At 38.1% G+C, this 144,179-nt stretch overlaps 1 protein-coding gene across 1 annotated transcript; it reads right to left on the bottom strand.

The window, feature by feature from the left end:
* Positions 1-12,260: 12,260 nt before the first annotated feature.
* Positions 12,261-72,766, bottom strand: sfswap.L (splicing factor SWAP L homeolog). Its single transcript, XM_018262420.2, has 17 exons — positions 72,472-72,766; positions 65,843-66,012; positions 65,271-65,408; positions 62,031-62,107; positions 58,839-59,064; positions 58,177-58,298; positions 57,833-57,968; positions 55,236-55,470; positions 51,786-51,917; positions 50,268-50,361; positions 42,518-42,665; positions 40,845-41,084; positions 38,929-39,116; positions 22,189-22,442; positions 19,678-19,812; positions 14,192-14,264; positions 12,261-12,608 (listed from the first exon to the last, which is right to left on the bottom strand). The coding sequence occupies exons 1-17, from the start codon at positions 72,657-72,659 to the stop codon at positions 12,543-12,545; spliced, it is 2,622 nt and encodes an 873-aa protein (XP_018117909.1). The 5' UTR covers positions 72,660-72,766; the 3' UTR covers positions 12,261-12,542.
* Between the last annotated feature and the right edge of the window lie 71,413 nt (positions 72,767-144,179).

The raw sequence follows: 144,179 nt of genomic DNA on the forward strand, positions 1-144,179 counted from the left end.
CAAAATGCCTGTAGCCGGCATATGGAAACAACAGTGCTTTCATATAAATAGCGAACATAGACACTTATTTTAGAGTGGTGTTTTAGTCTATCCTGCTGCGGGAGTCAATTCATTCAAAGTAAGGTTTGTCTGCAGGTTAGAGTTCATTGAAGAACGTATAATGTCAATCCCAATTAAAGTACAGTCCGCTGGGCCAGACACAAAGCCTTAAAAGCCCTGTCGACTGAAAGCTAACCAGTTCAGATACTCTTAACAATAGTTACTGGCTAAAACATAACTTTTAATAAATATATTAAAACCATAACACACACCACCAACAAACTGAGTAATAGCAACAAGACTCCATAGTAACAGTGATGAAGTCCGGGAAAAGTGTCCCTAAAACCATTTAAAAACCAGGCTATAGGTAGAACGGTGCATAGCACAATTCCAACTGTCTCAATTGACAGCGTACTAATTGCAAGCAGTTAGAGTAATGGATGCCAGTCGCAGTCCCAGAACCCTCCCTTCCAAAAGTTCCCCAGGCTAATTTTTCCTACCTAGCTACGTGGGGAGCAAGTGGGAGCTAGTCGCCCACCGACCCACCTATGCCTCAAGCCCGACGCGTTTCGCCGTTTGCGCGGCTTCCTCAGGGGCATAAGTGCCGGGTGTGTGTCAAAATGCAGTTTAAATAGCCGACTCTAGCCGTCCGTCTGACAAGGCGCTCCCGAATGACGTCACTTCCGGTTGCGCATGCAGTGAATACTCTCAGGCGCTTCAATATGTCTATTGCGCATGCGCTGCCCACACTTAGCTCCTCATACATGTCGTCATTTCCGGTTGCGCAAATAGTATGGTCCTTCAGGCGCTTCACTCTATCTTTTGCGCATGCGCTGCCCTAACTGACATAAAATAATCAGTGGATGGTGCGCTTGCGTCGATTCTTGTTTGGCATATAGTTGATATGTGTGGACGCCTCGTTTGTCCACTGCGCCTGCGCTATCCCCATTACCCTTGGTAGTCAGTATAATGTGCGCTTTGTATTATTCATGCACTCGTATCTTGCGCATACACACCCCATATAACACTCGTTGCTATGGTGTATAGGGCTAGTAACCAGTTCAAGGTATAGTCTGATTCTACACAAGAAAGAGCGAACGCCCCATATTTCGAAACACTGGTGCTCTGGGTAATGGCGAGCTAAAGATCGCTTTATGTTGTTAAAGAAAACAACAACTACACTGTTTTATAAGAACATTACATATAAATAGCTTCCTCAATTAATTCTTAGTATGTTACTGTATGAAGAAAAATTACAGTTATAAAAATGGAGAGAAGGTGAAGCCCTCATTTAGGCCATGCGGCACTTTGGTGTTTAACCAATAAATCCATTGTGCTTCGCGCTGCAATAATTTCCTGTCAATATCGCCAACCCGCATTGTAGGTTTAATGTGATCTACTGCTGTGAATTTTAACATCTCAATATTGCCATTGTGTATTTCATTAATGTGTCTTGCTACCGATGTATTTCTCCTGTGCTTAACATCTCCCACATGCTCAAGGATCCTTCTCCTGAATTCCCGTTTTGTTTTGCCCACATAGCGTTTCCCACATCTACAATTCATCAAGTATATCACTCCTGATGTTTTACAATTCATGAAATATTTTAAAGTGTAAATAGGGATGTCCGATCTTCCATGGCATGTCAACGCTTTTTCTATAAAGGGACAGGCCTGACAGCTACCACATTTGTAACAACCTTTTGTTTTATTTTCTAACCATGTTGGTTTGGCCTCACTGCCGAGATGGCTGTGTACCAATTGGTCACGTAGATTTTAGTCTACAACCCTAAAGAAATGTAAAAAAAAAAAAAAAAGCAAATATGTAAAGGATTAATAAAGATCACACAATACATTGTCATAGAGAACATTTCTTGGTCCAACCTGATATTGCTTTCCCTAGACAATTATTTGCCCATATGCAGCTGGACCTTTATGCTCGTCGTGTGAATAAATGCACTTTGCAGTAAATTGCTGCTTGGCCTTGGTCCTTCCTTAGGAATGTTGCTGTCCGCATGGCACGGAAAAAAAATGTGACACAAAGAAGTTGTCAAGTAGGAACAAATGTATCCCTTTTCCATTGTGTAGTATATTTTCTGACCTTACAATGCAGATGACATCTATCTCCCATAATAGCCCACTTCCCTGTGATATCCCTTGGACTGGCATGGGGCACCTTTATTTCGAATTTGGGGAATTTTGGCTGATTGCCCACAGTTGGCTTAAAATTGAATTTGTATGAAAAGAAACGACTTGTTTCAAATCAATCATATTAGCAGTTTAATTAACCCTCGATATTCGACTGCCGAAGGTAAATCCTTCGACTTCGAATATTGAAGGATTTACCGCAATTAGTTCGATCGAACGATCGAATGATCGAATGAACAATCGTTCGATCGAATCAAACGATTTGAAGGATTTGAATCAATCGGTCGAACGAATTTTCTACGACCAAAAAAACCTTAGAAAGCCTATGGGGACCTTCCCCATAGGCTAACATTGAGGTTCGGTAGGTTTTAGGTGGCGAAGTAGGGGGTCAAAGTTTTTTTTAAAGAGACAGTATCGAATGGTCGAATATTTGAACGAAGTCGAAGTCATAGTCGAAGGTCGAAGTAGCCAATTCAATAGTCGAAGTAGCCAAAAAAAACATTTGAAATTCGAAGTTTTTTTTATTCTATTCCTTCACTCAAGCAAAGTAAATGTGCCCCGTAGTTAACATTAGATAGGGGGTTTATGTCACATACAACACATGTGGTGTGCTCTGTTTTTAGGCCCAAACAGATAGAACCATAATACACAAATCCAATTCTGCTGTCTAAATTTGGAAACACTTAAAAAAAAGCTCAGCCCGTTAGGCAGACATAACGTACAGCTAGAGAACACGATATTTTTGTATTTATTTTCCTTTTAACCCTTTAAATCACACAGCTCATTAACAAAAGAATCAGATGCAAATTACAGAATGTCTAAAAGATTTCAGGAAATACTTGACTGGCCAACGACCAAGTGCTTGGCATTACAATGTGAATCATGCCGCTGGAGCTGGTATAAACGCACCAGAACCGTGGCATATTTATAATAGATATTAAAAAGTTTATAGTGCTGCTTTCCTCAAAGAATGGATATCAATAAAAAACCAACAGATGGATCATTCTTATGCTCCAGGATCTAAAAGAATATGTTTTTTTTTTCACAACTTCATATGCCTTTTACAGTAACTTTTCTTTTTGAGGGCAGAAAATGGTTTGCTTTAGAATGCTTTATGAAAAAAAAGAATAAAAAATAACCTACACAATTTTAAGGGGATTTAACCATCCATCAAGGCTGAGGCAATTACTGCTCCCCAACCACATCAAAATACCCTTCTGAAAACCTTCCTGAGCCCTTGGTGACATGTGTCACTTCCATGTCACTTCCTCAAAGAAGAAGCAGGCACATTGGAAGTTGATCCAGTTTTGGCTACTAGTGCATATGCTTCTGCTTAAAGGAGGACTAAACCATAAAAATGAATATGGCTAGAAATGCCATATTTTATACTGTATACTGAACTTATTGAACCCAATATTACCCAATTATCCAGACATTGACTGGGGTAATGGGGTTGCTAAGACAGAAAAAGCTAGTAGGTTTGTAAATATGCTGAATGACAACTTTTTATTCCAGCTCGTTCAAGAACCTACTAGGAATAACTCTCTTTTGGACCTTGTAATAACTAACAATACTGAACTCATCTCTAACATTTGTGTGGGTGAGCATTTAGGGAATAGTGATCATAACATGGTCTCCTTTGAGATTCTGTTGCAGAAGCAATTCTATAAGGGAGTAACTAAAACACTAAATTTCAGACGTGCAAACTTTGACAGTATAAGGGCATCTCTGCAACATATTAAGTGGGAAATGCTTTTCACAGGGTTAAACACAGAACAAAAATGGGAAGTCTTTAAAATGCTGCTTAATAAATATACTTGTCAGTATATTCCACTTGTAAGCAAGGAACGTCGTTGCAAAGCAAAACCTTTTTGGTTCAATAGAAGCGTTGGTGTTGAGGTGGGTAAGAAAAGACGTGCTTTTAAGGCTTTCAAGTTAGCTGGTACAGCCGAAACATTTATAAGGTACAAGGAGGCCAATAAATCATGCAAAGAAGCTATAAGGCAAGCTAAAATTGCTATAGAAAAGGATATTGCAGCAAGCAGTAAAAAAAATCCCAAATTATTTTTTAAATATGTCAATAGTAAAAAAATGAAGCAGGAAGGGGTGGGACCCTTACTATCAGAGGGGGATCAGCTGGTTGATGAAAACAAAATAAAAGCGCAGATTCTGAACTCGTATTTTTCATCTGTTTACACAAATGAAGAACCAGTAAGTGAAGGTTTCCTTCTTAACACTCCCAATTCTAGTAATACAACTAATGATGCATGGTTCACACAAGAAGAAATTCAAAAGAGACTTGAACAGGTTAAGATTAACAAAGGTCCAGGGCCAGATGGTATTCATCCCAGGGTAATTAGCGAGCTTAGCTCTGTGATTGCCAAACCTCTTTACTTAATTTTTCAGGATTCATTGAGATCTGGTATTGTGCCAAGAGACTGGCGAATTGCTAATGTGGTGCCTCTATTCAAAAAAGGATCCCGTTCTCAGCCTCAAAACTATAGGCCAGTTAGTCTGACGTCAGTATTAGGAAAGCTTTTCGAAGGGTTAATAAAGGATAAGATACTGGACTTCATAGCAAATCATAATACTATGAGTTTGTGCCAGCATGGTTTTATGCGTAATAGATCTTGCCAGACTAACTTAATTTCTTTTTACGAGAATGTAAGTAGAGACCTCGATTCTGGGATGGCAGTGGATGTGATTTACTTAGACTTTGCTAAAGCATTTGATACAGTGCCACACAAAAGGTTACTGGTTAAATTAAGGAATGTTGGCCTGGAACATAGTATTTGTACCTGGATAGCGAACTGGCTAAAAGATAGACTACAAAGAGTGGTGGTAAATGGAACATTTTCTAATTGGACCAGTGTTGTTAGTGGAGTACCGCAGGGCTCTGTACTAGGTCCCTTGCTTTTCAACTTGTTTATTAATGACCTGGAGGTGGGCATTGAAAGTACTGTTTCTATTTTTGCAGATGATACTAAATTGTGCAGAACTATAGGTTCCATGCAGGATGCTGCCACTTTGCAAAGTGATCTGTCTAAACTGGAAAACTGGGCAGCAAACTGGAAAATGAGGTTCAATGTTGATAAATGCAAGGTTATGCACTTTGGCAAAAATAATATAAATGCAAGTTATACACTAAATGGCAATGTGTTGGGAGTTTCCTTAAATGAAAAGGATCTAGGGGTCTTTGTAGATAACACGTTGTCTAATTCTGGGCAGTGTCATTCTGTGGCTACTAAAGCAAATAAAGTTCTGTCTTGCATAAAAAAGGACATTAACTCAAGGGATGAAAACATAATTATGCCTCTTTATAGGTCCCTGGTGAGGCCTCATCTGGAGTATGCAGTTCAGTTTTGGACTCCAGTCCTTAAGAGGGATATAAATGAGCTGGAGAGAGTGCAGAGACGTGCAACTAAATTGGTTAGAGGGACGGAAGACTTAAATTATGAGGGTAGACTGTCAAGGTTGGGGTTGTTTTCTCTGGAAAAAAGGCGCTTGCGAGGGGACATGATTACACTTTACAAGTACATTAGAGGACATTATAGACAAATGGCAGGGGACCTTTTTACCCATAAAGTGGATCACCGTACCAGAGGCCACCCCTTTAGACTAGAAGAAAAGAACTTTCATTTGAAGCAACGTAGAGGGTTCTTCACAGTCAGGACAGTGAGGTTGTGGAATGCACTGCCGGGTGATGTTGTGATGGCTGATTCAGTTAATGCCTTTAAGAATGGCTTGGATGATTTTTTGGACAGACATAATATTAAAGGCTATTGTGATACTAAACTCTATAGTTAATATAGGTATGGGTATATAGAATTTTAATTAAAAGTAGGGAGGGGTGTGTGTATGGATGCTGGGTTTTCATTTGGAGGGGTTGAACTTGATGGACTTTGTCTTTTTTCAACCCAATTTAACTATGTAACTATGTAACCAGCCTAGAGGTTCAGCATCTCTACAGTAGTAATGGTCCAGACCTTCAAATTTATCACTGGAGTTTCCTATCTTGGATTTTGTTAAGAATGTCTGTGACACACACACACATGCTCAGTGTGCTTTGAGCAGCTGTTGGAAATCTAAGCTTAGGGCATGTTGCAAAAATCGTGAAGGAGAAAATGGAAAATTGTATCATATTTACTGTGATTATCCTTTTCTGGACATACTCCATATCAGCACTAACTGAGTTATCCCCTCCCCAATGACCCATCAGAAGGACCCTCTCCAGAGCTTTAAAAGCCACCCCACCCCCTCTATGGCATCTTTGTTATTAGCTTTAAGACATTCATTGTAGAAGGGATGGTAATGTGCTGATATGGAGTATGTCCAGTAAAGGAAAATCACGGTAAGTATGATACATTTTCCCTTTTCCCTGGACACACTACATTTCAGCACTCACCAGGACATAACAAGCGTAATGTCCAGTTGGGAGGGAACTAGGCTCAAACAGATTCCTGGATAATATTACAATACTTACTGTTGTGAAGTACATCAACTTATCATACTATTAGTTCCAGGTGCAGAAACTAGTAATGTACAGGAGACATCTTAGCTGATCTCCACTCCAATCCTAGAGGAAGAGAGCAATGAACAATGATACTAAGGGGAAGAAAACCCTGCTAGGACCCAGTCCTATACAAGGAACTCACACTGAGACTGACCATCTCACACATCCCTATAGTAAGAGGTGGATAGTGCCTGGCCAACATCATAGGACCAACATCCAGAACCTTACTCTAATACCAAAACTCCTATGGGTAACCTATTTCCAGGAAGCTCCCTTATAAAGGCACGCCAATATCTAGACAAACATTCTCTAATTGGGGCTGTATGACACATTAAGGCAACCATGTTTCAAATGATAACTACTATAACATGAGACAAGCAGGATAACCAATGCCTCATTACCACCTGTTCTTTAGGCAAGCACCAAGTCTCCAACTAGGACCAAGGTCACACATGCCCTACCTAAGCAATGTGTTAGTCCCTTATCCTGACTAGTCTGGTGGAAGCCTAAAAACTCTATTCCAAGTTTCCCAGCTAGAGACACCCTGAATATACTTTAGGGCGAGTGGTAGCCTGTTACCCAAGCAATAGCCCGGACCAGTTAACTAGACAGGAAGATATAACCCTACCCACTGTCAATCTGTGGGATCTGGCAAATGCCAGAGGGGCTGCTGTAAGTTGCCATAGAAAGTGACTGGTGGGGGCTGTTTTTGCCAATCCAGACCTGAACCCTACCTCCATGGACTATAGTAGCAGATCATAACCTAAAAGCAAACGTCATGTCCACCACTGTGGATGTGACTACACTCTAAGGGACACCTCCTTTCCAGAGGGAAAAAATGTATAGAATGGCAACTGTTGCAAAACATGTAAACCCATTCCTTTAATATAACCTTTATGCAGCTCCAAGAGACCAGTAATCGTAACACCACATTGAACACTGCAAAGTGACAATAGCTTAATGAGGGTAATACAAGGGAATGTACATGTGCCCTATCTGCTTGTTGCTACCATGTACCTCACTCCTTCCAACAATGGTACAGAATAGCTTTAAGAACAAGCCCCCAGCTGTACAGCTATTCTCAAGGCAGAGAAGATGCAACCTAATAAGATCTGATTTACAAACCTTTTTAATACCCTGCTTGTAATACAGAAGATGCCCATAAGACCGGTTGCCACCTGCCAGCCATTAGGTCTACATATTAGGCAAAACCAACAAGCATTACTGTACCTTACCAAGTACTGTGCTAGACCCTAGCCCTGCAGAGATTAGTGGAACCCTCTGAAGGGCCTGCTTCAACCATATCATGGAGCCAACCTCTGAACCCTCTCAAATAACCTACATTTTGACTGGTCTATCACACATATCAGACTCAGAGAGCCCTATAGTATAAACAAGTCAAATGCTGTTTACCAAGTGTGTATACCACTTAGTAGTGCTAAACCATATTCAGATTAGCATACTGCTAAACTCTAGAATCTCTGCAAATCTCAGAGGAAAACAGTTAGGCAGTCTATATAAACATCGGTTACACCAAAGCTCAATAATTACTACAGGCCCAGTGACACTACAGTTCAACTGCAACATATCACCCTACCCATTTGGTTAAGCTGCAGTTATAGGCATGATATAACCGTCTTAGAAGTCACTCCACTGATATTTTACTGAGAACACACAGCATAGCATTAAAACATATACATAACCTGAGTGTTAACACAATGTAATACATTCAGATAGGCAGAGTACAAATTATGAATTCTGCCTGCCACAATAATTCGGTTACTTGCTGATAGCACACAACCCCTAAGGTCTGGAACCCCCTAACTGACGCCATAGAGGGGGGTGGAGTGGCTTTTAAATGGGATAATCTGGTGATTGCTGATATGGAGTATGTCCAGGGAAAATGAGCTTTGCCTGTCATAGAAGCTGATGCTACAGGGCTGATTATTACATTCTGATGTTTATTGTGCTGGTTTCTGAGCTGCCATATACTAATAATCTGAATTATTTACTGATCAGCCTTATATTGCAACATTAAAATATATATTATATATAAAGAGAGACGTTAGGTGCACACCGTAGACAGTTGTTTCACCTGGGTGCCAGAGCTAAGAAACAACACAAACACTGCAGAAGAAGGCCGAGTGTTTTTATACAGGTCATGGAATTCCGAATATCCTCATATTTTGCAGCAGGGGGTACTTTATTTATTATAATACACAGGTTTCAGTGAGTCATGTGACAGAATTGATATCAGAACTCACGGTTTATAACTGATGACATCAGAACTCACCGTTTATAAGGATTTCATTTACAGGATATTCATGGCTCTTGTGTATTATAAGCTTATATCAGAAAGATAAAGATGCCACACCAAAAAGTCACATCAACCAAAATAGAGGTAAAACTACCCTTAAATGTCATTCCCTTTTAGCAAGCAATCTTACATTTCCAAAAGGTTTTGTAGGACTTATATCTGGCAGCAATGAATGTGTGCATTTCTGCATAACAAACCTCCATACCCTGCCCTTATACATGCCGTTGCTAGGCAATACAACCTTAGTTACCAGAAACATACAACATTTTTTTCAAAGAGTGATACAGGACTTATATCAGGCAGTAGAGATGTGTGCATCCCTGTACATCAAGTCCCCAAACCTCACCAAAATGTGAGCCGTTATTAGGCAGCGCATCCTTAGTTACAGAGAGCTCCTGGAACTCGTCAAGCCCGTTAGGCAGGACTGCACAGGGGTATCTTAGTTAACCTCTGTATTAAAATAGTGCATTAACTACCACATACAATGGTTACCAAACTATGCCACTTGCAGCTATCTTATAAACTGATGGGTAATTAGACTTACATCCACATGCCTGAAATGCCATTACACTCCTTGTATTTTATGGAATACTTAAACCTAAAGTGAGTACTTAAGACCTATACCCACATGCCTAGAATGCCACTCTACTCCTTATACTGTAATGAATTGCTGGAACAAAAAAAGGGTAGGCAGGTGTGGGTATATGCATATCTATTGTGGCAGAAAGGAGAGTAAGATATCAGGTATAGAGGAAATGTGTACATACAAAACCAGCCTATTAAGGTACTAAGTATTTAACTGACGGGACAAAACAGGATTTCTTGAACCATAATACCAACAATACTATTTCACAAATGGTGAAGGTATTACCAAATATTAACATGGGTAAAGGTGGCCATACACGGGCCAATAAAAGCTGCCGACAGACCGTATGGGGCCCCCCCAAGGGCTTCACCGATCGAGATCTGGCCGAAAGTCGGCCAGATCTCGATCGGATGGGACGAAAAATTCAGTCGGATCGCGGCCGCATCTATTCGTTGATGCAGTCCTGCGTTCCGACCGCCCATTACTATTCATTAGGATCCGATCGTTGGGCCCTAGGGCCCACGATCGGATCAGCCCGATATTGCCCACCTCAAGGTGGGCATATAGGGGATAGATCCGCTCGTTTGGCGACATCGCCAAACATGCGGATCTCTCCGTGTATGGCCACCTTAAGCAGAAATCACACATAAGACTGGTCATAGTTAGAGAAAGCAATTTAGGGGTAAAGTTTCAAGGAGCCCCTTGGGGCCACAGTGCCCAGTTTATGTATCCAGCGTGTTTTGCCCCTAAGTAGAGCAGCGTCTCTGTTAACTCCCCGTGATAATTGCGGTTGAAAGTCTATGGCCATACATCTGAATGTGGGCAAGGAAATGTCCCATTTTCAAAGAATGCCTGGCAGCCGGGTTGTTTTGCCTCCCTTTCTTTTAGGGTTTTGCTTATGGCAGAGAGATGGTTGCCTATTCTTTCCTTCAGTGTAGTGTTGGTTTTACCCACATAGTACAACCCGCAAGGACAAGTCACAATGTAAACCATGAAAGTAGATGTGCAGGAGAGTCTGTGCAGGATTTTATACCGTTTCCCAGTATGAGGATGGGGAAAGTCTGGACCAACCAGTAGACATCTACATGTTACAAAATCTGGGCACCTATAACATCCAAGTTTGCATTGAGTGGACAGCCGATTGCCACCAACCACTGGTCTGGTAGACAGGTTAGTTCTAACCATAATATCTCTGACTCTTATTTAGTTTAATTTCAAACATGGGTCTGATGGAGGGACAAGCTCTCATCTTAAGTATGGGCCAGTTATTGTACACAATGTGTTTGAGGTCCTTGGAGTCATCTGAAAATGTGGCTGTAAAAATTAAAGATGGTTGTGTCGATGAGCAGTTCTGTTTATAGTCAAGGTCACCTGTGCCTGCAGTGTCTCTTCGTTGCACCCCCTTGTAAAAATCTATCATGTCTCCTTAAGTTGTTTTTCTGCAGTGTTGGGGTCAACTGTTGTTCCTCGCAGTTCTCAAAAACTGTGAATAGGTAATACCTCTCAGGGTAGAAGGTGGATGATTGCTAGCAGCATGGAGAATGGTATTGTGCTCAGGGGGTTTTCTAAGTAGACGTGTCCCTAATCTATCACCTGATCTATATAACTGAAGGTCTAAAAAATCAATAGTGAGGACGTCATATGTGAGAGTCAGATTAACTGTATCCAGCCTGTTGAGCAATTTGTAAAAAGATGTGTGTCTCACTGTTGCCTTTCCAGATAAAAAACAGATCATCAATGAAACGTTGCTACAAGACGGGACGAGATTTTGCTCTAGGTATGATGTGTGTTGCTCAAACTGTGACATGAACAAGTTTGAATAGGAAGATGCTAGCGCACTTCCCATAGCCGTCCCAGAGAGTTGCAGAAATTTTTTTTTTCAAATCTAAAATAATTACAAATCAGTGTCGGTTTCAGAAGGTCAATAAGGAATTCCGTCTGAACTATTTTGTCAGGACGTGCTTCAAGTGCCTCCCTACATGCAGAAATCCCTGCTTGAAATTCCACTGCTCTGCATTCATTCCTAGGCTTAGATTTTTAGGCACATAGTTATCAAAGGATGGGGGGGGGCTTTCCCTTTTGCTCTTTCATAAGTTGCCCCTAAAGTGGAGAGTGGTGGTATATTATTTTTTAACAGATCTGAGCTCCGTTTCCCTTTTTTTAAAATAAATATGCCACAATCACCCCCCATTAAAACAGGCCCTGCCTATGCAGATATTTTATAGGTTATTGGCAAGAATAAGTACACTTAGTCAGCCAAACACTTCAAACTGAAACTATAGGCCAGGACAGTAACAGTCAGACGAAACTAATTGTGAATTTTCCTGAAAAACAGTAAAATCTGCATCTGTCTATAAGCAGAAAAGACATACCAGTAACTGCTTTCAGTAGGAAAAAATACACATTTTTAAATTCTATTCCAGTTATTCAAATATCATTTTACTTCTAATAATGTAAAGGTAGTGGCTGTGGAAAATCCTGTAGGGTAACAGTTCTCTCTAGCTACGTGTACAGCTTTCAGGTAATTTCAATTCCACCTATAAGAAACTTCTGTAAAAAAAAGTTATGGAAATGACATGAGCCACCAACTTCTTTTCCCAAATCAGTTTGAAGCTTGCATTTGATGGAGTCCTTTCAATAAATAAATCACTGCTCAACTTTTGTATTCTAATTTTATTTGAAGCACAGTGAAACAGAAATTGAATATATACAAATATACAGAGTGAAAACTGCTGGCCAATATTACAGGAACCGAAAAAAAAAAAAGTCAATGAAAAATTGACCAAACAACTGATTAGTTTTTCCCTAAGGAAATCAAACTGCATTACTGTGAGCAGTGTATAAAAAGGAGGCAGTCAGACGATTCCATCCATCCTGACAGACAGCAGTCTCCCTGTTGGGATGTAGACTTCTGGTGGAAACTCACATGTGAAGAGGTTCTCACGAAGAATCCTTGCGCATGTTTTTGGAGGCGGCAAGCATTGCCCTCACTTTAGCCATGAGATCCTGCAAAACAATAAGAAAAAGCTCTGCTTAACTGCATGTAGTTTTTTTTAAAAGACAACTAGACATTTACTCCAGCACATCAGTCTTGTGCAAAAGTTCCCAAAATCGCTCCTTGCCAACTTGTATTATGGAAAAAACATCCAAATGCTGACACTGGAGCTTTGGAGCAATTGCAGTCTGAAAATGCACTTTTATGCAATTCCAACAACAAAATGGGAGGCTACAGGGGACACCTTAGAATGATTTTGGGTGATCTGAGGCTGCTTGGTAGGCAAATCCCTCAAAGTGCATTGAATCTTGTGAGGCAATTCTGATAAATCAGGTTAACATTCCCTTTAGCATCTAAGCAATGTTGGCATATATATGGTTCACATCCGTCTCTGCCTTAGTGAGGTCCTATCACATTCAGACATGCTAGGATCAATTTCCTCAGATCAGGTCAATTAACTTGTCTGTCACTTGCTGTAAGGCAGAGGTCAACTTCTATTTATACTGTTGCGTGACAACTGCCATGATCCTTAGTAAGCATCTGATTTAGGGGACTTGTCCCTTCTTTTACTAATAGCTGGAGAGCGATACCTATATATAAGCTAAGTTAACTCTAAGTTCTGAATAAAATGCTTTGAGAGGGTTGTCAGTTACAAAAACCCACTGAGATGAGAGATATATGCCAGCTGTCCCAGACTATGGCTGAAATGATATTGAATGTTCACATACTGTCCCTTCCACAAAGTTGATATTGATACGTGAAATAATGAACATTCCTTTACTGTTTAATTTAAAGGGGTGGTTCACCCTTAAATTGACTTTTAGTATGTTATAAAAATCTAAGCAACTTTTCATTTGGTCTTCTTTATTTCTATTAATGAATTATTGGGTTGACCTGTCAACCACAGCCTCATCTTGATCCATGCTGAAGTGATGGATTCTGGGACTTGGGAATCTCTCTTCAACATAAAACAAGGTGGGGGGGGGGGTTGAACAGCTGCCAATTAAAAGGGAGTCAATGCCAATTCTAATTATAGCAATTATATCCAATTACTGCCTAAGCACAGGGGAAACACATATTCCACATTGAGCATACACCTAAAGATACTAAGGAACTATGGCATTAAAAGGAACACAGAAAATTAACATTTTAGGGACTATTAAAATACATACTACTACACAAATGTTTATATATTAAGTATGTTAAGTTTACCATGTCAATATTCCCCTCATACAATCTATATGCAAATAAACCCCTGATCTCTGGAAGGTTAGCAGTGGCCAGTTCATACGGGTACAATATCTAGACCGGCATCAAACAAATGTTAGCGCTAAAAACAATGACTATGAGCCAAGCCCCGATATTCAAAAGTCTCTCACTAATAAAACACAATTGCAGTTTATAGATTTTTTATCTACTGTATGTATCCCCTGGGATGTGGTTACTGCTGTGTGCAGTTTTGGGCAACAATAACATAGGCTAATAAAAGCAATAGTATTTTAAGCATGCTAGCACACTTATGACAAATAATGCAGCATTGTTTGAGCCATCTCTTCTCCGATGGTCAAGAAACTATTTTTGCATGTTCACTTACCTGAGTTATTTTGCTCTGCACTGAAGAAACAATTTCTGACTCTATGTGGCCATCCTTGTCCTGAGCTCCACCCCTGAAATGACATGGTCAAGCACAGGTTTGGTTACACTTTAGTTGGGTAAAACCTAAGGCAAATTTACTAGCATACAAACATAACAGCCATTTCCATCTCATGGCTAGTAAGTTATTATGTGACTTTATTCTGTGGGAACATTTAACAAGCTGTAAACTGCAAGTACAGGTCAATAATCCAATCTGACTAATAGATGAATCTCCCTACCTTAATATGCTTATCTCTTTCACTACCTTTGAATAATAATGCAATGATATACATACATACATACCTAATGTGGCTATTCTGTCATCAAAATAAATGAATGTAATATATATATATATATATATATATATATATATATATATATATATATATATATATATATATATATATATATATATATATATATATATATATATATATATATATATATATATATATATATATATATATATATATATTACTTGATGATAAACATTTTAAAAGTCATAAAGTTTTCCAATTAAAAGTTTGCCCTCCACCATTCAGATGATTAGGTGAGGAGGTTTCCTATCAGGATTCATTTTCTACTGACTACTCAGTTTTTTTTTACCAATGAAATGAATATAGGCAAGATAGACATGCTGTTATTTGGGATGGCATGGATATAAAAGAAACTATAACAATAGGATTCTGTGACTTGTTTGGAGATACGTGTATACCTGAGGCTTTGTTTGCAAAAATGACCCACATCTAGTTTACTCAATCAAATGTAACATCAGATTGTATTCTGTACAAAATATTTTTTCTTTACATTTGATAAGAAAGACACAGCATTAGTAGGTGTCCCTTCTTTTATCTCCCAGTACCTTGTTTTTTCTGATTATAACAAATATGAAGCCGCATGAATTCCACAAAGGAATTTTCTATTTGGCAGGATGATTCTTGACTGGCCTCTGCAAACCTCTGATCATCTCTAAAGACAAATCTCATCCGAATCAGAGAAAAAAATATCCTCTGAGTTAAGGGTGAATGTTCCTTCAAAGTAATTGTGACTTGCAGTAGAAGGCACCAAATAATATAGCTCCATGTAATATAGTGATCCTGCCATCATCCTTGTAGCATACATATATTTATGGAAGTGACAGTTTACAGCAACACATGACAGAGACTTGTGTATGGCTAAATGTTTTATCTCCCATCTCACTGACAAACCAAGTTTTCTCCTTCTACATGCTTTGGGCCAAAGCCATAAAGAAGAGTCTCATCTATCAAGAAAACATTTATTGGCTTGGTTTCATAATGCTGCAACCAACCCATTAAGTGTCAGTTGAGCTCATTTACACCAGAGGAAGCTTTGTGTCAACAGAAGTCTAATATAGTATTGTTCAATACATAACCCTTAAACTTCAAAATGTTTAAACCAAGATTGTCTCTTCAAGTCTAACTTGGTGTTACTAAAGCTGGCCATAGACACAATGACAAAGTAGTACGAATATTCGTTTTGTATTGTTTTCGAACCGGGTGTTGATTTTCCTGCCATGGCGATTGGGCATTTAGTCATGATAATGATAATACTCCTGCATGTATTGCCTAACTGACGATAACAATGGGTGACTGTCACTACTATTTGTCGGACATAACTTTTGTAATTTTTTCTGATATTTCGAGACATACAATTATTTGCGTTATTCATCAACCTAACATTATTCACTGTATAGTATTATAATTCCAGGAGAAGTCAGAAGGGATGAGTAACTAGAAGTGCAAATGTATGGAACAGGACTTCTCTAGTTGAGCCAGAAAAAGGCAAACAAACCCTCTGAAGCGGTTATGCTTCAGAAAAGGAGACATTTCTTAAACAACCATTCCTATTAATATGGGGCATCTGCACACATTGATAATGCTTTTTTCCAGTATAAACAATGCGTGTCATATAAAAGGTCCTTCATATAGCCTTAAATGTGCATTCCAATGAAAACTCTTGGTGGTTACTGAGAAACACTTATCTGGGCCAAGATCAAACACAGTGGTGATTAAGTAAGAGGCATCATGTTTATGTGAATAGAAGCTGCTTTTTAATTGAGATATGCTGCAACACAGCTAATAAATATCTTTGATCACAAATACTACATCACACGCGCAGTCCAAATCGTATATGTTCTTAAATGATCTGTAGGTAGACTTCAGAAAACAACCCGACTGCAGCTGCCATGATAGGTGCAGCATTTGTCCCTTTCTATGAGATTCCCATAAAATAAACTCTGGAGAACCAGAGCGAATTCAGTGTGTTTATTTCATTAGAACATGCTAGCACCTGATGAAGGATATGTTTATCTGAAACATGTTGTGATGAAATAAACACACTGAATTCGCTGTGGTTCTCCAGAGTTTATTTTATGCTGATCTTGGAAGTGCTGTGTCCTGGACGGTGCCATTACTCTGTTGAGAAGAACCCCAATACATATTGGAGTGAGGGACCACCCAAAATTGTGCAATTTACTTTGAGATTGCCCTCACGCCAATGTGGACAGGTGTGGAACAGAGGGGTCAGTCAGCTCCTGAGCAACACAAGATTTTTAAATGCATGAAAATTAGGAGATAATGGAGATTCCTTGCAGCAGTACAATACCAAATTTTCAACCATACCAAAAATGAGCATACTTTAGATTGCATGGCCAAAAGTGCCCCTAACACTAAGCTAAACCCAGAAAACTATACATTTTGGTAAATTACACATTCAATAATCAGAAGGGGCAAATATTTGCCAAGTTAGTGATCTTGAAATCACACTTTACAGCATGCTATCTCCTACATGTGCAAAAAGACAACATATAATATAATTAATGATGTTGCCAACAGTACATTGACATCAGAAAACCATATATTTGTGTACTTAATGATTTTGAAATCAGAATTTCTATTCCAAATGTCTATACTGGACTGCAAATCTTTGCTAGCAGTTTTTTTTTGTTTAAATCCATGCAAAATGTGTAGTCTACAGCATCTTATATCCAAAATTTCCACATTATTAATTCAAATAACTGTGCATGTTATCTGCACTAAACGACATCACGAAAATATATTCTAAATTGCACATAAAGCAAAATATCAAGTGACAAAATCTCCCAAATATGCGAATGTTACTTTATTTTCAATTTCAAATGTTGCCCTGTTTAATGAACCAAATAAAAAAAACAATCGGCAAATCAGCACCAGCCTTGTTCATTTAACTAATGTTAAAAAAGGGGCTTACTGGCACTTGAACCATCCACATCCCATTAACAAGTTTGTATTTTACTAGCCCTAATAAATGGCAGTAAACCCAACACTTTCTAAGTATCCCATATTTACTTCAAACATTTGATAATTTCAAACTAAAACAGACAAATGTTACTGAACAAACCCTGTAACACACGATTAGGTACCTGTACTGCAAGTGGTAGAGCTCATTGCACTTTTTGTGCTTATTAGGTTTAAGGTGAACTTCGTGAAAACCATTTGTGGATACACAGGGGTTAAAATACTGTACCACTGCAAAGCACATACTCCATCATGTCAAAGAATGAGGAAATGGTTGTCAGGGTAACAAGGATTTAGCATCACTTTAGCGGACAGCTATAAAAAGAAAGCTAAAGTTTATCCTAGGCGTTTGTCTTTATTGCCCCTATAATACACAAAATATTTGATATTTGAATATCATGTAAATTAAATGTTTAAAATGGTGCTTAGTGATGTATCTGGGTGGTAGGCCCTTACCCAGTGTGGGTCACTGATCTGTGAAGTGCTTGAGGTCTAGGTAGGAGCCAGGACCTGTGCTACTTATACAATATAATAGTTATTCATTCTAGTTTGATATTTAGTTTACATTTCAACACACTTGTCTGCATGTTGAAAGGCTGTGGATTCATTCTAATGTCCGAGCATTTAAAGTAACTCAAGGACATTCATCACTAGCCAGTATTATTTACTGCTCAATAACTCGAATTTGAGTAATCAGTAAAGCAAAGAACTGTTGAAATTAGGGTTCCTTAGGGTGCAGCTGTTGTACCAATAAATAGGGATGCACCGAATCCACTATTTGGGATTCGGCCGAATCCTTGGTGAAACTGAACCAAATCCAAATTTGCATATGCAAATTAGGGGCAGAAAAAGGAAAATATGGAAAAAATTCTTCTTTTGTGACAAAAAGTCATCTGATTTCCCTACCTGCCCCTAATTTACAAATGCAAATTAGGATTCGGTTCGGCCAGGTACAAGGATTTGGCCGAATCCGAATCCTATGAAAATAGATATTTATGGTTAACACACTAATGTACACCTATATCTAAATATCAAGCAACATTGGCAGCAGGAAGTTTTTTATGAGGCGCTGCACAGCCAAATACATCTGTTTGAAAAATGTCAGAACAAAAAGTAGAGCATGTACAATAAAGGTAAAAATATAACCGTTAAGGTTGCATGTGGTTTCTGCAACATTTGCATACTGATTTGCATGCTACAGAATTTAACTAAAACCTCCCCATAGAAAGAAGACAAACCTAACAACTGATAAATAAGCCCCTTCGTTTTTATCTAAAATCAAACCGACTCCAGAAGCATTCACAATTTTGTGTTTTTACCACTTTCATGACAGTCAGGAATGTTTTAATAATTATCAAATTAAGCTGACTATGCCTCAGAATGCATGCATGCATGCATAGTGCAGCTGAGCACTAAAATCCATACTTCCACATACTTCCACAAGAGCATTGTTAAACACATTAAGAACATTATAGAATCCATGCACATTTATGAAGACCTGTATTGGTTCCCTTGTACCATTACCTGTGCTTTTTAGAAATCTGCAAGATGCTACAGATGTACATTTTGCAAAAATTAATATAGGCAATCACCTTTCACAGGGGTCTCCACAGACGCAAGACTACCCACTGCAACCCCCAAGAGTATAGGCCAATGTTTTAAATGAGAACTAAACCCCCTTTAGTCAAGTTCCCACTGGCCCCCCTTCGCTAGTCCCCCTCCCTGCCTCCCCCTGCACAGTGTTACCCCTGAATTGTGTCCCCTCTAGAAATACTGACCGCACATGCAGAGTCAGCTCAGCGAAGCTTACAGGCTCCATCTTCGGTATTCTTCGTAATGTAAGCGTGGTATTGGTGCATGCGCAGTTGGAGCAATCTTCCGGCTCGTGACAACTGTGCATGCGCCAAAAGTAATGGAAATTGCCGAAGGGACCCAAAGAATACCGAAGCACCAGAAGATGGCGCCCGTGAGCTCCACTGCGCTGACTGAACGTGTGTGAAATAAAGAGAGATAAAATTAGCAGCTCAATTTCCATTACAATTGCTGTAAGTAAGGTGCATAATTGAATTTACATTTTAAGGTATTGATCACATTACCAACAAAATATTGCACTGGAACAAACAAAGCAAAAGGTTGTTTTCAAATTTACCGTGATTGGGTTTGCTTTCTGCTGTTGCCTGGGCTGTGGCCAAAACGGTAAGCACTTGGGACACCTCTGTCCTTCTCTTCTTCTCTCCTCTTTTCCCCAGACTGAGAAGGTTTTCGTGGGGATCTTGACCTTGATCTGAATTCATAAAAAGCCATCAGTTAATAGGAAGCGAGTGTGTTTTATGGATTCAATTCTTAATCAAAATATCACATAATAAATGACTAACATTTGTTGCCTTTTGTTAGAATCAGCAATGGGTTTAAGAGGTTTTCTAACAATTTTTGATACATCCCTTGATTGCTAACAGACATATATTTACTATGATTTCATTGAGCAAGGCAATGTGCAAACTACCTGAATACAGTGGCAACTACAATGTGCTGAAGAAAACTAAAAATAGATCAAACAGAAGGATCAACCAGAAAAAGTGGTACAAGAACTCAATGACAGTGAATACGCAGGAAGAGAGGGTCAATCTTTACCAATTGCTGGGATTATGTAAAACAGTAATTGTAGTGTAAGCGAATCAAATTAAGTTAAACACTGCAGCAAACTCATCAAATATGATGACCATAACTTATGGTCAGAGATATTTAATAAAATAAAGAAGCTAAATAGCTCTGTGAAATAAAGGCTATATTTAAATAAAATACACATTTTACTACTCATTTAGCCTAGCCAATTAGGTTTAGTAACTTCAAGTAACACTTACTTAAAAAAACAGACCTGTTGGCCTAAAATAATCAACATGACCTATAGGTAACTTTTAATGTACATTAATATTTTGAAGAGTAGCTTTTTAGTGACGGTATCACTTAAATGAAAAGGTTAATGATCTCATTACATCTTCAGGAGAGAGTGTTACAGAGTCCAGAGATTTAATCCAGAGTATCATGTTCACTGTAGTTGGAACTGTGTGAATGCTCTTTAATGACAGACAGGTTTGTTTCTAGTACTTGGTACATATACACACCACTGAACAGTGATTAAATATTTCAAGTTGAAGCATTTCTGTATATTTAAACTATGCAGAGTTCAAAGCAAACAAAATATGGGTGACAAAAGGATTGGGTTACAGGCTTTATTTTCGTAGGGGCAATTTTGCCACCAAATATAAATTTACTACTACTTTTTTTTTTTTAGTGTGTGGTCGGAGTAATCAGACCTTTAATTTGAACTGTCATGTAGTTGCTAGAGCTCAATTAGACAATCAACCAGGAAGACATTTGCAAGATTGAAAGCTATGCAGCTATTTTATTTTTTGGTGCCAAGGTAGATGAACATAAACTAAAAGTTGCTTAGACCATGTCAATCAATAACAGTAAAAAATACTGAAAATGGTTCAGCAGCCCAATTCCATGCGTATTGCTAGTGTTAGGACATATTTGTATGTGCTGCACTTCTGACTCACTAGTAAAATCTATGACGAGGAACAATTATGAGTAACTGCTTTGCTATTTTCAGTCCTACACTAGCATCATCATTATGCTGCATTAGTCAATAGGTGTTGAAGTTAAAGAAACACATTGGCTCAAAATCTTCAGAAAAACAGGACAATATTGAAAAATAATGGTTTTGCAGACAAAACACAAATCTGGCTATACATGTGCGTATTTTATCCACTGCACTGGCCCTGTATGTTACCGTGACCAAATGGGCTATCACAGTTCGGTCAATAACTATTTGGACATGGGCTAAGATGTAGACCAGAGTGTATTCACATTCAAATTGGGTTAATGGAATTACAGCACTTTTTAAGATTAGTCCCCTCATTTTTAAGGGATTGAAAGAAAATGGAAAGTTGACTGACAAGTCGTTACATCGGGTTGAAAAAAGACCAAAGTCCATCAAGTCCAACGCCTTACATGGTCAGGGGCAGGCAGTTCCCCATTATTTCCTTAAGAATTAAGGAGGTAAAACTTCTGGAGTTGACCCAAAGTATGGAATTAACATTCAAGAGAAAACCTCAAGAATAGGCCAGACTAAACTATGCCAGAAAATATCTATAGTACTGGGCATACTATTTTGCATTATATTCTTTTGATAAATGAAACCAAGATCAACATGTACCAAAACCAAAACCAAAAATTTGACGACAACCCAATTTAACATGCATTTTACTTGCTGAAGACAAAAATGAAGGCAGAAAGACCAACAAAAAGACGGCCAACGCAAAGGGTCACTAGGAAAGAAAACTAACTTTTAGTGATGTCCATGGGATCCAGACTTCAGGATTTTGAAAATGTATTGAAAATGATTAAATGTATTGAAATGATTATATGGTTCTGGTACAGTAAGCTGAAACCATTAGGGGCAATTCTAGCTAAATCCTTTGTAAGGATTTAGTTTTAGTTTAGAATACATAAAATATGTTCTATTTTTAAAATAAACATAAATGTATTGAGGTTAAGGGCCCACTCAGGAGTAAGGGAAATGCAGTGAAATCCTAATGACTGTTTAAAGAATGCTTTGCAAAATGATTAAGCAAAATGAGACAGCCTTCATACATACCTAGATCGTCTAACTGTTCTGTAGGCAGTGGGCAGGGAATGTTTCACTTTTTCATGGGATCGAGACTTGGACTTTGATTCATAATGGCGTTTTGGAGAGCGAGATCTTGACCTTGAGTGTTTTTTTCGTTTTTTCTTCTTTTTCTCTCTCTCTTCCCGGGAGAATTCTCTGTACGGTGACCTTACGGTGACAGGATATTCAGTTGTTGGTATTATTGTGTCTTCTGGTAACAGATCACAGGTCATGCTGTTAACCTGCAGATGGAGAACAATAGTGTTAGGACAACAGACAATTACATATTACTACTGCAGAAATATTGCAAACATATGGATTTACAGAACAGGTGAGTCTACCATATGTTGATCATTGGAAATATACATATATATCTATATCTATATATATATTGGTATATATAAGTAATGGCATATACTGTGTTTTTTCCTCCAGTGCAAGAAATGTATTCACTGATTCACACGCAGGCATAGCATCCACCCGGTCCTTGCATGGGGTGGATTTTGGTGAGAAAAACAAGATTTGTGTACTCACCGATAAATCTGTTTCTCTAAGTCCCGAACAGGCAGCACAGGTACCAAAGGGTTAATGTCTTCTTCCCTCTAGGAGGCAGGATGACAGGAAAAAAACTGCAGGGCTGCTCCTCCTCTCCACGACATTAGCCCATCCCACTTTAGTTATTGTTATCAAGCATAAATAAGAAGGAATTAATACAGCAAAGGGCGGGAACATCCTGTGCTGCCTGTTCGGGACTTAGAGAAACAGATTTATCGGTGAGTACACAAATCTTGTTTTCTCAAACGTCCCTTGGCAGCACAGGTACCAAAGGGTTATGTCCCAAAGCAGAAGGGAGGGCAGTGAAATAAGAAAAAGACTGTAGAAAAGAGAAGCAACTGATTAATTCGAAAAACAAAAAAGCAGAACATAAAGCCTTCCATTATAGTAGGGGAAGACTCTTACAAAACTGCCGCTTGTAGAACTTTGCGGCCAAAACTCGCCTGTGATGAGGCATAAACATTGAACTTATAAAATTTAGTGAACGTGTGTACTGATGACCATGTGGCCGCCCTACAAATCTGATCTGCGGATGCCTGATTTGCTTGAGCCCAGGATGTACTCAGTGCTCTTGTAGAGTGTGCAGTCACTCTGAAAGGAGCTGGTTTTCCTTTTGCTGTGTAAGCCAAAATGATTGTCTCTCGGATCCATCTGCTGAGAGACGCGGAACTAGCTTGTTTACCTCGTTGAGGCGCTCCAAAGAGAACAAAAAGAGTCTCGGATTTTCTGAAATCCTGAGTTCTATGTAGATAGTACTTGATTGCCCGTACAACATCTAATGTGTGGAGTGCCTTCTCTTTAGAATTTTTGGGCTTCGGGCACAACGACGGTAAGACAATGTCCTGATTTATGTGGTAGTCAGATACCACCTTAGGTATGAATTCAGGTTGAGTGCGAAGTACAACTTTATCCTCGTGTATCACACATAAGGGCGGTCGACAAGACAGAGCCGCCAGTTCTGAAACTCGCCTAGCAGATGCTATGGCTACTAGGAATACCACTTTTAGAGACAACAACTTTATACTGATGGAATGCATGGGTTCAAAAGGAGGCTTTTGAAGCGCGTTCAAGACCAGAGTGAGGTCCCATGGCGGTGTAGGTGCACGCCAACGGGGACGTATATGTTGTGCGGCTTGTAAAAAAGTCTTTACGTCTTTTTGCTCAGCTAAAGGTTGTTGGAGCAAAATTGAAAGAGCCGATACCTGGACCTTGAGAGAACTTGTGGCCAGGCCCTTGTCCAGGCCCTGTTGCAGAAAATCCAATAAATCTGAGATAGGTAGAAATGTATGATTTAACTGATTTCGGTTGCACCACTCTAGGAATATCTTCCAAATCCTGTGATATGACCGCTTGGTGGATTTCTTCCTGGCTTGTAGTAGAGTCTGCACTACTGAGTGAGAGAAACCTTTTTGTGACCATATTGCGGCTTCAATAGCCAAGCCGTCAGGGCAAGCATGCTCAGATTGTGATGTTGGTACGGACCCTGGGTCAACAGGTCCGCCCGCAGTGGTAGTCTCCAGGGGTCGGCTATGGACATGTTCTTCAAGTCCGAAAACCATGCCCTCCTGGGCCAATATGGTGCTATTACAATGGCTGTGGTATGGTGTAACTTCAGTTTTCTCAGAACCTTGTGAATCATTGGTAGTGGCGGAAACACATAAACCAGATCGAAGTTCCAGTTGATAGTCAGCGCATCTATTGCTGCGGCTCTGCAATCTCGGTACCGTGTGCAGTACATCGGTAGCTGATGATTGAACGTCGATGCCATGAGATCGATTTGGGGCCATCCCCATTTCTTGGCAATCTGCACGAATATCTGACGGTTCAGCTTCCATTCCCCTGGGTCTAGAGTCTGCCGACTGAGAAAGTCCGCTTCCCAGTTGTCCTGGCCTGGAATGTAGATGGCAGAAAGTTGTGGGACTGTTTGTTCTGCCCAGGTAAGTATCTTGGCTGCCTCTTTCCAGGCTGCTTGACTGTGTGTGCCGCCTTGATGATTTAGATAGGCTACAGCGGTAGCATTGTCTGTTTGTATCTTTACTGGGGAACCGTGCAGAACCGTGGTCCAGTGCACTAGAGCGTGTCGGATAGCTCGAAGTTCGAGGACGTTGATCGGCAGCTGAGCCTCTGTTGGCGACCATCTTCCCTGTACCGTCTTGTCCTGGAAAACTCCTCCCCAACCCGCTAGACTCGCATCTGTGGTAACCATGAGAGAGTTTGTTACTGAACATGCACGTCCCCCTGCCAGATTTTGTTTCCGTGTCCACCAAAACAAGGACTGTTTGGTGTTTCGCGACAGACAAATTTTGCCGTCGAGTGTTGTTGGTGACCTGTTCCATTTCCGCAGCAGTTCCAGTTGAAGCAGTCTCATGTGGAATTGTGCGTAAGGTACCAGATCTATCGATGCCGTCATTAATCCCAAGAGATGCATTCCATTTCTTATGGAAATCTCTGACTTGTGAATGGTCGACAAAGTCGCTTTGATCAGCTTTTGAATTTTTTCTTGAGTGAGAAACACCCTGTGTCTTCGAGAATCGAAGAGTGCCCCCAAAAAAACTATGGACTGGGCTGGACACAAAGAGCTCTTTGCTGGGTGAATTATCCACCCATGTTGCTGTAGTATGAATTGGCAAGTATCTGTGTGTCGTCGTGCGATCTCTTTGGATGGAGCCCGGAGAAGGAGATCGTCCAGATATGGGATAATGATTAGATGCTGTTCCCTCATGTAGGCCACTAGACTGGCCATGACCTTGGTGAAAATTCTCGGTGCCGTGGCCAGACCGAAGGGAAGAGCTTGAAACTGAAAATGCTCGTTGGGTAGTGCAAACCGCAGGAATCTTTGATAGTGTGGATGGATGGGGATGTGTAGATAGGCATCCTTTAAGTCTATCGAGGTGAAATAATCGCCCTGTTCTACATTGGCGATGACTGCTCTCAGAGATTCCATCTTGAAAGTAGGGACCTGAAGAAAGCGATTCAGTTTCTTTAGATCTAAGACTGGTCGCAGAGAACCGTCCTTTTTGGGAACCATGAAAAGGTTTGAATAAAAACCTTGATTGCGTTGGTGTGTAGGTACTGGAACGATGACCTCCTTTTTTCGCATCTCCTGGATGGCGCGAAAGAAATCGGCCTTTTTGTCCGGGTTGGTTGGTATTCTGGATCTCAAAAATCTGGTTGGTGGAGGTTGCTGGAAAAAAGGTTCGTAACCGTATGTAATTACTTTGTGAACCCATGTGTCTGAAGTGTTCGATAGCCAAGCCTCTTTGAAAAAACGGAGTCGTCCCCCTACCGTCTCCTGAGGAATAGAGGCGGCTAAAGCATCAGGAATCTTGTTTATCCGTGGTCGTCTTGGTTTGACGACGTTGTGGGTTCCATGTTGACTTTCCAGAACCCCGGAAACCCTTAGAGTTGGCCCCGGTATTAGATCTCGAATTCCTCGAAAAATTCTGTTGAAAACGCTTGTTGTAGGAATATCGAAACGAGCGTTGTGAATTCTGTGGAGGCCTGGATCTCTTGTCCTGGGGTAAGAAATTGCTCTTACCCCCTGAAATCTTTGAAATTATCGCGTCCAGCTCACTGCCGAAGAGTGTGGTTCCAGTAAATGGAAGCGAAACAAGATTCTTTTTGGAGGCCGGATCTGCACTCCATGGCTTTAGCCACAATGCCCGTCTAGCAGCGATTGCTAGTGCTGATGATTTAGCGAGTAGATGAAGCGAATCCATTGACGCATCACATAAGTAATGAATAGCGTTCAGCATCTTAGACAGGTGAGATGACATGTCGAATTCCTCCTCAGAAGCTTCCTGTATGGCTTCCTGGGCCCACAGAGTAAGTGTTCGTGCAACACAAGCCATAGCTATGGTAGGTTTGAAAGCTGACGTGGTGGAAGTAAAATATTCTTTAACAGACTTTCGGTCTTTCGATCCATAGGGTCTTTGAAAGACGTGCCATCTTCCAGTGGAATAGTTGTTCGTTTCGCGAGTCGCGCCACCGGAGCATCTACCTTGGGAACCTGATCCCATTTGTCTTTATATTGTTGTTGAAAAGGGTATAGATTATCCAACCGCTTATCTCTGGCTAATTTTCGGTCAGGAAATTTCCATTCTTTCTTTATCACTTCCTCCACTGTTTCGTGGACTGGAAAATGTCTCTGTGGTTTAGAAACTGAGCCAAAAAGTTTGTCCAGGGTTTTAATCTCCTTTGTTTCTTCTTGTAAGTCTAAGGTGATAAACATATCAGCCAACAGTGCGTCTACCGCCTCAGTTTGTGACCTTTTTGAAGGTTGTGAGGCTGTGTCTAACTGATCCGAATCAGAGTCATTAGGATCTAAGGATGGATCCTCTTCCGAAGACTCAGGACATGTTTCTGAAGTGCTCGGATGAGCAGTATGTAAAGCAGTATTAGTAGGTTTTTGCTTTTGCATGGCAGCTGTCGCCAGCTTTTCAATGGATGAAGTCATCCCCAAAAAAGATTTTTGAAAATCCTTAAGCCAGTCCGGCATTTCTGGTGGTGGTGGACTGCTTTCTGGAGGAGAGACGTCTATTCTGGGTCTTTTTGAGGAGCCACTGGCGGAGGACTTAGTCCGCTTGCTGGAGGGTTTCTTGGGGGGCAGCTGAATTGGTTCCCCCATTTGGCTGGGCCCCAAGGAAGAAGTAGTCTCCCCTTCCATAATGGTAAGGCACTATTTTAGTGAAGGCAGCAGATAAGGAGCAGAGTATACCCAAAAAGCCCCAGAGGTAAAGCAAAAGATTACCTTGTTAGTGAGGAGCGGTCAGGGTAATGTCGCAGAGAGTCGAGCTGAAAGAAAGCCCTCTTTGTCTGATGCGCAGTAATGCGCTATGCAACAACGGAACGGCGCGAAAACCGCTTGTCGCGTCAATGACGTCATCACGCCATGCGTGCGCACGTCCCCCTGACCGTCCCATGCTACCGCCGGTCTCCCAATGCGACCGTTTACTTGACTGTGGCAGCGCAATAGCATGCCTTTACTGTCTGTGCCTATTAACAGCGCGAAAGCATGTCTTCCCATGATTTTAACATATAGCAGCGCAGAAGCATGCCGTTGTCAAGAGGACCGAGTCACTCTATAGGGAATATGGTAGCGCCCCCGCATACCTTGCCCTGCTGTGTGCTGTGTCTAAGATAGCGCTCGCTTTGAACTTAGTGAGGCATGACACACAAGTGAACCGCAGCGTAAAAGCCTGCTGCACTCGCACACAAACACCAACGTGTATAAATAATGAGGGCAGCGCAAAAGCATACCCCTTACAAGCGATATTTCTAGAAAAAATAAAGGGAGAAAAAAATTACCTACCTCCTTGGGAGCAGGATGACAAAAAACTAAAGTGGGATGGGCTAATGTCGTGGAGAGGAGGAGCAGCCCTGCAGTTTTTTTCCTGTCATCCTGCCTCCTAGAGGGAAGAAGACATTAACCCTTTGGTACCTGTGCTGCCAAGGGACGTTTGAGAAATACAGTTTCAGAGATTCAAGCCATATGTGCATTGACAAGCAGATGCTTTGCCTATCAGTTCTTCTGCAACATGGGCCAGATCGATGTTAGCAGAGAAAAAGCAGTGTGCCATTACCCAAACTTCTGTGGTCAGCAAACCATTAAAGGGGAACTATTGCGAAAATGAAAATTTAATGTAAGCTTCATCATACTGAAATAAGAAACTCTATAAATACAGTTTTACATCACCTGATTTTAAGTTTTCCCTCATTTTACATTGTTGTTTTGTCGTCCCTCCTATATTATGCATAATACATTTTCCTGATTTTACATAATTTTTGTTCTGGTCCCCTGAAAAACGTAAAATGGGGGTTCTACTGTACAATCACTTAAATATTCTGCATTGTTTCAGAAATAATCATGTTTATCTTCACTATCCCCCTCTCAGCATCTGTTTATCTTCCTTCTGTCTTCAAGCAGCAGTTGGGTGTCAGATGATTGATCCAATATATCTTATTGGGGGGCTTCCATTCCTAGCAGATGAATTAGAGCTCATTCAAAAAAGGATTCCAGTACCAACAAAATAACTGCCTTTTGCACATATCCTGCATGTAGAGAGACATATTTCTGGTGATTTTAATAGAGTGAGCTCTTATACATCTAGGAAAAAGGAGCCCCCCTATAAGATATATTGGATTTAACTTCCAATGAATATCTGACTTGCAAGAAGAGAGAATAGTAGTGAAGATTAACTTGATTATTTCAGAAACCATCTAGAATTTTTAATTTAATGTATTTAGAAAGATTCTTATTTCAGTATGATGAAGCATATATAAAATTTTCATTTTCGTGATAGTTCCCCTTTAAGTAAACAGCTTGCAGCAACAAGCTCCTCACCAACATTATAAAAGATCCCAATTTGAAAATGATCCAGTTTAGTTTTTCACTACGTTTCCAACCCTAGAACGAAGGTCACTATTCACTCTCATCTACACATGGATGCACAAATGAAAGTTGAAGATGAGAAGCAGTTTAATGTCTTTGTATGTTTGAGTGCACTGAAATATGTCAGCACATGCTGCTTCAGAATCAACAGCAGCTCATCATTTAACCTTTTGTACCAGAGTCTAGTTTTTCACTTCGTTGGCTTTAAAGCCTATTTTGTTGGTGCATTTGGGACCTTTTGGCTTACCCAGGACAATTACATATTGTTTTTTTTTTCGAGACAAAATAATCTTTTTAAAACTGCCTGAAAGTTTCTAATAGTAATTATGGAACAAGATATAGGACTTCACATAGCTTAAAAAATTACACTTATTACAAATAGTAATTTATTTTTTTTAAATATTAATGATTTAGAAATCCTCAAATACTGATGGGCTATTCTGACCAGTTTTGCCAAAAAATCGCAAAACAGCGAAACTTGCATTAAAATCTATAGGCGTAAAAAAATTTTTTTTTGTCATTGGAGTTTATGAGCATCATTTTTGCAGCAAAAAACTCCGCTCATCATTAGTCATGAATCTTGAACATGACATTGCCAAATATGTATAGTTTTACAGAAACTCAAGGCTTTTCGATCTCTATACATAAAGGGCAACAGAATACCGGATTTCTAACAGTAAGTTGACCCAAGAAAACTATTAATGTCATAAAAAATAGCAATAACAATAAATGTGTAACTGTACAGAGCATTTGTGTTTTAGATGGGGTCAACACCCATCTGCAAACTAGAAAAAGTTAGAAGATATAAAATAATTAAAAAATGATAAAATATAAATAATGAAAACCAACTGAAAAGTTGCTTAGAATGGGCCATTCTGTAACATACTTAAAGTTAACTTAAAGGTGAACCACCCCTTTAATGTCTCATCTCAAAGCATGCACATTATGCTTGTTATCTCTAAGCACATTAGGTAAAAAGATGCAGAAGCAGTGAGCAGGTGCAATAGACACCTCTTTGAGGTCTTTACAGTTGGAGAGAATAAAGGTGGCCATACACAGAGAGATCGACAAACGAGCGGATCTCTCCCCGATATGCCCACCTTGAGGTGGGCAATAATGGGCTGATCCGATCGGTGGCTTTTTGGGCGGTCGGATCGCGGGACAGCATCAACGAACAGATGCGGCCGCGATCCGATAGGATTTTTAGTCCCATCCGATCGAGATCTGGCTGACTTTCGGGCCAATAAGATAAGGGGTGGAGTTTCACTCTAGACAAGAAAGTAGCCGAGAGGCGCAGTTGAGTGGCTTGTGATACAATATCTACCTGATGAAGCTTTGGTTAACAGCTTGTTATTTGCAAACACCTTTGTATTGTCTTTCCAGCATGTAGAAATGTTGATGTACCAATCAGGTTACGTGACACTTGTCTAACTGTGATGTCACTAATAAGATCGAATGCCTATATATATATGTTTTTCCACTAGCCAATCTGTATGGTTGACAAAGGGACTTCCACCCCAAGATGTTGCACATCTGCAAATAAAATTAAGGGCTTGCCCTGTTTACACTTGTCGTGTGGCCTGGTGAATTTATGCACTACAGAACCTACCCGAGACAGTGAAGCACTGTTTGGAGTAATTTTAGGTGATTTTAAAATAAAAGGCTTTCTTATCCTTTAGGGTCACTTTGTCCAAAGGTGGTATATTCTACAAGCTGTGGCATTACAAAGAGTTAATAATTTTGCCCCTGGACCCCCTCTTCAGCTTAGCTTCTTTTTTCTCCTATAAAAATGTAAACCCGTTTTTTCCAGACCACTTTATCCTCATAACAATACTGCTGTTTGGCCAAACAGCCTTTTAGTTTCTATATAAACAAACCTTTTTGGCTACATTTTAAAACAACCTTTGTACTGTGTAAGAATCACACAATTTGGCATTCAGTAGTAAGTATGACTTGTACACAGTCTCTAAAATAAGCTAAAAGCAATGAGTGTGTAAGCAGGACGATTTCCTACCTACTGGCTGTATAAGTGGTGGTTCACAGGATGGATGTGACACTAAGTTGATCTGAGAGGGCAATTAACATACCTGAGCAGACAAGCATGTTATTTTTTAATAAACAGGATCCTGCCAATTACCGTAAAGTTCTACATTGTATATAGAGTACAACATTTAAAGCTGCCAGAATATCTCCTTGTTAAAATATTACTATGTTTAGAAGCAGCTTTTAATGAGCAAATTCCTTTCTTCAGTCTCTAGTGAAACAGGTGAAAAGAGTCTTGAGAAAACACACTGTGATGGAATGAAAACAACTACTGTTTAGTTACCAACAATATTTTATTGAAAAAAGCAGCTCAGTTGTGTGCATGATTACACTCAATTTATTTGAAACACACAAACCCCCTTGTCGAAATAGTTTTGATTTATCTATTCCATAAGATTTAGTTCAAAAAATGTGAGCTTGTTGGTCAGAGATAAACTGCATCACCAGATTGGAGGCAGAACAAACTTGCTGGGTTTATTTAAGCAGACATAATGTATAAATTTAAATAGAGATAAATTATGGTAATTCAAATTATGTAAAGATCCTCCATCTGGAAAACCCCAGGTCTCGAGCATCTAGATAACAAGCGTTTTTTCTGTATGTCTGAGTGACCAGGAAGATTTTAAATTCAGTACTAAAAATGTTATCTGGCATATGTTACCATAAAGTTGTACATATATTACATTTTCAAGAGCCACACACATCAGACAGTAGGACACTTTTAGGGGGTTATTTACTAAAACTCAAGTTTATCTTATTTTTTTTTTTAAACCAAGCTCGACCAAACTCACATCCATGATTTTATCTTATTTATGAATAAAATAACTTAAAAAAGTCAGGTCGGGAAAAGATAAAATGGAGCAAAAACGCAAATCACACAAATTTATTGTTTTTGACGCCCGTATTTAGCAGCTTCGGGGTATAATAAATCTCAAAAAATATGTTTCCCCACGAAAAAACCCTAGACCAGAAAAAAAAAATAAAATCGAAGTTTAAGGTGGCAGATATGTAGTAAAAAAATAAGGAGAATCCACAGGGATGGCAATGATATTTATAGCTCTGTGCAATATAATCTGCTAGAAATTAAACTGCTTAACAATTTCCCCAATAAATGCACCTTTGTGTGCAACACTTTGCCTGCCCAAGTGTCTATCTGTTTATTTTCTTCCTGACAGTTTCTAAGGTAGCAAACACACCAGCCTACCTTCATGCTACATATACAGATTGATTCAGCGAATACTTGACACAACAAGAAGCCACAATAAGACATGCCTGACAGTCTAACTGCTGAACACAATACTAAACGTACATCAGCAGTCATGTTCCATTACAGAGGCCACCTTTTCTGAACAGAAAGTGAAGAAAGGGATCTCACAACATTAAATACATCCTTGTTATTCCATTCAAGAAATTCAACAACACTACAGGAATGAAAAATATTTTTTTAAACAGAATGTTCATCTTTTGCAAAGTCCTAACAAAAGAATGTCATGTTTTCCAAATATATTTATTTGGCAAGAACCAATATTTTAAATTTCATTAATAGTTAATGTAGCCCCCTACCAGATAAATAATTGTGGGGTTACCCTCTGTAAAAAGGGACCACTGACCTACTCGTCCACTCCATTAATGCAGTGGCTAAGAAACTTCATAAAGGACAGCTGCAACTTTAAGCACTGTTGCACATGCCTGGTCCTTACATAACCCATTTGCATAGCATTAGATGTAATGGGAATCATCACTTTTGGAAAAGTGTATGTATTGCTAAAGAACATCCTGTTAACACAGTTCTGGGGATGCGCCGAATCCCCAAATCCTCTGTGAAAGATTCGGCCGAATACGGACCCCTAATTTGCATATGCAAATTAGGGGCAGGAAAGGAAAAAGTGGGAAAAAAATTCTTTTGTGACGAAAAGTCACGTGATTGCCCTACCCATCCTAATTTACATATGCAAATTAGGATCCAGATTCAGTTCGGCCAGGCACAAGGATTCGGCCGAATCCAAATCCTGATGAAAAAGCCGAATCCTGGTAAAATCCCAAACCGAATCCTGGATTCGGTGCATCCCTAGTTCTAAAACAAAATGGCAGACTTTCTCCAAGGTGCCGCAGGTCAAATGGGTTCACAAGCAGTCCAAAATTTAACAACATGATAAAGGGAATGCAGGGCGTCAGGGCAAGGCTTTCATTAATGAGCTACTGCTGTCCTTGCCCCAAAGTGATTTTTTAATCTGCCTGCCTATATCTGCTGTGAATGGCCACCTTAACCGCCATCTGTGAAAGATAGACAAGGTTCTTACTCTGCTTAAAGGGGAACTATCATGAAAATGAAAATACAAGCTTCATCATAATGAAATAAGAAATTAAATATTCAATTACGGTACATGTTCTGCATCGTTTCTGAAATAATCAAGTTTATCTTCACTACCCCTCTCTCAGCATCTGTTTCTCTTTATTCTCTCTTCATGCAGCAGTTGGGTGTCAGATATATATTGGATCTGGCAATGACTCTTATAGGGGGGCTTCCTTTCCTAGCAGATGTATTAGAGCTCATTCAAATAACTGATTTCAGTACAAACAAAATCTAACAAAAAACTGCCTTTTGCACAAATTCTGCATGTAGAGAGACAATTTCTGGTGAGCTGGAGTGAGCTCTAATACATCTTCTAGGCAAAAGGACTCCCCCCCCCCCCCCCATAAGACATAGTGGATCTGTCAATGAATATGAGACCCAACTCCTGCATGAAGAGAAACAGATGTTGAGAGAGGAATAGTATAGATGAACTATTGCCAAAACAATTCCTTTTTTTTATTGTATTTAGAAAGTTTCTTATTTCAGTCTGCTGAACCTTATATTAAACATTAATGTCTGCAATAGTTTCCCTTTAAAGGGGTTGTTCACCTTTAAATTAACTTTTAGTATGATGTAGAGAATAAACATTGAAAACCAACTGCAAATTGTCTCAGAATATTGCCATTTGCAGTTTTTGAGTTATTTAGTTTCTTATTCAGCAATCTGGTTTGCTAGGGTCCAAATTGGCAACCATGCATTGATTTGAATGAGGGAGTAAAATATGGGGATGGGCTCGAACAAAAAGAGGAGTAATAAAAAGTAGCAATAGCATTACATTTGTAGCCTTACAGAGCATTTGCTTTCTAGATGGGATCAGTGACCCCCATTTGAAAGTAGGAAAGAGTCAGAAAAAAGAGCAATAATTCAAAAACTATATAAAAGAAAAAATGAAGACCAATTGAAAAGTTTTAGAATTGGCCATTCTATAGCATACTAAAAAGTTAACTTGAAGGTAAACCACCCCTTTAAAGCGGATTATAATATATCTGAGAAATCTAGGTTTTTTGAAGCATTAAACAATCCATAAATTTGTCTGTGCCATTTATTGATTTAATACACTAGAAGTGAAAGCATGATATGTTTCACCTCACTGTTTAATAGATGAACCCTAACCAACAGATACACATCTATCAAACTTGCTAAAAAAGTTAAGGCAAATCTGCACATTATTAAATTCCTTGCTAAAATAAATATCCAATGTGCCGACTATTAGGGGCAGATTTACTAAGGGTCGAATATCGAGGGTTAATTAACCCTCGACATTCGACTAGGAACTAAAATCGTTCGACTTCGAATATCGAAGTCGAACGATTTAGCGCTAATCGTACGATCGAAGGATTATTCGTTCGATCGAACGATTAAATCCTTCGAATCGAACGATTCGAAGGATTTTAATCCAACGATCGAAGGAATATCCTTCGATCAAAAAAACACAGGCAAGCCTATGGGGACCTTCCCCATAGGCTAACATTGAGTTCGGTAGCTTTTAGCTGCCGAACTAGGGGGTCGAAGTTTTTCTTAAAGAGACAGTACTTAGATTATCGAATGGTCGAATAGTCGAACGATTTTTAGTTCGAATGGTTCGATTCGTAGTCGAAGTCGTAGTCGAAGGTCGAACTAGCCCATTCGATGGTCGAAGTAGCCAAAAAAACACTTCGAAATTCGAAGTTTTTTTAATTCGAATCCTTCACTCGAGCTTTGTAAATGTGCCCCTTAGTTTATATCTGAAGCTATAAAAACATATTATCTTCCAAAGTGTTATTTCCACAGCCTTTTATGAATCTGAATCTCTGATCAAAGCTAATAAAATCAGTACACTTATTAGCAAATATTATCTAAAAGTAATGTGCATAAACCCTAATTTATCTATATGTATATATATTAAATACTTTTAATCGTTTTTCTACATACTCTTGACATTTACAAATGGTCAGAGCTAGGCATTTCAAATAAAATCATTCTGTTATGGAAATTTAAAATTTGCAGGAAGGGCTGAATTTAATATTAGCATAATCTGACAGTTTTATCACCAGTAAATTAATAGCAAAACATCTGGACGCTGATCATTTTTAAGAGCTGACGTATAATTAGCATGGTAAGGAACTAAAGTAAGGTTATACATAGCAAAAAATTACACAAATCGGTAAAAGAAAAAAGTAATAAATATATTATGGTATATACTATGGACCTGGAAGCACAGGAGATGGCCCTGGTTGGGGACCCAACTGAACTCCCATACCCATAAAAGTGCAGTATCTGTTGCATCGGTGTACAGTAATGGGTATTACCCTATTCTGCACGCTAGTCTTTCGTTGACTTGCACAAAATGCATTAAGGCCAGACTGGGGACAGGATTGCGTCTATATCCTTATGGCTGGGTAATGGCTGGTGGTGCGGACCACCAGCAAAGTGAGCGTTTGATTTGTACATGTTGCCTAGCAACGGCAAGTGGTATGGGTACATTACCGATGACGGGTGCGCATAAACACCCACCAATACTGGATAAACCTTATGGTGTTAGGGCATGCTGGTGCCCAGAAAGGATAACATTTTCTACCTGAGGGGGCGATATTGATACAAGTATGGTCAGTCAATGGTTCCCTGTTGACTTTATGCCTTAGTCAGTCTACTTTTCTTCTTTAATAGATGTTTGGGAAGGGGGTGCTCGGTTTGTTTTTAACTCCAGGTGAAGGTCTCTCTTTCAATTTGTACATTTATATTTTTGTATGCCGATACTTTAAATCAAATCTGAACCTAGCCAATAACCCATAGCAACCAATCAGTGATTAGCTTTTTTTCAGCCAGCTGCAAGCAGAACAAAGAAAACAAAGATCCGATTGGTTACCATGTGTTAGTGTGCAGGTGCAAATTTGCCCAGTGTTTATAAACATAAATATACACATCTTTGCAGTTAGATGAATACAAAGAAATCAACCACAAAGAGAACATTAACATAACATTTGCTATATCTGAGTAGCACAGTGTCTATGTTTAATCCACAAGATCTTCAAAAGATTTCAAGGACACCATGATTATTTATAGATAATTGAAGAAAAATAATTCTAAGGTACATATGATAACTTAGAAATCTGCCAAACATAAGCATACATAACTAGGTTTAGTATTATTAGTATTTCTTTGATTATGGTTTATAATGCTGACCTGCAACTGCTAGCAGCCTGTAGTCTGCTATTCCTATATGTCTATTGCTGCAATGGTTGACCTGTAGCCAAGTATCCAAAGAATGTGTTGCACCACAAAATGTTGTGAAAAAGACCTGGGACTAAATTGTAAAAACCTTTAAACGAAAGTCTGGTCCATTTAAAAATATAACAAACTAAATCTGTAAACTGCAGTAATTGTATCAATATAAGAATTTCTTTATGCAGAGGGTTCTTAACCAATGGTTTGGAACCAGTTCATGGTTATAATGCTTTTAAGTCGCCATAGACGTTACAATTACGATCTTTCCTGGAAAAGAAATACGGTATTATTTGTGTGCCTATGGCACGAAAGACTCGGCCGAATAACGAACCAAATCCGATTTTTTTACTTACTTGTTTTGTGACAAAAAGTCACACAATTTCCCTTCCCGGCCCTATTTGCATATGCAAATTCGGAATCGGTTTGGCCAGGCAGAAAGATTCAGATGAATCATGCTGAAAAAGGCAGAATCCTGGATTCGGTGCATCCCTAGTCTATGGCCACCTTTCGGGGTGAGGTAGCATAATCTATTTTATAGATATAACGAAAATCTTCTCCAAAATATATGTATATATTTATATTTGTAGACAATAGTATTTAATTAGTATTTAAGTACATAATTCTAAGCTAAATCTTGGATCACAAAGGTGTCTCCCAAATTTAAAGATATAAACCTTCAAAACGATTGAATGTAAACTTGTTCAGAGTGCTCTTCTAAGCTCTTTTCAAATTTTCAATTTTAGATTTCAAGATTTTAGCAAGTTGCCCAGTGCTAATAAAATGGAATTGAGGCAACAGCGCCATGTGCTGGTCAGTTCTTCTGGCCAGGCTGATGGTCAGGAGAACATTTCAAAAGAAAGGCAGATCGCCGTTTTCATCGCATGCACAGCTGGAGTAATATTCCGGTCCCGAACAACTGCGTATGTGCCAAAAGTCGCAAAAATTTCCGAAAATTTTCGCCACATGCGCAGTTGTTTCAGACTGGAATATTACTCCAACTGCGCATGCACTGAAAACGACGGTCTGCTTCCTGAAGCTTAACGAAGAAAAGAAGATGGTGGCCGTGAGCTCCCGAGGTCAGAATCTGCACTGAGGGGTAAGTAAAAAGTTAGGGGCATTTGCCCTGGGTACCAGGTAGGCTGGGGGGAGGAGGGAGGGGTTTTTCATGTTACGGGTTGAATTCTCCTTTAAACTGAGCACCACATATCAAAGTTTAAGAAACAGTGCAGGTATGGAAACATCATGCTTACATGATTTCAGATGATATTTGCCACTTTCAATTCAGTTTTGCTGCATATTTTTCTTGTTGTGGAACTATTATACTTTTTTGCAATAAATACCATCTAGGTGCATTAAAAGGTAAGATATTGCCTTGGCTTATTAGTTATTATTCTACCAACTCTTTTGAACAAACATTTAAAGGAGAAGGAAAAGGTTACTGCACTTGGGGGTGCAAAATATTAGGCACCCCAAGTGATTGTATTGACTTACCAGAAATCCTGGGCCAGTGCTCCTATCAGCAGAAAACTGCACTGACCCGGGGTTATACCAGTGAGCACCAAGGAGCCTCTTCCGCCTACCTCTTTCATCGCACGGTTGAGCATGCGCAGTAGAACGAAAACCCAAACTTTAACTAAAAAGTCTGCTATTTCATTCTACTGCGCATGCGTCTGCCCCGGGAAATTTGAAGAAAGAAGAAGCTGGAAGAGGATCGCTCAGTGGTGCTCACTGGTATAACCCAGGGCCGGTGCCGTTTTCTGCTGATAGGAGCACTGGTCCAGGGTTTCAGGTAAGTCAATATAATTACTTGGGGGTGCCCAATATTTGGCCCCACCAAGTGCACAAAGACTTTCCTTCTACTTTAAGCTCTACTTATGTCTAATGAAACAACTCCTTAACCACTTCTGCTAGAACCTTTTTTTTGTTCAGTCCCTTACTAGAAAACCTTATTTGTGCTTTCACCCAATTAGCCAACAACACTCTTTGCTGCAACCTTGTTTCATCCCTCAACCAATTTTCCTAGTGTCTTTACAGTTCTTTGCCAGCTTTTACTTCAGCTCATTGTCTTCATATTTTCTTTTCTATTTGAACCAGAGCAGTCCTCACGAGGAACCAAAAGAAAAAAAAAAACCAAATACACCAAGATTTTTGTAACTGGTAAAAATTTACCAAGACAGCTTACCTCTGAGCTGAAAGGGCTTTCCTCTATTCTTCCCAATTCTGCTTCTAATGGATTCTTTAATGTTTGTAAGAATAAGGCAGCTTTCCTTTTACGTTCAGCCTGCAGTTGCTTCTCTTTTGATTCTTTTGCCGCTTGTGCCAGTTTTTCTCTAGCTGCTGCTGCCAATCTGTCTTCAAGCTTTTGCTTTGCTAAATTAAAATGAACAACACTATTGAGTGTGAAGGTTCTAAGTTATACCGATAAAATTGACGCTTCTCACTCAAAGCTAACAATCTACTGAAAATACTGGTAAATCAATAAAATTATCTTCACCTGACAATGGATTTGGTGTGTTCATTAGCTATATCAGTTGCTAAAACTCAATATTACAAGGTGCAGTACAGTATGCTACAAATAACTACCTGTACTATGTTTTCCTTTTCAAAAGCAGTTTTAAAGGGATTCTGTCAGGATTTTTATGACAAAGTTTTTATTACTAAATTACACATTGCATGTAATTCATTCTAACATTTAAAATTGTATTCTTGAACCAATAAATGTATTTTTTAAGTTGTAATATTGGTGTGTAGGCAGCCATCTCAGGTCATTTTCCTGGTCATGTAATTTGAGAAAGAGCCAGCACTTCGCTATGGAACTGCTTCCAGATAGGCTATTATTTCTCCTACTCAATGTAACTGGAGGAGTCACAGTGAGTCTTGGATTTTTACTATTTAGTGATATTCTCATATCTACCAGGGATCTGTTAGCTTGTTACATTCCCACAGTTCTGTTAATATGCTGCTAGAGGGAAAGGAGGAAGGCTAAATCACTCCAATTTGAAGTCCAGCAGTAAAGAGTGACTGGAGTTTATAAGAGCACAAGTCACATGACTTGAGGCACCATGGAAACTGGCAACATGTCTCGCCCCATATCAGATTTCAAAATTAAATATAGAAAAATCTATTTGCTCTTTTGAAAAATGGAGGAGAGCTATTAAGTGATGCGTTTTGTAAAACAATGTTTTCCCATGACAAAATCCCTTTAAGTTAAATTGTAGATCTGTAAATAATGGAATCTTTTTCTAAATTGACAAATACTGACCAGCTACCGCTAACAAAAACACAGAACCAGGTATGATCTATTATATGGGATGCTTGGGACCAGGGGTTCTGTGCACAAGTGTTTTTCAACATAGCCCTTTTTAACAGCATTTCGTATATTATCATCATTAACGCAATATCCTGCAAGCACTGTACTATAAATGGGTGTATACACTAACAGATTACAAAAAAAAAAAAATACAGCCAGTCATTGATAAAAGAAAGCCCTGCTCAAAAATGTTATATTATTCCCGTTAAGTTCATCTTGCGCTTTATCTGCTTTCTCTGTGTTTTGGTTTCATTTTCTTAAATCATGCATCGCACTACTAAAAATCTAGTAGCATCTACAAGAGTGTAGGTTTTCTGTAAAATGCTGGCCATCATAAACATTGGAAAAAGTTTAGCAAAACCACATTCACTTAATTTTAAACAACTTTTTGGCTCTACAAATAGATACAATTCCAGTCGTGCATTATAGTAGTTGCTACTCATTGCCACATATACACTAGTGATGTGCGGACTGGAGCTGACTTTAGCCTACACACATCCCACCTGCAACCTTTTACTGCCCCTTCCATGTGCACCCTTTTATATGCTCGAACCGGTTGTGCCCCATCCCCTTCTGTGTCGTCACAGTGGGGCAGGCGAGAGTATATAAATGAAGGAGCACACCGGGTTAGGGCAAGGTGCGGGTCCAAATTTGGGTGACCCTGCACATCATGAATATACACATATTATAAGCTTCTTTTACAACAGCATATGCCCCAAGATCCCCAAGAACAGATTTATTTGGATTAACACAAAAGCTCCAGTAACTATGAAATCCACATATTATACCTTGTTTTGCTTCAATCTCCTCTGGAGTTAGTTGAGGTCTCTTTTCCTCTGCCATTGAGGGCCCAGTACTGTGGGCTTGGCTACTGCTTGATGAACCACTTGCCTTGCTTTGGTGGCCATCTTTTTGGGTGTCACCTTCTTCTTCTTCACTGTCATCATCTAATTTAACTCTGTTTTTCTCAAGCGGCAGAAAGTCAGTTTCCTTTACCTTTATTGCAAAACTTATCGGTGCAAAAGAGACTGCAGAAACAAACAGAAAAAGATAATCAAGTCAACCACCATTGGACCCAGCAATGCTTAGATTTATATATCTCATGAAAGGCACATGAGTGAGAGCATCAGTTACTAGTCAGATACCTGACGGAACCGAAAAATTACAAATTACAAAGCCCAACTGGCACAGCGATTAAATCTTTCTATGGTAAAAGAATGCAGCTTTAGAAGGACTAATAATGTGCTTTCAACCAAGACTAGCACACAAAGCTAAAGCTTTCTTCAGCATTACATTTGTGCATCATGGGCAATATGGAAACCTAACATACTATCAAAATGACAGTAACTATTACTTTTCCTACTCCTTTTTACCACATTACAGCAACTTCTGCAAGTGAGCCTGGACTCACAGTTTAAGTGAACAGTTCAGATAATGTGAGGATCAAGGATTTCCATCTATGTAAAAACAAAATGAGTAGCATGATTTTAACTATACAACCAAACTTTCAAATATAATCTTAATGAGGAGGTTCACCTTTTGGACAATAAAGCTAATTTAACAGCCCATGTCATTAAAAAACATTTTTGTAATTTATCTTTATTACTTTAAATGTTTCCAGAGATACATACCATAGAAGCTTTGGATCATCTGATCATCTCTGCAAAAACTCTCTCAGCTCTCTCCTCCGTTAGGGGATCGGCGACACACTTTGTGTAGAAAGAGATACAGGCTGCCGAATAAGAAAGTTAAGGACTTCATTTGCTTATCTTCAATTCCATTGGCTGGCAAGATTCAGCCAATCAGATCAATGATATGCAAATGAAGCAGGAGAGAAGGCTTGTGCAGTGCAGATTCAGTCCTGAACTTCTTTATACTGCAGCCTTCATATCTTACACAGAGGAGAGAACTGAGAGAGTTTTTACAGAGATGATCCACAGCTTCTATGGTATGTATCTCTAAAAGGAAACATATAAAGTAATAAAGATAAATTACAAAAAAGTTTTTTTTATGGCATGGGCTGTTCAATTATCTTTATTGTCCAAAAGGTGAACCTTCCCTTTAATAGTAAGCTTAAGGATACATAAGCCTTTCCTGGTGCATATGCAAACTGCTGTGTTGGAACACAATGTGAAATGACTATACGTACGTGGGGGGAAAGAAATAGATTTTTCCATAAAGCCAAACTGAATTAACTCAATATAAGAGATTCACAATTCACACAGGAAAGAAGAAAAAATGGTTACTGGATAAAGTTCCTATGTGAACCATGGGTAAATATTTTTCACTTGTGCGGTGGCTCCGTTTCTAGAAAACACTATAGGGGCTTCAAGTCTTTGAATAGGCCATCTGCAAACAAATCAAAATAGAATGCAATACAGACCACATGCAAAAAATAGTGTCCACTCAACCATGAAAACAAGTTTCTAAAGCAAAGGGACAGTTTCAGGGGAGATATTACCTTTCATGAGCTTCCCATCACTGTCAGGCTTACTGGCAGCTGAATCACCTTTAGAACTTGTGCCATCATTCACTTCAGGATCACTGCTTAAAAGCGATTCGTTCGTTATTTCAGTAGAACCTGTATTTGTATCAATCTCGGAAGTAGGCTGCATAAAAAAAATGAATCAAACATAAAATTAATGCTAAGCATTACAATAACAATGACATCAACAGTAAAATAAATTTTTGCGACGAAGTTCCATTACAATTCTATGTAGAGGCGTGACAGCAATAAAAAGATTTGAACTATAAAATAGAAGGTAGAATCTCATATATTTGAAGATCAATAATTTACGTTGTAGCTTTTAAATATGGCTATTATTATAGGGGATTTGCACGAAAATATTTCACAGATATTTCTGGCTTATGTCATTCTTTCAAAGCTTAGAGACTATCTAAGGGGATCAATTGTGGTATAAAAAAATTTGGAGGATTTTCTATCAATTAGGTTTTCACAATGTAAACTTTTCCCCAAATTCTCAATATTTTCATAAAAAATATGCAGTTTTAAATCTTTAAACTATCACTGATTATCAGTATTGACTCTGTTTGATCAAGCATGCCCATACAGATTTAAAAGACAGTGTTGAAAAAGCAAGCAAATGTTTAGTAGTGCCAATGTTGCACAACAATTATGCTAGAATGTTGGGTAACACTACATGGTGGGTAGAAAAAAAACAGTAATTTGTGCAAATATCTAGGACTTGGCACATAGTGCTGGTATAGCCACCTACAGAGCTGTCAACTACCCCTATTTTATCGGGAGTTACCCAATCTTACAATATGCCCCCCCCCCAAAAATCTCCCTTCACTTTCCCACATTCCCCTGATTTTCTGATCTGGTTATGTGGCTTTAGGAGAAGTTCTGCGCATATGCGTGACATAATTTTCTACTACCCGGAATTTCAAGGTGTTGATTCTACTGGTTATGAAGTGGACAGCTCTGCACCTAGCTCAAATTGTAGGGAAAAGAGGAGAGCACACAGCGGGCCCGAAACATGTCGTGTACGAGTAGTCAGCTAATAAAAGGATAACCACAGGAGTGCTCTCCTCTTTTCCCTACAATTTGAGTTATATATATCAGGATACTGGTGACCTGATCGAGGAAAGTTGCACTCTTTTTTTCTGAATCAAGCTGGCGTTTTTGGACAATATATTTCTTGGGTAGCTCTGCACCTAGCTCTTGTTTCTGCAAAAAGTGCTGGGTCATATCGCCAATAATTAAAAACAGGTATGGTAGAGCATTCTGCAGAATAAATATAGTGTTATAACTTGCACTATTGTGGCTAATCTATTGGCAATAAATTGCTTCGGTAGCTTTCCTTCTCCTTTAAGGGACAAAGAAAATCACTTGCTTACTTTACACCCAGTCAGTTTCTTCCCTTCTGCCAGTTAAATCTTGATGCATGCTCAGTACAGAAAATTTTAAATAAATAACTATAAGGCACATGTATCCTCTCAGGCCAGTGCAGTAGGATACCTGTTGTTAAGCAACCCAGACTGGTGTATTATTTAAAGAAGGCGGCAAGTAAGATCTGCTAGCCACTTGGGGGTGCCAAAATAAGTATTAGTAACATGCATCTTAACACAAAAATAATCCGTTATCAAACATGAGTAAAGGTGATTATACACACCAATATTATTGTACAAAACAAAGTTTCATGCAATATTCGGTGTGTGGAGACTGGCTGACCGATCAGCAGAAGGCTTGGATATTGGTCAGCTTGTCGATCAGGCTGGTTGTAAAATTTGAAGGCACCCCAAACATTGGCCATTGAATCGTTAGGTACAGGTAGAATGCGATTGTTTTTACCTGTATATACGATGATTCAGCTCTACACGTGTGTATTGAAACAAACTATCTTTCTTCGAAAGAACTTTTAGTGGAAAGATCGTAATTTTTATATCTGGCCAGCTTAAGAGACTTGCACAGGTCTATATAGGTAGACCAGAAGAGACTTGCTCTTTTACCCAATTGAACCCGAGACAATGTTTCCTCTAACACTTGATGTATATAACCTGTGGGTTGAGAGATCAAGTGATTTTATTTTCAAAACTTTCTTTTGCTGACCCCTTAAACATCTGGGCAGAACAAAAGGAGAAGGTGTTTTAACATTCACCCTTCACAACTAACTTAGATGCACTGTTCTATCTCATTGCCATAATAATTAATAAGTAGGATCAAAGCTAGATAATGCTAGCCTAGTTTATATGCTGCAAACAACAGAAGCAAGCCTCTAAGAACAAGCATCAAACCCAGAGAGATCTGATTTAATAAGTCAGGTAAGGTAAGGTATAGGCTGTTTATACAAAACGAATATATATGCAAACTGTAGATATTTATTTTTTTATGAATTATGCTAAACTAGTGGATTTAAGAACCACAAACTAATTCAGTTATTTATTCGAATCAAATAGACACTCATATTAGTTAAAAGGCTTTCTCGAGCACTGAATTCCCTTTAAATTGTAAAACAATACAGATAAACATAAAATGCATTTTTAGAAGGTGTTCATAAAAAAACTTTCTTGCTTTGGTTTAATATCTGAACTAAACATAGCGTAAAATAAGATTCCCCATGACCAGCTTCAGAGAAAGGACTCAGCAGTATAACAAACCATGTGAGATCTGAACGTATGCATTCTTTTAAAACCTACTGTACTGTAAAAATTAATATCTCCTGAGAGAAAAGTGTGCCGTTTCTCAGCAAGGATGAAAGGATTGCAGTGTTTCAGGGGGTCTGAAAATGTTTTACTCAAGGTGAAATAAACAAATAGGTTTGTGGAGTAGCAGATAAAACACAGGACATTTATGCTGCAGACAGCAATTGGACTGAGACTGTCAGGTCCTGATTGAATACAAATTGGTTCAAACATCCATGCTAAACGAAACCCAAGGTGTTTATAATATATAATTCATATGCGACTGAAAATAAACTTAGACCTTTTTAAGGAATTCCAAGGACCAGCCCATTTTTTTCCCTGGAGGGGAAGTACAGACCTGGAAAATAAACATAGCGAATACTAGGGATGCACCGAATCCACTATTTTGGATTTGGCCGAACCCCCAAATCCTCCCCGAAAGATTTGGCCGAATACCGAACCGAATCCTAATTTGCATATGCATTTGGATATGCAAATTAAGAGTGGGAAGGGGAAAACATTTTTTACTTCTTTGTTTTGACAAAAAGTCACGCGATTTCTCTTCCTGTCCCTAATTTGCATGTGCAAATTAGGATTCGGTTCAGCCTGGCAGAATCCCAAACCGAATCCTGGATTGGGTGCATCCCTAGCGAATACATTTAATGGGGGATGACTAACATATTGGCACTACCAATGAATTCAGTTTTCCTTGTCCTTTAAAGAAAAAGTGTCAAACTAAAAGGGTTCTTGTAAACGGAAATGTGTAAACTTATACAAACTAACATTCTCTCATTAAGGGATTAAATCATAAACATCCTCCTCTGAGGAAGTGCTCAATAGCAAAAAACACGTCAGGAGGGAGTAGCGGACATGAGGTATTCAGACAGGGGGAAGACACTGCCTTGTGGTATGTTAAAGCTATGCTCTTATATTGATTTTCACAATTTCCGATATTATTCGCTGAGGTGATTTTGCAAAAATAAATGTCTGAAGTGAGTTACTGTGCCTGCTTTGTCAATTATCTGCAAAGTGCCCTTGGACCCTTGCATAGTGCTCACTTGTACATGACATTTATCAATGATATAAAGTAATGTATGAATGATAAAAATACAGAAATACACAGGGGGTTATTTATAAAGATTCAAGTTATTTTTTTGGTCAAAACTCACATTTTTGTTTAAATTTTCTTTTTACATTTTTAAATTTAAAAAAAAAAACTTGAATTTTTGGAGATTTATTATACTCTGACTCTGGAAATAGCTCAAATCCAAAATACACCATCTAAATTCAATCTTAAATAAGAAACCATTTGAGTTGTGAGTTCATTAGAGGTGTAAAAAACTTACAGTCGACCTTTGATAAATAACCCCCCAAGTGTAAGTGGGAAGGGATTCTGATTGTTGGATCTGTCAGAATGCCTTGTTTGTCTGAAAAGATCCAGGTTTGTGACAATCTCTACTTGGTTTCTGGGAAAAAAACAGTTGCTCTGCCTTGCGTTGTGCCACGATATAGATTCAGGGTCGAGTCATTGTCTGACAAGGAACTTAACATAATCAATAATACTTTGCACGTACTGTCCAATTTAATGCTGTGGCATGATGTGGCCCTTTTTTAACTCCAGCAGCTTACCTAAAAGCTCCACTGAATTTTGTTCAGTTTCATAATTTCATCATAATACAGAACTCAATTTGTTGTTTAGCAAATTACTGAAAGTTGTATGGCACTACTTTCCACTGGCTGGAAATACAAGTTTTATTGTTTATTATGAGGCATGTTTTGGATCATTGTGTTGCTGTAACATCCAAATTCTTCTGTGCTTCTTTGATGACATCAGTGTTCAGAATTTATTAAATCCATTCTTACCCCTTCTCACACAGTATTTCTGGTGCCACTGGCTGCAACACAACCCTAAAGCTAAATAGATATCCATGCATGGCAATGTATTTTTTTCCTTCAACCACTTTTTACATACCTCTGATGAATGTAGCCTTAGTGTTCAATTTTGTTTTATAAGAACTCGAACCTTGGTTTAAAAGTGTTTAGATGAAGACTTCAGATGTATATTGCAGTTAAATGAAATCTAATAAAGTTAGAATAAGAAATGTATATTCTAATACCTGACCTATCAAAGTATCTTCTACTGGCTTAAACATATTAAATATTTCTATTTTACATCTTTTACCTTGAACCGCCATTTTATGATGCTCTGCATGATTGCTCACAGACGTATAACAGGATATAGTGTGGGAGTAAGACTGTTTATTTAATTGTTAATGTAAGCATATACAAAAAAGAAGGGTTGTGGGTGCCCACCTGAGGCCAATTTCAAAAAGTCTAATTCCCCGTCTCAGCAATTCAAGTAAAAATGCCAGCGCATATAGTTTTGAAACAGGGTTTTTTAGTCACAAAATTATGATCATAAAATTGATAAGTCACCATACCACGTCAAGGTAAACCCCATACGGTGGTCCCTAACTTGTTTACCTTTAATCATAGTAAAATAGGTATCTTGCCTCTCTTCTTAATAGCATTACGTTATGTGAAAAACTCCTGTGCCTTGGTTTCAAACTGTCAGCTAAATCCTCCCCCGCCAACTGCTATGCGGCTTTTAAGTGGGAGAGACTGCCTTCAGGCTAGATCCTCCCATGCCGCTAGCATTTTCGGCTTTTAAGGGAGAGTGATTGCACAAACCAAAGCACAATGTTAAAGGGACAATGTAAGCATACTGTATATGCATGCCCTTGGTTTGTGCGAGAGCACAGTGTCTCATAGTAGCCAAAGGAATGAACTTCAACACTTAAAATATCAGAGGGGCATGTAATTTCTCTTTAGATCATATTTATGCAAGCAACTACGGACAAGGCACCAGTGCCAAACCAGCTAAACCATCCTGCTGGTCCATTGCAGTGTTACTGTGGGTATTGCTTAGATTTCACAAGCTGTCTATGAGTAATTCCCAGAGATTTTTTATTATCATTGTATTTTCAGTTCGACTCAGTACTAGTTTCAGAGTCACTTATTATTCTCTGATCCTCACTTAAAGGAGAAGGAAACCTAGTCGGCGCAAAAACCCTCCCCCCCTCCCGTGTGTTGCCAACCCTCCCTCCTCCCCCTGGCCTACCCGTCCCGCTGGGCAAATGCCCCTAACTTGTTACTTACCCTTCTGCGCAGGTCCAGTCCACGGAGTTCACAGGCATCATCTTCTTCCACGCAATCTTCTTCCTGCTTTGAACAGCGTTTTGGCGCATGCGCAGTAGGAGCATTTTGCCGTTACGGATCTACTGCGCATGCGTCAAAAGTCACGGTTTTCCGATTTCACTTTGTGACTTTTGGCGCATGCGCAGTAGATCGTACCGGCGAAATGCTCCTACTGCACATGCGCCGGTCAAAGCAGGAAGAAGATCGCTTGGAAGAAGATGGCGTCGGTGAACTCCGTAGACTGGACCTGCGCAGAAGGGTAAGTAACAAGTTAGGGGCATTTGCCCAGCGGGACGGTTAGGCCAGGGGGGAGGAGGGAGGGTGGACAACACACGGGAGGGGGGAGTGTTTTTGTGCTGACTAGGTTTCCTTCTCCTTTAAAGGTTTAGAGGAGTGGATGGATTTTGAGTGTAAAACAGAAATCTTAAACTCTGGAACTGACTTAACACGACATGGGTCAAGGCCTATTCATTTAAATTAGGCGCAGAGATATAACTAATTAATTACAGAATCTTCAAGAATAAAATACAAAGATTTACTTGGATACTGAGAAACCTACTGTATGGCAGGGTCACAACAACTAAGATTTGCAAATTGGTCCCTCACTGCCATCTTGGATTAGCTACCCAAACAATTCCCTCCAAATTCTTGTGGTTACTGCACACTGAGAAAAAAAAGTAATTCAAATTGCAGCCATACCCTCTCCCTTTCTTTCATTGAATAATGGGAATTCTTACACTGACCCTACTGAGCATGCCTACTACCTAGAGTATTATACATGTTCTGGGTAAGCTTCTCCTACTGCTCATTGGCCATCAATAATTTAATAATATTTATAATATGATTCATAATAAGTTTGTTCAGTATATAAAGTACCTGCTTAAATTACTATATATTAAGTCTAAATGCATGATGACAATTTCTAAAATAACCACCAACCTATATTCGTAAACATTCTCAGAGAAAAGATGAAATAACTTTCCAGAGACTGAAGTTACCATTCAATTGAACGGCTTAAAAGAACAGTGACACTAAAAAATGAAAGTGAATCAAAGCAATTCAAATATAATATACTGCTGCCCTGCACTAGTAAAAGTTATGTGTTTGCTTCACAAAGCCTACTATAGGGATATAAATAAGCTACTGTGTAGCCTTAGGGGCAACCACTCGAGCTGCAAAAAGGAGAAAAGGCACAGATTGTAAAAACTATAGTTTATTATAGTCTTTCTGAAACAAACACAGAAGCTTTCAGTATACTAAATGCATAGACAAAATACCATTAAAATATACTGATTTTACACAACCCCACTGCAGGAAATGTCATCTACTGGACAACACTGCACAGCGAATATAAAATATTATTACAGGTACCATAGAAAATCAAAGTAACTTTTTTGAAAAAAAGGCTACAATCTAAAGGCAGTTTCATATGTTTAGGTTATTGATCAAATCAAAACATTTAGACAAATAAACATTTTAAGATCATATACATGGGGGGCCAGATATAGATAATTTCTTTCAACCAATGAACTGAACCACTGGATACTAATGGAAGTCTGAAGGAGGTTTGACCTTTTATCATTTCAAAATCCACCAATGCCTATAAGAAATTACAGACATTTCCTCTCAAGATTAAATGACTGCAATACAATGGGATTGCAGGAATGTCTGCCAGGAAACCATCACATAAGGCAACTTTGGGCATCCAAAACCACAGAATTTTGTGTACTCCATTTTCAGTCAAAAACACACATATTTGATGATAAAGTCCCTTTAAACAGAAAGAATGGTTTCAATTTATACATATCCGCATACACAATACAAGTCTTCAAATGCAGTTAAGATGCTCAAGATAAAAAAATACATACTTGGAGACTGAGAACACCTTCTTTCTGCATGAAAAAGTGTTTCTTAAATTCATAATATGGATTATATTGATGCCAGGGCTGCAGGAAATCAAACCTGAAAAATTGCAAAACATGATTTTTAGCAAACATATAATAGAAAGTTTTACCTCAAGTATTACAGAGAATTAAAATATTATTATGATCACTGCTGCATAATATACTCAGTCACACAGGCATTCTTATTATATACAGTTCTGTATACAGAAAGTTTCAGAATCAATTCCCTGGTTCATTCTACTGTACAGTTACTGTCTAGCATCTCTCCTCATCTCTGCCAACTATAGTAGGCAATGACCTTGCTCGATCAGTTCTCTATACTTTTCAATTTTAGATGATCACCAACTAGGTTTCACATAGATTATACTTTAAAAAAACATTATTTTATCTTAAACTTGCTTCTGCTTTGTTTGGATTTATAATCTCCTACAGTAGTTGGGTTTATAATGTCCTACAGTACCTGGAATTTCAGGTTCTACCCACATGCAAGTTTCACTGCCAAAAGGTCATGTTTTACTCAACTATCACGTTTCCAGTTCTTGCCAGTTTCATTGCTTAAAAGGTAATTTTGAACATTCAATAGTCTTAACTATGCAACCAATACCTCACTGAAAAACCAAGTTTGAATAGAGGTGTGTGTGTGTGTGGGGGGGGGGGGAACATATATTGTCTGCCACATAAAATGCTGTTTTGGTACCTCTCCCTGAAAGGTTTCATAACACCTCAAATCTCCAATCATGCTAATACATTAAACAACTAACTTCATGACATTCTTGCCGATTATGATGAACAGATTACGCTGATTGGAGCAACATTCCAGGGTATTTTTTCCAGAAAGATCTTTTTACAAGTCATTCTGACATGAGAAAGCCAGTCAGATGACTGGGGAACCTTCTAGAGAAAAACACAGCAAGTCCAGTTGCTTTGACTTATTTCTACAAATAAAACCCCTACCTAAATTTCTGAGCTCACCATTACATATACTTCATCTAACTCAATATGATCTGCTTTTTGATCTTACTAAACACCTTCTAAATCACCTAACACTCAAAGTGTGCCTTACAACTATATCCTGTGCTCTGCAAAGAGAACATTTCATATAAAATAAATTACATGGAGCTTTTCTGCTTTAACTGATATAACACCTAACATTAAGGGGCAGATTTATCAGTGTTGGAAATCAAGTTTTTACTGTGATTTCAGTTTGTTTCCTAAACCATATGAACTTATATCAGATTTATAGATACTCAAATGCTTGAAATCTATTAAGTGGAAAAAACTCAATATTACAATCGAGTATTTTCAAGAAAAAAAAAAAAAAATCACAAATTTGAATTTTGATAAATAGGAATCCCCATGTTGCTTGCATGACCTACACTGGAAATATTTTTTTTTCCCACCATCATTTTTTGTTTATGCAGTCAACTAAATTAGTTTAGGGTGTAAAACAATACTTATTTAATGCAAAAGATCTTTTCTAACCTTGCATCATTCTTTTCTCGAACACTTGTTTCAAACTTAATTCCATTTCGAGCGGCATACTGGGCAAGCTTGTCAATAACTGGCTGAATATCAGGTGGTGGAGGAATGATAGCAACCACAGGAGTAAGTGCACTGCAGAAACAATAATGAAAAAGTTATGATAAAAAGTATAGACACAAATATTCTGCAAGCATAAACACCATATTTCTCTTATTTCTAATATTGATTTACTTGAATTTCTGAGTGAAAGAGACATAAAAACACTCACAGTGCATAAATTAACAATAAAAGAGAATACTATCAAAAGGTTACTGAATAAGCAAGTAACGCCAATTCAATGTACATCGAGATTCTCTTTGCTGCATCCAGCCTACTCCTTGCTTCTATGCCTGGTGAAAGCATGGAGGACTTGACATAAAAAAATAGGAATCATACTAAATATCTGTATTTGTAATGTATACCCATTTCTTACAGAATTTACTAACTAGTAAAATTTTCAATGTACAGGTATGTTATCAAAATTACCTACATAGAATAATAGTTTAATTGGCAGACACGAGGACATGTCTGGTTTTCAGGAGGGTGAGATGCAATAGGGTGAAATGTTTTAATATAAATGTTTAAGTTGTGGATAATTCATATATATTCAGGTTGGCCACTAGGGTGAGCTGGAGGATGACAATTGTTGAGAGAGGCCCCAGTGTGTGGAGAATAACACGTTATATAAAAGCGAAGGTTTCAGGAAGTGAGATCAGAGATGAGTCATGGGAAGAGAAAGCAGACAGGCTCTGCAGCAGTAGAGTCATCTCTTGGAAGAGCTACTGAATGAACCTAGATAGTGAGAGGTCTAGTGGTAAACAGTAGGCTGTAAGTGTAAAATCGCTAGGTAACTAGCATGGGCAGCTATAGCGCCAACTAGGAGTTAGTGGGCATTGTGTTCCCAGCAGGAAACCTGCCAGAGGAGGGGCTGATCCAGATTGAGCCGGCCAGGGCCCAAGAGGGGTGCCTGCCAGTCTGAGTCCCCCTGGCAGTCTGCCGTTACGGGAAGAGTCATACGTGTAAAGTCGGGAGACTGAGTCCTGTGAACGTGCTGCTGCTTAACTGAAGGCCGTGACAATAAAGACAACGAGTTAGACTACAACCTTCTGCATTGTGTGTTTTCACTGAAGGCTTTCCCCCACACAAAATTGTGGTGGTACGTCAAGAGTTAAAACCCGGATAGGCACAGGAGATATTTGCCCCACTACATAGGTTATATTGCAGACAGCTAGAGATAACATAAATAGGGAAATCGACCTGATTTACATAACCACTCTCTTCCCTACTACTTTTGATGGATGCCAAGAAGGCATTTGACAGGTTTGGATGGTCTTTTATAACAGAATATCTACTGCATTATAGATTAGGGTCCAATATGTAAAACCGGTTTAGATCTCGATATTCATTGCCAAAAGCGAGAGTCAGAATTAAGTAATAATTAAGTAAGTACTATAGATTTTTTTCCCCATCAAAAATAAAACACGATTGGGTTGTCCACTTTCACTTATAGTGTTTGCCCTTGCACCAGAGCTGGAATCAAGGTAGTCAGAAAAGGCACATGGAGGGGGCGATAGTGGTGCATCTCTCATCTGCCTAATCCCTAGTCCTGGCCCTTTGGCACAGGGCATTGAGGTGTCAGGCTGGGTTGAACGGCTTCTGCCTTGCACACAAACCCTTGTTCAAAAGAACACGGGCAAATGTTTACAACTTTACTTTAACTGAAAAGACCATGCAAGAAATTTCTGGGGTCTTTTTGGGGAAATATTTGAATAACTCCACTCCAAATGATGATTGATATTAATAATTAGATCCCATACATTTAAATGAGCTTATACTTAAAAGTACAGTATACACTCATGTTCAAAACGAGTTCATAGGACTTGTGTTGAACATAGTTTTTGTCTAAGACTAATGCCAGACAGGGGCTGAAATCAATCTGCTGAAATACGTAGGCCGGAAAGCAGCCCCTAAGCAGACATTAGCCTCTCTCCTGCCTGGACATTTGTGTTGAGTCGGTAGCAGGCACACACAGCTGATTTCAGTGAAGAAACTGGTTTGCTTTCTTGCACCAAAATCAGCCCAGTGTGCATGCACCTGAATCCCCTTCTGGCATTAGCCTTAAAACCTATAGTTTCTTGAGCTAAACAAGAGAATCAGGGAAACTGAAGCTCCACCATGTTTGGTTCTTGTCAGTAGATAATTACCAGTGCAGAGATAAACAGAAGTCCATTGTGCATGGAGATTATCTGTGCACTTCCTATCTAATTATGTACAGCCCCTGGAATCAAAAGATTGTTTTAGATAATATTTCACTAATTACTAAGTAACCTTAATCCTAAACTTTATTTTCTAGACCCTCAAAATCACATTTTTCTTTTGTTTTGACACACTACAGATCTAAAATACATGTTCATTTTTAATCCTATTATTAAACTCCAAGGATGTTTTCTCCTTATAAAAGCATATTTAGAAATTTACATTTTTCTTGTTATAGTTCCATATTTCTCCTGATTGTTGAATAGTAATCATACTGTTTCTTTTATATAGTGTTAAAAATAGATTGGTTCAATGTATCTGCTGAAGGAATATATTTTACTTTAATTATGATACAAAAACAAACAGAATGTTAGTGGAATTTGCGAAGCATCTATTCAGAGTAATTAAATATATATTTATTAGCATTTTAAGAAAGGCATTGCTAAAATAAATAACACCAAAGCAATAGTTATTTATTTTATTTTAAAAAAAAAAAGGTACATCTGATTTTTCTCCTACTCAGTGTAACTATTATTGAGCTATAAAATCCTAATCCTGAACCCTAAGGGCAGGACTACATGGCTGATTCCGTCGCGATCAGACGCGTTGCGCAAAATCGCAGGCATCACGTTGTATGCGACGGAAATAAGGTAATTCAATTGGCGCATGCGCTGCGTCTGCATCCGACAGTTGTGTCGCATCAACAATGCGACACGATCCGACACTGCCATTATTTACCGTGTTTCCGTCGCATCTGACGTGACGCGATTTTGCCCAGCGCGTCGGATCGTGGCAGAATCGGACGCGTAGTCCTGCCCTAATCCAGTTTAGAGATCTCTCCCTCAGAAGCTAACTATGCAGGAGTTTACCGACAAGGTCGGGTCTACAGCTTCCTGTGCTGCCTGCTTTGATTGCTACTTAACAACTTCTGAATTTAACAATTTTGTGCAAAGAGTGACAGACTTAAATAGCACAGAAAATATAGACTTCCAAAATGTAAAAATTCATGCATGCTGCATTAAAATGATTCCATCACTTTTAAATGTACATAATTAAATGTGCCATTTTTCATGTAAAACACCCCTCCCACATCACTAAACAAACAAATACTGTCTTCCCTCTGGTATTTTGTTACACAAAAACATTCAACAATACCTTGCTGAAGAAGAATCTGCAGTTACTTTAGTATTATTGCCAGAGCTAACTTCAAAAGGTGGAGGAGTGGTGCTGGACTGTGGAGTTACTATGGATCCTGCTGCTGTTTGGGCAGCCCCACCTGCTGTAACTGAACTGTAGCAATGATTAACCTCCATTCCTGGGGCTTGTGGTGCAAGACAGTATGTTCCATCAGGCAACATATAGTAATTGTAAAACGTAGATGATACAGTTGCTAGAGGAAAAAAAAGAGAAAAAGGGTTTTCAACCACATTTTTATAGTAAAATATTAAAACAGTTCACTATATTACAGTTAGGTTTTTCAGAACTACACAATATGGCAAATAAGTGAAAAATTGTAAAAAAAAAAAAAAACCCCAAAAAACACCATTGAACTACAACCTTTAAATTTCAATAATTGGGAACAGGAAATGTGCAGTTTATGCCAGACAGGTGCAAATGCAACCTGAAAGCAAAAATTGTTTATAGACAATAATTTCCATGCACTTCAATAAGGGAAATTCACTGGTTTCAGTTCACCCTGTCAGGTGCATATACGTTTTTGCAATTAAAGGCATACTGTCATGGGAAAACATGTTTTTTTCAAAATGTATTAACATCGCTGCTCCAGCAGACTTCTGCACTGAAATCCATTTATCAAAAGAGCAAACCGATTTTTTTTAGATTTAATTTTGACATATTAGACATATTGCACGTTTCCCAGGTGCCCCCAGTCACGTGACCTGTGCTCTGATAAACTTCAGTCACTCTTTACTGCAAGCTGGAGTGATGTCAGCACCTCCCTCACCCCCCCCCCCAGCAGAACAATGGGAAGGTAGCCAGATAACAGCTCTCTGGTAGATCTAAGAACAGCACTCAATAGTAAAAACCAATGTTCCACTGCGACTCCTTCAGTTACATAATTGAGTAAGAAAAACAATAGCCTGCCAGAAACCAGTTCCATAGTAGCACTGGCTCTTTCTGAAAGCACATGACCAGGCAAAATGACCTGAGATGGCTGTCTACACACCAATATTACAACTAAAAAAAATATACTTGTTTGTTCAGGAAAGAAATTTTACATGGTAGAGTGAATTATTTGCAGCGTAAACAGTGTAATTTAGAAATAAAAACTACACCATAAAAATCATGACAGAATCCCTTTAAACACAGTACTATGCATCTGTTTTAAAACTTAAAAACATAGAGAAGTAGGGGAAAGATTATACATCATAATAAAGGTTGCAAAAGTTAGGTCATATTCTCACAAAATGAATTTTGTAATTAAAAGCAATGTTTAATATTTAATCCAGGAAATACAAATTTATCATTCCATACACTTCTTTATGTGCATTATCTGTGGGACAAACAACCAAAATCAAGCAATAACTATACATTCTAAATTGCCTATACATAATGAAGAAGAGAGAGGGACACCTGACAAGCCTTACATCATTAGATTTCGACATTTAAGGACCAGCGAGTTAAATCGCTTTAAGTGGGGTTCTGCAAATGACACTTTTGAAACAAATTAAATCTTGTCTCCACTCGCCACTATGTGATCCAATTGTTTCCAGGGTCAAGCAACTGGAATTGGCCCATCACGTGGATGCAAAATTTAATGTCATTGTGCACATGGGGTAATCCGAAAATGCATAATTGAGTGCATTAGGTTTAAAATCTGCCCCATACAGTGAAAGGGTGCTCTGCTATAGGGGAAAAAATACATAACGCTGAATTATATTCATACTGCACTGCAGTAAAAAAAAAGCCATATCTCCTAGCAAAGACCTGTTATTTTCTTATAAAATCCACCTACAAGGGAGTAAACTAGCTGGCCAAGGGTTGCAGGCAGGTAAAACAGGACACAAATGGTACATTCCGTTCATAGCATTAGTGGGAAAATAACTATAGATTTTCACAGCTGAGATATACCATAAAACTATACCAGCTTTATGGTACAGCTTGTTGCTAAAACATAAAATCTGCTTCAGAATTTGGTTGAGAATAATAGCATATGAAAAAAATGACTTTTTTACAAAGCTGCCCTTGACTAAATTCCAGCATTCTTTTTTTTTTTTAACAAAACAGTGTTTGCTGCACAGTATAAAACCACATCTCTATTATGCTGGTAATGAATTTTTCCTGAAGGGGTGTAATTGTAGCTAGCTTCAGTGAATATGTTGGAGGTTATCTCGATAAAGAAAATGAAATGTGAAGACAAGAAAAACACAAAGAATAATAGGTAAAACATACTTTTCAAACATTTCAGTATAAACATTTTGTAAATGTAAAACAGTATGAGGCTCATGGAATAAAATGTTTGTGAATGCCATGGTCCTCTACAGCATTCCCTGTAGTTGTAAAATAACCATGTCTAGTAGTTCCAAACACCTATATCTATTGATATCGGGATAGCAGTAAAGCTTTCACTTACATTTACTTTAAAAACTATATACTTTATGTGCCACATTGAACAGATATGATGCCATTGTGTATTTTCAACTTTGGTCACTATGTGGCCTTCGCCTAAAGCCCCATAAGCACTGACTGAATGGGAAAAGTGTTGTTTTAAGCAAACGTTTATGCCAACTTACACTCTGTTGTGCTTTCAGGCTGGACAGTGAGAGGAGGTCCAATATTGTTTGTCTGCTGCTGCAAAGCTATTTTCTCATTCTGAGCTTTTCTCACAAGAGCTGCTAGTGGGTGGTCTGGATCAATCACTTTTAACGGCTATAGAACAAAAAATACGAGTATTTATTAATAGGTAAATTCGTGTGATCAGTATAAAAAAAAAGATTTATTATGCTTTGATGAAACAGAACTGTGTTTCAGAACTGAAGTTTAAACCCTTAAGATATATTATACATATAGTTAAAATTTTATATATAATATACAAACAATATACACATATATTAGGAAATGACAACTTTCATTATACCTTTGTGAGCTCTTCAAGCCTACTGCAGCGTTTGGAAGCAAAAAGGCTTGGATGAAGGTAATCGCCCCCCTCATCATCATCGTCGTCATCATCATCATCATCTTCTGTGCTCGGAAAGAATTCTGTAGGTAAAAGTTTACTTTATATATACTATTTAAACATACAAACTAAATATTTTAATCCTTCATGCATACTTTCAAACTTTTAGTGCCATGTAACTGACTCCGAAGTGCCCACATTAAATGACCATAGTACAAGTATTGTAGATTCTAGGTTTATATTCGGCTCTTTAACCAAAGGCCTTATAGCAGGCACAGAAAGGGTTAATTATTGTTGTGCAGATGGTCATTAACCAAGTTAAGATGTTCTAATAGAATTAAAACTATTTAGAGAAAGAATCTTAGCCTTTTTAACTGAAAAACCACCTCAACCTAATATTTATAAGAGAGTTAATTAGAGTTAGGAAGATCTTTCAGCAGAAAGATAATTGTGTTGCCTATAAGAAGCATTGTCATTGAGAATCATATTGTGAGAGCACGCAAATATCTTTCTAACATTTTTGAGCAATACTACAAAAGCTTATTTTCCATTCTAACAAAAGGGAAGACTGCTGGACTATTATGACCAAATTTGCAATACATGTGTGTAAATAGAATACTTGCTTTTTTTCTCCTCATTTGTTTTTCCTGTTTGTGGAATGTACCGTCCCTCCTTCATAGCTTTCTGTATGTGCTTGTAATAAGGGTTTAGATAGTGGTCAAATCGCAAGAAATCAAATTGTGAGTTCCGGGCTTGCTTGGCTTTAAGCATGATTTCAAATTGGGCTCCTTGTTTGCACACAAAGTTTGCTGTCCGCTCTATTATAGCATGCATTTTTGCTGTTGGTGGCTGTAAAGACAAACAGAAGATCATAAATAATTAAAGGCTCTATTTTTTACACTAGCATTTTGACTTATGCATTCTTGAACCTCCTTATATTTGACATTATACAGATCTATGTTCAATATATGGCTATATCTGTTATATGGCAATATATGGCTATATGCCTGTTACTCCAAGGGGAAAACACCCTGTAACCATCTTCCTTCTTCCTCAAACAACTGCTGTGAATGTCCAAGTATGTGTGTTATAGTGCAAACTGAACATTTTCATCTTACTGTGACTATTCAACACTGCTTTATGCCACAAATAAACCATAGATAGCTTGAATAAAAGACCGCAACAGATGGAATGCACGTCCCACAAGCTATATTTATTGGACTCAATATCAACACAGGTATATATATATATATATATATATATATATATATATATATATATATATATATATATATATATATATATATATATATATATATATATATATATATTGCCCCATTCATAAGCCACCAGTGCTATAACCACAATTATACTTTTACGAGCAAGTCTTTTGACACTGTAACTTTACGTCAAAATATGCAAAGTGTGATGGAAACCCTAGATCCAAATTAACCACTGCTTATTTCATAAAAGCTTGCCTTCCCCTGATGCCTTCAGAAATGATGAAGAGGTATTCCGATTCTTCTTTCTTGCTAGTTAAATCTCAATGGCTCTCAGACTAAAGGTGTCAAAAGGCAAAAAAGGTGTCCTGAACCATAGCAGAATCTAAAGGAGGCAGATTTTCTTCTAACTTGCTTTACCCTGACAAGAGCACTTTAAAAAAATAGTTTGAATCGAGTGATCTCCTACACTATTTGTGTGTTTTAGTGCAGAGTTTGCTAACAAACTAATCCTTTCGTATAACAATATTTAGATCACCAAAACAGCTGGAGTGTGTAGAAAGCAAAGACATAGATCTATGATTCTAAAGGAAATTTTGGATTTTTTTAATTTTTCCTTCAAGTCAGTAAGTTCCATGCAATCTTTCCAAACAGCATTCAGCTCCAGTCTTGGTTATGACTGCCTCAACTAACATCTGGGCCTAGGGGAATGCATCATACAATGATATCTATATCAAAATACCTCTATCATTGTACTAGATCTTCAAAGATGTCCATATTTTAAAAATTCACTCCTTTCTTTTTTATTAAAAGGATAATTCTTAGGAGGCCCGTCTTTTGGTCTACTAACATTCAAAGGAAACAATGGAGGAACATTACGGAAGTTATTGCCTCTGAATGGAAGAAGACCGAAAGAAGGGCCTCCTAAGAATTAACCTTTTGAAATGGACGGAAGCATTTTTATCTGCTGAAGAAGTCACAATCCCCTCTCTGCTGAAGAAGTCACAATAACAATACCCTCAGTTTAAACAGTAAGCGCCACATGGCCTACTCTTATCAAAGGTCACACATCACCACTATTTCGAAACTAGAATTTCCCTTTAATCAATACCTGTAAATGTGATGCGTGTCTAAGTCCATGGATAATTCGTTATTTAAAACATTTGAAAAACAATCCGTCAAGCTAGATTGACTCTGCCTGCTGCTTCTTGAAAGTATTTGACACAGCTTGCGTTAAGATTGCTCCAGTGACTCTATCAGAGATTGAACTGTGGGAGATAGAGCTTCCTGATGTTGTTCTAATGAAGAAGCCTTCAGGAATTTGAGGTCTGACCTTAAGACTTACTGGCCATGAAAAAAATGCAAAATGCACCCAGAATGTTCTGCCTTTCTACCAAATATACACACAAACTATCTTCCCTTTTTGTGTGACTAATTTTAATTTTATGAGCTCAATGTCTATTTTTCTGTTGTCCTTTGCTTCTACAATTGTATTATCTTCTAGCATATTCAATTGTGAATGGGTGAAAAACATGAAAGGAACTGAAAAATTTGACATCTCTATACAAAGATACTACTGAAACATGTGTAGCTTACAGTTTTGCTTTCACTAAGCCAAACAAGAAAATAATTTAGGACAACACCTACACCCTACCTAGGGATCACTTATCCAGAAGCCTGTTATCCAAAAAGCTCTGGGTTATGTGAAATACATCACCCATAAAGCCCATTTTAAGCAAACTGTTGCTGTTTTTTGTAAATGATTTCCCTTTTCTATATAATTATAAAACAGTAGCTTGTACTTGATTGTAACCATATCATGGCAAAAGAATCCTATTGGGTTTATTTAATGTATAACTGATTTTCTGAAGTCTAAAAGGTAAGACTAAATTACCCAAGATACTTAACATTCCTTGTAAACTCTATAGGGCAGGTACAGTACCTCCTGTCTCTTTTACCACATGGCATTTAAGCTCCATTTATACATACATTTATTTACACCCACACAAACATATCTATCCTGGTAAATAACATTAGGGGTAGAAAAATAAAAGGAAAATGTAAAACATTTACATAACTATTCAGCATTTTGCTTTCAACTTTGTCCATCAAATGACTAGCAGTGTTGTTAAAGGGGTGGTTCACTTTTAAGTTAACTTTTAGTTAATTTATATTTATAATTTTTTCTTCTGACTTGTTCCAGCTTTCAAATGGGAGCCAGTGACCCATTCTAAAAAACAAATGCTCTGTAAAGCTACACATGTATTGCTATTGCTACTTTTTATTTCTCATCTTCTATTCAGACCCTCTCCTATTCATATTTCAGTCTTATTCAAATCAGTGCATGGTTGCTAGGGTAATTTGGACCCTTGCAACCAAATTGCTGAAACTGCAAACTGGAGAGCTGCTGAATAAAATCTAAATTACTCAAAAACCACCAATAATAAAAAGTGAAAAACAATTACAAATTGTCTCAGAATACCACTCTCTACAACATACTAAAAGTTAATTTAAAGGTGAACAGACCCTTTAATATTAAGGTTAACTGTAAAATGACATTATACTGAATACAGCAAACAACCACTGCATACATACCAGCTCAACATCTGATGCGACATTCAGCCCTTCTGGTGCAATGAATGGTTCCTCATTATCTTCAGGATCACTTAATTCTTAAAGAAAAAGATTGTAATTACTCTTTGTTGTTCTTATAATACAGTTTAAGTATGCAGTATTATGTGATTTTGTTAAAGGAAACAATTCATGCAAAATAACATACTTTTATAGAATTTATATATCAAAATAAGAAAATTGCTGGCATTTTTCATTGAAGCAATGTTATTGCAAATGCATGTGACAAAGGGGCAGAGAGCCACTGTGCTAGTATAGATGGGGGGTGAAGGTTACTCACATCTCCAAGCGACATAGTTACTGTATCATTAGGGACTAGACTAGAGAGAGGAGGGGTGATACTGCACACATATAGGCAAATGGGTTCCCTTAGGTGTTAGGGTTGCTATACACAGGTTACAGAATGTTTGTAACCATACCAGTTATGAGTTTTAATTTAATCCCATCCCCAACAAGCACAGCATCTCTAAAATAAGCATAAAGCAAGACTCTTAAAAAAGGAAAAAAAACCAAACGCACAAAATGACTCTCAAATGACTGTGCCTACCCTAACTTAAGCACTTTTACAATTAGATTTTCAGAAAATGACTACAAGACTATTTTCATTTCTTAGGTTGGAAGACAGCTATGTATGTTATCTACATTAGAAATGTGCTCCCATCCAAATGATTAACTGGACTGTGAAATTAGTGTGAGGCGTTATCGTGTGACATTTGCTGGGCACCTAAAAAAACTGAAACAGGAAACCTTTCCAGCTGATTTTAACTATGGGAGTTTAAAACAACAAAAGTTGTTTACTTTACTGCTTAAATGTCAAAACCAAGTTGGAATGGTATTTTGCAGCCATTAGTAGAACTATAAAATAAGACCAACTCAATAATATAAAAAAATATGATGATATTGTTAGGGAATAATCCAAAAACCGGAGATCACCGAGGTAAAAGGAATAATCCAAGTTTATTATTTATATAATAAACATACACGAGCTCCGTGGGTTCTGATACACAAGTAGGTCAGAACTGAGAAACAAAAGATTGACCACACATTATATACCCTTCAGGAGAGGAACTTCAATGGGAAAAGGCCTCTCTAGGGAGAAAAGGGAGTATTGCCAAGTATCTATCATAGTGTCTCAGTGTACAATTATCTAGTGTTAGCTAGCTATGTGAACGAGAAGGGAGTAACATAGTGGGAGAGCTTCAAGGCCAGGGCACCTGCTAGAAGCAAAAGGATAACATAACATACTACTGATAAGGACCTTCTCAGATGGCACACTGTCTCCTGGATAGTCTTGAAACAGTTCATAGAAGGGCCCCATGGGCACTTTGAAACTGCTCAGTCTACCTTGGAGGGGGGTTTAGGAATGCGAGGGGCCATCTAGGGCCTGCAAGACTTTTCCTTCCACAATATTAATGCCATTCATTTATTAAAATGGAAAACAAGCTAAAGGCAAAATGAACTTTAATAACACTGTATAAATTATTTGAATCTTGTTTCCATTAGTATGGGAACTTATAATTGTAGCAAGCAGGAAGGAGCCATTTTGTGGACACTGTTATTAAGGCAAGCCTTGCATAATCTCAAAATTTTGTTTGTGCACCAGAATGGGGGACCTGATGTCCATTTCCATGCACTGGTTACGCAATTAAACGGTTAAGAGAACTGGGGGAATGTGGGGAGAGCAGTGACATCTTGAAAGTGCTGAATGGAAAGTGAAAGTAATTTCTAGCCCCACCAGCATAGAGGAAGGGCAGCCAATATTTGATTGACAGCTGAGATTTTTTCTTATACAGCTTTATATGTCTGGGTGACCGGTCCACTTTAAAAACACACATAAAAAACCTTTTCAAAAATATTTTAAACACACAAAACTATTTTTAGATTCACCAGCTATAGAGAATAGAGAAAAATAAAATACAGGATGTTTATGGACTATTATTCAGTCAAACTATTCTAGTTTAGTGCACAGTTAACTTACAAATTAATTGCAAAACTTGTAAGAAACTTGAGAGTTTTGATGCCTTGGACTAATGTCAGATGTTTCTCTACTGAAATGTCTGACAGTGAGTGTTTTATGGGCCAAAATCAGCCCTGTGATTGCAGTGACAGGTGGTTGACATTACCGTTAAACAGAGAACCAGGGTTTTCTCAATTGGCAGAAAAAATATTGTGCATGACATTCGCCGGATTCAGGACAGGCAGATCTACAGATATTCAACTTTAACTCACTGAACCACATATAAATTACTATGCTTTACAAATTCTTGTGAAGCATAAAAGCACAATTTAGTTGTAGTTGTATAGCACAACATTTATCTTAAAAGTGCAGTAAATTACCCAAAAATAAAAATTTCAAATACATATATGATGGTATTTTTAAGAATGAAAGTTTACATAATTTAACTGCAGAAATATAATTTAATAAGGATCTTTCAAGAAAGGGCGAACCCACTGTACTGTTGACCCATCCTTATAAATATTCTATGTTGCTTCATTGTCTCTAGTATAGTTAACTGAATGAACACATTTAGCTACACAGCAGGCATAAGTGGTCCTTCCAGGCATAGTATGTAAGAATAAAAATCCTCTATGTAGAATACAATGGGCTTAAGTGTTTAATTGAGGGGCCAAATGCCAAAAAAAAAAAAACACCTTTCATAAACAGGTACTAAATCAAAAAAATATTTTGTGTATATAAAGCATTTCATTTTTTATTTTACAGCACCTTTAAAGTGAACATAAAAAGGTTCATCATGCAATTCTACCAAAGGCATATACCAGAACGAGAATGAGATATTCACTGCTCCTGTCTGTTCAAGGAAATCCAAGGTGATATGCAAATGTTAAAGACTTCTTAACTCCTAGATAAATGCCATTAGTTATACAAGACAAAGTATAACCAAGTTAATATTTTTTTACTATTAAAGTTTGTTTTGATCAAACTACCTACCTACATATATAATGTTATTGGCAATATTATATGAGCAAGGATTTGATTGTGTGGTTATGCAGAGCACCACAAAGGGTATTTGATGCCTGTTTATCTTCCTGTGCAAGAACTAAACACATTGTTACCAGTGCAGGGAATAATGCAAATAAACACTTTTGTTTTCTGGCATTACTGGTCCTTTAAAAAGGGAGGGGCATTATGAAAGAAAGGAATTCAAAAGCAGTTCTGCCAAAATATATCTAAAGCACACATACCTTTGTCATCTTTTTCCTTTTGTGGATCCTCCTCTTCTGTGGGCTGTGAAGGATCATAATAATCACTATACTGAAAGCCCACAGTGTTGTAGGTACCATCTTCAGCCAAAGCTTCACTTAACCGCTTATATTCTTCCTCTTGATTAAAAATACAAACAGTTATTAAAATGACAGCAATGAGAAGAGAATCTAGAGAAAGCAAAATTCAGTGCTCTGAGTGTTTACTCAAAATGAACAGAAGCCTGTAATTATACAGTGTAACAGGCAGTTTTTCTTTCTGCAATTAAAAAAACAGGAAAAAAAGCAAATTACTTTTCCTGATAATTTAATTCACTTTAGCACATTGCATCTAGGGTCTTTTTTGTATTCCACTGCCCTGAAATGCTGCGCAAGGTCAGAGATTCTCTACAAATAAACTATCCTGTGGTCCACATTCAGACAGCTTCCATTCCACTGGGTACTGTTAAACAGATAATATCAGAAAGAGTGAGTATAAAGTAAGCACAAAAACGTTTAACTGTTCAGCTTATTGTAGGGGGCAATCTTGTTCTATTTTGTAACTGGTGCTGTACCTTGCCTTGCTTCCTCTTCAAGCAAGTCCGTATGCAACGCTAAATACCTCTCTTCATCACAAAGTGCCTCTATACGAGCCTCCTCTTCTGACAGATTATAGTTTCTGTTCCAGGAATTGTGCTCTGCATCGTAATCGGACAGGTCGTGTAAGTGACCCCGTCCATCATACCTGCAACATGAATTAAAATGGTCAGCAAGAGATACGTTAACTTTAGACCAACAACTTACCTACCTGCTTTGACTTTTGTTAAAATAGCAAACAACTTTCTTTGGAAGTAAAGGGTTTTATTTATATCAGTTCTTGGAAAATTCCAAATTGTGTTGCATTCTCAGTAAACTGGGAACGTGATATTTATAACAGTACTTGTCCTTAAAAGGTTTCACTTCTGTGTTTAATTAGCTGGCGATTCTAAAGCCAGACATAGAGCTTAATAAAGTGCTTACCGTTATGCGATTCAACCAACCAGTTATTCAGTATTTAAATGTTTCTGGGGTTTGGAAAGTCAAAGTTTACATTCACACGAACCCGAACACATAAATACCTATCCGCAAGACCCAAACGCTCGAAATTTTCTGGCTTCTTTCTGCTGGTCCGCATCTCTCATCAGAGATCTTCACCGCAGAAACGTAGATCTCCTGGTGGTAAAATCATGGCTAGGCTCGACACATAGCCAAATGGCTGGAGAAATAAGCTCTGGTTATGTAGTAGAGAGACACACACATAGAAGGCAACAGCAACATAAAAGTGGCAGCGTAAGGAGGCTTCATTGGTACATTTCCCAGGATACAATTTGTAATTTAGGAATGGATGTTTTTGTATACCTATAGATTGAGCAACAAAAATGTATACTGACAGCCCTAAAGCAATTACACCTGAATCTATACACATGCTATCACTTACAGACATACAACTAACTCCCTAGCAGATCTTTATCTGTACATACATTTTGCATGGTTTTCATAGCAGTAGCACTCATCAACATTTAATAAGTTTTACAGCTCACTTGCTTAGTGTGCTGGAACACTGGGAAGACTTTTTTTCGATTGCTCAATTACTGTATTATTTGGTACAACTGGGTACACCAACAGACAAAAAAAAAAAGCTCAGGCATCATACACATTTCTTGGCTGATCGAATCAACCGTGAAACTAATGAGGACTCTTTAGTATGACCAAAGTTGCGTTATGCTGAAACAATGGTGTTAATTATTTGAGTCTCGTAACTTTTATTAGATGTGATTATTATCCATTTAGTTGGATATCCAAGTAAGTCTAACTAATTAAACCACATTTGAACATAAATGAAAATAATTAAGTCAGATGAATATCACCAGATGAAGCCACACTCCAAATTCCTTTTAAATTTTCCAAACACCACTTACTGACAATAAACTAAGAAAAACAACAAAGACCATGGAAAAAACAACCGCACAATTTCAAACATGGAAATCCTCCATAATCAAGCATACCTCAAAGGCTTTTATTATCATAAAAGTAGAATCATTCACTATATCCATTAATGCACAACAAAAGTCAATGCAATTAATTAAAATTACGGTATGCTGATGAAAACACGAAAGAACTGACACAGATGTTCAATAATTCATCACAAAGAAATTCAATTTAATGCACTTGACCACATTTGCTAAAACTCAGTGGGCGAAAAATTATGGACCTAAAATGTAATTGCACAACAAGAACACGTTTACATTTAAAATGATGTTTGTTAAAAAAGAAAAAGATTAATTCAATTTTTTTGTGTATTATTCTATTTACCCACAGGTCCCTCTGCAACGTCTTGTTGCCCAACGTGACTGTAAAATACCTGCTAGCACTACTGAAATTCCAGCAGGTCTGTGGGATTACCTGCTGGAACGAGGATTACTTATCTATAGCAATTCATCTGTGACAATGGTTACAGATACCATGTGCTGCCAGGATCTTTATAGGAGACCTAAATACAACAAAAATTAAGTGATGTAAACTTATTCAGGGTGCTGCTCTGAGCACTTTTGCAAATAAAATTCAATAATAAATTCAATAACTATTTCAAGCGGATTTTGTGAGTCTAGAGAGCGAACGATTTTGCCTCAACTGAGAATCAGCAACCTTAAGGGCGAGGTCACGAGTGACATATTTACGTTTGTAAGAACGTGCAGCAGAGGGTAAATACACACAAAATGTAGCAATATTAAAAATAATGGAAGACGCACTACGGTAATTTCCACTGGGCGATAGCAAGCCAACATCTGCACCCACAACGCCTGTATTTGCATTTTTCAGCAGAAATGCCAATGTGCCAAGGAAAAGCTATATTATTGAACTCTATGGGATCCTAAGGTTTGGAAGTACACTTAGCTGAAATATGCAGCGTATTTTCAATATGGTAGCCAAACTTTCGAGAGACGGAGTGCGCATATACATGTTTGCAGTGTTGTATGCTGGTGCCGTAATAATGTTGCATATTGACAATCAGTACGGCTACAAAAATGTTTCTCTCTTTTTTTTTTTACTCTCTTTCCCCCTCCGTTCTTTACATATGCAAATAATATTTTGAATTTGGTTTGGAATCCATCCGAATATTTCACAAAGGATTTGAGCGAATCCTAAAATAGTGTATTCGGTGCATGCCTATTAGTTACACAGTCCAAGAACAACTGAAGCTTAAATAAAGTTTAAACTGCACGTTAAACCATAGAGGAAAACAGTATCAGGGTTATATACCCATTTAGAGGACATTAAACTAACTGGAAAACGAAGGCACAGTGGGTCTGTGTTTTCAGTCAAAGAAAACACTGCCCAAAAGCAATTGCCAGTAGGAGCCACACTACATTATTGTCATTACAGAGCAACTGGCCAACAATTATTCGACACTGGCTTCAAGTCAACAACTTGAACAAGCTAATCTATAAAACAGTGGCACCATGATAATTCCATACAGCCGATGGCATGGAAACTTGCCCAGATGTCAGCTGTGATATTCTGCTGGGTTACCTCTGCAATTATACCTGACCCACTTTTGCCAAAGTGAACCCAGATTTATGAAACACACATGACACCAAACCATTATAACATTGTTTAAAGTAGTTAACTTTGTGGAAACTTAGCTGGAGCAGTGCAACTCTCATGGCAGCTGGTTTGTTGTAATGTGTGTCACTGGAAAAGGAGTTGCAGTTGCTAAGAAATTTCTGGTAACGGTTTCAAGCAGCATTTCGATTTTAAAATGTTCCCACTTGATAATATAATGGGCTGTGCATATTAATAAGGGTAAAGTTCGTTTGTAGCTATCAATACCTGTAGAACTGTAGGGTATGGACAAGCATTTCTCAAATATAAGAATTTGTTTGTGCACAAAAATATGCTTTTCTTCTACACCGACATGTTATTTGAAAGTGAATCCGATTTCCAACTTAATATTAAAAACAAAACAGCAAAAAATAAATACCGTTTGATACTTTTTCTACCCTCTGATAATTGTTAGGCTAAGGACCCATAAAGGGCCGTTCCTCCACCAGATACGACAGCGTAATATTTTATCTGTAATAACATGTTGCATGTTACATTTGCTACAAACTAAAAAACACGCCATTACACAAAACAAACAACAAATAATTACTCTCCAAAACAAATCCATTGTTTATTTGCTATATAATTTTTCCACGATTAGTTCACCAAGCCATCAAAAGAAAAGAACTAAACAAAAAAACGGATAAAGGGAACACTGATATTGTCTACAGTTTGTTAACCGAGGGGTTATTTTATGGAAGAAAAAGAAATAAACCAATAGTGCATAGATAAACAACTGATGACTTTATTATTCCCATAGCATTGTCAGAAGATAAAAACAAAGACACTTTACTTCATGAGGACAAAGGTTAATTTCCTTAGACTTCTTTACACATTTAAAATACAAAACCATATATAAATGATTAAACGAGTCTCCATAGATGTAGGAGAAGGATAGTCCATCGATGAAAACTTCCTCCTGGACATTTTAAAAAAAAAAAAACACAGGAAAGACTTTTACAAATGAGTAAGCCTTCAACCAAGTACTCTTAAAATTAATGAGGTCAAGCTGAAGTTCATGTTTAGGGCCAAGCTCCTGAAAATGTAGATGTACAGTAACAGCAGGCATTCATATGCAAGGTTACAGTATCTATAACTTTTCCTCTTTAATGAGGTTACAATATTTAACCTACACTGAAAGATACTTTCATAAATAAGAAGAAGAAATCCTAGCTCAGGAGGATAAATCTTAGGTAGATGCACTTGTTCTAAATTAGTCTGTACAGGAATCACTCCTTTCACATTTGAAATTAATTATAATCCATAGCAAAAATACAGGTCACCATCATCAGTATTAATATATATTCAGTTAGTGCATACATGGCTTAGAGAAGATATTTAAAATGTTTGGATCATTTAAGAAAGTGCCATTCATATCTGTTCATTTAAACAATATCTAACATGGTCTTTATAAAAATCAGTGTAAGTAACAATTCAGAAACCTACAGCTGATGAGAAAAAAGGTGAATGAAATATCACAAGTGACTCATCTTCTGCAGCCTATGGAAAATATTTGCAACCCAACAATAAAGGTGAGAGGTGGTGCTACAACTGATAGTTGTCTTTCCTATCTTGCAACTGCATTAACTTTTGAATGAAGCACCAACCCATAAATTAAGAGACCCGCCGTTTTAGCAGCTGCAAGACATTCACAAGATTATTTGATAAGGATATAATATCATAAGGTTACACTACAGAAAGTGTTTGATATGGAAGCAACTAAACATTGATAATAAAAAGGAAAGTATAAATAATTTTGGACGATTTAAGAATATATCAAGTACATCCTAAGCAGAATTCCGAACCTTAATTTGCATATGCAAATTAGGGGTAGGAAGGGGAAAACATTTTCAACTTCCTTGTTTTGTGACAAAAAGTCATGCGACTTTCCTCCCCACCCCTAATTTGCATATGCAAATTAGGATTTGATTTGGTTCGGTCAGGCAGAAGAATTCGGCCGAATCGTGCTGAAAAGGGCTGAATCCTGCCCGAGTCCCGAATTCGGTGCATCTCTCTCTAATATATAATAAGATATAGTCACATTCAAACACACAAGTGATCATAACTGAAAAGTGCATTCAAATCATTAGCTTTTTTTATTACAACTTTCATTGAATGCACAAACAATTAGCTAAATTATAGTCAAGAGCACCAAATAGACCAGACACGAAAGTAGTGTATAACCTTGTTACAGTATATGTCCGACAACCCATGCAAGAAGAATTCTAAGCATCTTCTTACACTTCTTAGCATTCTACAAAGACGCAGTAAACAAACTGCAACTGCCCCTGGCATTATCCAAATAAAAGCAAAATACATTTTTATTGAAATACTTAGCAACATAAAACGGGATTGGGTTGACCACAAGGAAAATGATTTTGCATGGTTGGACTGGACTAGATTTGCTAGGTGTAGCAAATAAACAGCTGTGTATAGTTGCATAGTGTACAATAGCACTTACAACTTATTTTGCTATGTTCTAGAAGGCAACAATGTTAAGAAACCAACAAATATGTAACATCACTACTTGACAAACTTGTTTAGGCACTCAAAAACAAATAAACTGTCAGAGTAAGGGAGGAGTTATATTAAAGTGTTTACAGGTTGCAAAAAATAACTATTTTATGTTCTTAAAATAACATATACTACTTAAATGTAAACACAGTATAAACATGCAACATTCAGCTATGCTTTCTGACACACATCATTGTATCAAGTGACAGCAAGATCAACAGTACCAAAGTCACTAAGAAGGATTAAACATCTTAAAAAACAAAACATTGGGAGTACCATTATTACACTACGTAAAGTTCCAAATTGAGCAGCTGGCCCCCTAAACTAACCTATTTGATCTTCCATTTAACCCTGAAAGCCAAGGTCGGAGATTATTTTTGGTGAGATTTGGGTTGAACACTTATTTGCTGTCCTATATTTTCTTTGGGGGGCAAATACAAACTGGTTCCCCCAGGAGGGCTTGAACCAAACCACTAGATTAGAGTAACAGTAATTAGGAGAGATGATACTATATAATGATACTGATAATGGAAGAGGGTAATACCAACGCTGATCTCTGATACATATAAATCTCAGGAAACATGTTGCACTACAGGAATAAAACTATACATACATATACAGTTTCAGGAAGCATTCAGTTTGCCAGAAACATAAGTTCAGGTTTGTTTCATTAAATAAGAGTACATGGTATTCCAGACCATGGCTTTAACTCGTTTGCTATGAGAGGGGCCTGTAGCAAACATTTTCTTTAAAAGAATGTATCCAAGATACCCAGATAGAATTAGGGCTATATACCTAAGGTTGCTGCTTGAAATATGTATAAGGTCTTAATAACTGTCGCTTTAAGTGAATGTAATACACACTTCGTCAGCACAGACAGCTAAACATATGAATCAGTATCCACGCACGTTTATGTAATTGCCAGGGGCCGCCTATTAGAATAGAATCAAATTGCCAGGCCCCTCTGTCAGCAAATGGGTCATGCCAGCCACTGCAATATAACAAAGATTATTAGGTCATGTGGAATTTTCATGAGAGTCCAACCGACCTATCAATCATGATCTGGGAATCTCCCATCCACGGGATGAGGTGTCTCCCCTGCTCGTGGTATATGGCTTTCTCGTCATCCCGGAAGACTTTGCAGGCATAACCGAAAACCAGAAGCTCTGCCACGGCTGCCGACTTTCCGCTACTGGTGCTGCGGACTTTCTTTCCTTTCCCTCCGTTATACATCATAAACTTATCTCGGTAGACGCAAGCAAGGCCTCCGTCTCTTCACATAACCTCAGACAAAATGGCTTCGTGACCACTTCCGTTTGTTTTCCCCATGCAGATTCGATAAACTTTATTCATTATTATGAACATTATTCCAATATTAGAATCCTACTCGATTTTAAATATAGCAGGTGGATGTTATTTGTATTCTGTATTTTAGTGTGCTATGCTTTCTTTGCGATCTGTTGTATTGAAAGCGCAGAGAGTGCGCCTAATCGCATACATTTGCCAGCCGCAATATGGCGGCTGCCATCCGCGTATCACAGGAAGTTACGCCATGTTTAGCTGAATGCTGTGGGCTGACCCTGTTGCGTAAATACCATATAGGAGAAATACGTTTTAAAGTCTTTTTTAATGTTTGCAAAATAAAAGTTGTACATGATGGAATTTAGGAGGTAAACTATTAAACATACCTAAAGAAATGCTCCTGATGTCCTGATAAAAATTAACATTGTAAACGAGACACTGTTATTAAAAATAAAGTTGATTTTGAGTAACTGCCTTTGTAGGTAGGGTTGCCACCTTTTCTGGAAAAAAATACCGGCCTTCCTATATATTTATCTTTTTTCCCTATTAATAACATTGGGCTAAAGTGCATACCTCCCAACTGTCCCTTTTTCGGAGGGGCAGTCCCTCTTTTGACAGCTCAACCCGCAGTCCCTCATTTCTACTGGAAAGTCCCTCTTTTCTCTGCACTGAACAGCCAGAAAAAGAAACAAAGTTTCTCACTTAATTGGCATTTTGCAGAGAGCCCAGAACAGCCACAGGTGCAAATAAGATACTTTGTAACAATTTTGAGACACAAAAACAGTTTAGATAAGGAGAAATATTTTCAAACTTTCATAACCTGCCAAATTTTGTAAAACAAACATGGTAATTAGGGGGTGTGGCCACAGAAAGAGGTGTGATCAGAAAAATTGCTGCGCTATGTGCGGGAAAAAATTTTTTGTCCCTCTTTTTACTTCCAAAATGTTGGGAGGTATGGGCTAAACCATCATATTTACCGGCCAGGCCGGTAAAATACCAGCCAGGTGGCAATAGGGTTGCCACCTTTTCTTGAAAAAAATACCGGCCTTCCTATATATTTATCTATTTTCCCTATTAATAACATTGGAATCAGCCATCATTTATACCTGCCAGGCCGGTAAATTACAGGCCAGATGGCAACCCTATTTGTAGGGGACTCAAATTTAGGTTTCTCAAATTATATCAGCTGTGCAACCATAAAATAGGGTTGCATTTTTTCTAGAAAAAAACAGCAAAAGGGCAGAAGAGTCCTGTTGTGGCAGACAGAAGAGGACAGCCTTGCAACTGCCACCTCTGCACCTTATACCTGTTTTTTAATCTGGTGGCGGTAGGGTTGCCACCTTTTGTGAAAAAAAAAAAATACCGGCCTTCCTATATATTTAGATTTATTCCCTATTAATAACATTGGGGTCAAGCATTATTTTTACTGGTCAGGCCAGTAAAATACTGGCCAGGTGGTAGAGTGCAACTGTGCAATGGGTGCAAGTACAATTGTGCACCTATGAAGGAATAAGGGAAGGTGAAGTCCCTGGGGGTGCCAAACTTTAGCCACTAGCCCCCAGTGGTTATAATCACTTACCTGATACCCCGGTCAAGTGCTCCTGGTCGCTGCACGGGCCCACTCAGGGTATTTTTGTAGTAGCATCACAGAGTGAGTATCTTCTTCCGCTTCTTTATTCTCCAGGATGGTGCATACTCATTAAAGTGAAAAAACTTTTTGGTTAAAGTCCAGCTTTTCACTCAACTCCAGTGAACAGAAAACTGGCCCAGGATATCAGGTAAGTGATTTTATTCACTACTGGGTGTCTGATATTTGGAACCGTCAGTGATATCAACTTTGCCTTGGATGCAAGTACAATTTTGCACCTATTAAATGAGAAGGGAAGGTGAAATCACAAGATGTACCAAATGTTAGCCACTCCCCCCCCAATTGATTATAATCACTTAACTTAATTCGACCATCGAATAGGCTACTTCGACCTTTGACTACGACTTCGAATCGAATGATTCGAAGTAAAAATCAATCGACTATTCGACCATTCGATAGTTGAAGTACTGTCTCTTTAAAAAATACTTAGACCCCCCTAGTTCGCCACCTAAAACCTACCGAGACCAATGTTAGGCTTCCTAACAATTTTCTGATCGAAAGAAAATCCTTCGATCGATGGATTAAAATCCTTCGAATCGTTCATTTCGAAGCATTTAATCATTCGATCGAACGATTATTCCTTCGATCGTTCGATCGTAGGAATAGCGCTAAATCCTTTAACTTCAATATTCGAAGTCGAAGGATTTCAATTCGGCAGTCGAATATCGAGGGTTAATTAACCCTCGATATTCGACCATAAGTAAATTTGCCTCTACGTGTCTATTGCTAACACCTTCCGCACACAGGCAGCAGTATAGACGATCATTTAACAAATCATGTGCCCAAATATTACTGCTACGGCTACGCAATTCCTTGTCTAAATGAGGCGCGGAGAATAAGTCCAAACAGACTCCACTTCCGTAATGTAAGCGTCCATGTCCAGGAGTGAATGATCCTGATCACAAGCTACCTCGGAATGGATGTCAGGCTGAATGGTCAGCCCTCACACATTTTAACCTCACTAAATCTGGCCCTCGTTGCAAATAGTTTGGACACCCCTGATTTAGAGCTTCTGGTGCATGCGTCACACACTTACATAATAAGCAAGCTGGGGCACTCACTCTTTTTATAAAATAATATAAATACATGTATTATTATTACTACACCTTGTAAGCCAACTAGACCAGTAAGGCCTGTAGAAAAAGGTGGAAACCATACATACAGTTGAACTAATGTATTTTTGTTCACTTTTTTTTAAATTTTCAGTGGGGTATTTAGCAAAATCTTTTGTGAAGGATTTATAATTGGGCCGCATCCAATTAAAAAAGAAATAAAGGATTACTTGCATTCCTAGTTCTTACATAATTAGTAATTCTTTATAAATATTTGTAAAAATAAGGTCATATACATTAACTAATCTAGATTGGTGTAGACTGTAATGTTCTTTGCAGCATGTCTTTATGTTAAGTATTATTAAAAATTATTATGGGGCACATTTACAAAGCTCGAGTGAAGGATTCGAATTAAAAAAACTTCGAATTTCGAAGTGTTTTTTTGGCTACTTCGACCATCGAATGGGCTACTTCGACCTTCGACTACTACTTCGACTTCGAATCGAACGATTTGAACTAAAAATCGTTCGACTATTCGACCATTCGATAATCGAAGTACTGTCTCTTTAAGAAAAACTTCGACCCCCTAGTTCGGCAGCTAAAAGCTACCGAACTCAATGTTAGCCTATGGGGAAGGTCCCCATAGGCTTGCCTGCGTTTTTTTGATCGAAGGATATTCCTTCGATCGTTGGATTAAAATCCTTTGAATCGTTCGATTCGAAGGATTTAATCGTTCGATCGAACGAATAATCCTTCGATCGCTCAATCGCAGGATTTGCGCTAAATCGTTCGACTTTGATATTTGAAGTCGAACGATTTTAGTTCCTGGTCGAATATCGAGGGTTAATTAACCCTCGATATTCGACCCTTAGTAAATCTGCCCCTAAGTGTATTGTTTAGCTGTAGTTTGCAATTTCAGCAGCCATCTTATAGCTAGGGCTCAATTTACACTAACAACCAGATACTGGTTTAAATAACTCTTTGATTTATGTCATGTGACTTTTGATCTCTTGATACGTAAAGGTATAATGCGGTTTCTGTTTTGCATATGCAAATTAGCTTAAGAATTCTGCCAATCTTAGATAAGAGGTCTTTCCATACCTTAAATCTACTAAAAAGTAATTGAAAATTTAAATGAACCGAATAGGATTGTTTTGCCTTCAGTAAGGATGGGATAAAGTACAGGACGCTGTTTTATTATTACTGAGAAATAGGAAATTATTTTTTACAAATGTGATTTGAGTAAAATTGAGTCTCTTCCAAACCTGTATTTATTAGTGTTATTGACCATGGTCTCTTTGTAATGTGTAAATCTTACTTCATGCTGGTGTATTATGCTTGAAGGCTTTTAAAGGGGAACTATCATGAACATTTTTTTGTAATATTGAAAATATAAAGTGTAGACAAACATTTTGACAATTTATAACTTTAAAAATGTTTGCACCATTACAAATTTATGGCAAATTATTGAAGCAGCCAACCCCCCCCCCCCCAGTCTCCAGAATCTCTGGCTCCCTGGCTGGAATCAGTGGGGGTCATTTAGAAATACTGGGCAAATTTGCACCTGGGCTGTAACCCATGGCAACCAGTCAGATGATTGCTTGTTTGTGTTGAACCTGCAGCGGTCTGAAAAAAGCTAGTCACTGATTGCTTACTATGGGTTACTGCCCAGGAACAAATTTGCCCAGTGTTTCTAAATGAGCCCCAGTGACTGAGAATTTTTGAGTGACAGAGCAGAGTGAAAGCTGATTTGCTGTGGCATGTCAAGAGGCCACACCCCCAACAGCAAACATGTACAGGGGGGAAGTAAAAGGAATAGCCAGTCTGGGCTGAATGCTGATAAAATTGCACTGATTAGCTTCCATACATATAATGAGTGAATTTATTACACCAACAGTAATGCAAGTATTTGTTCCTACAACATTTATTTATAAAGGGCACAACAACTGAGGGGGGCACTGGGCTCATACATTTTGCCTGCATACCCTTAGTCCTGGCCTTCGATTCCCCCAGTCCTGCCCACTCTCTTACTCCCCTTGATCTTTCCTCCCCCATCCCGCAGACATAATGAGCCATCTCATGTGCGCTAGCTCAGGCGGTGGGGGTGGAGAGCCGCTGCCAGCCGGGTTGCCTAGGACGCCCCCCCGGCCTACCTGGCTCGGCCCTGGGTGTCAGTAGAACATTAGATGTCAGTCAAGAATGGTTGGACCACTCCCACTACTCTCTGCTCAGAACACAAGCTGCTTGTCAGTACTGGGCCAAGTTAAAAGAAAAATATACCCCCAAAATAAACACTTAAGCAACAGATATATCACATTGAGTGGCATATTAAAGAATATTACCAAACTGGAATATATATTTAAGTAAATCTTGCCCTTTTACATCTCTTGCCTTGAACCACCATTTTGTGATGGTCTGTGTGCTGCCTCAGAGATCACCTTACCAGAAATACTACAGCTACTGTAACAGAAAGAAGTGTTGAAGCAAAAGACAAAACTCTGTCTGTTAATTGTCTCATGTGACCTAACATGTATAGTTTGTTGGCATGTTTGTGTGCACAGTGAATCATACGATCCCAGGGGGCAGCCCTTATTTTTTAAATAATTTTAAATTTTATTTTCTATTTATGATTACCCAATGGCACATACTACTAGAAAAGTATATCATTATGAAAATGGTTTATTTACATGAAGCAGGGTTTTACATATAAACTGTTTTATGCAATATCTTTTTATAGAGACCTATATTGTTTGGGGGTATAGTTTTCCTTTAAGCAGATTCCCATTCATGATTGTTCCCCTTTCAGGAACGGTACAGAATTTTTAATTGATTGTATTTAAAAAGTTTCTTATTTCAGTATGATGAAGCTTATATTAAATTTTATTTTTTGCGATGGATCCTATATTATCCTATATAACTGTATATACTAAACCAGTACATGTTTCTATACATGCAGTGTAGAACTTGCTTAAAAAACTGCAGGACTGTGATTCAAAGAGTGACATAAAACAAGCACAGATGCAGCGTCAAAAATCCTGAGATAAGAATATCCTCAAATCCTGTTTTAATCGTTAAAACAGAATAAAATCTTTAAAAGCGGCAGCACTACACTGTGTACCAAATTGGGACATGGATGACAAACCAGTTGCACATTACGGGTCAAATTTATGAAGTGTTGCAATAAGAAAAGTTTGCACATTTCTCTGCTTATTCCAATGTCAATGATTTATAAGACTTTTTTCAATGAAATGTTTCACCCTGACACATCTCAAATGCATTTCTAATAGAAGAGATATATAACTCCCCCTGTTAATGAAGAACATCTATGTCCTTTTCATTGAAAACATTGCTGAAATTCTCTAGCTTATGAAGTGAAATTACTTTTTTCCTCTGGGAAGTGGAAGTATCCCTTTTTGACAATGATGAAAGAAAAAAATAATCATAAATGTTCTGTCTGTCAATAATTTTGTCCAACCTAATAAAACGATGAAATTTCATTAATGTTTTACTACTTGAAGACTGTCTTGCGGTTGACAACTATTTCACTTTCCCTCCAACTTCAAGGGAAACTTTTGCTACTTTAAAGGAGTGGTTCAACTTTAAGTTAACTTTTAGGCCCAAATTTATCAAAGGTCGAATTTCGAGGTGAAAAAACTTTGAGATTCGACCATCGAATAGAAAAATTCGAGGTTTTTTTGTTTAAATTTAGCTGTTTTCGTAGAAATCGGTCAAATCAAATGATTCGAGCAATTTAATCGAACGATCGAGCGATTTTCAAAAAAAAAACAACTTCGACTTATAAAAACTTAGCCAAATGTTGGCTATAGGTTCTAGGAGGTCCCCATAGGCTAACATAGCAATTCAGCAGGTTTAAGGTGGCGAAGTGTCGAAGTCAAAGTTTTTTTTAAAGAGACAGTACTTTGATTTTCGAATGATCGAATATTCAAAGTATTTTCAATTCGAATCGAAGTCGAATTACCCAAAAATTACTTCGAAATTCTAAGTTTTTTCATTCGGAAATTCACTTCGACCTTTGATAAATCTGCCCCTTAGTATTTTATAGAATGGCTAAATCTTAGCTCTTTTCAATTGGCCTCATTTTTTTCTATCTTATAGTTTTTGAATTATATGCCATCTTCTTCTGACTCTTTCAAGCTTTCAAATGAGGGTCACTGACCCCATCTAAAAAACAAAAGCTCTGTAAGGCTGCAAACCTATTGTTATTTCTACTTTTTATTACTCATCTTTCTATTCAGACCCTCACCTATTCATATTCCAGTCTCTCATTCAAATCAATGCATGGTTGCTAGGGTAATTTGGACTCTAGTAAAAAGATTGCTGACATTGCTGCTGAATAAAAAGCTAAATAACTCAAAAACCATGCCCTGTGTCTCTTTGGTACCTTCACAAAGGAAAAAGTGAGGGTGTCACTTCTGTGTAAGGGAAATGGGCCTAAGAGAAGATAGCATAAGATAAGCAGAAAGAGAATATAAGATGACCCCCAACATCTTTAGGGTACTATGTCCTGGGGAGCACAAATGTTCATTCAATATGCCAGGGCATTTCCTGCTTCTCCCTTAAAGGACCAGTAACATCAAAAAATAAAAGTGTTTTAAAGTAATGAAAATATAATACAGTGTTGCCCTGCACTGATAAAATTGCTGTGTAAGAAACACTACTATTGTTTATATAAATAAGCTGCTGTGTAGCAATGGGGGCAGCCATTCAAAGGAGAAAAGGCTCAGGTTACACAGCAGGTAGCAGATAAGCTCTGTCTGTCTAATGGTGTTATCTATTATCCATTAGTTAACCTGTGCCATATAGCCGTTTTTCAATTTCCGCCATTGCTCCACAGCAGCTTGTTTATATGAACTATAGTAGTGTTTCTGTAGAAAACAGATCAGTTTACCAGTGCAGGGCAACACTACATGATATTTTCATTACTTTAAAACACTTTAATTTTTTGGTGTTACTGTTCCTTTAATAAGTGAACCCCAATATATAGGTTAGAACCCTGTTACTTGGGGTAGCTGAACTTTAAGATATGCATACCTTTAAGATATGGATTGATGCTTTGAAAGCTACTCTAGCAAAGAGTTAATGAAGAAACTTATTATTCTCTACTATGGTGTAACAGAATGAAAGCACAATATTTTTGAATCTTCAGAGGCTATATTAAATTGCATTCTTTGGATGTCTGCAGATAAGCTAAAGTACTAAGTGACTAGGCTATCGACTTGCGCAGAATGACATCTGTATCTTTATCATTGAGTGTAGCAGTCAGAAAATTAGATTGACGGGATTCTTCCAGGACATCTTATGAACCAGATGTGCACAATATTTCCAAGTGTGTTCTCAAGGATCTCAGTCAAACATTCTGTTCCAAATCATCTGTTTTGGTCGATGTGCAATAAAGGTAATTCCAAATATGTAGAAATGCTTAAAATCTGGGTTGCTTTTTTACTGTATTTTTTTATTGTATACTTATTAATTGCATATTGATGTAGCTGTGGAGTTTCAAACAATGCCAAGCTTGCCCTTTGGTGTAAATTCTTTATGCTAAAGTTTTGGGTGCACTATTCATAAGTATGCAAACCAGCGTTACATCGGAGTTTATGCAAAATATATGCATCAAACAATGCTGTTTAGTGATGGGCGAATTTATTCGCCAGGCGCGAATTCGCGGCGAATTTGCGCGATTCGCCGCCAGCGAATAAGTTCACAAAACGCCCGCGAAAATTCGCGAAAAAAATTTGCCGGCGTCAAAATTTTTTTTCCGAAAAAACGGACGCCGGCGTCAAAAACGGGCGCCGGCATAAAAAAAAACGTCAAAAACGAGACGCCGGCGCCGTTTCGCGAATTTTTCGCCGTTTCGCGAAATTCTCAAATTTTTCGGCGAAGCGAAACGGCGCAAATTCGCCCATCACTAATGCTGTTTTCTAACTTTGCTAGACTTGCATACTTTTTAAATGTAAAACTTGTACTTGTGACTTTGTAGCCTCTTCAAGTCTTGGAAGAGTTTTATATGGTTATCTCTTAGTTAAAGCATTACTAAATATTTTATTTTAAAATGGGTTTGTGATTAATATAAATATTAAGAAAAAGCAAACCTTCTTAAATGAATCATGTTTCTGGGATATAAGGTAAAATTGTATATACGGGTAAAGGATTAATTATACAAAATGCATAGGACCTTTGCAAAATTGGTTCTTTTTAGTAATGTGGTGCACCATGTCTCAAATATTCTAAAAACATCAAAAAAAATTAAGGGGCCTATTTGCTAATGTTCATATCCCCTCCCTCAAAATCATACTTAGTGCTAAAAATCTTATTTTCAAGTAACTGCTCTAAACCATGAAAAATTCTACATTTATGAATTATGAACAACTCTAATACAAAACTGGTAAGGTCATGTAGAAGTCAATGGGAGCTATCTTTTGTACATTGTAATGGTTTTAGAGGTTTTCAAGTTTTTATTTTTTCGTTTGAAATTGCATGAACATTTTTAGGAAAAAGAGGATGTTTAGGTTTTCATATTCTTATTCATATTTGTTCAGTGTTTTTATTATTTCATGCTTTTTATATTTAAATATTTTTTATAAAAAATAGACATTCATGCTTTTTTAAAATGTCAGGTTAGTCGTGGTTGAAAAAGCCTATAAATCTACATACTTTGGAATAAATAGGCATCTAAAACTACCACAGGATTGTTTTTTCAAATTAGTGTGAGATTACCATCCTCTTCACCCCCAGCTGCCTATCAACAGACCAATGGAAAGTTAACAAGATAATGGCTCCCTGACACCTGCATTGCTAACAATTCTCCCATGTCCCACCTAGTGGTAGATATGAGAATATCACTCAACAGTAAAACATCCACGCCTGATCACAAACAATAGCTTATCTGAAAGCAATTCCATTGTGAAGTACTCTTTCTAAAAGCACAGGATCAGGCACAATGGCTGCCTACACACCAACATTACAACTAAAAAAATACATCTAATGATTCTAGAATGACATTTTAAATGATAAAATAAAGTATTTGCAATGTACACAGTGCAATTTAGTATTACAATCTATACCATAAATACCATCCACATCTACAAGGTCATTACAGCAAAAAAAGCAAATCAGTCAAAAAAGCAGGATTGTTTGTTTAGATAGGACACTATGGGAAATTGCATTGCTGTATTTTAGAGCTTTCTGTTAATTGGTTTTCAATAATAAATCCCATACATGTATTTGTTTTGTTATAAATTGGGTTAGTCTTTCAGTAACAGAACCACAAAGCTGGCACAAAATATATGTTTGAACTTTTACACACCAACTGCTTTCTCTGGCTTTAATTGTTATATTATTTTTCATTGCTGAACTTGCCTCAGTTTCCGACTAAGTAAAAAGTAAAAAACATTGCAAAGTAAAAATGACTGTGCGATACAGTTAGCCACCTGAGCCCCTTCTCACTGAAAATAACTCAAAGTTATTTTGGCAGATCAACCTTTGCTCTGGCCCCTACTTGGTAAGGGAATAAGAGGGTCTATCTGTCAGTGGTTTCATAAAAATGTATGATATTAGTAAGCTTAGTTTGACCCCACTGTTTATGTAATGTGCCTTGAAATCACTATATACATAGCTACAGGGCTGCCATCAGGAGGGCACAGCGGGTACAGCTGTACCAGGCCCAGCGGTTTCTTAATCTTGATGGGGGGCCTGTTGCTGTTACATGTTACCTCTTGAGTCATGAAGCAGTGCAAAATCTGACGAAAGCCCCGCTGAATGGAACCAGGAGCCACCAAAAGGACACGAAAGCCACTGAAAGGACCCAAAAGCCAAAGAAAAGTGCTAAAGCTGACGAATCGAGCCGAAGATGAGGAGAAGGAGCCAAAGAAGTGGAGAATCAAGAAGACCTTTAAAGGTAAATTCCACTGAACACCAATGGACTTTTGTTTAATCCCCTGACCACCAATGTTTTTTATTTAACTTTTATGGGGGACCCTGGACACCAATGTTTTTTATAGTGGGGCCCCGGCCAAAATGTTGTCGTAGAGGGCCCAGTGATTTCTGATGGCGGCCCTGCATCGCTATACATATAGGTAGCTGAGTCCTAGTACTCTTGGAAGAAGCCTATCACAATGAGGTTAATATGCCCGGATGACTTGTAGATAATAGAGTTTGTGAGCAGGAGCCATGGTTCCTCACATTTCTTCTCTTGATAATATTCCAACCACATAGTTAGAGTGTGATCTTTAATTCCAGAATAAGCCATCAAACTGACCCCCTCCAATGTGGTTGTAACGTTCGGTATCCCACAACCCAGAGTAAACCCCAATGTCCCGGGCTCGGCTCACGCTTCGGCCTATAACCGCCGCCTTTCACGTCGGGTGGAGCCCTCCGCTACTCGGATGCCGCCAGGACTTAATAGTGAGGAGACTGAGGGAAGAACTCTGGGCGAGCAAGGGAACTAAACGTAAGTTTAACAAAGTCCAGGAACGGGCCGAGTCGAAACCAATCGGAAATGCGGTACAAAATCGGTAAACAGCAGAGTGGTCGAGGTCACAGGCCAGGTCAGCAACTAACAGGGTCGAAGTACAAAAACGGAATCCAAAGAGTAGTCAGGAACAAGCCAAAGGATCAGGGCAGGCGGAAGTCAAACAGTAGTCAGGGATAGCAAAAGGTCACAACAAGTATCTAGAATAATAACACCCAGGAACAATAAACAGAACCTACGTTGGGCAAGGCACAAAAGGACTGCTGGCCATTTAAGGATTTGAATTTGGCGCCATTGGACGCTGGCGAATCAGCGCCAGCGCCTGCGCAATCGCGCCAGCGTGACTGGCCCTTTAATTGTTGCGCATGCGCGCGGCGCGCTCCATAGGAGCCGGCGCCTGAGGCCTAGCCGCATCGGCGGCGGAGGAGAGAGACGGGCGTCCCCGTCGCGGGGGCGACAGGCGTCCCTGTCGTCCCCTCGGTAAGTATTTGACATTACCCCCCCCTCCAGAGGGGGCCACTGGACCCTTAGGTTTGTTGGGAAATTTAGAATGAAACTGTCTCACCAACCTATCCGCCTTAAGATCGGAAGAAAAAACCCAGGATCTCTCCTCAGGACCATAACCCTTCCAATGAACCAGATATTGGAGTTTACCCCTAGAAATACGAGAGTCAATCAACCTGTGAACCAAAAATTCAGATTGGCCCTCAACAGAAATAGGGGGAGGAGGAGAATTCTGACGTACCACTCTAGCAGGTCTCAACAGAGATACATGGAAGGAATTAAAAATCTTGAGTTCGGGGGGAAGATTTAACCTGACAGTACATGGGTTGATAACATCAGATATAGAGAACGGACCAATAAATTTGGGACCCAGTTTGGCTGAAGGGACTTTCAAAGAAATGTTTTTGGAGGACAGCCAAACCTTGTCACCAACCTGATACACAGGAGAATCCCTCCGATGTTTGTCCGAAGCCCTCTTCTGAGCAGCTACTGCAGAAGATAAGGACTTCTGAACCTCCTGCCAAGTCTTAGAAAAATCTTCCACAAAGGAATTAACAGCAGGAAGATCACAAGAACCTGAAAATGAAAAAACTCTGGGATGAAGACCAAACACTGTGAAAAAAGGAGATTTGCCAGTGGAGGAATGAATGGCATTGTTATAGGCAAATTCAGCCCACGGAAGAAAATTAACCCAAAGTGCCTGATTGCAGGAGACATAACATCTAAGATATTGTTCCAGAGTCTGATTTGTCCTCTCAGTCTGACCATTGGTCTGGGGATGATATGCGGAAGAGAAAGACAAATCAGTACCCATTAATGAACAAAAAGCCCGCCAGAATTTGGACACGAATTGAACCCCCCTATCCGACACAATATTGAGAGGAGCCCCGTGAAACTTAAATATATGGACAATGAAAAGTTCAGCTAGAGTTTTGGCAGAGGGAAGGGCAGAAAGAGGAATAAAATGAGACATTTTACTAAAACGGTCCACCACTACCCAGATAACAGTATGCCCCTTCGATGGAGGTAATTCTACAATGAAATCCATGGATATATGAGTCCAAGGTCTCTCAGGAATAGGAAGTGACTGCAGCAACCCTTGAGGTAAAGATCTAGATGGCTTAGATCGTTGGCAGACTGGGCATGACTCAATATATTTGGCAACGTCTTGTCTTAAAGTCGGCCACCAGAGAGTACGAGACAACAAATTGCAAGTCTTCGCACAACCCGGATGACCAGCCACTTTAGAATCATGAGTCTCGTGAAAGACTGCTTCACGTAAATCGCTAGGAACAAACAACTTGCCCACAGGAATATCAGGAGGGGAATCTACCTGGGCATTCGACAAGGAGGTAGAGAGATCCGGACTCAAGGCTGCCACAATCACCTCCTTAGGAACAATAGAAACTGGTTCCAAATCCTCCCTAGGCTTGGAGACAAAACTTCTAGAAAGGGCATCTGCTTTCAGATTCCTTTCTGCAGGTCTGTAGGTGATGAGAAAATTAAAACGTGAGAAAAACAATGACCACCTGGCTTGACGAGGATTTAACCGTTTAGCAGATTCAATGTACAACAAATTTTTATGATCTGTGAACACAGAAACAGTATGCTTGGCACCCTCAAGGAGATGTCTCCATTCCTCAAATGCCAATTTAATGGCCAATAATTCCCTATTGCCAATATCGTAATTGACCTCAGCAGAGGAAAATTTTTTTGAGAAAAAGGCACATGGGTGAATTTTACCAGAGACGGGATGGCGTTGAGATAATACTGCTCCGGCACCAATCTCAGACGCATCCACCTCAACAATAAAAGGCAAAGATGAGTCTGGATGCCGGAGAACTGGAGCAGAAATGAAAGCCTCTTTTAAGAGACTAAAGGCCTCAACAGCCTCAGCAGACCAAATACTAGGGTCAACCCCTTTCTTAGTTAAAGCAGTAATTGGGGGCCACCAACTTGGAAAAATTCAGAATAAATTGCCTATAGTAATTAGCGAACCCTAAAAATCTCTGGATCGCTTTCAAAGAAAGGGGTTGTGCCCACTGCTGAATTGCTTGGACTTTAGTGGGCTCCATCTCAAGACCAGTTTGGGAAATAATATATCCAAGGAAAGGTACAGCAGAGACTTCGAAGAGACATTTCTCAAGCTTAGCATACAGATGATTCTGCCTTAACCTGGATAGAACCTCCCGAACATGAGCACGATGGGAAAACAAATTTGAAGAAAAAATTAGAATGTCGTCTAAGTACACAACGACAAACCGACCCAAAAGATCACAGAAGATATCGTTAACCAGTTCTTGAAAAACAGCGGGGGCGTTACACAGACCAAATGGCATTACCAAGTATTCATAATGCCCATCTCGGGTATTAAAAGCGGTCTTCCACTCATCCCCCTCCTTTATCCTGATTAGATTATAGGCACCCCTTAAATCCAATTTGGAAAAAATAACAGCCCCCTTTACTCTATCAAAGAGTTCAGAGATTAAAGGGAGGGGGTAACGATTCTTGACCGTGATCTTATTTAACCCTCTATAATCGATACAGGGTCTAAGAGTCCCATCCTTCTTTTTGACAAAAAAAAACCCAGCCCCCGCAGGGGAAGAAGAAGGTCTAATGAACCCCCGCTCCAAATTCTCTTTAATATATTCCTCCATGGCTAAAGACTCGGGGAGGGAAAGAGGATATGTCCTTCCCTTGGGAGGACAAGACCCAGACAATAATTCAATAGCACAGTCATAGGGTCTATGGGGGGGGGTAAGGATTCAGCTGCTTTTTTACAAAAAACATCAGAAAAAGCGGCATAACAAGGAGGAAGACTCTTTAAAGAAGTAGCGGCCAGGGTCTGGACAAACTTAACACAAGAATACATACATGCAGAACTCCATTTCAAAATTTTACCAGAGGGCCAATCAACCTGGGGATTATGACCTTGTAACCAGGGGAGGCCTAGAATGACTGGAGTCTGTGGGCACTCAGTAATGAAAAATGAAAGAGATTCAAAATGATCAGAAACGGACAAATGAATAACCTTAGATCGAGTAGATACTAGTCCGGAACCCAAAGATCTACCATCAATGGCGGATAATCTGAAAGATGGAACCTGTGGTTCCCAAGGAATACCATGTTTTTGAATAAACCCAAAATCCAAAAAATTACCCGCTGCCCCAGAATCCAAAAAAGCAGAGCTCTGCAGACAACCACTGTCCCAACTCAAAAGAACCGGAATTAAAATTTGCGAAGATTGGGGAGTAGAAACGACATCACCCAAGCAAGACTCCCCAGACCTGCTTAGGTTCTGTCGTTTCCCGGCCTTTTGGGACAGGTGTTGCGAAAGTGCCCCTTATTCCCACAATACAGACATAACCCATTATTCCTCCTACGAACCCTCTCCTCGGAAGAGAGACGAGTAGAACCAATCTGCATAGGTTCTTCTAAAGATCTAGGAAAGACTTGAGGGGTGTTAAAGACATTTACGGGAGGAGGTGTAACATAAGAAACCTGCTCTTCCTGGAGTCTCTCTCTATGCCTTCGATCAATCTGGATAGCCAGATGCATGAGAGAATCCAGAGAAGACTGTGCGGGAAAATTTACAAGGCTATCTTTAATAGTCGGAGCCAAACCAACCCTGAATTGACTCATAAGAGCCGTATCATTCCAGCCCGTCTCTACCGCCCAACGGCGGAATTCAGTACAATAATCCTCTGCCCGCCGTTTGCCTTGTTTAAGGGCACGTATGGCAGCGTCAGCAGAGGCGGCACGATCAGGATCATCGTAAATAATAGCCATGGCTTTAAAGAAAGCCTCTAAGGAGAGACGGGCTGGATCCCTTTGAGACAAACTAAATGCCCAGAGCTGGGCATCACCCTGTAACAGCGTAACTACAAAATTCACCCTAGACTCCTCAGTAGGGAAGGAATAGGGTAAAAAACTGAAATGCAGTTTACAGGCCTCTTGGAAAGTAAAAAACTTACTTCGATCCCCAGCAAACTTCTCGGGGAAAGGAACCTTGGGCTCATGGAAGGTACTACCAGCAAGTGGAGAAGTACTTGCCTGAGGAGTAGTATTACTCGGACCAGGAACAGGCTGTTGCTGCATCATGTCAAGTCTGGAAGAAAGACCGTGAAGACATTGCACAATGTAGTCTTGCTTGTCCTCCTGTTCACCAAGTCTCTGTAGAAGATTTGCCAGAATCGCTTCCGAAGGAGTGGTGGAAGCAGTAGCTTCAGCTGGCTCCATCTTCTTAGTTATTGGCCCAACGTAATGTAACGTTCGGTATCCCACAACCCAGAGTAAACCCCAATGTCCCGGGCTCGGCTCACGCTTCGGCCTATAACCGCCGCCTTTCACGTCGGGTGGAGCCCTCCGCTACTCGGATGCCGCCAGGACTTAATAGTGAGGAGACTGAGGGAAGAACTCTGGGCGAGCAAGGGAACTAAACGTAAGTTTAACAAAGTCCAGGAACGGGCCGAGTCGAAACCAATCGGAAATGCGGTACAAAATCGGTAAACAGCAGAGTGGTCGAGGTCACAGGCCAGGTCAGCAACTAACAGGGTCGAAGTACAAAAACGGAATCCAAAGAGTAGTCAGGAACAAGCCAAAGGATCAGGGCAGGCGGAAGTCAAACAGTAGTCAGGGATAGCAAAAGGTCACAACAAGTATCTAGAATAATAACACCCAGGAACAATAAACAGAACCTACGTTGGGCAAGGCACAAAAGGATTGCTGGCCATTTAAGGATTTGAATTTGGCGCCATTGGACGCTGGCGAATCAGCGCCAGCGCCTGCGCAATCGCGCCAGCGTGACTGGCCCTTTAATTGTTGCGCATGCGCGCGGCGCGCTCCATAGGAGCCGGCGCCTGAGGCCTAGCCGCATCGGCGGCGGAGGAGAGAGACGGGCGTCCCCGTCGAGGGGGCGACAGGCGTCCCTGTCGTCCCCTCGGTAAGTATTTGACAGTGGTATACAAGCTAACAATTACATTTTGTGTAATATATTGATCTTTCCATTGTCTAAAAAATAACTGGTTCTCCTAGGATACAAAAGAGTATAATAATAAACTAAAATACATGCAATAATAAAGGAAAGTAATATCAACTATGAATTGCAAAATTTAGACATGGGGACTAGATCTGCTTTTCTGTGAGATAGCTATTCTCCTGATTTCCCTTCACTATTGGTCAGTCAGACAAGACAAGACCTGGATCAGCTGATAAACCAATATCCAGTGTGTATAGGGTCATTGTATACCTGGTGCATCATTTATTCTACAATATATAAGAATTTATCTACCTTCCAAACTATGTTGATCACAATTTCTTCCAAGAATAGGTTCAGATTTTATATACAGTGTATATGCTCCATATATGTGTCTATATATATATATAGCAAAAATTGGCAAATAAACCGCACAACCAGGACTTTAGTAAAGTGTAAAAAAACAAAAGTTATTTTATTTTCGACGTTTCGGCTCTTAACTTAAGCCGTCTTCAGGAGACCTCCTGAAGACGGCTTAAGACCTTTATTTGCCAATTTTTGCTATTTATTATTTAACCAGCACCTAGGCATTGACTAACACTTCCATATATATATATATATATATATATATATATATATATATATATATATATATATATATATATATATATATATATATATATATAAAAAAAAATGCGCTGGTGTCGGCACTCCCAGAAACATCAAATAAAAAGAGCAAAAGTGCTGGTTAGAACAGGTTTATTTCGTCCAACGTTTCAGTTCTATATTAGAACCTTCCTCAAGGAACAGAAACCAAACAGTGCACAAACATGGTGGGTGCTCAATATATACACAGTTTGGCGCTCAATATATACACAGGTATTCCTAGCAACCAACATACATAGGGAAGTGTATAGAATAAACACCCAAGTGTATAGGAAAGGGTTAAAAACATTACTGTTAAAAACATTACCGACATGGCCGTGACAGCGTCCCACAGGTTGTGCAAGTGTCAGGGTGCGCTCATAGGCTGGGGTACCATACAGGACATGGATGGGACACGGTTAACTAGTTAAAGCCGACCGTGTAACCAATCCAATGGCTGATTGACCCGTGCCAGCGCCAGCTTCCTGTATTCCACCAATGCACGTAAATCGGCTGGGATTCTAGGCAGAGAATAGAGGGAACACGGTCTGCTAGTTAACGCAAACCGTGAACCCGTCTCAACCCTGCAAATGCCCGTGCCTAAATGAGGGGACCAATGAAGGGAAAATTGCTGGGAATCTGCGCTATTTCTCATACTGTAACTGTCATATGTCCACATATAGGGTCTGGGTATTCACAGTGTCACTATGGGAATTTATGAAAAAACGCTCAAAGTTAGCATCAGTATGCTACATATATATATATATATATATATATATACTGTATATATATAAAAAACAGGTGGATCAATATATTAAATTTTCATTTGAGAACGGATTTATATCTGACGAATTAAGATCTTTTTTAACTATGGACTTCCCAAAGTGTCCTGTTTTATATACCCTGCCCAAGGTGCATAAAAATCCTTCAGCACCTCCTGGACGTCCGATCGTTTCCAGTAGAGACAGCCTTCTCCATCCTGTTGGAATATTCATTGATAATATATTGCAACCTATTGTTCAAGCCACCCCTACTTACTTGAGGGACACCCCACATTTACTAAGCCTGATTAACGACTTTCGGGTCGATTCAGATGAGATAATCACACTAGCCAGTATGGATGTAGTTAATCTATACACCTGCATTCCCCATGGCTTGGGGGCGGAGTCTGTCCGTCGATCAATTACACAATATGATCCTTATTCAGGTCCTAACATTGAATGCGTTATGCAATTACTCCATATGTGTCTCACTTTGAATTATTTCAGATTTGAACATGACTACTATATGCAGGTGTCAGGTACCGCGATGGGAGCGGCCATGGCACCTGCATATGCTAATCTTTTTATGCATCAATTTGAGCAAAATAACATCATGCCTGACTATGGGACTAGTCTTTTATTTTTTAGACGCTACATAGACGACATACTGATAGTGTGGAAGGGCAGTGAAGTATCCTTCATGTCCATGGTTACCCATTTAAACAATTTGGGGGGTCCCGTGAAATTTACCGCCACAACCAGTACTGACCGTATACAATTTTTAGATGTAGAAATAAGTCGTAATGGTGACAAATTTGAATATTCTTTGTATAGAAAAGCCACGGATCGGTATACTTTGTTACAGTTTAAAAGCCAGCATCCTGAAACCATGAAAATTTCTCTTCCTATTTCTCAATTTTGTAGGGTTTTACGTAATAACTCCTCTGAAGACACTAGAGCTATACAACTTAAAGCGATGGAGGACAGATTTCGTGTTAGGGGATACCCACGCAGGTTGCTTAAACAAGCCCTCTATAAGGCCAAAAGGAAGGTAATGGAAAGTGAAAAGAACGATCGGGCTCTGAATAGACTTGTCTTTTCCTCACGATTTTCTGGGGTTTCTGGACGAATCAAAAAAGTTATACACAAAAATTGGAACATTTTACAGGCTGATAATGGATTGAAATCAGTGATAAATAGTCCCCCCTTGATGGCCTATAAAAGAGGTGTGAGTTTGCACAACCTTTTAGTTAAGACAGATCCCATTTTGAGTTATCAACAGGTACAGAGAGGATGGCTGGCTAACAGGAAAATGGGATGTTTTAGATGTCCCACTTGTACATCTTGTCGGTATATGTATCCTAGTCAGAGTTTTACACACCCCCACACGGGGAGACGATTTGCTATCAGATCCCATATTACTTGTACTATTTCTCATGTCATTTACTTAATCACTTGCCCGTGTGGTCTTTCCTATGCCCACCGCTCGGCTATAAGCACCGCCTTTAGGGACAATCGTACAACTAAACCTGTGGCCAAACATTTTTTGGATAAGGGACACCGTTTACCCACGTTTAAATATATTGGCATAGACCACATACCGCCCCTTCGGAGAGGAGGCGACAGGTCCAAACTGCTTTTGCAGAGAGAATGTTTTTGGATAAAAAAGCTTAATACTATGGCGCCGAATGGTCTTAATGAACAGTTGTCCCTTACTTGCTTCCTTAATCAGAGATGATGTTTATGTTTATGTATATTTATTAGGATTTTGCCATGTTTTGCATTTTTGTTTTATGGGACATTAGGATTGACGTATAATATCTTACTGGGCTGCTGTTATAGTAACACAAGGGATGAGTCGATACAAATGTGTAATTATGTTTCTATAATATATTGCCAAAAAAGGACCCAGATGAGCAACTTTGTTGCAAATAGCGAATGAACAGCACTCAGTGAGGTGATAGCTATTTCCTATGTCCTTGTGTGATGTGTGTTGGTGATTTCACTTCCTGTTTGGTGATAGAGGAGGGTATAAAATCCCGGTTTTAAACACATGGTGTATCTTGAGAACGGTCCAAGACCAGAACCGAAACGTCGATACATGTAAAATTTTAAAATTTTGATAAATAAATTAAACTTTTAAAAATTCCAGTGTGCGCTGCTTTCTACTGATGGATTTCTGAATAATTGACACGGCAGCAGCACCTGGTACTTTACCATTCGAAGGTGTGTGAGAGACTAATTTTGTTTTTTCTATATATATATATATATATATATATATATATATATATATATATATATATATATATATAAGCAAAAAGAAGACCAGCAACACCGAGATCTCTTGTGATATAGTCAATTTATGTTGTGAAATCACATGCAAGCCGACGTGACGTTTCGGTCCACACAGGGACCTTTATCAAGGCCTTGATAAAGGTCCCTGTGTGGACCGAAACGTCACGTCGGCTTGCATGTGATTTCACAACATAAATTGACTATATCACAAGAGATCTCGGTGTTGCTGGTCTTCTTTTTGCTTATAATATACATTACCGTGCACCCGAGGAATGCTACAAAGGCGGAGTGCTGCCCTCACCAAGCAAATATATATATATATATATATATATATGTAGAAAATCCCTGATTCCTTGACCATGCGGGTAGTCCGTAGGTAACCCACCTGGGTACCCGGCGAATGTTCGGGATTGGTCCCTCCGACCCTCCCTAACTGAGGGCTTATTATAATTGTACACTTGTAAAGGAATTGGCTAGGACTGTATTGTGTTTATTATGACTTTCCTGGATACTTTTCTCTGGTTAATAGTCTCTTATATTTATCTCTCTGAATCTGATTAGATGGATTTGTAGAAGATACGCCTGTATTTTGTGTGTGTGTGTGTGTATATATATATATATATATTTATATATAATACACAAAAGCCATGAATATCTTGTAAATATATCCTTATAAACGGTGAGTTCTGATGTCATTTCTGTCACATGACTCACTGAAACTTGTGTATTATAATAAATAAAGTACCGCCACTTGCAAAATATGAGGATATTAGAAGTTACCTCGGAGTTCCACGACCTGTATAAAAACAATCGGCCTTCGGCCTCGTACTTTTATATGGTCATGAAACTCCTCGGTTACTTATAATATCCTTATATTTTACAAGAGGGGGTACTTTATTCACTAATATATATATATATATATATATATATATATATATATATATATATATATATATATATATATATATATATATATATATATATAAAATATATATATGTAAGTCAGTTCCTATTTATTCAGAATCATGTATCTTTACATTAGAGCATTTTATATACTGTAAGCCAATCAGTCTGAAATTCCTAAAGTCCATGGTTTTTTGTAAAATTGCCTAAACCTTTCACAGTGTAATGGTATGGTCTTCATGTCCAGAGAATGTGAAGGCTCAAGATTTATTAGTGCTGAAATAATACCTGTGCTAATATTTTATCTCTAGCAGTTCAGATATTTTTTTATTCACTGAATTGATTCTATTGATCAGCCTTTTATCCCCTTATTCTGCTTTCATTTAGATTAGTATATTGGTATAACTAATTATGAGAGCTATCACCTTACAGCAAATCAAGAATGTGTTCAGAGAGGCATAAGTGGTGTCATAGTGCAAGCACAGCTGTTGTTTTGCTTGAGGGAATGCTCATGTGGAACCTTTTTGATGAATGATACTGCCATTTTCCATTAGGATCTTATACTAGACTAAGAGGAGCCTGGCAAACTAAGCACATTTAGAAGTAAGAAATATTTTTTAGTTGTTTAAAAAGCATACATGCAATTTTTTCCATAATAGGTGGCATTGCATAATATATGGTGGACAGGGGGGAACAGTTCACCTGTCTGTATATGTTTGTGTTTGGTGTCTATATCTTTGCTGGGCAGGCCAGAGGGCACTTGAGAGGAATAACATTGGGACCAACAGTTTAACAGAAACCATCTGTTTTTAAATATTTCTAACCCATACAACAGCTTGCAAGCTGTCTGCTATTGAGAATAAAATGTAAAAAAGTTTAAGCTTACTAGAAAGTGACAAAAAAATAAAGAAACTGTGATGAAAATGACAGACAGAGAAAATAATGAAGGAAAACTAGGAAAAGTTTTATAAATGAATGAGGTCAAACAGTAAGAAAAACAAATACAAAAGTGTGAAAACATGGGGGAAGAGCAAAAATATGCAGAAACTTTTGGAGGTGGTGGCGTACGGGTAGATTTAGTCAACTGCGATAAATTTTCACTACTCTGGGCCCATTTCCTTAGTTCGAGTGAAGGAATAGAGGAAAAATAATTTGAATTTCGAACGGTTTTTTTGGCTACTTCGACCATCAAATGGACAACTTTAACCTTCGACTACGACCATTCGATAGTCGAAGTACTGTCTCTTTAAAAAATTCTTCGACCCCCTAGTTTGTCACCTAAAACCTACAGAGGCCAATGTTAGCTTATGGGGAAGGTCCCCATAGGCTTCCTAACAATTTTCTGATCGAAGGAATATCCTTCTATCGGTGGATTAAAATCCTTCGAATCGTTCGATTCGAAGGATTTAATCGTTCGATCGAACGATTATTCCTTCGATCGTTCGATCGTAGGAATAGCGGTAAATCTTTCGACTTCAATATTCAAAGTCGAAGGATTTTACTTCAACGGTCGAATATCGAGGGTTAATTAAACCTCGATATTCGACCCTAGGTAAATGTGCCCCTTATAGTCTGCAGGATAAACAACTGCAAAACAGGATGATGTTGACGACATAGGAATATTTTAATATGGTGTTATTTACAGTATTTTCAGTAGTAGTATGCACAAAATGTCTCTGTCTTAAATATATTGATAATGGATTGAGTGCAGAGGACCTCTTGTATTTGTCTACATGTTGCATGACAGTCAAATTCCCATGTGTTGCTCCAATCAATACTGCCAAAAAACATGGTGTTTAGCACTTTGCACCTTTGCCCCCAATAAATTAGTCTTATTGTAACTCAGATAATCACTCATATGTCACTAAACTTTTTTGATAAATAATATTGCATAGGGAGAGAGAATCTGCATTTTACATTTTACCTTTTAAAGAGATATACCTAAAAATACTGGGATATTGGATATGATTTAAATTAAATGACACTTCCATTTGTTTACAGGCTGCATTAGTTGAATACAAGCACCACTAAGGATTCAAGTGACTGAGTTGTTAATGTACAAATGTATAGGATACAGGATGATACATGAGACAAGGACCATTTCTTATGTAAGGACATATGAAAAGCAAAACGAATACCTATTTGCGGTTTTGGAGCACATATAACTCTAAGAACAGAGATTCCTTCACAGCTTCAGGGTAAGCACTTCCATGTTTACTGCCAGAGGGGAACCCTGTGCACTGCAGCCATGGTAAGGCGCAGCTGAACAATATCGCCTCAAGCTGATGGGATCCCTGAAGGGATGCGCTGCATTGGGATGAAAAAATCTTTAGGCTTATATACTTAAAATTCAAATTCAGTTAAAATCAGTGTGATGTTTATAACATTCCAACAAAAAATACTTTTAAAACCATAGTTCAGATACAAATATTAAAATCTTAGATGAAGTCATTAATGCAGACATGCAATGGTATCCCATGCAAGGCTTATTTAAAATAGGGGGGCAAGGAACAAAGCACAAAAACATGGTATAAGGCTCCATGGGGCAAATTCACTAACCTGAAAATTCGCCAGCGACAGCTTCGCTCACATCGCAACACTTCGCCAGGCGTAGATTCGCCAGGACAACACTAAATCACTAAAATCCGAAGTTGCGTCCAGGGCGCCAAACGCTGGCAAAGTTGCGCTAGCGTTACTGTGGCAAGCAAAGTGAAGTTGCGCTAGCGTTGGCTAATTTGCATACGGTGGGAAGTTAAAGGGGACATATACCATACTTTTCAGCTTAGGCTCAATCAATTGGTTTTGTAATAAAATTGAATAAAACGTTGTGTCTCATATACCTTTTGTGTCCAGTGTCCAGTTGAATGGACGTATATGTTGCAGCAAGTACATAACACTACACAAGCCCAGGGAACCTTAATAAATAAAATAGAGTTGTTATATTGCCCTACACATGAACCCAGTGTATAGTTTATGTCTGTGCCATATGTTAGGAAATGTAGGGGGGAAGCCGGGTACCCCAGAAAAAAATTTGGATCTTTTGCAGCCTATCACCCTGAAAAATTAAAAGTCACCAGCATTTTCTCGGACTTAGAAAAACTTTTAAATATTTTTTGAGGAAGTCCTATCTACTCTATTGCACTTCGCCTGGTCTGAGGTGATGAAAGCAAGTCTGGTGCAAGAGGTAACGTTCAATAAAATCCGCATCTTAGTGCATTTGGGAAGTAACAATCTTTCGCCAGAGTGAAACTTCGCCTGGCGTAAGAGTGCGAAGTTGCACTAGAGTTTATCTCCTTCGCCCTGCACCAGTACAACTAGTGTCTTTGCTTCAGAAACCCAAACATAGTTTATATAAACAAGCTGCTGTGTAGCCATGGGCGCAGCCATTCAAGCACAAGACACACAGTAGATAACAGATAAGTCATGAAGAATTACTTTGTAAACTAATGAGCTTATCTGTTATCCGCTGTGTGTCCTGCACCTTTTTTCCTTCTTCAGCTTTGAATGTCTGCCCCCATGGCTACACAGCAGGTTGTTTATATAACTTATAGTAAACTATCTGAAGCAAACACACGTTTTACCAGTGCAGGGCAACAGGACATTATATTTCCATTAGTTTAAGACTTTCAGTTTTTGGTGTTACTGTTTTAAGTTACTATGTTATAGAATGGTCAATTCAAAGCAACTTTTCAATTGGTTTTCATTTGTTTTTTTTAAATTTCAGACTGGAGAGCAGCTGAATAAAAAGTTAACTCATAAACCACAAATAATACAAAATGAAAAGGTGAACAACCTCTTTAAGTAAAGGGCAACCTTTTGTTTTTTTACTTTGCACTTTGTGTTGCAGGCGCCATTAAAGGCACATCCATTTTTCATTCGTGTGCTTTGTTGACAAGTCTTTTTATCATCACAGTATTTGTTATTGTATTCAAAGTGTAGTTTTATAAATCTGGGGAATATTTCCAAACTCATCGTAAGCTCCTGTTTTAGAATGCCTTGGAAATTGCTTCTCTCTAGCTATTTTTAATTCTTAATCCTAATGTACTTTAAGTTGCAAACCAAAACCATTTGTGTGGCTGTCACACATATGCACAGGAGGTGTGCCAATTCAATAAAAAAAGACCAAATTGGATGAGTAGTTGGCCTGCGTGTAGCTGTAGTTTCACTGTTAACAAAAATTAATCAAGAGAGCAAAAATATATAAATAAGACCCGTTAAAACACTTTATTATCCAATAAACCAACACTATTTCCTTATTTTTTATGATTCTGAAAGTCCAACAAATTATCATGTCTGCATATTAACAAGCAAGTTTTAGCACCATGTGCTGATGTTGACGTTTAATTGATTTTGCTGTTATTCATTGTTTGGACAACAACTGAACTCTGAAAACTCTATTATACGGATAATCAACTAATTCTGATTATATGTATGAATATATGAACTCTGCTGCTAGTGTGCATTTGCAGCTATTATCATTATTTGATCAAAATATGCTTTGTAAAAAGTTACTCATTGATCTTTCCATTTGGAATATTAAATTTGCAAACATGAATTTTTATTAACAGTTTATTGATTAATAATTTGTTATTTTATGGCATGTGTTTGTGTTTTATGTAAAGTACCCCCATATTCATGGCCTTTTATTCATCAGAAAATGCATTTAAAAAATGGCTAATTTAGACTGGGCTGCCCAGACAAGTATCTAAAAGTTTGTTCACCCTGGTTGGATCTGTTTAATTGACTCTTCAAATCCAACCTATTACAAACCTCCCCAAGGGTGTGCACCCACAGCAGAGAGTCTCTCTCCTAAAGGATCCACCCCAATATTGACCCCATCCAGTAACAACACTGACTACATAGCTGATATTGGGATACTTTATTCCATATTCCACACAGATTGCATATTTTGTTATGTCTGGAATTTTAATTTCTTATTTTGGTTATTGTTACAACTTATAGTGCTTGCAATATTCTCTTGGAAAACTACTAGACACAAATGTACACGGTTTTTTTGCTACCTCAGTTCAACTTGCATGTACCATTATGCAATCCCAATAAAAGGGAATTCCACTGATATGTACTATGTCCTTTATTTTAATAAATGATCTGTGTTTATAACACTTTTATAGGCTTACTTCCAGATGAAGGTGCTAAATTGTAGCAATTAGTTTTTGACCATTCTACTACCAGGAAAGATCTGTTTGGTTACAGATTGTGTACATTTAGCAAATATGCGCCATTGTTTGGCAGAACAGACTGTTTAGTTAAATGAAATGTTTTGGAACAGTAACATTTTAAAAAGGAATGTTTAAATAGAACGTAATGTTTAGTTAAATGGAATGTTTGTTTAAACAGATTATTTGGCAGAATGAAATTGTTAGCTAAACAGATTGTTTGGCACTATAGAATGTTCAGCTAAACTTAATGTTTGCAACAATAGAATGTTTCACTGAACTGAATACTTAGTTGAATGCAATGTTCTGGCAGGATGTTAACCAAAATTGAATGTTTTTGAAATTGGAAAGTTTAGCAAAAAAGAATATTGTAAACACAAATATTTTGGCAGATTGATATTCTTAGCTAAAGGGAATGGTTACATAAACAGAAGGCTTAGATAAACAGAATGTTTTGGCAAATTGGGATGTTTAAGGCTAGGGCCAAATTGGGCAGAAATTCGCCTGCCGAAATCCGCAAACAGACTCGGCGGTCTTTGGCTCAAAATGCAAAGTCCTGGATTTCGAGCTGGAGCTAACACAAAACTTAGGTAGATTTCTGCCCCGTCTGCCCTTAGCAGAAAGGGAATATATACAACAATGAATGTTTCGTAATGGTTTTTATGTTGTATAATGTAGATAAACATAATAGTGACACTTTTAAGGGATTTTTCCCCCAGAATGTACAACACTTTTAAAGCCATGTAATGGTGAAGACAACATTAGTTGTATTCTGTTGAACTGCATGTGTTATTAGACATTAACACTAGAAGCAAATAAACCATAAGGCTGAATACAAATCGGTGGGGCTCATACATAATCAGTGTGAGCAGACAGGCACATTGCTCATCAAATCTGAACTTTAAATACTGGGCAGAAATCATTTCCTAAACAGTTATAAAGAAAAAGCTATTGTACGTTGAATTGTGATGGAAATTGTTATAGAGCCTTGTAAACAGAATGATGATTTTCTGCATGAATTAATCCTAATAGAATCAGCAGATTTCTGTGCATTGAATTAGAAGAGAAGAGGCATAGACATGCTGTCTACATAACAGCACAAATAATATAGCCTGTCAGCTTTGTGCTTCCAAGGGCTTCTTTTCATGCAGGGAAACATTTGTCTGTGGCTCTGCTAGAATATTTGAGTTAAGGTGTTCTACTAATGTGAACATTTCAGTTAATGAATACATATACTACTGGACCGAACACAAAATATGCTTTTTTTATTTCTTAAATAAGAACTAAATTACAACTTGTTTGTTGATTGAAAAGAAGACAGATGGACATTCTGATTAAAACAGACACATCCATGTAAATAGCCACGTGTAGGGGGGGCTATCATGGAATGAACCATCATTAGCGGGTAGGGTTGCCACCTTTTCTGGAAAAAAATACCGGCCTTCCTATATATTTATCTTTTTTCCTTATTAATAACATTGGGATCAACCATAATTTTTACCGGCCAGGTGGCATCACTATTAGCGGGGCCGGTTCAGGGTAAGCATTGTGCTAAAGACAGAGATTAAAGCTGAGGCATAAATAATAGTCAGAAGTCTTAAAATTACCCTTACTCTTGCTTTATCTTATTGCTTGCTGTGGCCTACTCTGCTTATGAAGCCTATAGGGCTTATGTGTCATTGCTTCTAGTGCCTGTACTACTTATGGGCAGTAATTACAGGGTTTCCCTATGCCTTGTGGTTCTCCCCATTCTGCTTGTTTCAAATAGGAGCAGTTCCTTATGGCCATGTAATGCCTCTCTCTCTAACTGCAGCATTCATCCTTTCAGGTGCAACCTGCGGGGTTTATGTTTCCTGTACTTTCATTTTGTATGGTATTAAAGTTTAATATTTTACTTGATTTGCTCTCCTATAACATTATCCATTAGGCAGCATAATTTTTCATTGGCCCCTCAACTAAATCCCACTTCCGCTTGACTGTGTTAGGATTTCCTTTCTTCCGGAAAACCATTATCCAGAAAGTTCTAATTACAGGAAGGTCATCTCCCAAAGATTCAAATTTAATCAAATAATTCACATTTTTAAAAATGATTTCCTTTTTGTAATAATAAAACAGTACCTTGTACTTGATCCAAACTAAGATATAATTAATCCTTGTTGGAGGCAAAACCATCCTAATTGGTTAAATTAATGTTTAAATTATATTTTAGTAGATTTAAGATATGGAGATTCAAATTACAGAAAGACCCCTTATCTGTAAAACCCCAGGTCCGGAGCATTCTGGGTAACACGTCCCATACCTGTAACACCTAGGACGTAAATAAGGTAAAAGTGAAGAGACAGAAGCCTTACTCTTGCTAGATCAATTCTCAATGATCCTTTTACATGGACCAGGACCTAACCTGCAAGTGTGCAATTAAGTCACACATGTAGATGTCTAAAAGGATATAACCAGATACATTTCTCACTATGATGAAATTTCAGAATACAGTAAACAAAAGTTGTGATACAATGGGTGAAAAGTCAAAGAGGTCCCAGGCATATGCCAACAGCACCAAAAAAGACACTCAAGTTTGCCTATTGGTAGGCATCACCTAAATACTCTTTCAGTGCCAAGTGTAAATCTAGACAACACCAGGGTGACTACCAACCGTTTTCTAGAAAGATATCATTGAAGAGCATCTTGTTGATCCCTTAAAAACAAAAATAACATTTGGTTCCCACCACTGCCCCCTACTTCTTATTAGTGGTAAAGTAAGTAAAAATCCTCACTAAACAAAATACTAACCTTTGGGTTTATATGAAATGCAATTTATTGGATATTGTAACTTTTCTGTAATAACCAAGTATAGCCTGCACATTTTACACAGAGTGTTATTATTCACATAAGTTCCTGTCACAGTGGAGCTTACAATCTGATTTCCCTATAGCTAGTTTATAAAAGCATAAATACCCACTAGGGTCTAGTTTATCACACGCCAATTAGTCTGCTAGTACCATATGTTTATGAAACAGGGGATTAAACAGCTACAGAATATGCTACAGTAAAGATGCCATCCATACTGTATTTAACACAAGATTACAGCTGTGCTGCACTGAATTGGTGGGGCACATTTACTAAGGGTCGAATATTGAGGGTTAATAATAAGTAAAATCCTACGAATTTGAATATTGAATTCGAAGGATTTACCGCACATCCTACGATCGAAGGAAAAATCCTTTGATCGAATGATGAAATCCTTCGAATCGAACGATACGAAGGATTTTAATCGATCGATCAAAGGATTTTCCTTCGATCAAAAAAACCTTAGAAAAGTAATGGGGAAGGTCCCCATAGGCTAACATTGTACCTCGGTAGGTTTAAACTACCGAAGTATGTAGTCAAAGTTTTGAATCGTTCGAATCGAAGTCGTAGTCGAGGGTCGTAGTAGCCTATTCTATGGTCAAGGTACCCAAAAAATACTTCGAAATTCAACGTTTTTTTACTTCGAATCCTTCACTCGAGCTTAGTAAATGTGCCCCTGTGTGTAGCGTCGTTACATCTGAATATAATTCACTCCAGAAAGGGGAGAGAGATTACATTTTCAAGTAAAGTAAACAGTACAAAATCCAAGACAAAAATTATAATAATATGTTCTTGAATTAGAATTTGTTTAGGAAATTGTACATATAACATGCAGTTGCAAAAGTTCCTTAATAAAAAAAATGTATTTCAGATGTGAGCCTTTTTATGAAAAAGAAGGATTAACCCCCTGAAATGTTAAACATGTTAGTGTGTGTGATTCCTAAATTATTGCTCTGCTAGCATCATACCCCCTCCAAGGAGTTTGCTCCCAAAATTGTTATGTAATTTACATCAAGCAGCTTGAGTTGCTGCATATCCTTTCTAGTCTCCCTATTGGTGCTTCTGGTAGCTGTACTAACTACCCTGACTCTGCCGCTCACTTATATAGCGAGTTACAAAACTTTCTAGCATCAATTCACCTACTGAGGCCTACCTCTGCCTCAGGCCCTTCAGTCAAATGGTACCAAAGAGACAGAACATGTGGTGGCTTACCTCTTTAAATGTTTGGGAACCCTGACAGCCCTAACCAGTTTAACTCCCAAAGAAACACTATAACCTGGGTAGGGAAACATCCCCTCCTCCCAACAGTAAATATGTGGCCAAAACCCTCCAAAGGGACTATGAAATAAAGGTTGGCAACACCTTTACTCTCTTACATGTAGACAAAAAGGAACACCAAGAGCCCCAATAGTGTAATATGTTTTTACAGGGAGTAATGGTAGAGTAAACAAGTTAATACTCACAAACCAGGGTTACCGATAGGCAACCACTGTATAGGCAGGTGGGGAGATTATCCTGACCCCACTCAGGAATAAAACGTTGCTCTCTGTAGAAAAAGAAAAAGGGGATGATACCCCTCTACTCGGGGTGGACTCGATATAGTAGTAAGACAAAACAGAGGCGCCAAAAGGATAAAAATAGCTAAAAGCACTTAAAAACCCAATGGGTAATTCAGAGGAGGTAGTAATGAACTTACCTCCTCCAAGCAGACACCAACCAAAGTGGTAATTTTCAATAATAGTTTATTCACAAAACAGTATTGCAACGCGTTTCGCAGGCATTTCCTGCTTCATCAGGCAATATGGAACGGGAGCAAAAACAACTAAAAAAAACAAAAAAAAAAACAGAGACAGGCAACACTCTCTTACATGTGTTTCTTAAAGAGTATGTAATTTATTTTCGACACAAAGAAACAGGCTTCTTGACTGGCAGTATATACAGAGTTACAGGTACGCAGCCACTGCCTTCTTTACTGATTTATTTGTCACAATTAGCACATTACTGGAAATAAACTTGGATGGGCTTGTATTAACAATCCCCCTATACAAGCATCATAGAAAATGTGTTTCAATTCATATTATATAGCACACATTATTTCGTTTTTTATGCAAAAAATGTCAGGCCCTAGGGTTCTTGTTTTATGAAAGCCTGTAAAAGTAATAATGTAAGCAGTAGACAGTGCATTCATTTATGCTTTAACATCAAGCCCTTATCTGCTTGTCACTCATTACAAGCTTGTACATTATAAAACAAGTCAGTATCTGCCAAGTACAGGTGTCTACATATTAAATTTAATCCCAAGTATTTTATGAATTTAGCATGAGTGGATGTTTCCTTGCCTGCTGGCTGTGCAATGCAATTCAATCCAATGCTACATAAGATTTATTAGAAGATGGATTCGGTTGTACTGTACAGTGTTAATGATAATGGTTTCAGTCTGGTACGTGTGTAACAGACAGAAACAAATATCTTAATTTTAACCTTTTAGGGACCTATGTGCTTGCTAGATCAACCTTAAGTGCCATTGATCATAGAATCCAAGGTGCTGACATTGACGTACCAGGGTACCAGCAGTACATTTCTGTCATCCTTGGTATGGCAAATCCTACCCTCACTTTCATCTTATTTTTCTAGAATCCCACAGTTCATCATACATTTTACAGTTACTAAGTTTCACCTGTAGCTTACTTCCAAAAATTTAGACTCTCAAAGGGTTTCTGTTTTTATTGTACACCACAAAAATCACCTAAAACTGCTCACCACTAAAACATTTTTCTAAAATTAGGAGATGATGTTTTGAGGGTGTGACACACACTTAGATCAATCAACATCTTGCACATAGATCTAGTGAAACATGCTCCCTCTTTAAGCAAAATAAGTATTATTTGTCCATATAGTCATGCATTCTCTATAATATGCTATGTAATCATGTGGTATATAACAATAATGTATTATAAAGATTTTTTTACTGGACTTTCTCTTTTCATGTTTATGATCTGGTATGATTTTTGGCTTCGTATGACCTCCTGCTGTTGATCCTTTCTCTTTAAATGCATGGTATTAATAACTTTATAGCTTTGGAATAGTCTGCCAGTAGTCACTTGATCCACTATTATATATATTGTACAGGACTCCAGGGGTGGGTCCTGGACAGCAGGTATATTTCCCCTTTATTCAGGTACCTGGAGGGTGCACAGCAGGGCTAATTACTGCAGCAGTGCAGGAGTTAAGAGAGCCCTGAGAGTTCAGGAAGGGGGTTGGTAGACACACGTGAGGTCTGCACGAGAGAAGTGTGTTTGGGAACTGCTCTCCTGACTGGGAGTTCAACATTTTGCAAGGCTAGGTGAGCATGATCCCTGAATGGGAAAATGAACTGTTTAATTTGTCAGTTTTGCTGAGCATGAAAGCCAATGTTAATTTATGCTGAAAACTGTGTTCAAACTGCCATTTTTACCGACTGAAGATACAGCCTGTTTAAGTTGTCATTTGTACCTGCTGAAGATACAGCTTGTTTAAGTTTGACTACGAAATAAATAGGACATTTATACTATTATTGTGTTGTGGCCGTAGTGCATGGGCGATCCCTCTCCCCCTGAACTTTACAATATATATATATATATATATATATATATATATATATATATATATATATATATATATATATATATATATATATATTATAAGTGAATGTAAGCTTAAGACATTTTAACTGGTCCACTCCTACACCTACTGTAGTGTAGTGCCTGGTGTTGTGTCCTATTCTGTATTACAGCATCTACTTCTTTCACTTCTTTCACCTCTAAATAGAGGTTATTATGAGTTTACCAAGCCTATCATAAATTATTGCAGAACACATGCTTTGTTATGTTATCAAAGTATACACTTATGCTGGGCTCTTTCTCGTGCTCAGTGTACTGTATCACTGCTTTTATCTCCCAGTTCCACCACAGGCTACATTGGTCCTTTTGGAAATCAATTACAACTGTAATTTCTAAAAAAAAGAAAAAAAAAAAGAAAAGGTTTTCTTTCGGTAATGGTCCAGGTTCTTCTATACATGACTACAGAAGTGTATAGTATTATCTGTCATCTGGTGTAACTCTTTTCTCCCTTTGAGACAGGGATCTGTAGGTTATGATCTCATTAAAAGTAGTACAGATTTTAGTTTGAAGATTGCTACTGTAATGTCTGAGGTCATTTGGAGACAAACAGTGCAATTCCTTTTGTGCACTGGCAATGGTAATATCTGTAACAGCACTTATACTGATAAATGTATAACTATAAGCAGGATATCTAGAAATGTTGTCAAAGGATAATTTTTAAATTGGCAGAGAATGGTGTTGTCATTAGTGTTAAGTGCTACTGGGCTGTTTGTTCCCTAAATCAACTTCATTTGTACATGGAAATGTATTAGATTAGTTTAAGGAGTCACTTTCTACTATGGTGGTCATTGAACTTGCACACACAGTATATGGGGAATAAATAATCATATATTCCCATTATTTCACGTCTGTCGGAATGGAACATGTGACCAATTCTTGGGGGTATATTTATCAAAGATTGAAGTTAAAGATTGCCACAGTCTGCGATAGTTTGAGATAGACTCTAGCGCTACTTCGCACTCGCCAGGCGAATGGACGTAACTATGCAAATTCATTAAGATGCGGATTTTACTGAACGTTACCTCTTGCGCCAGACTTGCCTTCGCCACCTCAGACCAGGCGAAGTGCAATAGAGTAGATAGGAGTTCCTCAAAAAAAGTTGAAAATTTTTCTAAGTCCCAAAAAAACACTGGCGACTTTTCAGATTTTCAGAGTGGTAGACTGCAAAAGATCGTAAATCTTTTTTATGGTAACCGGCTTCCCCCCTACATTTCCTTACATATGGCACATAAACTATACACTGGGCTCATGTGTAGGGCATTATTACGGCTCTATTTTATTTTATTAAGGTTCCCTGGACTTGTAGTGTAGTGTAATGTATTTGCTGCAACATACAATATATGTCCATTCAACTTTAACTTCCCACCGTATGCAAATTAGCCAACGCTAGCGAAACTTTGCTGAATTAACGCTAGCGAAACCTCGCCATCGTTCGGCACCCTGGACGCAACTTCGCATTTTAGTGAATTAACTTTGTCCTGACGAATTTTCGCCTGGCGAAGTGTGGCGATGTGAGTGAAGTCGTTGCTGGCAAATTTTCGAAGGTTAGTGAATTTGCCCCATGGGGCGAAACTTTGCATGCTAGTGAATAAGTGTATTCGTAGCATATTTGAGCCTTGCGAAGTGGTGCGATGGGTGCAAAGCTGACGCTGGTGAAAATTCGCCCGTTAGTGAATCTGCCCCAAAGACAGACCAACAGATATTCATATAGATTTATTTGCGCAAAACCCTCTACAGCACTGGTGAAAATTGTAGTCCTGTATCTTTTACCTATCCAAAAAGAGAGGCCCAATAAAAAGGCATTAAAGCACAAGGAAAGGATTAATTACTGGATGGGGCAATTTGTTAGACATCCCACAACGAATACAATCACTATACTAAGACTTAGTTGCTCATCTTTGCTAAAAAACGCACTAGCCATGTATACTATTATACTGAGCGCCCCACTGTCTTCTCCTAGGGACTCCTTGAAGTGTCAAGAAATTAGGTGTGATGCTGACTGTTTTGTAATGACTGACTTACTCTTACTTTCTCTAAAATAATTAATGAGAAGAATTAACATATTTTACACATTTACACACATCAAAAAGTTTCCCCGAGTATATTGGCAGGAATATACAGTACAAGACAATTCTTGTTTTTTCTGTTTCTATCATGGATGTATGAGGTAGAACAAAGAGAGAAGGTCTGATATGTCTGTGTACACAAACATATTTAATTCCTGACTACTCATGTCATGACTAATATGAATTTCTTCAAAAATCTAAGATTTGTTTCCTTATGTCCCACGTTCCTCTTGCTGAACAACCTAACAATCGCTATTGCATCCATTACTGAACCACATCAAATGAAGTAAATACAGTAATTGGAGGCTGGTGTAAAGGTAACTTCACAAGGGAAATTCATATACAGGTATAATAATAATTCCATTATCCGGAAGCCTTTTGTCCAGAAAGCTCCGAATTAATGAAACACCATTTCCTATAGACTCCATTTTATCCAAATAATCCACATTTTAAAAAATGATTTCCTTTTTCTCTGTAATAATAAAACAGTAGCTTGTACTTGATCCAAACTAAGATAGAATTAATCCTTATTGGATGCAAAACATGCCTATTAGATTTATGTAATGTTTATATGATTTTCTAGTAGGCTAGCATTCTGGATAACAGGTGCCATAAACATGTATCCCTTTAACTATGCAATGGGAGTGTGTTGACTAATACCTACTAATTGTGTTCCTAATGGAATTGCAACACACATCTGTTTAGTTCATATTGCATTAATATGCTACTGAAATTGGATTTATAGGCAGGCACTTTATATGCTCATAATTCAAAGCTTGTTTTAAGATAGTAATACTTCTTTCATTTATAATCCTCTAGTCTTCCCTTTATGGCACATTCTTTTCATGATGAAGCAAACAGCTCTCTCATCATATCTCTGGCACTCTCAAATCTAGATTAATATCTGTATGAGAACTTACTGTCTTGATTTAATATTCTCCATGTTTACCAATTCCTCTCTGTTTATCATCTCACCCTCTTCCACAAATTGATTTAGAAGTAAGGATTAGACAGGGACAGAGCTAATGTAATTAAGTTTGTTTTTTCTTTTATCCTAGGTTCCCTAAAGTGATGACCTTTTTCAGTCTCTTTTTTTCACATTTAACAGTATTGGTAGCCAGGAAAGGCAAAGGGAACTGAAAGCAATTCTCCATGTGTTACACTTACTAATGCTAATAATTCATTATTCCATTAGATATGCAAAGTAATAAATATAATTTCTTCTGGCCTGTCTCTGTAGATTGTAATTTAAAGTGGACCTGTCACCCAGACACAAAAATCTGTGTAATAAAAGTCCTTTTCAAATTAAACATTAAATCCAATTTATATTTTTTATTAAAGCATTCATAGCTGTTGTAAGCTCATTTAAAAATCTCAGCTGTCAATCAAATATTGTCTGCCCCTCCTCTATGCCATGGGCATAGAGGCGGAGCAGACAATTACTTTCACTTTCCATTCAGCACTTCCTAGATGTCACTGCTCTCCCCACATTCCCCCAGTTCTCTTCACCATTTAATTGTGTAGCCAGGGCATGGGAATGGACATCAGGTCCCCCATTCTGGTGCACAAACAAGATTCTGAGATGATGCAAGGCTTTCCTTAAAAGCAGTGTCCACAAAATGGCTGCTGCCTGCTTGCTATCATTTTGAATTCCCAGACTGAAGGAAACAAGATTCAAATAATGTATATAGTCTAATTAAAGTTAATTTTGCTTGACTAATGTGATAAAATAGGATTTGGAATAATTTTTTTGGGTGACGGGTCCCCTTTAATATTTTCTTATAAGTACCAAGACGAAAATGGGATATATTATTTTTATAGTTGCAAAATTAAACATAAATGCCATGTATTCTATATTGTGCTGTGTCACTATGTGTTGACAAGAAGCTAGCAAGAGATACAGTAATTGTGGAATATCTTCTAGTATACAAGAGCTAGTGCTCATTGACTGTACTGTTTCAGATGCTAGTGTGAAGTCCCCCCAAATGACAGCTCTGTTTAAGTGGGATTGAAAAATAACAAAAAGGTGATATAAAGGTGATACCTTTATTTGCTAACTCAGATAATCATTTCAAGCTTTCAGACCATTTTAGTTAATTTTTCAAGCTGAATTAGCTGTTTGGATTGCTGTACAGTCTAATGGGCGGGTGGTCTAAATTTTGATATGCAGAACTCCCTGCCAGTTCACATTTCACTGCACATTAATGCAAACCTTCTTTATCTATCAGAGCATTGTATTTGTTTGCCCACAGAATACTGCTCATCCCTTTCTTATGTTCAGACATACACTAATCAGGATACCCTAAGTCGTTTTCCCCCTATACACTGCATAAACCCTACCCTAGATTCAGGTATGGGACCTATTCGGCAGAAGGCTCAGGACCTGGGGTTTTCCGATTAACAGAAGATTCTGTAATTTGGATCTTCATACCTTAAGTTTACTAGAAAATCATGTAAACAATAAATAAACCCAGATAGGCTGGTTTTGCTTCCAATAAGGATTAATTTATATCTTAGTTGGATCAAGTACAAGGCACTGTTTTATTATAACAGAGAAAAAGGAAATCATTTTAAAAAAATCTGATTTGGATAAATGGAATCCATAATTCGGAGCTTTCTGGATAATAGGTTTCTGGACATTTCGGATCCTACACCTTGCACTGTTCACCTTTTCCACGCCAGCAGATTATGAAGGCAAATAGTAAAGCCATGTATTACACTTCTGCATTGTATAGTATTTGCTGAACAGTTACTGATTGGCATGACCTGCTAATTAACTAATAATGGCACAACTCAACACTATGGGGTAAATTTATCAAAGAGTAAAATTAGAGATCGCCACAGTCCACTAAAGTGAGATTCTACCACTCTCCACTCATTTATATGGGATTTTTGAACTTTCACCCTTTGATAAATACACCTTTAAAAATCCCATAGAATTGAATGGAGAGAGGCGGTGTTTCACTCTGCGGACTGTGGAGATCTCTAACTTCACTCTTTGATAAATCTACCCCTTTGATAAATATAACCCTATGATGGCTGGCTGTGTACAGTGGTGTAGAGAATAGGGCTAAACTAATATGAGTGCATTTTGCCCAGTTGCAGCTGTGATCCATGCAAATAATTCTTGACCTTATACATTGAAGCATGGTAAAAGTTAATTGATGCAGTGATACCATTCTGTATACTCTAACAATTTACCTTAATGTGCTTTCATCGGTACATTATATACAATATTATTTTCAAATGTGCAACCTTCCCCATTGGTATAAAAAGCAGCGTGGTTAGTAGGTGCAGGTAAAATGAATTGCTTTTACAGCTGGGAGATCTTTAGGTTTCCATATACTAATAATGATGAATACAGGTAATTTTAATAGGATAATGTAAAAAAAAAACGAAGTCTTGCGTTTCCTTGACCATTTTTTATAAATGCAGAGCAGGTCAAAGGGGTTATGTAATAAAAGGTGCAAAGTTTGCTACTGGTATAATCACCTATAGCAACCAATCAGCAGGTAGCATTTACTAGTTAACTCTTTGAAAGCAAACATCTTATAGGTTGCTTTATCTTATTGAACCTAAGCAAAGGGATGTGGCGCTAGAGATTAAAATGTGTATTTGAATGTGAAATATTTAAAATTTATGTTACCACTGGCTCTTCATGAAAATATCTATTGTATATTGAGTTAACGGCATCTTATTTTTAAAAACTAAAAAAATAAAAATGTTCCTTTAAACCTTTTTTTTTTTGCTACATAGTTTCTCATTGATCTCATGAGCAGAACTGAGTAAATAAAGAAAAAAATACAACATCATTAAATGATAAACATCAGAGCCATTTATTCTGAATCTGATGCTGGTACCTAACCTAACCTGCTTTCATGTTACAGCTTTTGCTGAAAGGCAATATTATTAAAAGAATATACAGCAGTAAATGATATGTTATCACATTCAAACTTTTAACTTTCAGGCCGCCAGAACTGAACTCATAACGGGTTGTATTGTGTTCCAGTCAGTGAATTTTAATGGCTGTTACACAGGGCGGTATTTCCTGCGCTCCAATACACCATTTCATACCAGGCACAATACTGCATCTAGAAGGTTTGCCCTGCCTCTTCCAGAAAAGGCAGTAGGGTGCTGACAGTGCATAGTGGGCAGCATCTTCTAATATCTAAAGGGGAAATTCACAAAAACATAACTTAAGCTTTTTGAAAAGTAAACATAATTTCAAGTAACTTTGCAATATACATTACGTAAAAAATATGTAGACTTTTCATGATTTTTAATTGTTTGGAACAGTTCCCTAAGTCTAGCTCCCTGCTCTCCTGCTGATCTGACTACTTTGCTGAGCTGACTATAAACAGCCAGTTGTCCTCAGCCTGCTTCCTCCAAACCCCAAAATTCCCTGCACACATGATTTCAATAAGGAAAGGAACACAAGGGTGCAATGCATTGTGGGTTATGTAGTTCCTGCATGCTGCCTGGAAGCTGTGGAGAAGTTGTTACAGTGTTTAGTCCCTCCTTCCCTGCCAGGATTTCAAATGATGCAGAAAGAAAAGGACTGTTAAACAACTGGATTTCAGCATAGAAAGTGGCATTTATTCATACTTTTTGAAGAAACAGGTAACTGTGATGGGTATATTAGGGCTTTCTGTGTTATGTGGGCCATTTTGGTTTGGAAGCCAAAGTTCTCCTTTAATTACAGTTTACCCATGCTATATCTACCACAGAAATAAATGCATGTTAAAGGGGTGGTTCACATTTAGTATGTTATAGTATGATTTATTCTAAGCAACTTTCCGATTGGCCTTCAATTTTTTTTCTGAGTCTTTCCAGCTTTTAAATGGGGGTCATTGACCCCATTTAAAAACAAATTCTCTGTAAGGCTCTGTAAATGTATTGTTATTGCTACTTTTTATTACTCATCTTTCTATTCAGGGCATCTCCTATTCATATTCCAGTATTTTATTCAAATGCTGAAAATGCAAACTGGAGAGCTGCTGAATAAAAAGATAAATATTTCAAAAACCCCAAATAATAAAATCTAAACAAATTGCAAATTGTATCTGAATATCACTTTCTACATCATACTTAAAAGTTAATTTAAAGGCAACAACCCCTTTAAAATAGGGATTATATATGAGAAGACTGATTGGAACGTATGGGATCCGTTATCCAGAGAGCTCTGAATTATGCGAAAGCCATCTCCCATAGAAACAATATTAATCAAATAATTCCAATTTTTAAAATGGATTTCCTTTCTCTTTAAAAATAAAACAGTAGCATGTACTTTATTCTAACTAAGATATAATTAATCCTCATTAGAGGCAAAACAACCCTGTTGAGTTTAATTAATGTTTAAATGATTTCTTAGTTGACTAAAGGTATGGAGATCCAAATTTTGGAAAGATCCCCTTTCCGGAAATCCCCAAGTCCCGTGCATTCTGGATAATATATCCCATACCTCTAATGGGAAGCAACAGGTGGGGACTCCAGGGCAGTAAGGGGGTTCATTTCTTATAGCTGTAAAGAATTGAGCAGCTACCTAGGGAAATAACGTTGTAACTTCAGGACCCAGCTGGTTGATTAGAGAAATAGATCAGCAACCGACAGTTTGTCCATTCATTGGCTGATGGTTTTTGTGGTCAGAGGGATGGGCTGAAGTAGTGAAACTGACTACAAATACTAGTACAAATAATGTTTTATACTGTATTGGGATAATCCAGTGGCACATAATATTAAACATATTTTTCCTATACAAAAGACTATACCTATATGGACTTGTAAATATGGATTTTTTTATTTGATATATATTTTCACAGAGAACAGCAATGGTCAGTGGTACAGTTTCCATTTCCAATGCTTATGACAACCTTTAATGGCTTGTTTTCCGTGGATTTGATACACCCCACATTCACACATGTAACAAACCATACTTACAATTCCCCACATTTACAACTGGGGAGTAAACCTGCCAGCTTTTTTGCATAGCTCATATTAAGCTACAAATTCTAATGTACCTGTGCGTAGAACTATAAATGCATATTATATTCATTTTGCTGCAGCTATTTCCCTCCTACACAATAAAACACTTAACAAGAGGAATATTCCTGGTTATACAATTCTGTTTTGTTTGCTCTTTGGAAAGAATCAAGTCTTCTCTTATGGGGATAAAGAAAGTGTGATCCCTTTTAGGACAGCCAAAGTCTAGGCATTATGAGAAATCTTTCTGTTCTTTATAAAATATATTCATTTCTTTCAGTGTCTAAAGGACCAAAGCTGACATTCCCATTTCATTCTTTTATTTCCTCCTCTAGGTACAATGCTATATAATCTTCATGGAAATACAGTTCACCAGCTTTCTTGTGACACATAAATTCGATCATAACTTCTGGCCACAAACAACCCTCAAAACATCAACAGAAGTTTTCCCTTTATCTCTGTGAGACATCCAGCCAGAAAAATTCTTGAACAAAATTGGTAAAAAAAAGCTGCACTGAATTTCCAGGCAGTGAATTTATTCAGTGCATCTCAGAAACCAATTTTGATACTACATTCTCCTTTTTGAAGAGAGAGAGATTTAATACAAAATATCTAATAGGATTTATAATAGCAGCACAAAGGGCTAGCTTCTACTTTTTCTTATCAGAAACATGCATCAAATGTTCCCAATCTCCAATTACCTTATTTCACAAGTTCTGAACTCGCGAAGAGTAAACAAAGAAAATAAACAAATGGGACACTACATGTAATTTATTTCTCTTTGGAATGTTTTATTTGAACAGTTCATATTTACTCTGTTTGCTTAGGTTTACTGAGAACTAAATTCGAAAGTATATTTTGTTTGTTGGGAGCTCTCCAACGGGGCCTTTAAAAGCCTTTACTTTATGTGGCATAGTATTGACATTGTGTAGGGCATTGTGGTTTGCTTAGGAGCAACATTTCTTTTTGCTAATGTAGGGGACTGATAAATATTTTCCCCCTTGTCCAACTCTAGAATACACACACCCTGGGGCTCAGGGTCCATTTTGCCAGTTCCCTTACTTGAGCAGGCAGGAAGGGTGCTGTGTAACTTAGACATGTCTAGAAATGATAGGCTACTCAGTTTAATAGGTCACTCTAGGAGTGATATATAGTCAGGGCTATTTATCTGAGCAGCACAGGCTCCACCGAGGAGTGGGATTAGATTCCCTGGTATAATAATTGGCACCTTGGGGTTCCAGTTAGGATAATGCCTGAAAGCTAGAAGTGCCTCTGTACAAACTGTTGTGTTCTCTGTTTTACCCTGTGAGGATATATATTGATCATTGGTGCTGTGACTGTGTTCTCAATAAATAAGTTCTATGGTTAAGTGATAAGAACCATTGTGAACTGCATGGTAATTGTAGTTGAACAACTCCACCCTCCACCCTGTTGCGTGGGCTCTGTCCTGAGTGTGAAGAGTGTTAGGAAGGGGCAGCTCCAATTTTACTATTACTATTTTATACTATTACTAAATTCCACAGTGCATTATTAAGGCCAGTTATCATCCACATCAGCCCCTGCAGAATTTATAATCAAGGCTACCTAGCAAATTAATGCACTGATAAATTTTATCTGGAGTTAAATTCACTGGAGTAGAAACACACACTTAAGGAGCATTAAACGTTCTTGCAGAATATGCCTTGGTTGGAACTGAAGCTAGGATTCCAGAACCACATACTGTGAGTGCTAACCACTGCACCACAATGCTGTGGATGTTCTCATACCTCAGTATATTTCACTCCATGAGGATCATATATTAAAAGGTGTGTAGTACTTGCATGATCCTGACATGGAGTAGAGTCCTGCACCAGTCCATTTGGAAGGAAACGTGCCCAACCCAGGCTTACTTACCCCTAACTTGACCTGTATCCACCACACAACACTTCCCCCTACCCAGAACCACTACGCTACTTGGACCCTATAGCGTTAAATTACCTTCCAACCTGGGAACCCCTGGAACCGGAATTGATGTCAACATAGACCGGAAGTGAACGATTCAGCAGGACAGGGACATAAAATTGCATGCACCACATGGGATGGTGGGAGGGGTCCAGTCTGACACTTTAGCTGGGTTTCCCGCAGACTGCCTGCATGGTCGGGAATTAGGTATTTTCTGCCCAAGTGTTTTTGCGGGTATTTCATGGGTACCCACCAGTACCCAACCGGGTGCAGGACTCTAACATGGAGTGCAGGTTTCTTAAAGGGATACTGTCATGGCAAAAAAAATTTTTCACAATGAATCAGTTAATAGTGCTGCTCCAGCAGAATTTTGCACTGAAATCCATTTCTCAAAAGAGCGAACCGATTTTTTTATATTCAATTTTGAAATCTGACATGGGGCTAGACATATTGTCAATTTCCCAGCTGCCCCAAGTCATGTGACTTGTGCTCTGATAAATTTCAATCACTCTTTACTGCTGTTCTGCAAGTTGGAGTGATATCACCCCCCTCCCTTTTCCCACTCAGCAGCCAAACAAAAGAACAATGGGAAGGTAACCAGATAACAGCTCCCTAACACAAGGTAACAGCTGCCTGGTAGATCTTAGAACAACACTCAATAGTAAAAACCCATGTCTCACTGAGACTCCTTCAATTACATTGAGAAGGAAAAACAGCAGCCTGCCAGAAAGCATTTCTCTCCTAAAGTGCAGGCACAAGTCACATGACATGGGGCAGCTGGGAAATTGACAAAATGTCTAGCCCCATGTCAGATTTCAAAATTGAATATAAAAAAATCTGTTTGCTCTTTTGAGAAATGGATTTCAGTGCATAATTCTGCTGGAGTAGCTCTATTAACTGATGTGTTTTGAAGAAAACATGTTTTCCGATGATAGGATCCCTTTAAGTGTGGCAGGCAGCAAGGATCAGAATGGCAGAACCATGGCCTTTTGTTCTACCCTGCAGGATTTCTTGTGTCATGGGTTCTGTCATCGGCTGAGTGAACAACTTAAGTGCACCCTGATTTTGCCCATTATATTAACTGTGATGTATATATTTGTTTATTATATACAGCCAGTGAGAATGGATATATACATCTTTTCTTTAAGGTGGTTACACATAGGCAGGCAGATGTCCATCCTTTCATGCCATGGAACTACTGGCTTGCATTATTTCTACTTGTTTAAACAGATAACCCTGACCTGATTAATAAGCTCATGAGCCAAGTCTTGTTGCAGAGATGTACGAGCCAATATATGTACCAAATTGGATTATAACTTGCCCCATGTATGAAAGTGGGGCAGTGTACAAAGTGCAAAAATACACACTTGGCAAAGACGCTTACGCACTCAAAGCGAATTATGAGCTATTCAGATAAATGGACTGATGGGCTTGACCAACTGAAAAAATACAAGAAGGGAATTGTGTCAGCCAGGCCTACATCCAAGTTAGGGTAACTGCCCATATTCCAGGACTCTTTGATGGCAAAAAGGTGCACTATCTCAAATGGTGCACCAGACTCAAATGGGTCTAGAGAACTTGATTTTGATGCTAAACATTGTTCCACCTGGCATAGGCCAGGCATGGTTATTTCCAAAAGTAAATGGCTGCCCCACCTAGAATAAGGAAAATGGTATACAAACATTTTAGAACAGTAACTCAAGCATTGTAGTGTGAAAATTGTATGAAAATATACACCCTACAGCATCTAAAACTGCCTATGCACAGACCCACATTAGCTGCTGACTCAGCAACTTTTTGGCCTTTATATCTGTCCCAAAACATCAACATGCCTCACCACTATCGGGTTCAATGATTAACCAGTTATCTATCAGACAGGTCTAAACATCCATGGGGCATACACACACATTGACCAAATATCTGTTGGCTAGGTTTACATTTCTCAATATTTCTGTGTATGACTTGCTTAGTGATTTGGCCTAATTGTCTAATAATGTCCCACTCCACATGATTTAAGTGATAGAAAAGTTTTGCATACAGAGATTTAGATTTAGACATTTTGTCGCCCATGGGGGAGTGTGATTTCCCATGGTTAAAAAAAAAAAAAGTCCATGTGCCATTGCCCCTAAAGTGTAGACTACAAGAATAGCAAATATAATTACTGCTGGCTTTGTATCTCTTAGCCCATATAACAAAGACTGCTTTAACTATAATTAACATGCCATAATTAAATACTAGTTTATAGACAATACATGTACATACAATTTACAAGCTTTGCATTACTCATCTGCACATCACTGAACATGTCCTCTGCTTTTAAAAGAGTCTATTTGAAGTGGGAAAAACAATGTAAACCATGAGTGAAATGACGGTGTGTTCTCCATATGTCACTGGTCCCTCAAGCAAAGAATGGTTAAATAGCACAGCATGCCTAACTGAAGTGCTATTTGCATTTATTTTTAAAATGACTACAAACAGAAATATTAATTGCTTGTCAACACAGCTGGAAAGGTTTTCAAACATGCAAAAATAAGCAAGCGTCTCACTAATGCATGAACTAATTAATGGGGATCTCAATTTCCCCTTATGTTAACTGCTTGCAAATAAGTTTATTGTATTCTTGTTGTGCTTAAAACAAATGCTTCTCCTTTGCAAATGGATTGAAAAAGCCAACTAATTGCTGCTTTTGTTTTTTTGTGGGAATTAAAAAAAAGGTTTTTAAAGTAGGTTATGCAATAAAAACAGCACGTAAGGTATTAAAATGATTGACAAACTTTTTTAGTAACAGAAAATCCCAGCCAAGGCTTGTCACAATTTTTAAGATGGTCTATTAGTAATACAGTAATATATTTTTAGTTCATTTTTTTTATCGGAGGTTCAATTTAAGTTTCAATTTGTCAACAGAACATTCTGCCTGGTCCTATTCATATACTGTAGTTTGTGTTCATAACATAGATGCTTCTATTCAAGTCATGATAATTCATATCAACAGTCCTTGTGCATAATACATAAATCAGAATTCAGCACCGAGTTGAATTCTAGTGCACAAGGTACATATTAATATGCAATTCTATCTGACTACTTACCAAAAGGAAGACTTTAAACTATCAGACTTAGAACTTGAAGATTTATACTGTTTGGAAACTGGCTTGTTAGCTTAGTTCTCTTACGATATGGAAACTCAGGAACCTTATACCCAGCAAACATTTTCAGGCACGATTTCATATTCACTGGAGACACCTTGGTCTACATCCAGATTCCAAGAGTTGCCCACAAATTGTACAAGCATGGACTATTGCATATACAGCATTCATCTACTCAAGTTAAGTTAAGTGACTTAAGCATAGCTATTCTTCAAAGTCTATAGTCCCCAAGACATTGATGATTAGATGACGTTCAATCTGTTCAATAGTGTATTATTTGGATGGCCAATAACACTTGTCTTACAAAAGCTTCCAAGCACTGATTGGTCGATTACACATCAAAATTGCAACCCTTTTGGTTCTAGAAAGATCACTTACCCCATTCATACATTCTTTTAGGGTGAATTTTAGGCCTGCTTTTCCAATTTGATCCAGTTGGGGGGGGTGCAGGACAATCTCTTGATACTAATTCCCATTTATAGCAGCAGTGGTTGGGTAGAATTTATAAAGGTACACTTATAAAGGTAGCTGTCCTGTTTTGTGAAGTCACATAAGTTGGGCATAATAGTCATTTAGTTAACTGCATGATGTGTTATTCAAGATCAAATGGCAGCAAGAATTCACCGGCACACAGGTAATGCAAGCAGGTTATACCTTGCTAAGTGTTTATTGCAGCATGCAACGTTTCGGGGTTGCCCCCTTTATCAAGCATGATAAAGGGGCAACCCCGAAACGCTGCATGCTGCAATAAACACTTAGCAAGGGATAACCTGCTTGCATTACCTGTGTGCCGGTGAATTCTTGCTGCCATTGGATCGTGAGGTTGCCGTTTCCTTATTTTGCTGTGCACCAGGGATCTCTATCGTTGGGAGGGCCAGGATGTGCGAGTACTCACTGGATTATTCAAGATCAAGCCACAAGTACCAACAACATTTACTTTTGAGCATCTATTTAGTTGATCCTTTTGCCAACCTATGACAATCTAACACCGAATTAAAAATGTTTAACTCATTTTAGTGGTTTTAGAGGTTTTTGAAACTACAAATAAACTTATTTTCTCTAAAACCACAATTGCCATGTGATGATAGTTGCTTAAAGTATTTATGCCTGCAAAATATCAGAACATTACACTCTCAATGGAGTAATTTTGATATTTAGTAAATACATGTTGGCCCTGTCTGACAAATTTGTGTCATAGTAAATGCTGTATGCCCCTATGAGAGAGTGACATTTCAATTGCTGTTACAAGTAGTGATGGTGAAAACTCTGTTTAACATGACAGGTTTGATAGGGGAACTAAGCCCTATCAGGCATGTGGCATGACGGTCGTAGCTCTTGCGCTTCTTGGCCTAAATTATTGTCTACTCTGCCTGTTTTCCCTTTCTGACTTGTGCCTTATTCCCATCCTGATCCTGTGCTGCCTGCCCCTAACCTTCAGCCCGTCTCTGATTTCACCTAACATTTTTGTACCTCATATTTGGATCAACTTTTACCAGCACTTCTGCCACTCCTTCACGCAGTTAGTCCTGTTAGATTTTCGGGTACTTTCTTCCCAGTGGGAGATGCAGGAGAGGCTTTTCCTCATCACTAACGCTCCATCAACTGTGAGTACCTGACAACCACCAAGTTTTACTCCAAAGTATCTGGTCTCCAGAGATTTTTTGCTTGCTATAGTAGATATTAGCAGCTAACAAGCCCTTAAAAGGAATTAACTGTGAGCATATCAGAAGTGGAAATGCTAATTTTTCACAAAGAATGTCAAATTTAATTTCTGTTTATAAAGGCAAATAGACATAATTATGGACTAAATTGTATTAAACATAATAAATCTTGAAAATATTGTAATAAAAGTGAAACTGCTGCTGTCAGAAATGATCTCTAGCTTGTCACGCTGTCAAACTGAATGAAAAAATAATATGTTAAAAAAATATTAATGGTTTTAAACTTGATTCTGAATGATGATATGGTAGGAGAAGGTAGTTAATACACACACATACACACACATACACACACATACACACACACATACACACACACACACACACACACACACACACACACACACACACACACACACACACACACACACACACACACACACACACACTATTCACTATTCACATATACTTACTATACACACATACACACTATTCACATATACATACTATACACACACATTAAACACATACATGCATACACATTATATACTATTCACACACACACACATACACACTACACACATATACACACACTATATACACACACACACATACACATTATATACTATTCACACACACACACACTATACACACACATACACACACACACATACACACACACTACACACACTATATACACACACACTATACACACACATACACACTATACACACACATACATACACACACACACACATACACACTATACACATACACACTACACACACATACATACACACACACTATACACACACATACACACTATACACACACATACATACACACACACACACTACACACACACACACACACACACTATTCACATATACTTACTATACACACATACACACTATTCACATATACATACTATACACACTCATTAAACACATACATGCATACACATTATATACTATTCACTCACACACACACACACACACTATACACACACACACACACACTATACACACACATACACACACACACACACATACACACTACACACACATACACACACACACACTATATACACACACACACACTATACACACACATACACACTATACACACACATACATACACACACACACACATACACACTATACACATACACACTACACACACATACATACACACACACTATACACACACATACACACTATACACACACATACATACACACACACTACACACACACACACACACACACATACACATCCACTATACACACACATGCACACACATACATACACACACTACACACACACATACACATTATACACACGCAGCAAGCATGTCACATTGGCAGGATGTTGCATACACGCTCACACCAATCACGCCTTCCCAGCTGAGCTCCCGCAACATCACAGCACACACAGGAGAAAAACTCAAGTGGCCTCATTCCCATTGTGACAAGCCCACACAACAACTCTGCCCGCTTCCCCACACAAACATTCAGTTGTCGTTTGTCAATAGGATGTTGGAACGCAGACTTGTGTACTCACCATTAGCTGCATATATTGGAGCGGCGACTCTAACTATGCACACCCCCACCCACTTCCCCACAGGGCCCACTGTCATCTTCTAACTCCGCCCACACGGTGCACGCTCCTCCAGCGACACTTGCCATCCTTACACTGACTGTCTGGTGCGTCCTAATTTCTAGGGCCCGTCCAGGCAATAGGATACCATCTTATTTGGCGCCCTCACGGAACTGCACAGAACATCTGTCAATCTTACAACTACAACGCAAAAACAAAGGGAAGTTTTAAAAAACACGGTTCCACATAGCTCCGGTGTTATAATTTGTTCCATCCCGCCTGACGGGATAGAGATCAGCCATTTTAAAAAAGAAACGGGATGCCATCCTGCCGCATCCCGCCCCAATTCAAGCATTGCCGTATAAATCATATACACACATACATATACAAAACTAAACTAACTGTAGACCTTAAGATTTCAATAGCCTTATACTCGTTCAGGAAATCATCCAAGCCATTCTAAAAGACATTAATAGAATCTTCCATCACAACATCACCCAGCAGGGCATTGCGCTATGTATCTATAATGTGCTGTCATGCAATATTTTCCATTCAAGCATGAAGCAGTGCTCAGAGTGTACCAGAATGATCCCCCTTACAGTTTTGGTGATCAAAGTGTTAAAACACCCCTTCTTGTCTCAGCCTTATGGTTAGAGTTTATGGATAATGAAATAAGGAAATAGAGTTACTCTTACACCTATATATCAATAATAATTGTTCTACCCCAGTTTCAATGGTATAATAAGATTTTTAAGAGAAAAAGTTATATAAACTTCCAAAAATCTCCACCATTCAAGTAGTGACTCTTTGGGACATGTTTATAGTAGAGTTAAAATGGAGCTCAGCATAGTTCAGAAGATGGGTACTCCCCAGCTCCCTATTCACTTGTATAATGTAGTGTAGGCATGTATAGTAGTTGATCTTTTTCTTACTGAAAGGATGTGAGATAGGAGTGACCCTTGCCCTGTTAAAGGAAGGTGTGTATCTTCAGTTCTGTGATATTATGGGATGCCCATCAACCTAGCTGATAATAGGATGGGATCACCAGATGCTTGGCTCCTGATGCTCTGACGAAGGTAGGTGGGTTGAATGTACATAGGCTGAATTAAGCCTCACTTTCTAAATTAAGCTGGGATACCAGGATCCTGTAAATGAGGAATAGTTATTGATAATCAGACTCATTGTATACCCAACCCCACAGTGGAAAGGGACCAAGGATATTCTCTCTAATCCTAGATAACTGTCGGTGTCTCTGTATCTCTCTCTACCTCATTTGAGCTCCACATGAGTATGTAATTTCTGTATTTTCTGTTGTCTTCTGCTAATATCACAACAAGTAGTAGCATCTACTTGGAAGTCTTAAAGTGAGAGGGCCAAGGGGAGAGTTCTGGGCAGACAAGGGAACAGGTAGCATAGTCAAAGATCAGGCCAAGGTTGATACCAATCAGGCAGTGCAGTACAGAATTGGGATCCAGGTGCGTAGTCAGGACACAGGCCAGGGCCAAACTAAACAGAAATTCAGTCAGAATCCAAGACAATGGTCAGGAACAGGCAAAGGTCAAAACAGGCAGTGAACAAGCAGTGGTCAGGAACAGGCAGGGGTCAAAGCACAGTAATCAGACTTGAATTACACCCTGGAACTATCAGGAAATAGACCTACATTGGGCAATGAGTAACTGGTTGCAGCCCCTTTAACTAACTGAATTTCACGCCAATGATGACGTCACCTGCAGTGCACCGAAAATAAAATTGTCTGCGCATTGGCGTGCAGAAGAGAAGGTGACGGCTGAGGTCCCCACCTCCCAACTAGACCGCCAGGTATTCTCTCACACCATTCCTCCATTAACTCAACGAGAGCCCATCCTGAGCCCATCCTGAGCATAAAAATCTATCTTTATCATTAAAAGTATAGAATAAATAACATTAAGTCACACACTTCCATTACTATGACATGTACAGTCAATTAACACGTTTCATGACCCTCACTGGGTTTTTGAATTTTAATATTGCAACTTGGAGGACCAACTTTTTGTTTTTGTCTACATTATGGATGGGCTTGAGTGGAAAGCCTATTGAAAGTCGGTATCCAAAGGATTGCATGACTTTGGTGGGGAGAGCCCTGAAAAGCGGCATGTGAGTATTATACAATGCTTTCATAAATATGCCCCTAAAAATCCTATTCTATTGAATAGACAGCTGTAAAATTTGAACTGTGGCAAGCTCTGTACCCTTTGATAAATATGGGCCATTGTCTACTATAAAATCGACCAATAAATAATACAATCTTACTCTGCTTTTTTCTCAACTAGCAAATGTCCTATGTGTCAAGAAAGTTGAAAGGTAAATTTAGAACTACAACACAGAATCAAGTATGATAAATTCTAGGAGCACTTTCCATTTTAAAAGCTTTGTTCAAAGAAATTCATCAAACTTAAATACCCGACAACCAATGTTTTCTAAAGTAGCATCTAATGGTCAGGATGGCATTGAATTATGCTTCTCTTTTACCATTTGCACGGCTCACTGTATTAGTCTTGTATGACAGTGTAATTAAAGGAGCAATTGCTGTGGTCATTTTATTCTTTTTTCTTTTTTTTGCAGGGACGTTAAAAGGGCATAATGAGAACATGTCAATTGGCAGCTCCACAGTAAGAAGATTAGTGGAACCTTTGGCTGAAGACGTCTTTCAGTGTTATAGTGCTTGCAGAATAATGAGGCCTTCTAACTTCACCATTGCAAACCAGAGGCCATACAGTAGCTAAGATAGTCAAATAGTTTATTAACTTTCAATGTTTTGTAAGGACATTCAAGTAAATAAGTACTGTTATATCATACTACATATATATGTATGGTTGCTAAGGCTGATTCTGATTCCAACCATGTATAGTTTCAATAGTCCTGAACTTGATAATGACTATAGACTGCTCAGTGACAGCTTAATTGGTTCATATAGTAGTGATGTGCGGGCCGACCCCCGCGGGTTGGGGTCGACCTCACAGTGCTCCTCACGGGTGGCAGGTTGAGCTCTTCTCCTGCTCTCCCCGCCCGCCACCTTTAAATGCTGGCATCCGACTTCCGGGTTCTGGTTTTATAGCCTCGCGTCTGCTCGCCCCGCCCCTTTTGTGACGTCATCGGCAGGGCGGCGCGGGTCTATAAAAGGACCCTGGAAGAGCGGGTGTGGGCGGGCCGTGGGTTGTGCCCTGGGTTAGGGTCGGGTGCGGGTCAGGGAAACCCACACATCATATTATACGTAGCTCTACCATGATACAGGACCATCAGAACTGGCATTTACTGCAGCCAATGGCTCTTTCTACAGAAACAGCATCACAGAAAATTCCAGAACAATCAGGATAACTGATATAGTGCTGGGGTCTTGAATTTGATTCTAACCAGAAAACATTTTGCAAAGAGTTTATGGGTCATTTACCATGGCCACTAAGTGCTTGTTCAAAAAGTACTTACACCCAGAGTCATGTTGAACTATTCTTATTGTACTGGATTAAAAGTAAATGCAAGTTAAGGGACAGGTAACTGGTAGGAGGGGGAAAAACCATGTTCTGTTTCCACTTTGCACCATGCCCCGCTCAACAACTCTTTCATTTCCTTGTGGTGCTCCAGCTTCCTGCCACATTCCATGTGCTAAACTCCACAGGAGATTTCTTAGCATGATGTCAGATCGACAAAACGCATCCTACAAGTCGGATGTAGTCGCATGGGTCAAAATATAATGGAACTTATACAAAAATCTGATGTTTAAACGACATGTTTTATTAAACGCGACAGGACTGTCGGATGCCTACAAAGCATGCTGCATCTTCATCCGATGAGATCAAGTCTGGCCGACTTTTTTTCCCCATAGAAACAGATTGACTGTCAGATGTAGATGCATGATAGAACTACACCAATTGGCTTTATCTGATCCAACTTTACATTTTAGCTATCAGATTTTGTAGGATCATATAAATCTTGCGGTGTTGCGTGGTGTTGAATGCAGTTGCATGGCAAAATCAAATAAAATCTGACCCACAAAATCTGATAAAAATCTCCCATGTAGTTTTCCCCTTAAAGAAACACGCACACAGGGTAATTCTATCCTTCTGAAATTTTCCCTAGTATATACGATTCAGCTGTTATCACATGGAAATGGACACAAATGTTGCTGTTACTGACTCCTTTCATTTAAGTGGGTGGTTCACCTTTAAGTTAGTATGTTATGGAATGGCCAATTCTATTCTTTCCAATTGTTCTTCATTAGTTATTTTTTATCGCTTTTTATTTGTTTTATCTTATGACTCTTTTCAGCTTTCAAATAGGGGTCAGCGACCCATCTGAAAAACAAATGCTCTGTAAAGCTACAAATGTATTGTTATTGCTACTTTTTATGTCTCATTGTTGGATTCTATTCAGGCCCTCTCCTATCCATATTCCAGTCTCTTATTCAAATCAATCCATGGTTTCTAGGGTAATTTGGACCCGAGCAACCATACTGCTGAAATGGCAAACTGGAGAGATTTCAAATAAAAAGCTAAATAACTCAAAAACCCCAAATTACGAGTTGTCTCAGAATATCACCCTCTACATCATACTAAAAGTTGGCGAACAACCCCTTTAAGGTACTTGTGTCCAAACCTGCTCCTTGTACTTCAGTATAGTTACACTAAATGCCTCTTTGTCCATCCTGCCTGATCTGCTAAATATTGCCTACTGACACCGGGGAACCCTGGAGCTACTGCCTCCCAGAATGTAGGGTAATTCCAGGGTTTCCAAGAAGTTTATGTCAACAGGCGTAGCAGGGTTTGCCAAAAAATTACATTCTAATGCTGTTTTAAAGGAGTGTTCATTTTTAATATCTTAGAGAATGGCCAATTCCAAGCAACTTTTCAATAGGTCTGCATCATTTTGGTACTTTTAATTATATGACCTTTTCAGCAACCAAAAAAATGATTGCTCTGTGAGGCTGAAATTTTTTTGTTACTTTTTATTGCTTATTTTTCTGTTCAGGCCCTTTACTGTTAATATACTTATTACTAAGGTAATTTGAACACTAACATTTCAAAGTGGAGAGTTGCTAAACAAAAAGTGAAATAATCAAAAAACCACAAATAATAAAATTGAAAAGACAATTTGCAAACTGTGTTAGAATATTACTCGCTACATCATAGTTAACTAAAAGGGGAACAGTTCATTTAATGGCACAGTCATGTGGACAACACATCATGGTAGACTAAACATCATGTACGATTGTTTGGTATTGCGATATAAACTCACACTGAGGTGTCTATTTGTTAAAGGTCGAGATTTGTTTTCTCTAAAAATTCTAGTTTTTTTTCACTAAAAAAAATTAGTATATGGGAGTTAGGTTGAGTTTGTATCTGTTTACCTAATGACAATTAGGGGGGTATTTGCTAAAACTCAAGTTTATCTCAGTTTTTTTATTTAAACATAGTTGACCAAACTTTCATCCACAACTTATTTATCAATAATTCTTTTCGAAAAGTCGGAGCGAAGAAACAACAAAACCGAGCATCAATTTCCGAATTGTGAAATTTGAAAACTCAACTTTATTGGAATATCGGATGAAAACCCCGAATATTTTGGATTATCCAGCGCAGCTCACAATGTCAAGAAACATCTTTATGGGCATCTGCCATTGACGTCTACATGACCTCAACAGGTTTCAAATGGCATATTTTTGGATTTGGATTTTAAGAGCTTAGGGGTATACTAAATCTCTAGAAAATTCAAGTTTTTTCCCTCAAAATAATTTGAGTTTTACCCTTTAACAACTTGAACAGATAAATTCGAGATTTAATAAATGAGCATCTAAAAGTACTGATGGGAGCCCATATCATATTTTGCTCAGTGTTATTTTCATGTTGACATGGCAGAGCTCCCTAATCATTCTTGACAGGCACCTTGTAGTGTTAAAAGGATTTATTAATATGTGATTTTTTCCTTAGTATTTTGTTCTACTCTTTTCATTTGCAATCCATTGTTTATTTATATGAATGCCAATTTATCACCTTTAATAGTTTTTAGTTTAGTGGTTGTCAGGCTTTTTTAGTTCAAGAAGCCACCCTTGGAGTTGGTCAGAGGCCCCATAACGTATAGGTTACAGATATAAGATAATATAGATTTATCAGTGAGTCAGCCATGATTCACTATATATTATGGACAGCAAATATATTTTCACCCTAAATATCACCTCAATTTACCATCAAACTAGACTTTTAGCGGTATGTAGAAGCATCTAGAAGCATTTGGAGATTATCCCCAAATTTCAGTTGAAATTACTTTTAGACTATGATGTAAGTACAGGTGTGGGATCGATTCTCCGGAAACCCATTATCCAGAAAGCTCTGAATTAGGAGAAGGCCATCTGTCTTAGACTCAATTTTAATCAAATAATTTACATTTTTAAAAATGAATTCCTTTTTCTCTGTTATAATAAAACAGAACCTTGTACTTGATCCAAACTAAGATATAATTAATTCTTATTGCAAACAAAACAATCCTATTGGGTTTATTTAATGTTTAAATTATTTTCTAAAAATTATTTTCTAGTAGACTTCAGGTAAAGAGATCCAAATTGCAGAAACATCCATTATCTGGAAAACCCCAGGTCCCGAGCATTCTGGATAACAGGTCCCCTGTATACCCAAATACAAAACCTTTGTGCAAGTGAGATATGTTTTGAAGCCAGCCTGCACACTTTAAACAAGCATATACATCTGCAAGCAAGTTCACTGATATACAGTAGTGTATTTCAGGACTTTAATAATATTGTGGCCACTTAGTTGTTTGTGCTATTGGGCCCACATGCTGTGCATTCTCTTATAGAACTATGACAAGAAAATGAGCAGAAGAACGTTACGTGTTTGATCTGTTGTGTAATGTGTGATATTAAGCTTCCCTTGGTAGCCTTAGAGAAAAGGGATATTCAGGTCTATATAACATCTTGTCAGAGGTCTAATGTTTTCTCACCAACAAATACAACTAGATTATCCTGTTAATAAGGTCACTGGCTCAGAAAAAAACTGGCCAGAGACATATATATTCAGTCTGTCTGATTACATGAATGCTCATCCAGTTATTATACTAATCTGTATTATGCAAGAAGACTTTTAAATCAGTGTAGAATCTGTGTTAGGTTTGCTGCAAAGAGATGGACAAAAGGATTTCAATGGACGCTGACATGTGTCCAAAGGGGCATATGGTGATGTATGATAAAATAAAAATGGTGGGGGGAAGGAATTTACAGTGAGCTATACAGGCAATAATGAACCATAATGTTTACTCTTTAACAGAATAACATTCCAAATTTGAAGACAAATAAGTCTTTGAACAGAATGCATTGGAGGCATTTCTCTCTGAACTAGCAGCCATGCTTCTCTCCACAATGCTGAAACCTTCGACTACTCATAAGGGGCTTATAAGTAAGAATGTGAGAGGTTTATACGGGCTTATTCATAAAGCCTGATTTACAAACGCAAGTGTGAGTGACTGCTAGTTTAGACGCAAAATTGATAACACATTGACTCTATTTAGAAAGGTTCTTGCTCCCATATAAACTCATTTAAACTTACAGTGAGCATCAATGTACCTCTTCAACAGGCCCGGACTGGCAAATGCCAGATGGTGGGCCACCCGTGTTAAAGGGGCCTGGCAAGGTACTGAAGGGAGCTGAAACTTCCAAGGGGAGCAGAAGTTTCAGAAGAAAGGAGAGAGAGGACCTTCTGCCAAATTTTAATGGTAAATTCTACAGATTTTTTTTCAATGTCCCTGACTCCCAATGTTTTTTTTTAAATGGGGGGACCCTGGCCAACACTAGATTTTTTTTAAGTTGGGTGGCCTGACCTCCAATGGTTTTTATACCATTTTGGGGGGTCTGACCAGGAATGTTTTTTTCTGCTTTTATGAGGGATCCCTGATCACCAATGTTATTTCTATTTTTATGGGGCTAACCTGACCATCAATTTTTTTTTTAAAACTTGTGGGGGACCCTAACATGGCTGCTTTTTACCCCAATCCAGCCCAGCCCTTCAACCTGCTCTGATGAATTCTGCACCAGTACACCCATTGACTCCAGGGAACCCAGCAATTACTGTCATCCTGGATCTGCCCATAATTCTTGGGTATGTTAGCTGCTACTAGCTTCCATCAAGTGAATCAAATGCTAATGCTGTTATTAATGGCATGTGTCAGAAGTGAATCTGTTCCAACACAAATGCTCGCAGGAAGTAGCACGCTCCACAACTTGCTCATAATTTTTCAAAATTTCAGATATGTATTGGTGTGCGATGTGACATTTTTGCATGTGCCTGCAATAATGCTTGAAATGTGGAAAAAATGCTGCACTGTGGATAAAAAAAAAACATGGCACTTTGTGTCTAAATATTGCATAATGCACATTGTGCTTCTTTAGTAAAATTATGGTGTGCAGTTTACAGTGCATAAAATACTTGTAGCATGATACACTCCATTTATGTGCATGGGGACGCTTAGCAGCATATTTATCATGCTATGAATGCTGTGTACCATGTAGTTACAGGTGTAATTTATGTCCCTTTCTAGCACAGCAACCTTGAATGAGAAGGCATTATTCCAAGAACCAGAGTGCTCATTTACTACTAATGCATATACATGATGTGCATTCTATGAAAATTCAAAGCAGTTATTTACATTTCCTAGTTATAGGACCCAGGCCCTGATTTGCTCCTTCAAATGGCCCAGTACCCTCAGCCCAGTTCTGTCCTTTTCATTCTTCAATATATCTCCACCATATATTTTTTAGTTCCTTACAGACCAACAAGAAGCTTTTTTTCTTCTTTTTTTTTGCAAAATGTACCATTGCATCATGATAATGTGCTGGCATGATATTCTAAGACATTTCTTTAAAAAAAACTTAGAGAGATCATGCTGTACGTGTTCAGTTAAAAACACAAATACCTCTAAATGATTTACCTCTGTGTGTAAAATACACAGATGAGAATAATAATAATATCTGAAACTGAACATTAACACTCTGTCATACTTGTTATTTATCTTGTGTCAGTGTTGCCTCTCATGGAAAGGCAGCTTGTGTCTTTATAAGTAGCCATCCAACTGCTGAAATATCCTCCCCTTCTCAAGTTTATTGCTACTAAACATTACACATGGGATACATGCCAGGCTTTGATGCTAAAGCCTTAGGCAGTGGCCAGTAAAAATGCATTGGCATATACCTTTCTGGCTGAGAATACCCCGAGGATTACACATTAACTTCCCTTTAGTAGCTTTGTTCTCTGCCAACATCTGTCTTAAGAATGCCTTTAAGTCTTAAACACGCATTTGCTTTTATTTCTGACAGTGCACTTTCAAACCGCAAGACTTCTTTTCTGCCAAGTTCAACAGAGAAGAAACTTTGCAGCATTAACTAGTCACTGGCACAAAGTTATTAACACTGCTACAACAGTTATATTCCCTGTACTAGAACAGCAGCCATTAAGCAAGCATAAGTGCAAATGATTATTGAGTAATGTTGCACTATTATTACACAACAAGCAAAGGTACCAGTGATTAAATGTTCATAAAAGCCCGAGATGACAACTTGTGGGATTAAGGAAGTTGTAGGTTAACTGCTCAGTTGTGGACCTTTCTTTTCTAATGCCAGTGCTCCAAATATACCTGCATTTTATTAAAGAAACATATTTTCCTGCTACAGGGGAATATGTTAATTATAATTTTATTGTATTTCTCTTCTGTTGCTGATTTACCAAGTCTTTTCCATGTTTGACATTTCTGGTAGGAAAAACCCCATCACATAAGAAACATTTTTGGTCTATTAGGCCAATGTTCCCACTACTTCTAGTAAAACTATTCGGAAATGATCACTCTACAAAAATGGTTCAGAATAAGGTAATTTTGGGTAGAGAAACGTGTAAGTCTTGTGCACGGCAGAATAAATAGCAATATTTGTAGATAGTGATGGGTGAATTTATTCGCCAGGCGCGAATTTGTGGCGAATTTGCGCGATTCGCCACCAGCGGCAAAAAAATTTTTCAGAAAAAAAAAACGGACGCTGGCGTCAAAAACGGGCGCCAGCGTCAAAAACGGGCACCGGCGTAAAAAAAACGGGCACCGGCGTCAAAAACGAGACGCCGGCGCCGTTTCGCGAATTTTTCGCCGTTTCACGAAATTCGCAAATTTTTCGCCGAAGCGAAACGCCGCAAATTCGCCCATAACTATTTGTAGAAGCTAGGGAAAAATATTTATTTGCCTTTTAGTGATTAATTGCATAAATATAAAGGGAAGATGAAAAAAATGTTTAGCGGTCAATTAAAGCTGCAGTATCATATAAAAATAACATAAAAAGGCAATGTATACAGGCATGGGACCTGTTAACCAAAATGCCTGAGGTTTTCAAGGGCTCTTTCTGTAATTTGGGTCTTCATACTCAGAGTCTACTAAATAATAATTTAAACATTTCTTAAATCCAATAGGATTGTTTTGCCTATAAGGATTAATCATATCTTAGTAAGGATTAAGTACTAGGTACTGTTTTATTATTACAGTGAAAAAGGAAATCATTTTTAAAAATCTGAATTATTTGATTAAAGTGGAGTCTATTGGAGATGGCCTTCCTGTAATTCAGGGCTTTATGGATAATCTATATAAGAAGTTACTTTGTTGAGATTTGTACTTGGGAAACAGGTTTTTTTGTAATATATGTAAATGTATTTTGGAGTATCTGTATAATATTTTTAATATTGCTGCTGAATATCTTTAAAGAAAGCTGGCACACTCTGATGTACATGGCCACAGAATATACATTTTTCAGTGGGTGAGATAATACTGAGATAAATAGAGACAGTACTAATGTAAAGTAGTTACTCCATACTCAAGCTTAACTAAAGAAGTAAGCTAGCTAATGTTTAGGGCTTCTGTACCAGCCCAAGTCAACCACAGCTCTTCAGCAGGGAAGATCTGTGCCTCAAAAGATGCCCCAGTAGCTCCCCATCTTCTTTTCTGCTGATTTGCTGCACATGCTCTGTGCTGCTGTCAGTTACTGAACTTAGGAATAGGTGCACAATATGCTGTATATATAGAATGTAGATGTCACAATATCTTAATACAGATAATTACTACATGGCAGCACAGCAACTAGTGCAACTAGCATCATCATTTAATAATCAGCCTTGTAGCATCATCTTATATTACAGGCCAACCTCATTTTCTGATTGATAATTTGCACGACCCCTAAGCTTAGCTTCTCAACAGCTGCTCAGAGCCCACTGAGCATGTGAGTGTCGCAGCCACTTTCCAAGATGGTGACCCCCTGTGACAAGTTTGAAGTCCTGGACCATTGCTGCAATTGAGAAGCTGAAACTTTAGGCTGGTGCAATAAGTTCATTATATGTAATATGGCATTTTTAGCCCTATTCATTTAAGGGCTTAGTTCTCCTTTAAGTAATTTGTTGTTTGCTTGATATATAGAACAATCTTTTTGAAGGAGATCAAATCTAATTTAAATCTCTTAAACATTTCACATCACAGTTCTGTTTACAATTGCAGCAATAGAAACATTTAGGGGCATATTTATCAAGGGTCGGATTTCGAATTGAAAAAACTTCGAAATCCGAATTCAAAAAGACCAACCGAAATGAAGTCAAAGTTTTTTTTTGGTCGTATAGGTCCATTTTCAATCGAATAGGTAAATTTTTGATCGAATAGGTCTGTATTCGGCCATATTCAAATTGTACGAATCGACGGAATAGCGCATTAGATCAAATTTGATTTGAAGTTTTTGTCCCCAAATTTTTTTTGGTGAATTGGTGGATTTTTCAAAGTCCACTAATTGACTCCAAATAGGTTCTAGGAGGTCCCCCAAAGGCTAAAACAGCAATTTGACATGGTTTTAGATTGCGAATTGTCGAAGACAGTACATAATAAATTCCGATAATCAAATTTTTGATTTTTTTGATAAATCTGCCACTTAGTGATACACTTTTCAGACTGCCTCTTTCTACCTGTAATACAGTAGTCACTCTCAGAGGTGGGACAAAAACCATAAAAATGCAAGTTATATGTATATGAATCAAATATGTTCAGGCCAGAAGAATAGAAACCCTGTAAGAGGAAAGATACAATTTAAAATGGTTATCCCAACAGTGGTACTGCAGTATTTACATGATCCAAAGGATTTAGAGCACAAAGGGAAAAAACATTTAATTTCATACAGTAGTAGTTCTTCTTTCTAAAACACATGCCTCAAGCCCAGAGATGCAAATAACCATAACATTAAAATACACAAATCAAATAATCCCGGCTGAATGTAATGAGTATCCTGAGTTGAAAGTTGGCTCAAAGCAAGGATTTACTCTTGGTGGGTTGGTTATTGCCCGATTCGAGGACAAATGCAGTATTTTGAATAATTTTGTGTTTTACATGCTTTCTCATGAAAAGATTTGGTTAATACCCCGCTGGGTGCTGTGTTTTTGTAATGGAAACTTCTATTAAAGCTTTCAAAAATGGCTTGGATGATATTGGATAAACATAATATGCATATCTACAGTCATCTCAATATCTACAGTAAGCTTAGTATTATGTATATATAATATTATGTATACATAATACACACACAGAGGTATGAGATCTGTTATCTGGAAACCTGTTATCCAGAAAGCCCTGACTTACAGGAAGGCATCTACCATAGACTCCATTTTAATTAAATAATTTTTAAAAATGATTTCCTTTTTCTCGGGGAAAAATAAAACAGAACCTTGTTCTTGATTCCAACTTAGACACAATTGATCCTTATAGACTTAAGCTATGGTGATCCAAATAAGGGAAATACCCCATATCTGGAAAATCCTAGATCCTGAGCGCATATATATATATATATATATATATATATATATATATATATATATATATATATATATATATATATATATATATATATATAATTTTTATATGGAAACCATGATGGACTTTTGTCTTTTTTTCTACCAAAAATAACTGGGGATGTACTGAATCCAGGATTCGGTTTGGGATTTGGCCAAGATTCTTTGCTTTTTTCAGCAGGATTCAGATTTGGCCCAATTCAAGTGCCTGGCCGAAATTAATCCGAATCCAAAGAATCATGTGATTTTTCATCACACAAACAAGGAAATTAAACATTTTTTAACCATGCGTGCAGCTCGTTGTACTCTTTCCTCCTTTCCCTCCTAATTCACAAATGCAAATTAGGATTCGGATTTGGTTTGGTATTTGGCCAAATTTTTGTTTTACAAAGGATTCTGGATTGCGCCAAATCTTAAAGTAGTGGAGTCAGTGCATCATTATATGTAACTGTCACGAGCTCCCGAAACGATCGGCAGAGCTTCTCTTTGATTCTGGGGTGTCGTCCAAGATGGTGGCACCCTTAGGCGCCACGTGGTTGTGGCACTGGCATCATGACGCCGGCACGTAAACGCGCAATGTCATGACGCTGCGCATTGGCACGGATATTCAAAATAAAAGGCGATCAGGGCAATAGTTTTTTGCCCAACTATAGGTTCGTGTTCCTGGACTACCTGGGTGTTATTATTGTTGCCTTTTCTATTGATTCTTGACTTTGACCCCTGCTTTGACCCGGTTTACGATCCTTTCTGCCTGCCTTGTGAATTTTGGCCTGTTGCTGACTACGCCTCCTGGTTTAACCCTTTTGATACTGCGAACTCTGACTTTGACCTAGCTTAATCCTTGGTCCTGACTACTCCCGCTGGGAGCTGTTAGGCCCCCTGACAATAACTAAGGGAGTTATTTACTAAAACTTGAATTTATCAATAATTTTTCACGAAAAAGTCAGAGTGACAAAACGCTGCAGCAAAATTAACGCTCTGAAAACTCTTTTCGGATGAACCCCAGAATCGGATTATCCAGCGCAGATCACGATGTCAAGAAACAACTTAAGGGACATCTGCCATTGACTTCTACACAACAGGTTTGAGATGGCGTATTTTCGGATTCAGATTTCTAGCATCTTAATAATAAATCTCTAAAAAGTCGAGATTTTATTTTTCCACAAAAAAATTGAGTTTTTCATGATTTTAAAGCAGGATTTTTGTTTTATTAGGAGCAGAATTAATGATAAGAGTATTGTAGTAATTGCATGTATTCCTGTTAGCTCAATTCAATAACCCCACTATTACCAGTCATACTGTATGATATCTGCTGTCCATGGAAATCGTATTCCAGTGAACACCTCTGATCTATATTCTATACTATAATTTTGTATAATTATTCTGCTCCTCTGCACAGAAACATCTATAGGATAATAGCATTTAAGTGAATCAATATTTCTCATGTACTGTATCCTTTCAGAGTCAACTGTCAAATTGGTAATCCTCACTTTTAAGTTATGCTCATATGATTACACCCATCACTATCATTAGTGCAGGTAGCTGTCACATCACTGAGGCTTTGATGGTGTAAACAATCAAAGCCTCAGTATGTACTCTCATTCACTGAAAATCATTTTCTTCCACTCATGGCCATGTTCTTAACACACTAACAGATATGGGAGGTTTGTATACATTTGTGTTTTGACTTTGATTCCCGAGTGTCATATGATTATTGAGATGAAAGCAAAGCTTATTTACCCTTTCAACACTCTCCACTTGTTTCTGTCTCTTCCCTCATATTCACTTTGCCCTATTTCATTCTTTCCCTGTACTACATTTCTTAACCATCTTGTTGCTTGCTGGTATATAATGGGAAACTGTAATGAGTATTTCTGAATCTGAATTTTGTTATTTTTGGAGAACAATGGTGAGGACTGATACTGTGGCCGACATTGCTGCATAATAGGGTATTTTCACAAATTATTGTATCAACTATTGATGATTGGCATTGCATGGTCCACCATATTATATTCTATCTAGATTATATTGGACTGTCAGTAGTATATCACATTATTTTATTTCCAGTCTTTGATATTTAATATATAATGGAATGAACTATATCTTGACTCATCATTTGTAATTGCGGTCCATTATATTTTTCATTTATTATTATTGACTACCTGTGGTACCTGGCATTTCCTTGGAAATAAAATATATATTTTTGAAAAAGAACTCTGCATTGTAACACATTTTCTTGTAATAGTATTTTACAAAATTGGCAGTTGAAACATTTGTTCGCCCATCTAGAAATACATCAGTTTATATTTGGAGACAGGGGAGAGAAAGGGGATAGAGGGAGAAAGTTTTTTCTCGTTGAGAAAGGAGTTTTTCCGAAATGTATATTTGCTAATTTGCACTATAAACACTGGTGGTGTGTATATGCTATTGCAAGCCAGTGCACCACTTAACCATGCTCGGTACACTTTCTCCTGTGCTTCAATGTGCTACACCCAGGAATCGTTTTCTAATACTTTATGTTTAAACCAAAATCACACAGGATTTTAATAATTTAGGAAAAATACCATGTGCACATGAATAATTAATTATAGAAATGTATGCAAGAACGCACAGAGTCTTCTGCTTGTATATAGGACAGGATGTACTTAAGCCAAAAGAAGATAAAATCAAAACTCTTAATAGTTCAGCACAAAATTTGCCATTTTTAATCAGCAAAGGACCAAGTTCATATTTTTCCTTACAGACAGGGAGCAGATATGAAGGCAAGACTCTGCAGAAGAGAGATGAATACATGCCCCAAAAAAGCTATCTCATGGGATGTGCAGAGCTCCCAGCATACATTCCAGATGATGTTGTTTCATGGCTAAAAGCCCCAAAGGTACTATGTTTAAATTCTCTTTAGTTATGCTGAGCAAAGTACATAAAAAAGATGCAAACTAACATGTCATTCACAATGGCATATTCTCATTCACTATTCTAGCATCATTGTCAGGGGCAAATATTTGTTTTGTGCTTGTACTTGCACCTACAGTTAGTAAATTAGCACTTAAATGTGTTACATATACACATCATACATAGCCAATTGTATTATTTATATTAAAGCAGAATCAAGATTCATCAAGACCACAATTAATAATACCAGTAATGGTAACATGTCTTGGTAAATTTCAGAAGATATTTTGCCATACCCTCCAGTATGAACTGCCCACACCTTGTTTTGTCAAGTTACACCGCATATCCACATAGCATTGCCTCATATGTGCCCCAGATTCCCAGGTCTGAATTTGGGATGAAGGGTTGACATTTCTGGAAACTGTTTGTATTGTTATTTTCCCTGATAATTGCTGTTAAAGCAGCAAATACAGTAAACAATCTGAAATAAATAGGGCTATAAGAATGCAAATAAAAAATTAAGACAATCGTAACATAGTAAGTTAGTAAACTGCTAGTTGATCCAGAGGAAGGCAAAAATTTGCCTCAGAGGGGGAAAAAATTCCTTCCTGACTCCAAAATGGCAATCGGACCAGTCCCTGGATCAACTTGGACTATGAGCTATTTTCCATAACCCTGTATTCCTTCACTTGCTAAAAAGCCATCCAACCCCTTTTTAAAGCTATCTAATGTATCAGCCAGTACAACTGATTCAGGGAGAGAATTCCACATCTTCACAGCTCTCACTGCAAAAAAACTCATTCCGAATATTTAGGCAGAACCTCTTTTCTTCTAATCGGAATGGGTGACCTTGTGTCAGATGGAAAGATCTACTCGTAAATAAAGCATTAGAGAGATTTATATGATCCCCTTATATATATTTATACATACAGTAGTTATCATATCACCCCTTAAGCGCCTCTTCAACAGCGTGAACATCACCATTTCCTCATAGCTAAGATTTTCCATACCTTTTACCAGCTTAGTTGCCCTTCTCTGTACCTTCTCTAATACAATAATTCCTGTTTGAGCACTGGAGACCAAAACTGTACGGCATATTCTAGATGGGGCCTTACAAGTGCTCTATACAGTGGAAGAATGACCCCCTCCTCCCTTGACTCTATGCCCCTTTTAATACAGCTCAAGACCTTATTTGCCCTTGATGCTGCTGACTGGCATTGCTTGCTATAGCCAAGTTTATCATCTACAAGGACTCCAAGGTCCTTTTCCATAATGGATTTGACTAGTGCAGTCTCATTAAGGGTATAAGTGGCTTGGAAGTTTTTAAATCCCAGGTACTTTACATTTATCAACATTAAATCTCATTTGCCACTTAGCTGCCCAGATTGCCAGTTTGTCAAGATCGTGTTGCAAGGATGCCACATCCTGGATGGAATTAATTGGGCTGCAATCTGTCATCTGCAAACACTGATACATTATTTACAATGCCTCCCCTAAGTCAATAATGAACAAGTTAAATAAAAGTGGACCCAATATCGAGCCCTGAGGGACCCCACCAAGAACCTTACTTCAATTAGAGAATGTATCATTAACAATCACGCTTTGTACCTGACCCTGTAGCCAGTTTCCTATACAATTCTATCCAGTATCCCTATCAAATTCGTCTGACATGACCTATCCCTCATAAAGCCATGCTGATTGCTGCTCATAATGCTATTCATTAGGACACAATTTTGAATGTGATCCCTTAACAAGCCTTCAAATAATTTGCCCACCACAGATGTCGAACTTACTGGCCTATAATTGCCAGACTGAGATTGCAAATTCACAATCCCTTTTTAAATGTTGGAATGACATCAGCTTTTCTCCATTCTATAGACACCATACCAGATAAAAGCAAATCTGAGAAAATCAGAAATAGGAGACAGTCTAAAACTGAACTGAGCTCTCTTAGAACCCGGGGGTGCATGACATCTGGCAGAATCATATTCTGAGTCAGCCACTAACTAAATTGAGCTGAGCCATCAGTGCAGCTATGAAGCGAGCCTTTGAACTCAGTCTCCTCTAGTGCATACACTGAAAAAAAGAATCGATTTAGCACATTTGCATTTTCTGTATCTGTTACAAACATCAAGGTAACATTATTTAAAGAAGAAACACTCTCAACCCACATAACAAGGTCATGGGATATGGGACCTATTATCCAGAATTCTTGGGACCTGAGCTTTTTGTAATTTGGATCTTCATAACTTAAGTCTACTAAAAAAATAATTTAAACATTAAATACACCTAATATAAATGTTTTTGCATCCAATAAGGATTGATTACATCTTTGGGTTAAGTACAAGGTACTGTCCTGTTATTACAGAGATAATGGACATAACTTTAAAAAATGCTAATCAATTGATTTAAATGGACTTTATGGGAGGTGGTCTTCCTGTAATTCAGTGCATTCAGGATAATGGGTTTCTGGAGAATGGATCCCACACCTGTACTAAAAAGGTAATTATTAAAATGAAATGCACTGCTTTTGAGTATTGTAAATTAAGACATATGTAAATGTACTTTATTTTCTGTTTATGGTGTAGTTACTAGGACCTTTATTAGCAAATGGTACATGGGACTTAAAATGCTGCATTCCTCTGCAAATTCATGAAATAGGGGTGCTTATGATACATGTATTAAAGAGGGCTACCTAGATGGGGTAAAATCCATTAGTCTTCTACAGTTTATGCTGTATGGCGTATGTTTATGCTGCATGGAAAACACCGAATGAGAGACTGCAGAGATTTCAGTAAATTGCAGATCTTGGATAGCTAAGTGACTAGACAGCCTAAACAACATTCAGCATAAAACGCCTTCTTCAAGTTAGAGTAGTTATAGAGGAATAAAGCTGTCTAATCATGTTTTAGGAAAAGGAGTGGGCATTTAAATGATTTTTAGCTCACAGCAGGCACAAAAAAAAATATCTAAACACAATATACAGATGGTTTTTAAAGGTTTCACTTGGTAAGCTATCACTTGGAAGAGTCAGAGTTTACGTCAGTGGGAGCTATGTTGAAACTCATATGGACTGTGTTTGCGGCATTCACATAAATCTATGGATTGGAATTCGATCTCATAACATTTTTAATAAGTGGTGCCAGAGCCAGAACTAGGGGTAAGTAGAAGAGGACTGTGCATAGGGCTCAATGGGGCTTGGTTCTAAAGTGAAAGATGTGCAGCAGAGAATATCAGTAAAATTAGATTAATACCCTAAACCAAGCCTTAACATAAAGATAATGATCTTTTCTTTATCTGGGAATAATGTTCTTGATTCACCAAAGGAGAAAGTGGCTAACGCTAGCAACTTTTCACGAGAAATCACATCCGCAGGGACTTCGCCAATATACTTACAGGCGCAGACAACAATTCGCTAGCGAAAGAGACTGTCGTTAGTGTTTGTTCGCACTCTATCGCCAGGCTAATGGTCGTTGCTCCGCAATTTCAGACTACAGTGCAGATCTTACTGAACGTTATCTCTTTTGCCAGAGTTGACTTCGCCACCTCAGACCAGGCAAACTGTTAAATGAAGCTAGATCTTCCTCAATATTTTGTCACTTACATCATATCTTGTCTGCCGAAAATGCATTAAAGTTGAAAAAACGCTGGCGACTTGTCCTTTTTTTAGGTGGGATTGACTGAAAAAGTCCTAACTTGAACTTTTTTGTGTAAACATATTTCCCCAGACATTTTTAAGGGGCATGGAACATCAATTTTAGGTTGGGCTCATGTATAGGGCATTATAGGATCTCTTTTTGTCTTTATTAAGGTTCCTTTGACATTTGTAATAAAAAGTGTCCACTTCAAGCATTTGCACCATCTCTAATAAAGACGTCCATACAACTTTAATATACCCGCCCTATTCAAATTGACCTAAGTGTAAGCTCACTAGCGACTTTTCGCTAGGCACAAATGAACGCTAGTGAATCTTCACTATGAAATGCTCGCACTGAAGAAGTATCACTAGCGAAAAGTTGACAGCGTTCAGCACCCAGAACACAACTTCGCATTTTATTCAATTAGTGTAGTGGTAATGAATTTGCGCCTGGCGAAGTGGTGCGAAATGTGTGCGAAGCGGTCGCTGGCAACAATTTGCCCTTTTGTGAATCTGCCCCAATGTCTCTCAATAGAAACAGGAGATATATACTTTTGTGTCGTTTAAAACTGGTATATCCAGTATACTTCCCACCTGGACAGTCTATGTATCACCTTTTTTATATGGAGTTTAAGTCTATGAATAATTTAAAAAGTGACGGTTGCGTTACTTTCATGCATCTCTATTAAATGTTTTGCTCTTTTAAATCTGGTTATATATTACTTATCTTATATGTCTAACAAATGGGAATTGAATGCTGTTGTACCAAAGGCATTTTTGCCTTTGAATCTATATGGCTGTGACAAGCATATTAGAATATTATATATTAATAACTTACCTGTATTATTTATGAACTGTAAAATGCTGAATATGAAAGAAGGTGATTTCACATTGCGGTAAAACTCTTATGGGTTTATACTTTTAAAAAAAAAATCAACTAGTAAAACCCCTAAAAAAGTTATCAACAGCTTGGGAGAGGGTTTTTGTACTGAGCATAATCATCTTTCAAGAAATGACACAGCATTCAAGAAGAGTATTATATACTATAGGGCTTATTTATATATATATATATTCCCTCCAGGCCTGTGGTGCAAATAATGCGCACACCTGACACATCCACTGCAGACATCATCCTGATGTTGTCCAGACCTAAATGTTCATCAGCTAGGGCATTTTATAACATACTAAAAGTTAAATTAAAGGTGAACCACCTCTATAAATGTTCTGCCAAACTATGCCAATTGTGTTGTTATGTCATAGTCAGCTATACTCTGAATTAGAAGCATCCTAGTACATTTGAAATACTCATAATCTATGAGTAAGTGTCCCAACAGGCACAAACATGATAGGCCCCTCTCTTCATGTCCTAATAAATTATTTTTTACTTTTACTTACTTCTGTTTTGATTTTTGGGGAATTCCACTACTATTTTTTTCAGACATTTGTTATTGTAGTCCTCTGGTTGGCTAGTCAATCCATTATGATAGCAAAGTCTGTAAAGCATGCATTCAGTTATACATTTATAGGCTGTGTTTTAATGTAGTTATTGTATTTGATCTGAGTTAGTTTTTCATCAGTTTACTATGTTGACAAGAACTGGGAATGTGACCGAATGCCCTTTTTTGTTGATGTCAATGTTGGTTAACACTGATGCACATGGGGTGGCTCTTATCTTCTCTATAAAAATTTGTACTCATGTATAATAGATTGGCCTGCTTGACAATGGCTTTAAAGTGAGATGAAATGTTGCACTGAAGCAGCATACTTACTCTCTGTAATACACTGTATATCACATCAACTTCAGATATTTTGTGAATTATGTTTTGTTTGCATAAAACACAATTTTTGTGTGCTCTTATGGCAGTTGCCGCAGAACATTGACTGAAGGGGTTAGAACCAGGTGCTTTGGCCATTGAGCATGTGCGGTTGTTTGAGTTTCCAGATTGCATGTCGCCAATGTATAACCCCAAAATGCTGTCAAGATGCATTTACGTGAGCTTAAAAAGAAGTGATGGATATATTCTACGATGGAATATGTGAGGGGTGCTGGGTTAGCATTGCTCTAATCATCATTTATTCCAAAGAGTTTCCTTCCCTTTCAAATCGTATAGTTGGTTTACAATATGCTCTTGTAAAAGAAATATCTTATTAAATCTAGCTTGTGTGTGTAGGCTGAAATAGTCTAATGAGGTACTTTGCCTAGTCCTGATATTGACTTTGCTTAGCAGGAAATAAAACTAGTAGAAAACAGTAAATTATTTCTATCTGTGGGATTCTTACACCGATTTGTGATCAATATGCCATCTGTTACCTCCAGCTCTGCAAACAAGTGATTTATTTAAGACAGACCTTTTTTCTTGTAAAATGAATCTCAATGTTGCATGCACCTTAATTTATTTTGGGTTAATATGCTGAATTAACACTCATTCTGGTCTTTTAAAAATGATTTACAGATGCTTGGCAAGTGTAACTATACAGCAAAACCCATATATTCTAGCAACAAAAGTAAGTGTTCACACCATACTATTATAAACCCTATAGATTGCTACCTACATGACATACGGTTGACATTTATATAGTAAACATATTATGCAGAATAAAAATACAGGAATGGCATCAGTTATCTGGAATCCTGTTATCCAGAAAGCTCCGAATTACAGGGTGGATATCTCCCATAGACTCCATTTTAATCAAATAATTAAATT

Source organism: Xenopus laevis, chromosome 1L, assembly GCF_017654675.1.
Source record: "Xenopus laevis strain J_2021 chromosome 1L, Xenopus_laevis_v10.1, whole genome shotgun sequence".
Classification (NCBI taxonomy): Eukaryota; Metazoa; Chordata; class Amphibia; order Anura; family Pipidae; genus Xenopus; species Xenopus laevis.

Coding starts and splice junctions, on each gene's coding strand:
- sfswap.L (XM_018262420.2), bottom strand. CDS start 72,659: ATGATGTATAACGGAGGGAAAGGAAAGAAAGTCCGCAGCACCAGTAGC. Junction 62,108..65,270: donor AAAGGAAAAAGATGACAAAG/GTATGTGTGCTT, acceptor TTTTTCTTTAAG/AATTAAGTGATCCTGAAGAT. Junction 42,666..50,267: donor AAGGTGTTCTCAGTCTCCAA/GTATGTATTTTT, acceptor TTTTTTATGCAG/CCTACTTCCGAGATTGATAC.